The following is a 136,509-nucleotide window of genomic DNA, read 5'->3' on the forward strand; positions in this document are numbered from 1 at the left end:
AGCCAGCCCAGGTGTCATCCTGCTCCATTGCAGCACTGGTGCAGTGCAGCGACCCGTCCCTGCCGTGAGGAGGGGTTGGCTTAATTTGTCGGGCACTTTGTTTTTCCTTCTAAAAGGCAGCATCACATCCCCGAACCTTCTGGTGTGGCCGCAGGGCTGCTCCCGGAGTGAGGGGGCTGAGCGGGTTGCAATTGGAGAGAAGGAAGATTTTGATCCCCCGCCAAGCCCGCATAATCCCGTCCAAGTTCACACTGGCAGATAATGAGCTTTAATGAGCAGGCCACACTAATTGGTAAGTGATCCCAGAACCGTCTGTGGCAGAGGCGAGGGAAGAGCAGCAGCAGCTCTGGGAGAGGAGGGGGCCAGGGTTGTGCAGCCCGTGATGCTCCGGAGAGCTGGGGCTGCCCACAGCAAGGGCTCTGCCTGCCTGCACGGGGGGCTGCTGGTGGGGATTGCAGGCAGGACCGCGAGCGGGGTTTGCAAACAAAAGCGCGAGGAGGGTTTGCAAAGGAGACAATGGGCAGGATTTGCAAGCAGGACCCCAAAGGGGCTTTGCAAGATGTCTTCCTTGGTGCCCAGCTGCCTTTGCAAACATCACTGGGGTGAGATGCATGGGCAAAAAGAGCCATGGGAATAGCCATGCCTCCTGCTCCGAGCTCTTTAGTGGGTGAGAAGTGGGGTGCAGGGAGCTGGAGGCTTTTGCACCGCGGGGTGATGTGCCCAGAGGCCAGTTTGCACCCTCAGCCCTTGAAGTTGGCGCGGCACAGAGTGAGCCCAGGTGTCCGGTCCAAGTTGGCAGACGTATGGTGCTGCCAAGACAGTCCTAATCAGAGATCATTGGAAATTCCTCTCTCAAGTGGAGTGGAAAGATGCTATTAAGCTAATATAACAACACGGGGGAAGGACGTTCTGCTGCCGTGGTCTCCAGGGAATCAGGCTGTAATGAGAGGAAGGAGCAGGAGATGACAGCAACTGGTGTGCTCAGGGAGATGGGAGCACAGAGCAGCTCAGGACCACCCAGCCCTGCTTTGCTGTGCCCTGCCTCAGTTTCCCCGTGTGGCCAAGGGACAGCGAGCTCTGCTCCAGCAGCCAGGAGACCCCAGGATCTGGTCGAAGGGCTTATTTGCCATCTTACAGTCTGGGGAAACTGAGGCACGGCAGAGCTTGCCAGTCACCCAGGAGACCAAGGACAGCAGCAGGATCCTGCATCCCCTGAGTGCCTCGTTCCCGAGGCAAAATGTGTCCCAGGCACCTTGTTTAAAGAGAAAGATGTCTGGGAGGGCAGCTGGAGCTGGGGGTCACCCAAACTGTGGGCATTGGGGTGTCTGTGCAGGCTGGGGAGCAGCACCGGCCGGGGGCTGGGGGTGTTGCTGCTGGGGGCTGCCTTGAAAGATGTTGGAAAACACGGTGGTGGCTGAGGAGGGCAGTGCCCGGGGAGGGGTGAGGGTGTTTGCCAGCCGCCTTGGGGTGCGGGGCTGGCAGGGGTTCACACAGCGGCGAAGGCAGCGGGGTGAGGTCTGCCAGCACCCCAAGAGACAGGGCGGGGGGGGGGTGGTGGAGGCACATGGACCCCATCAGGCCCGTTAGCAGTAATTAGCAGAGCCATCACGGGATGGGACCACACTCGGGGCAGGCTGGGCTCTGCCTGGGGGAAGCTCAGGCAACCCGGGGGTGTGAGCGGGAACCTGGGGACCCCCCCAAGGAACAAAGGGGTGGCTTGTCCCCAACCTCAGGCTCTCTGCCAGGTCCCTGCAGCAGCCGTGCTCCCTTCCAACACTAAGTGGCAGCCTCTGCCCAGCTTTGGGGCAGCACCCTGGCAGCAGCACCCTTGGGGGGGGGTGGGGGGGTGGGGCTGCAGCACCCCCAGGGTGAGGGCTGCAGCATCCTCTGGGGCTTAGGACTCCCAGCCTGGCTGATAGTGGCCTGGGTGCTGCAGACCACACTGGGGGTTCCTGCCAGGGGACATCCTCACCCCCCACAGCCACGGGTGTCAGGCTGAGCCTCGCTCGGGGTCAGATTGGGTCAGTGCTGCCTGCTAGGAGGGAGATAAGAAGCAGGGTTGGCAGCTGTTGGTACCATCTGCTGAATTAGAATTGCAATGCACTAAACAAATAGTGTCTTGAGATAAAAACGTGCGGCTTAAGGCAAGGAGGTTTTTCTGCTGCAGGTATTGCTATGACCCGGTCACCCACCGTGGGGATTTGCAGCGCTGTAAAGAAGGGCAGGGATATAAATAAGTCCCGGGAGTTGTCTCCTGCCTGTGTGTCCGTGCCTATGGAAACATGTTGGGTCTTGTGCTGTATGAAGTGCTGACACTTTGGGGCAACGCTGCTCTGGATTTTCTCCAGCACAGAATGGGGAGCGGGAAAAAAAACCCACAAACCCATCGTGGGGGTTTTGGTGGAAGCCACCAGTTCAGCTCAGCATAAAAGATCAAAGATGGGCAGTGGGATGCCAGGGCAGCCCCTGCTCCCTCCCAGGCATTGCCCTTGGCACGATAACAAATTTTATGCTTGGGAATCACACCCAACTTGCCAAGATATTGCTGTGCAGAGCAGAAACCCTTGCTCCCGTATCTAGCTGCTGCTGGTCCTGCAGCCTGTTCTGCACCACAGGGGCATGAAAATCTGTGTGGGAGGTCAGGATCTCCCTAGCCCTGGTTTACCCCAGCATGTGCAGCTAATACAGTCCTGCATGGACCTTGTAAAATAAACATAGCAGGCTCTATTATATAAGCACCTCAACTCTGTAGACATATAGAGGGGGTAAATGCAACACATAGGGCTGCAGAGTTTTTCCCCTGGGCTGGGGACAGGTACAGATGATGGTCACCCAAGGACACAGTGGCTTTTGGCAGCACACAGGTCTCAGCCAGCCCTGCTCCCCGGAGCTGGTGTCGCTGACTTTGCAGCTGCGAAAGCCGATAAAGCACGGCCCAGCTCGCCGGCCGCCAGCTCACGCGCGTGTAAGCCCCTCGGTGCTGATGCTTTGTCACAGCTAAGCGCTCACGCCGGGTTTAACACAGCCGAGTCGGCTGGCACGCGCTCCACTCCACATTTATCCCTTCCAATTTGGGAGCAACCAGCCACTCGGAACCATTCCCCCCCCCCCCCCCCACTGCAAACAGCCCGGGGCTGAGCTCTCTTGCCTGCTCGCCCTGTCCTGCACCACCTACCCTTGGGAAAACTGCATCACCTGAAGCTAAATGAGGTCCATGCTGAATCACCCCCCAAATCCTGGAGAAACAGCCTCCAGCAGGCCTGGGACGTCTCCAGGGAGATTTCTTCTCTCTGGCATCCAGCAAAAGCGCTCGTGAGAATGGCTCAAAGCTGCACCAGGGGAGGTTCAAGCCATGAGGAAGTATTTCTTTACCGAGAGGGTGGTCAAACACTGGAACAGGCTTCCTGGAGAGGTGGTCGGTGCCCCAAGCCTGTCAGTGTATCAAGAGATATTTAGACAATGCCCTTAATACTGTGTTTTAACTTCTGGTCAGCCTTGAAGTGGTCGGGCAGTTGGACTAGATGATCATTGTAGGGCCCTTACAACTGAAAAGCTTCTATTCTATTCTATTCTATTCTATTCTATTCTATTCTATTCTATTCTATTCTATATTTTGAAACTCATTCCCACAGCCACCTCAAAACCTCTTTAGCTTTACCTATCTCCCTCATCCCCATGCCTGAGCTCAGGCTGCTGAGTTATTTCCATCACCACCAGACAATTTGTAGCCACCTTTCACCGCTCAGAGGACAGGGATGCTCAGATGAACCATCCAGCATCTCCTCGCCGCCTCTCTGGTGTAAATCAGCACAACGCAGGCGATTTCAGCGGGGCTGATTTACGGCGGCAGAAGGACGCTCCAACGTACGGCCGTGATTTAGCAATCCCATTAGGACCTTGCCACTTCTGCAGAAGAGGTTTGTCTTCTCCTCCCGGAGAGAAAGATGCAGCGATGAGCAGTGACAACGCTGGCAGCCGGCCGTGCCGCTGCTGCCCAGCTGATCGGTGCTCCGAGAGCACGGCTTCAACCCAGGAGGGTAAAACCTCCTCTGTGATTTATGGTAGGCAGGAGAAGCCAGTCCCATCTGCTACCCCAGGCACCTACTCTATTTTTTTATTATTATTATTAAAGCATGAAAGCTAACTGCGAGAAACAGAGCTGCAGGAAAAGTGTCTTTCATGGGCATGGTTCTTGGGGAGGCAAAAGCTGCGAGGAGATGGGAGTTGAATTTACCTCTGTGGGAGCCCTGGAGAACATGAGCATCATTTCGTGAAAGGGAGCGTGAGGCAGACAAGCCAAAAAAAGTCACCCAGAAAAAATAAAATCTCAAATCAGTGCTCTCTCATGCTCCTTTCCTGACCCTTCCTCTGGTCCCCATACACACTGAGGGCATTTTACCTTACATGATGCTCTGCAGCCAGTGCCTGCGCACGCAGGCAAAGCACAGCTGTGCAAATCACCCCTCAGCCAGGCTAACAAATGACTAAACAACTGCAAAGGCACTTTGCAGCATCGTTTTTTCAACAGATTTAGCAGCAGACTGGCTTTTACGGTGCAGCTCTCCCTTCAGTCACTTTATCCAGCCTTCATAATGTACCACCCCCTCAAGAAAAAAGAGGAGAGCAGTTAAAAACCAGGCCATTTCAGAGAAACAGCACCCACGTACAAAATGGCTCCTCGAGGGCTGCTGCAGCCCTCCACGCTGATTTAAAGGCCAAGCAATTAGCGCAGCAAGCTGGGAAAGCACTTACAGGAGTGCTCAGGTAGGAGGTTTGCTGCTATTTTGGGGTGCTGAGGCTGGGAGCAGGAGCCGAGCAGCCAGCGCTCAGCTTGGTGTGAGGGTCAGGGAGATGTTTGCAGGTCCCACTGGTGGGAAGGGGTTGCTGAAGATGAGGAAGACCTCGCTGGAGGATGCAGCTGGGGGAGATGAGCATCGGCTGCAGCTCCTGGGCTGGATGCTGAGTGGCCTGGTTGAAGGTAGAAAACATCTGGGTGCAGGGCGGCTTGGGCTGACACAAATAACACCAGCCCAGAGAGCTGGAGAATGGGGCGCACACACAAAGGCTGGTTTACTTTCTCATGGCACCATCGCCCCTGGGAGCAGCACATCTTGCACATCTTCTCTTGCTTCTTGGCAGCAGCAGCACCAGGATGCCCCATCCCTGGGGGTGGGGGACCCACGGGGCCACCCCTTCCCCACCACTGTTCACCTCACTGCTGAAGAAGAGCTGCTCAGATACAGCTGATGAGGGGAAAAGAAGGTTTTAACCCAAGACTGACCGTGGGGAAAAAGGCTTTCCTTTGGAAGTGTTAATTGAGATTGATTGAGCCACAGGGAAATTATTTGTGTTTGCCAAATCAATCACCTCCTGCTTATCACCCTGGCTGCATTTTGCTCACAAACTACTACTTGACCTGGGTGCGTGGCAGGCATCGTGCTTTCCTGGTGTTACACCCCAAAACACCCTCCTGTTTCCCTTCCCGATGGCTTTCACCCATTTCCTCAGTCCCAAAGACCCCCAAGACATTTGCTGGGCAGATGTGTCTCCACTGGGATGGAGAGGTTTGTTTTCCCAGCCCTCCCCTCAGCTTCTGCCCTCGGTGTCTTGTGGCTTTGGGGTCCCCCTCGCCCCCTTGTCTCCCTTCTCCAGGCACTTGCCTGTGCGGATGGCTGTACTGGCACTGCCAGCTCAGATTGGTGGCACTACCAGCTCAGATTGGTGGCACTGCCAGCTCCCTGCCCGATGCCGGACTGGCCGTGGGTGCCTGCACCACAGTGGTGCCCTCCCAGTGCTCTCTTCTTGGGGCAACTTAGCATTATTTCGATTCCCTTTAGCAGCTTGTTGTAACAAATGTCCCCAGGTTGTTTTGTTGGGGTTTTTTTTTAAGCCTGCAGTGGGGTTTTGTGGGTTATCCGTCCTCCCTTTCCCCTCACTTCTGCTGGTGGCAGGATCAGGCCGAGCCACCAGCTCCTCTGCCCAGTGTCCCCAAGCTCAGCACTGACATCAGCTGCATTTTGGGGGGCAAAAGGGGAGCTGGGGGTGAGAGGAGCTGTGAGCTCTGGGAAGGACACGGGGCAGCCCATGGTCATCCCCAGCCCTCAGGGCAGAGTTTGACCTCCACGGGCCAAATCTCCTTTTTTCCACTTCCCCTCATCCTTCCCTTCCTCCTCCAGGAAAACAAAACTTCAGTGGCTCATCTCCCACAGAGCTTGGGCTGGGGCGATGCCGTGACAGCAGTCACAGCCTTGGAGAGCCAGGGATGTGCCGTCCCTCTGGGGAAACTCCCTGAAAAGTCACAGCCAGGCTGGCACTTTGTCCAGCATGCTTGGAGAAGGCTGGATTTACTTCTGACAGTAATAATCGTGTAATGCCACAGCTTTGCCGTGTGTCCTTGGTCACATCCCTCGTCCCTGGTGCTCCTCAGCAATGATGATGCTGTTGGAGACTGTGGGTGAAGATATAAGCATGATGCAGGGATGGAGCACGATGCTGCTGGCCACACGCTGTGCTCCTGGCAAGGCTGGGAGCTGCAGACACGTAACGCTGCTTCTCCCTCGCAGTCTCTAGGATTAGCTTAATAGCAGAGGGAAATAAAAGGATGAAAAATTCACTGCCCTCCAAGCACTAAAAGCCAAGTTTCAAGGTTAATTGTCTGCCCTGTAGGAATAGCTTTTGCTCACTGCGAGGGGCTTAATTAGTGTCATTTTAGCCAAGCAGAGAGAGCATGCCCTGAACCCATACAGCATGCCCCCAAGCCTATTTTCCTCTCCACGCGCTGGGCAGAGAGGTGATAGATTGCAGGCAGCTTCTCTCCGCCAGCACCCAGCAGGGCCAGATTTGGGGCTGATCAGGAAACCCCAAGATGCTCTTTGGCAGCTGGAGTGCTGCTGTGGCCTCATGCCCCATCCCTGCACTCACTGCACCCCTGGGTGCTGCACCCCTGGGTCCTGTGCCCGGTGCTTTGTGAACCTGCTTGGGTTGTCTGTCATGCTGCAAGCTGATGGAGCAGAGACAAAGCGTCTGGACGTGACATCATGGAGATTATCCAACATGGGGGGGATGAAAGACAGCATTTAAGGAAAGCTGGAGCAGGCTTGCAACAGGTGCAGCACAGCTCAAAGTCCTGCCCAGCTGCCGTTCATTGATGTGTTGCAAAGTGGCATCCTGCCTCCCTCCCGTGCACCCATGTCCCCTCCAGCCAGGGGGGCACCCATCCCTGATGAGCCCCAACCTGGGAGAAAAATCACCTGCTGCCAGGCTTGGCTTTAATGAGAGGCACAAAGAGATGGAGGTAATTTCTCTGCCCAATTAGTGTTGTCCTGCATGCCCCCACCAGCTGTGGGACATGACCGCTTTCCACACAGCTGAGACTTGTTTGCAACCCGACGCTGATCCCTGGCAGTAGGTGGGTGGCCAGATGCTGTCTGGCACCAAGGGAGGAGGAGAGGCGAGTGCTTTGAGTCCTGCCTTGGAAGCCAGGGCTGGTGCCAGCAGCGGGGTCTCTGGTGACCCAGGGCTTTCACAGCCCAGGGCAGCTGCTTCCCATCGCAGCATCCTCAGCAGCAGGGGGGGAGCAAGTCCCTGGGTGCCCCCCCACTGAGGGTCCCCATGCCCAGCTGTACCCAAACATCGTTTCTCATCACCCAGTACCCATCCTCCCTGGGCTCCAGCTCACAGAACCCGCAGGGACAGCCGTGACCTCCTGTGCAATCCAGGCCAGGAGGCTCCTCTGGACGCCTGCCTGTCTGGGCTGGAGCAGACCCTGGAGAGGAGCAGCCTCTTGGGATTTAAAGTTTTCCCCATGTCGAAGAATTCGTGGCAGCCCCCACTAAACCCATTTGCTGGCAAAGTTTCCTTATTCCTGCTCCAGCTGGGCTGTCCTGCTCCCACCCCTGTTGTGCCCACATCCTGTCCCCTGCCATGGGGCTGCAGCTGGTGGGTGCTGGGACCACTCCGTTGCTCCCAGCCCCCCTCCAGCTTCTCCTCCTTCCCCCTTTGCCCTTTGGATTCAATTTTTCCCCCGTCAGCCGATGTCCAAACGGGGCCCCAGGGGCTCCCCACTAGCAATAACAAACCACAGCAGAAAACATCCATCCTGACGGCTGGGGTTGGCACGGAGCCTCTGCACCCCTACCCGGACAGCGACCTGCAGCCCAGCCAGTTGCCCTTTTTAGGAGGATCTGCAAAAAAAATCCCAGTTCTTGGCATGTGGGTGATGCTGCAGGCAGGCACTCTGGCAAAGGGGACGTCTGGGTTTTGCTTCTTCCAGGCAGTTTCTGGATTCTCTGGTTGGGGGAAGTGGGAGGGATGTGTGGAGGAGGGAGTGGGGACAGAAACTTGTGTTTAGCAATAAGGAGGTTAAACACCTTAAACAAGGTAAACAGCCTGCTTTGGTTTAGGTGGGGAAAGCCCAGGCCTTCTGTTTCAGGCCCTATTTTCTACAATGCAAATCAGTTTGTGCTGAAGTGTTCTTCATCTTGCTGAAAAGGCGAAAGAAGAGAATTAGGAAGTTGTCTCCAAGCAGCTTCTTTTTGCTGAAACAGTTTGAATTGGCACCCAGCAATGGCACCCAGCTCCCAGTCTGCTTATGGGGAGGGTCATGGCAGGGAAACCTGGGTGCAGGAGCCCCCCTTGCCCCATGGCTGTGTGGGGAGGGGGCTGCTGGGGTGGCTGATGCTCACAGCTTGCCCTCCCCTCCTGCCGCTGCAATTTAGGGCTTCAGGCTCATGATAGTGAGGAGCAATGTATTTTTAATTCATTTAAGGGAATTAAGCTTGTCTGTGTCTGACTACTCACATCACCTCCACTTTCATTAATTTCTGAGCCGCTTGCCTGGTTTTCTTTGGCTCTGACAGGGGTTTGGCATCGCAGGGAGACCAATTTCCTGCAAATTCAACAAATGCCAGTGGGTAGAGAGAAGCAGGAGATCCTGTCAGCCCCATTCCCATGGTGGGGGGATACTTTTGGTCACCCACCACAGCAGTTCTACGGGGACCTTCCACCTCGTCACCAGCCAGCATGGAGGATTAGCACGGGGAGCTGACCTTGCCAGGAGCTGGCAGCGCTCAGCACCAGGCTGCAGCCGAGCGGGACCAGTTCATCCCAGCAGAGGGAAAGTGTCTGGCCAAAGGTTGGGTGGAAGTGGAGCAGAAAGCCCCTGGGATGCACTGGGGGGAGAAGGTGGAAAAGGCTCTCCTGGGCTTCTACACCCCTTCTGCTTTTAATATCAGTCCAGCCAGAGGCAAGTGTGATGCCCAGAGCAGAGGAGCTCCCTGCCTGGGGGGCTGCTGTGCCCTCACCGGTGGGATGTGAGGACAGAGCTCTTGCCCATCGCATGTCACTGGGATGGCACCGTGCTGGGAGTCAGGGAGCTTGCTGGCTACTGCCTCTGCCCTCCCAGGGTCCCCGACCTTCTCAGGGTCCCCGACCTTCTTTCCGTCTTCCTTTTGAGATGCTTCTGCGATAGAGCTCATAAACAGCCGCAAAAGAAGAGGAGATAAAAATAACAGCAGCAGGAGTGGGTTTGAAATAAATAACAGCAAAACATCAAAGAGGAGAGGGAGTGATGCTCTGAGGAGGTATTTATAGCCGGCTCTCAGGATAAACCTGTGTGCCCCCGTGGAAGCTTCTTCCCTGGCCTCATGTTTCTGTTCAAGACCTGCAAGTCGGCCCTTCCCCAGGAGCTCCCCAGGTGAATTAAGCCTAGTTGAGAGACTAATCAGGGAAGAGTTGATACCCCAAATAAGCTCCAATCCCGGCTCCCCATGGTGCTGAGCACCCGGGCTGGGCGGCTGCTGCCAAGGCCATCACGCACGTCACGAAGCAGCCCCCACTACCAGGCTTTGGCCCCCGCTGAGTCCTCGATGAGGTTTTTTTTTTTTTTTTTCCACAGCCCCCCCGGGCGTCACATCTGAGAGCGAAGCTGATTGCCTGGGAAAAGCTGGCTGTCAGTGGAGCGAGGGGTGAGAGCTGGCCACGGAGGTGATGCTGGGTGCCGTGACTCAGCTCCCTCCATCACCCCTGCCGTGGCAAGCATTAGGTGAGCCTCTGGACGGCTCGGCAACCAAAACCTGGCCACTCAACTAATGGAGACACCCTAATTATATGTGTCTGGAGCAATGCCCCACATCCCTGGGCTGATGAAGTTTTTTGGAGGCTGGCTCAGCCCCTCTGCAGCTTGCACCATACGGGCGAAGCTGCTGGGGGTGCACAGGGTGGTTTGTAGGTGCAGAGAGGACTGGGAGGTGCAGGCAGCGTTAGGGAAAGCTGCCCAGCTTCTTTGGATGGACCCAGGGGACGACGGGGGTTGTTTCCCCCTCCAGACTTGCTTGTAGCCAGGGGACATGGTAGCAGTGACCTTTTTCAGCTGCCTCCTGCTTTGGGAAGCCTCAGCTACTCTTAAAGCATCTGTCAGCGGAAAAGGTAGATTGGAGGGATTTAAATGGTTTGAGGGACTTAGGGCTTTGGGGGGAGAGCAGATTGGGAATAAACCTTCCAGTCAGCTGTGCAGAGTCAGGACAGGACCTTTAAGAGAAAAGAAAGCCAGGGGGGATTTCTACCCTCCTGGAGCCCCCCGAAACTTCCTCCCTCCTGGCAGCCATCTCCCAGGCTGGGTGAGCAGCCACCGCTCTGCCAGGCTGCCGTCGCAAGGGCTTCTGCACACCCTCACTGCTCCTCTCTAATCAGACACGGGGTTTGCAATTAAGCAACATAGAGTACCCTGAGGACAGAGCCTGCTGTTTGAGCTGAGCTCAGACGAGTTCGGGGAGGAAGAGACCTGATTTCCCACTTAGCAGACAGGTCACGATCGGTGGATTCATTGATCCCAGAAAGTAAAGCCTCCGCTTCATTAGAGACATGCTGGTGATGAACGCGGCCTCGGGGAACGGGGAAGCTGTTGTGAATCCTTCCCTAAGTGTTGTCTCCACCGGGTTCAGACCGCAGATGCTAGGAAGCTCCTCCAACAGTGAAGCTGCTCCTTCCCACATCGCCCATTGCACACGCGGCTCCGTGGGGCACCAGAGCTCCTTGAAAATAGGCTGAGGCTCTAAGGATGCACCTTAGTGTCTCTGTGTCTGTCCCCCCGCCTCTGTGGTTCTCCCCACTGATGCGTGACGAGGGCACGATGCCCTGGGTTAAAGCAATGCCAGCTGTGGCTCTTGCCAGGGCAGAGCACCGAAGCGAGACCCGCGGGGATGCTCCCCAGCTCTGAGCTGCTGATGTAAGGTGTAGCTGGAGGCAGCTGCGGGGTTCACAGAGCCTGGGGTGTTTTTGAGGGGTGTTCACCCAGAGGCACAGATGTGGTAAGGCCTTGGAGAGCTGGTTTAGGTGCGGGCAGCCCCCGGTGATCGGGGCACACTGATGTTTGGCAAGACCCTTGTGCAAGGTCCTGCCCGCTCTGCTCCTGAACCGGGACCTTGTGTACACAAAATGTTTTGACTGTAAAGGCAAAGGGGCCGTTGTTATTCCCCTTTGCCTGCAGGAAGGACAGATCCTGCTCTGTCCTCTGCTGCCTTTCTGATTTGCCCTCCCCAGATCAGCTCTCCCTGGAGGGAGGTTTCCTCTCTGGCTCCTGCCAAGAGTTACTGGCAATAACTTCTCAGTGCCCTTCAATGCAGCTGCTCAAGACAGCAGATGGGGACGTGGGTTGTAGCTGTGCCAGACTGGCTGCTCTGCAAACCTGGTTCAAGATAAGCTGGGCTTATGCAAGTAGCTCCATCTACATCCAAAGTTCCGATTCCCTTGTGTAAATACCTATTGAGATACTGGTGTAGTTACTGGGAGCACAGCAGGGACAGCTTCACCAGCGGTGAGCATTGCCCACGAGCTGGAGCAGGGCCCCGTAGCATCCCCTTCCCTGCATCACGACTCCGCACATAAGCTAACATGGTAACAACACCCACAGGCGACAAAGCAAGGGAAGGACTGTGAGCCTTCGACATGGAAATTGTGGAGGTTTTTCTGGTTCTCTGCATGAGGGGAACCACGCAGGGGACGTGGCTTTTAGGGAGGATTCTGCTCCATGGACTCACACTATGCTGCTTGTTCGGGGCAGGGATGTGTCATCCTGCTCCTGTGAGTTTTAGGACTTCTTGTTGCTAATTCTTTCAAGAAAGCATCTCCCGTGGGCAAACCTGCCTGGCAGGACGCCCCAGCGCCAACACAGGCATCCTCAGCTTTCAACAGCGACAAGCCTCCCACGCCATCACACATCCCCTTCGCAGGGGCTGTTGTTCGACAACTGCTCTAGGGGCAGATTTCAAGCTCCCAAGCATTTGGCTCCGGTTTACTGGCTCACGCTGATACACGGAGGAGCTGGAAGCAAAGCATCCTCTTCCCAGCCTGGCTCTCAGTTTGGGAGCAGCTCAGGCTCCTGGAGGATTTAGGTACGTGGAGTTGATCTTGGTTGCTCTGTGCATCCCTGGGCATTTAAAGGAATGCAAGGAGCCGTCAGGGCATGGAAATAAGGAGCAGCTGCCTCTCCAGATTTACAAGGATCAGCAGCCGAGCGAGTCCCCAGCATTAACCAGGGTGTAACTGGGAGCAGAGTCTGACTCGCATACCATATGTTCCCAATCCACCACGTTCAATCAAGCCTAATAAAATTGATAGGGGAGCATTGAAAATCTCGTGATTAATTCTTTATGATCTGTAATAGGGGAGCTGTGTGCCAATTACTCAAGTAAATCATTCATCAGAATATAAATAGAGCTAACCTCCAGCACAAACACTAGAGGATTTCCACTAGGATTGCAGGTCTGGATTGCAGCATTGCACCGCTGGTGACATGTTATCTGATAGAGGACAGAAGAGTATCTGCAATTTTGCTGCTTCTGCCCAAGGTTTCAGCTCTGTGCTCCAGCGTTATTTGCTTCTCCCTACGTTTGCAATGCCATCCTTTACTGTGTGTTTTGCTGGTCTGTCCTTGGATCTCCATGACCCATCAGTCTAAGACCTTGCAGGTTTGCAAGGGTTAAACCCACGGGGCTCAGCTTTATTTCAGGGCAGGTTTGAACACGTGGACCATGACACAACCCTCGGGGAAGGGGATGGGGAGGATTGGGAAAAAGGCCGCAGTCTCACACTGCGCCCATGGGACCTCTATCAGCAACGGACGTAGCTGGGGTGGGACCAGGCAGATTTACAAGCTCAGACATGAGAAAGCAAGATTTCCAGCACAAATCAGCCCTTCTTGGTGACCACCACGGCTTGCTGGGGACAACCATAAGGTCTGGTTCGCCTGGCTAGAGCGATGGGCAAGAGGGAGGTTTTAGAAGCCGCAGGCAAGCAGGGGAGTTCATGAGCTTGTCCTGCTTTGCAGAGGATGGCAGCAAGTCACCTGCAGAGAGGGAAAGCTGTAAGTGCTTTATATCTCCTTTTTTCCTTTTTTTTTTCAGCAAGGAAACCAATCCTTTGGCCTGGAAGATTTCCTCTAGGTCTTTTAAGGAGATATCCCTCTGTGCTGAAGTTGACCTAGCTGCAATTTCTCTGCCAACGTCCCGTTTCTAAGGCAAACCCACCCGATAGCACTCCCTGCCCTGGATTTCCATGAGCCAGGAGTCCCTTGGGTCTCCTCCTGTGTGAAATGCTCCCTTCACCAGACCGAGCTGCACGCAGGTGAGCGTGTCAAACGCACGGAAACCCTTCGGTGCCGCTGCAGAAGCAACGGCGGCTGCACGATCCCCGTGTGCCGTTAACGGCTGCCAACCGGCCAGCCGGCTCCCGGGGCCTCGCTCCGACAGAGCAGCTCATCGCCGCCGTTACGAACGACTTGGTTTAAGTGCTTTCTGTCCACGGAGGCATTTGCGGCTCCATATTAATCGGTGACCTCTTGGGGACGCGGTGGGATTTCAAAGGGCGCTGGGGAAGGGGGTTTCGAGCTGAGAAGGGACTCTGGAAAGCCGAGGGCAATGCCCTCTTCCTTATCTCGGTGCTCAGAAATGGAGAGCTGGATAAAAGGCACGCCATGGGGAGAAGGGAGGGATGGGGACACAAAGCAAAATCCAGCCCTGCAGAAAGCCCTCTTTGTCTCCTTCACAGCTGCCGGGATGTTTCCGAGGCGGGATGGGGGCCGGTGTGGAGGGTCCTTGCTGCTGCAAACGCTCCCTGTCCCTCTTATGTGGAAAATAATCCCTGGACAGGGGATGTGACAGCGGGAACGGCGTGGGGGGTCCGGTGTGATTCCCTGCTCCAAACACAGCCAAACTGGTGGTAGGGCACTGGGTCCTGCAGCACATACCTTCACTGGGTGCCTCCCAACGTGGGGTGACGGGACAGATGTGTCCATGATAGCCCAGGTCTGCTGGCCTCGAGCGAGGAGCCAGCTCGCCAGCTCACCCCTCTGCACCTCCTCTCCATCCCTCAGCCAGAGCTATTCCCCCTCCCAGCCTGCCACGGCATCCTTGTCCTTTCCCAGCCAGCAGCGCTGGCAGCACTGGGACATCCTCCCCTTGCAGCAGGGAGAAGGTTTCTCCCTGCTAATTCCACCCCCGGGGGGGACATTTCCTCCCCTCCGAACACAACTATCATTGCTTTCCCCACTGCATCCCCTTCGCCCTCCCCGCTGCCCCAAGCACCCAGCTGGTGGGACTCGCAAAATAAACATCCTCCCATCTGTTCCCGCGCCCCAGCCTGGGAGATGACAGAGGCGATAATTACACACTCGGTGCAGCAAAATTATCCAGCGCGAGGGAGAAGAGGCCGGAAGCAGCTGGAGATCATCCGTGGGGAACGCGGCTCCCACCCGCAGCGCCTTCATGTGCACCATACTCCAAACCAGCCCAGTGCTGCAATTTATACCTTTAATGTGCTTGTCGGACCCAGGCGGGACGGGGTGCAGCCCTGTGCGAGCACCCCGAGTGCAGGAGCGGACCCCGCAGGCGGGGAGGTGGGGATGTGCTGCTGCAGCGAGGGTGTGCGGAGGAGCAGAACTAAGGAAAGCCGGTTTTCCGTGGGGCTGAGAATAGTAACAGGGATTTCCCCCCCCCCTTTCTGGGTCTCCCGAAGCGCAGCCTCCAAGGATCCCGTTTGCCGGGGAGGGTTTCAGGTGAGCCATCACTCCCGCAACATTTTTGGTGCCTGCCGAGGCGTGAGCGCTCCGACATCCTGCCCCCTCCCCGCTCCCGCATGACCTCTGCGAGGGACACATTCACGAGGCTTCCTTCATGTCAAACTCTTTTCAAAGAGCATTTATTTCCCTTCAAAGGAGGGTCTGCAAGAGCGGGTGGCCCATGCAGAGGTGATACTACCCGATTTCCCACGCACGGGCTGGTCCGGGACTGCAGCCCATGAGCTGCGTTAACTAGAAACATCCTAGAGAGGAGTGAAGATGAGGAATAATATTAGTAGGAATAATAACAGCAATAAAAACAATATATATATACTACACCTGCTGACGGCGGTAGGGCTGCCATCAATTGACTTTAAAATGCATCCAGGCTTGACGGCTTTACGTTTTGCCCTGGAGTGAGTAACACCGGGCACGCAGCATTTAATTTCCACAGCTTTCCCAGCACCAGAAGAACAGCGGAGCCGTTTTCCACCCCCCCCCAGCTCCGGGCCCTGCCGGGAGCGCTGGGGGGGGGGGGGGCAGGGGCTGGGTCTCTGCCCCCGCTGTCCCCTCGATTTTTCTGCCCACTCCCCGCTCCGTGGGGGTCCACGCACGGCCCCCGCGGTCAGCCCCACGCCGGCTGAGGCGAAGCCCCGTTCCCTCACACACACCCCCCCCACCACCACCACCACCCTCAGGGGTGGGGGGCAGCCAGCCCGACCCGCGGCCCGGTTGCTTCACCGGGCAGGGTCGAAGTCCAAGCGCCGGTGCCGCGGGCCGCCCTCCCGCCACGGACACACGCTCGCAGCCCCGCGACGGAGGCGGCCGGGCCGGCGGCGAGGTCAGTGTCTTCCCCCGCCGCGGCCTGCCGGGGCCCTGCCGCCGGCGGAGGCGGGACTACGCTTCCCGTCAGCGCCACGGCCGGGCCGGGGAGGAGGAGGAGGAGGAGGAGGAGGAGGAGGAAGAGGCGGCGGTGGGGGGGGGGGACCCCGGCCCCACGCCATGGCGGGGCGGCCCGGGCCGGGCGCGGGGCGGCGGGCGGCGGAGGCGGCGGGCGGGGGCCGGCCCTTCCCGCGGGAGTGCTGCGAAGGGCTGGGCGGCCTGGAGTACGGCCAGGTACCGGCGGGGCCGGGGAGGGAGGGAGGGCGGGGAGCGGGGCCCGGCCTGGGGCGCTGCCGCTCGGCTGCGGGGGGAGGCCTGAAGCCGGATCCCCCTTCCCCCCCCGCCTTCTTCCTCAACAGCCCGGGCCTCTCCCGGTGCCATCGCGGGGCTCCACCGAGCTAGTGGGGGTGACCCCCCCTCCTGGGGCTGGACCTGCAGGTGCGGCAGCCCCCGGGGCCGCTCGGTACCCCCCGGGGTGCACCGTGTCTGCCCAGGCCACGACGGCCAGGCTCCGACCGTGGGGCAAGGGCTGCACCGGGCGCCGCACGGAAGTCCCGTGGGTGCTGCCGCCAGCTCGCCCGGGTGGCCCTGCAGCTCCCACCCGGGTGCCCATGTGGCCCTGCAGCTCCCACCCGGGTGCCCATGCAGCTCCCACCCGGGTTCCTGGGTGCCCATGCAGCTCCCACCTGAGTGCCTGTTTGGCTCCCACCCAGGTGCCTGGGTGGCCCTGCAGCTCCCACCCGGGTGCCCATGTGGCCCCCACCCATGTGGTCCTGCAGCTCCCACCCGGGTTCCTGGGTGCCCATGCAGCTCCCACCGGAGTTCCTGGGTGCCCATGCAGCTCCTACCTGAGTGCCCATTTGGCACCCACCCAGGTTCCTGGGTGGCCCTGCAGCTCCCACCTGGGTGCCCATGCAGCTCCCACCGGAGTTCCTGGGTGCCCATGCAGCTCCCACCTGAGTGCCCATTTGGCGCCCACCCAGGTTCCTGGGTGGCCCTGCAGCTCCCACCCGGGTGCCCATGCAGCTCCCACCCGGGTTCCTGGGTGCCCATGCAGCTCCCACCTGAGTGCCTGTTTGGCTCCCACCCAGGTGCCTGGGTGGCCCTGCAGCTCCCACCCGGGTGCCCATGTGGCCCCCACCCATGTGGTCCTGCAGCTCCCACCCGGGTTCCTGGGTGCCCATGCAGCTCCCACCGGAGTTCCTGGGTGCCCATGCAGCTCCTACCTGAGTGCCCATTTGGCACCCACCCAGGTTCCTGGGTGGCCCTGCAGCTCCCACCTGGGTGCCCATGCAGCTCCCACCGGAGTTCCTGGGTGCCCATGCAGCTCCCACCTGAGTGCCCATTTGGCGCCCACCCAGGTTCCTGGGTGGCCCTGCAGCTCCCACCCGGGTGCCCATGTGGCTCCCACCTGGGTTCCTGGGTGCCCGTTTGGCTCCCACCCAGGTGCCTGGGTGGCCCTGCAGCTCCCACCCGGGTGTCCATGCGGCTCTCACCCTCCCTGATGTTGAGGCTACGGGCAGACGGGCAGCGTTTGCCACCGTTACTCACTGTCCCGACAGATCATCCTAATGGGTTCCCCTTCTACCCCTAAAAGCACATAGGAGTCACAGGCCAACCTACCTCCCGCTGGCAGCAGCGAATTTGGTCGGTGAGGAGGAGAAAAGAAGGTGAGTGCAATGTTAACAACGTTGCCAGCCGGGAGTTAGTAGGTCAAGAAGCTTTTGTTCAGCCTGTGCTTGGCGGTGCACTCTGCGCCGTACGAAACAAGAAGAAAGGAACTGTCCTGGTCCCACGGGTTTGCAATTGAAGAGGGACCAGACAGTTCGACCCCGGCGCCAGCGGCTGTCTGGGTGCCCAGGGTATGGCTTGACAGTGCTTGTTGTGAAGGGACGAGGTCTGATGGTGAAGGGGGAGGCCAGGGAGAGTGGGAATAGGGGGAGATGGCTCAGGAACCGGCCCTGGGGGCTGTTCTCATCGTTCCTCGCCAGCATCCATGTCCCAAAGGCTTGGATGGAGGAGCCCGGGGGAGCTGGGGCAGTTTAAAGGCAGCCACGGACCCCTGTGAGGATCCCCACCATTTCCTCAGGGCGTTATGGCCTTTGCTCGTGCACTTTGCACCGCGGGCAGTCGTGGCCGTGCAGGAGGCACCCGGCACAGCTGGACGTGCCCCAGGACAGTGCAGGAACCATTCCCACTTGGCTACGAGAGACAGTAGCTTTAGCAGCCTCTCTCCATGAATCCTACTGCATCTCCGGTTCCTTCGAAGAACCCGTGAGGAGCCAGTGGGAATTTCTCTCCTGGATGGGTGAGGTAGAGCCGATGCCTTTTCAAGCCTTTCCTGTCCCCTGGCATCTGAAGGACTTGCAAACACAGCTGTGTTTGGGAAGCAAAATCCTTCCACGTCTCGATGTTGTCTTGATTTTGTTTCAAGCAAAGGAAGGGCTTGGGCTGGGCTATTTTGTCTTTTGTTTTCAAAGTTTTTGGCAAAAAAAAAAAAAAAAAAAAAGGCGCTGGTTGTTTTTCATCCAAATACCATTTCGGGGAGAGGGGGTGGGGAGGGAGGTGCAGCATGGCTTATTGCACGTAAAAATGCTGACAATGTCAGGGAGCCTTCCTGGGAAAAATATCGCTTTCTTAAAAGGAGAAAGGGAGGAAAACCAGCAAGCTTCAAGGGGTTTTGGTTGTTGTTGTCATTAATTAAGACAGGAATGCCTTTTGTGGCTTCCTACAATGCAAATGCATCCCCCCTCACTGTGGAGGGCGTTTGCATCAGTCTTACTTTACGGAAGGCAAGTTTGAGGGTGACACAGTTCATTGTTTGGAGTTTCCACTCAGACCAGCATCCCTGGGACAATCCTCCATCCCCGGGGACACCGAGGCACTGTGAAATGGTGCTCCCTGTCCTGTGGCTTGGAAACACGCTTGGGTTGTCAGCTCCCCTGTAGCGCTGGTGCTCGTCCTCACAGCAGCAGTGTCCTTGCAGTTCCTGGGTCCTCCCGGGCACGGCTGCAAATATGGGGTTCCCCGAGAGCCCTGTGCCCTTGAGGTGTGTGGGGGGAGATGCCTTGGAGGACCCCCCGTCCTTCTTGTTGGCTTCGCACCCTGACACAGCACTTTGCAAGCCGTAACAACGCGTTGCTTGGGGCCGTTAAAAGGTTCGTTTGCTCTTGCCAGGGCAGCTGATGCATTTGGTTTGAGATGAAGCACCCTGTATTCGGGCGCGACGCCCCGTGCCCTCGCAGCGATCCGCACCCCCAGTAACTGGCTCTCCCCCCCCCCGCAGGTGGATGTGACAGCCATGGCGTGGCTCTTCGGCTACGTGGACGTGACCGACTCTGGCTTCATTGCAGCTGTCCTCTCCATCGCCTTCAACCCGCTCTTCTGGAACGTGGTAAGAGCTGCCTGCGCGCTGGCCGCCCTGTTATTTTTAGCTTTCCTTTGCCAGCTACATGGGGATCTCCTTTAGGCCACACTGGAGGAAAAAAATCTCTTTTGGGGAAGTCTGCTGGGCTGGGTGGGGCGAGCAGTGCTCGGCTATTAGGCATTAGAAGCGGAGCTGCGCTGCAGAGAGAGGGCTGGCTGTGATGGGTGTCACAGAGGGGCTGAAGGTGCAGAAGGAATTAGGAGCTGAGCTTGGGAGAGGGGGCAGAGCAATCAAACCTGCCCTTCAGCCACCTCCTGCCGCACCTCCGACCCCAGCAACCAGGCACTGGTCGCTACTGGGACTGAGCATAAACGGCATTAACCCCCAGGCAGGGAGCTGCACTGGATACGTTGCCTGCTGCTTCCCCTTGAAATATGTTGGCAGCTGGTTGTGTGGATGGCAGGAAGCAAAAACAATCAGACAAAAGTTAACCTGAAGAAATTCCCCCTCCATCATGCTGCGAAGCCTGGCAAAGAGCTGCAGAGCCGGCAGCAAGCCAGCCCGAAGCAGGAGCAGGGGTACCCGTGCACGGGTGATGCTCGCTGTCTCTGTGGGTGCTGTAGCTTTTCGGGAGCCGAGATTGGAAGAGTCTCCGCTGCCCTATACCGCTGCGGTTTGCCACCTCCCTGCAAGAGCAGTGAGAATCATTGCCAGCCCCATTTTGGAGTGTTGCAGAGCCAATGTGCCAAGCGGGGAGCCCAGGCTGGCTGCAGCCTGAGGTGACTCCCACCCTGCAGCACCCTCGGCAGCACAGCTGAGGTCCGGAGTGAAACCTTCTCCCCACGAGCGCACACGGGAACGGGATGTCATCTCATCCAAGATTGCCAAAACCGCTTGCCAGACCTCCCCGCAGGGATTCTCACCCCGGGGAAGTCTCCTTAAAAAGGCCTTATTTTTCCAGAGGGGGAGGACTCAGCTCCCTCAGAGCGCGGGGGCTCTTGAGATTGTCTCACGCTGGGCTTTGGAAAATCAAGGCTCTCCTGGCTGTGAGTCACTTTGGAAACCTCCGTCGGAGCTCTTTGTTGCAGCCTCCCTAATTTTTCATGCAACTCGTTATTAAAAAGTCTCACGGTGTCTGAAATACGAAATAGAATATGCCACATTATTTCGACTGCGGAGTCATCATTTAGCATAAAGAATCAATGAACAAGAAGATTCAGGATGTGGTCTCTGGGGGGAGAGACTGGCTCCAGCAAGAAACTGCATAAAAGGGAAAGAAAAAAGTACTTTATTAGCGTCTGCTGCTACGCCTGCGACTCGTGGGACGCCTGCAGCTTGGGAAATAGCGTTGCTTCTTGGATCAAGAGTTTGGCTGCTGTTAAAGGACAGGGAAAGCTGATGTAACAGCAGGAAGTTCATTGCTCTGCGTTGCTGTTGTCCCCTTCCAGTGTCTGAAGAGCATTGCCGTTGGCGGCAGGTGGCACTGCAAGCAAGACGTGCAGGGCCTGCGCCTGGGAGCAGAAGGCATCTCTGCATGGGTTTGCAGTGAGCAACCTGAGCTGGTGTGTTGGTGGAAAGCTCTGGGGAGGTGAGCGTGGCACTAGATGTTTCCCCGGCTGTGACCGGCCGGATGGCTCTCGCAGTCCATGTGCTTGCTCTGCCCAGGCCCCCCAGTATCTCCCCGGGGTTTTCAGGCTCTGCCAGTCGTGGTGTACAGCTCACACCAGGCATTGCTGGAAGGCTCTTACGGTGGGGGGGAGCTGTGGGACCTGCAGCCCTGTGCAAGCCCCCACTACCTGGTGCATTTGAGCAGAAGTGGCCCCAGCCATCCCTGGATTTTCCCTGACCTGCTTCCTTTACCTCCTCCCCACCCTTCTTTCCATGTGATCAGCGTCCCCTGCCTGCACCCAGCCAGCAGCTCTTCTTTCTTTCTCTCCATCCCTGCACAGGCTCTCTTTGTCTTTTGCTATTTGAGTTCCTTCCCAGCAGCTGAAATTGCTTCTGCATCTGAATTACTTTGGGCTTGCAAGAGCTTTAGTGCAAGACTGGATTTCTGTGCCATGCCAAGCACTCTCTGCTCTCTGTGCTTAATAAGTAATGTGGGACCCTGGTCAAAAACCCTCCTGTGCATGAAATTCCTGTTTTGGGTAGAAATTGGGTGGGGATGCATTGATTTACTTCAGTGTCTTAATTCCCCGTTTCTGCTGAACTCCGGCCAGGTCTGCCTCTTCCAAAGTTTGGCGCTGGGTTGTCTTCGCTGTGCGGCATCTCTGAATAAATATGTGATGGGGAAACCCCGGCTCCATGTGGTGCTTGGCCAACGGAGATCTGCATCTCAAGGCCTCGAGCATAGCCAGGCGTTTGCCCTGGTAAGCACCAGGCATGTTTTTTGGGTCAAAACCTGCAGAGTTTGAGGTTGAAGCATGAACCCTGAAGGCTGCAGGGGAGTGTGGCTCTGGAGAAAAGCCTGATGCTTGTCAGGTCGATTTATGTACTTTGGTTAAGAGAGCAATTTAGAGGACCAGAGCCTAAGTGGGGCAATTCGCACGACTCCAGCCAGGCTGTGCTGATGCTCCCTCCTGTTCTCCACAGGGGTGAAAAGCTCTCCAAAAAAGGCCTCAGGACTCCAAATTCTCACCATCCTCCCTGCAGGCATGTGCCGCGGATACCATGAATGTCACCCCAGGGTCGCCTGCTGGGTTTCCCACAAAATCCAGGGCTCGCGCCCCCTCTTCTGCTTCCCCCTCTCCATGCCAGTTAAAATCCCACCTGTCCCCAGGTGGCCCCCAGGTTATGTCATCCATGGCACATCTTGGATGTGTTCCTGCACTATCCTCTGTTTTTTTCCTTTTTTTTTTTTTTTTTTTTTTTTCCCTCTCTCCTCCTCATGCTGCCTCTGCTTTCCCACCCGCTGCGGCTGTTATGAAAGGAGCTGCGGGGAGCCACGGTCCCGTGTGAAGCAGGGTGCAGGCGAGGTCCTGAAAGGCAGCAGCAGAGCCGTTTTGGGGATGAAGTCATTTAAAACTCCCCAGGGATGTTCAACACAGCCAGGAGACCTGAGCCACCATGGGGCTGTTGAGGGGCACCTGGTGAGGAGTAGGCGCATCGCTGGAGCCATGCCGTAAAACATTAATGAGGTCAGAGCGGCAGAAACTTCAATAAATCCCATCTGTGTTTGAAAAGCCGCAGAACGGTGGGAGAAACTTCCCATCCCTTGGTAACTAAGGAAGGTATTAAATAACAGCTCCTCGGGGACAAACATTTTCAAGCCAGGAGAGGCAGATAACCTGCATGCGGGAGGCTTTAAAGAGCTCGCTGAGCCTTGGCACACGGGCAGTTTCTAGAAAGCTGGAAGGTTTCTGACACTCAAGAGCAAACAGGCAAGTGGCATAGCCATGAGCCAGGTAGTCTGACGTCTGTCACCACGCAAGTGAGTTTCAAGTGCGGAGCGCATCCATCAGCAATTCTTTTCTTGATTTGAGCCTCTTAAAAATTTACAGCTGGCGTCATGGACCGATTTAGAAATGGCACATTTTCAGCTGCCACCCGAGAGCTTGCTCCTCCCATCACCTCCTGTGACCCCCTCGAAACACCCATGCATCCTGCAGGAATCTGCAAGGCGAAACCTCAGATGGCATGGTTAGGAACAGTCTTAGCGGAATTTAGCATGATTTTGAAGAAAATAGACCCCTCCATCAGGCAAACGTGATTGTATTCTTCAAGGTTGCAGCTTTTCCTGTTCAGGGTAACAAGATCTGTGTTCTAGACTTCTGTCGAGTGTTTAAACTGTGTGAGGTTTTGATTAAAGAAGTAGTTGCACAGGGACCTGGGCTGACAACGCCTGGCTCCTGATGGATGTGTATCTCTTGGTTCATTTATTTTTAATTTCCCATCCTTTTCTCCTTTGGAGACTGGAGGAATCTGCCAAGTGGATAAGAAGTGCTTGTGCTGGCGGGGAGGGGGGGAGTTTGCAGGTGCTGGCAGCCCAATTTCACCTACCTCTGACCACTTCTTGCTAAACTCGGAGGAAGGTGCCTGGCCCAAAACCTCCCCACGCTGCTGGGAAGTGGCCAGGAGCTTGGGAGCTGTTGGGATTCAGACCTCAGTGAGCCAAACTCCGAGAAACCTTTTGGGAACAGGAGAAAAATGCCTAATGCTGGGGGATTTCAGCAGCTCTCGCTGTCTGTCTTGCAGAAGGGAAGGATTTAGCTGGGGCTTGATGGCAGCATGTTAGCACTTCACTGGGGAAAGGAAATTGCAGGGTATGAATTGCAGGGCTGGGGCTGGAGTGGCCAGGCAGAGCCTTGCAGGGAGTACACGTCGGTTAGCTGAAGTTTACTGGGTTGGGAGATTAACAAGTTGGAGTGATTAATTCTTTTTTTCTGGCCTTCAAATTCTGCAAACCTGCGAGAGTTTTGTGGGCTCTCCCACAAACCTCTGCCTGCCTGCAACTGTGGGTGAGAGCAGAAAAATCAACCCTCAACCGTCTTCTGGAAAGTGCTTTTAGATCCCGGTGTAGAAGCCACAGCACAGTGACGATGATGATCTGCTTATAACATGCTAGATCAATAGCGGGGCTTCAAGCTGCACTGCAAAGCAATTGACTGCAGAAAGCATTTCTTTCTTGGGGTAAAGCTGGGCTTGCAATGAGGCTTGGATTCGCTCTTACATCTCCGCTCTTAAAATGTCACCACCAGCTCTGATGCCTTTCATCCTTTGTGCAGGGAGAGAACGCACATTATTCGTAATTGGACTCTCTACCAGGCAGCAATAGCCATTTTCATTTCCTACAATGCCTGAGGAAGAGCGAGGATTTGCTTTTTTTTTTTTGCTTTTTTTTTTTTTCTCTCTCCCCCAAACAGCATTTAGTGGCAATTTTATTCCGAGTGACTTGGTAACGCTTCCCACTCAGGCAGCAAGGACTTTGCAGTGATGCTGTAACGCGTGCCGTGAGCGGATGGCATTGATTCTCTGGCCGTCTCGTAACAGAGTGAGTCCTGGCTGGGTGTATAACACTGTGCTTGTTTGGCCCCTAAATTTAGCTTTTCCAGTGTGTCGGCACCGCTGCGAGACACGTAACAGGCACCAAAACTGGGTCGCATCCTCCAGCCTGCCGGCTGGAGTGACACAAATAGGAGCGCTGTCACCTTGAGGGAGAGCCACATCCTTCGTCCCAGCACCGCTTCCCCGCAGCCTCCCAGCTAGGGGTGGTGGCTTTTAATCTAAATCCTCTTCAAGAAGCCGTGCAATATCTTTTTACGATGTCCTTGCAGGCTGAGCTGCCTGCGGTGGCGGGGATCATGGAGCCCAGCCTGGCCAGGCAGCTGTGAGCTGAGATGTTTCATCTGTGTGTCGAGCCAGGCAGGGTCTCAGCCCTCGGGGTTCCAGGCGAAGCAGTTCCAATGATTTGAGCAGCTGCCCAGAGCACCATGCACTGGTACCTGCCAGAGCAGAGTGTGCTTGGGTGGCTGAGCCATTCCCGTGCCCGTCCCTGGCGTGAATTTGGGATCCAGCTGGTGTACAACGTGCCTGCTCAGCATTTCTTTAAACCAAGGTCAGAATCTCTCTCACCTCACAGTCCCCTGTGGATCATGGCCAAGCTGACCCGAAACGCAATCTCCTTTTTTTAGCTTCTGCAGAATGCTCCTCTAGAAACCCAGGGTGTTTGTTGTATATACTGGACTTCTCTTGTTTAGTGTTTTAAAAATAAACTGTGGGCTGCTGGCAGCCCTGCTAGAATAAGTCAGCATGTGCACAAAAGATGAAAAAATATATGTAAGCCAAGAGTCTTGTTTCCATATGCATCAGAGGATTATCTACAGACCCTAGAAGTTGGGAGAGGCCTTTTCCTCTCTGTTCCACTCCATCCTTATCCTGCTGTGCCGCTGCCAAACAGTTTCTCTTGCTGATGAAGTGCTGCTCATCATCCTGGGGCCAGGAGCTGCTGGAGCCCCGAGTGGGGAAACCCCACTGCCTCCCCTGGGACATCAGTTGTCCCGGGTTGTGTGCCTGCCGCAATCACAGACGTGAGCTGGGTGTTTTCTGGCTGTGCCGTGGCGCAGAGCATTTAGCAGAAGCCTGCCCAATTCCCAGAAGGATGGGATCTCCCAAAATAGGCTGCTTTGACAACGAAATGCAGAGGCATGCAGTCTGCTGGGTGTTCTCGGGAAGTTATTTCTTTTAAGGCCCGCTGCCCGGCTTCCATCACGATGCGGATGCGGTTGCATCTCCTGCATGCCTGGAGGCTCGTGGTAGGGAAGGAGACGTTGGGGTTTCATGGTGGGGGGTGCTGGATCTGACTTGCAGCAGGCTGGTGGCACACAGGGTTGATACCCCAAAGAAAATGCTTCCTCATTTTCTCTTTTCACCCCCTTGATGAACTCTGAGGGGACACTTATCTCCAGTTGCTCACGTAAAGTAGATTAGTAAATCAGTAAAGCAAAACCCTCCTTCTCTTTTCCACCTATATTGTGTCCCCAATGACATGAGTAGCTGGAAATGGCACTTGTCAGGAGCATCCCACATCCCTGCTCTCTTGAGTGTGAAACCAGATAGTTCAGCAGCTTGATCACAGCAGCGTTTGGCAGGTACTGGTTCCTGGTAAATATTAGGAGCTTCATCTCAGTTAAAGCAAACAAGTATCTGCACTCCCCCCAGGGCTGCCTGCCTGCGTCGGCTCCCTTACATTACCCTTTCTAAGGCATCCTGACAAAGCTTTAAAACCCCTGTACCCCAACCTGGGGAGAAATAGTTGATTTTTTAGAAGCTGGTGCTGATGTATTATGTTGATGGAGGACATGAGCTATGGACATTGAGCATGCCTGGGAAGTGGCTGTTCAGAGCAGGGGGCTTTGATTTTGGAGCGTGGCCCCAACCCAGGGGAAGGGCTGTGAGGTGGGATGAAATAGCCCTACCCAGCTAGCTGCTGCCTGATTTTCCTTTTCCCTGCCAAGCCATCTGAACCTCTGTGCTTGCTGACATACAGGGGAAGAGGGGCAACTCTCTTAGAAAATTACAGATTTCATTGCCAGAAAAGCTGGGAGCCCCAGGCTTGTGCACCTGCATGTGGCTTCATCAAACTGCCCTGATCTCCTCATCAAATATTGGGGTCAGGGAGAGGAAGGCTGGCAGGAGCTCTTGATTTTCCCATGTGTCATTGAAATCACGAACCTCCACAGTGCATTACTTGTCTGGATTTGGCAATATCTTGCTTCCTCTTTTTTTTCTTTTTCCTTGCAAAACCTTTTTAGTTCCCTCTTTTTACTCCTCCAGACCAGGGATCATGCAGCCATGGACTTGTTCTGCAGGTCAGGACGTGTGAACTGCTGCTTTGTCTGGCTGGAGGGTTTTCACTCTCTGTCTGTGTAGGCACAATCATTTCTGGTGTGATCTTTTTTGTGCTTTCGGGAAGAAAAAGCAGGCTGCGAGCAGCTCACACGCCTGAAGTAGGTGAAATGGAGAGATGGGTTTTAGCAATTTTCGCTGCCTTCGTCTGTTGCGGGGAAGCCTGACCGTCAGGGCTCACAGAACGCCTTCGTCGCCTCCTTTGTGCGGTGGGAGGTTTGCTCATTATCTGGTTTGTGCTTCGCTTATAAAAGCAGCTGTAATTGTAGCAGCTCCTTGCCATAAAAGCACAAAGACATTTTCAGGGAAGGAAAACGTCCATGCAGCTTTTATGATCCTTTACAGTACCACTTTTCTTGCCTCGTGCCCTTTTTCCAGCATCAGCTCTGTGCCTGCCTGATGCTCAGCATGACCGCCTCTGGCTTGAGCCTCTCCTTTGCTACAGAAATGCCCTTTTTAGAAAGAAAAAAGGAGCATCTTCCTCGTCAGTCTTGTTGGCTGAAGAGGGACCCCAAATCCCTCCATATAGTCGGATGTTCCTGTTCCTGTCTCTTCCCTCAGAGCTGTGTTTTCTGCGGTGGGTCTGACAGCAGATGCTCAATCTGCAAAGTCCCAGGGAGGATTTTGAACTGGAAAAAAAAAAAAAAAAACGACATCCGTCCGTCTGTGACTCCAGTGTACAGCCGTAACAGAACTGGAGTGATACCAGATCAGCTCACCCTGGGGCACGCATGGCCGTTCCTATTAAAAACTGAATGACCTCAGATGAGATACAATATTTTTAACTACAAAGAATTTTTGTTAAGTGCCCTTTCCTGTTTATTTTTGCCAGGACATTATTTTAATGACTGCAGAGTTACTCATTTGATTCTCAAGGCTGGAGAACAGCAATGATTTAGTTTCATTTCGAGACTTTGTCGTGCAATTGTTTTCCAGAAAAAATCCAAACTAGTGCTTTGCCCGACTGAACGTTACTTTTCTGCCTGTACTTGTCAGGCTTTGGTCCCGGGTGCTGATGTGCGGGGATCCTTAGCTGGAAGGGTTTGCTCAGCCTCTGCCACCCATCTCTGTGCAGGGCTCCGCTACAAATGCACGGAGCAAAAGCCTGTAAGAGGGTTGGAGCCCTGCGTGCAGGGCTTGTATGTGTATCTCAGCATTGGGCTTTGAGGCTGAAAAGGGGGAAGGAGCCCCCCTGGGGTGCAGGTCACTGGGTCTGGGGGTGATTGATGGATCGCTTGGCTTTTGGGTTACATTTCTTGCATTGAACAAATGCCATAGGGCACATGGTTGCACCCATCAACACCCACAGGAACCCCAGTGATAACACCAGCAAGCCCAAGGGGTTTGATCGTTGTATTTAACCCTTCAGATTGTTATTACTTGTTGTGCCGCGCGGTGTGAACATCTCATCCCCGAGCGGAGGGGAACAGAGCGCGCGGCTGCCCGTGTTACATAAAGATCAAATTGTCCCTCTCTATTGTTGGCCGCCGGGATGACAGCAGCATCACAAACATGCGTGTCCTCGGCGCCGTGGGAAATGTTCCCAGGGGAGGCTTAACACGAAGTGTGGAACGTGATATGTCGAGCAGCGAGAGGACGGGAGGCCCTCGAGCCGAAAGCAGCGCTCTGCCAAGCGTGGCCGGTGCAACCAGTACCCCCTTTTCCAACGAACTCTCACTACTCTGCGAAGGGATATTAGATTTCTCTTGCATTTTGTGCTCTGCGAGGCGTATTTATTTTTTTCTCCCCCCGCCTCCCATCACGGACCCTGGGGGAGCGATGAGTGAGTACACGCTGTCCAGAGGATGGGTGTGTTGGGAGTCCTTATTAGCAGACTTATTCCAGAGAATTAAACCCTAATTTCACAAAAGGGCAGCAAGAGAGCAGCTGCAGCTCTGGGAGAAGCCGAGCTGGCTTTGTGTGTTGTTTGCAAATGGCACAAGAAGTCCGAGACTGCTGGTGCTGGTCATTGGGGTATTACGACCAAAAGAGTAATTGTTCTGTTTCTTTACTATTTAGAACAAAAATTACAAAGTAGTGTACAAGGAAACCAGCCATGTCTCCTCTACCGTGCTCTCACTTGTGCCTCCACTTGGTTTGTTCTCAGTTTTAGGCAGGGCTTTAAAATGTTCCTAATCATCTTCCACTTCACCTTTTGATAACCCTGCTGCAAAATGTGTCTTTGCAACACCCGTCATCGTTTCTCTCTGAATTAATTGTTGTGTGTAATTGCGACCTGCCACAGGACACTGTCTTGCTCTATTAAAAAGAGAGATGCTAATGAAGAACATTGGGTACCATATTACAGGAGAGCAAGGCTCGACTCACTGGGACGTGTACTTGGCGTACTGTTATTGCCAGCCCGGGCAGAAATGGTGTTTCTGTCTCTCATCAGTCACTGGCTAATGATTGTAATTTTTACTTGCTGAGAAACTCTGGATATAATGGACTTCATTAACGGATACATGAGATGCTACCAGACCCTCTTTAGGGGGAGAGAGGAAGAAAACAACCCCTGCGTGGAGGCAATTTTATTATTTATTTGTAGCAATAGGAGCGATCCGGAATTAGTGTCAGATTTGGCGGTGCGGCTAATGAGCTGGGCTGAGCTGGAATCCAAGCAAACCTATTAACGAGAGCAAGCTGCAAAGATGATGCCCGGGTCTGAAAACCCTCACATCAAACACAGGATCCCGGGCAGTACTGGGGTGGTTTGGCTGCTTTTTCTTCCTCCGCATGGGGCTGTGTGGCCGTGTGCTGATGTGTTTGTGTCTCGAGAGGCTTCTGCTTCCTAATCACCCCCAGCCTTTCTTCATCCCCTTCTCTCCTGCCAGCTTCTTCTTACCCATACGTTCGGTGAACTGGAGCTTCTGATTCAGTCTTTAAGACAACAGAGCCAAAGTATTTCCACTCCCATGGACCACATCTGCTTGAAGAATTGCCCGACTTGAAATACTGCAGCATCCAGCCCCCGTTTTCAGTTGCAGGCAGTGGCACGTCTGCAGGTCCAGTTGGCTGGGGACACGGTGGCAGAGTTGGGTGCTCACACTGGTACCTGAATACGTATCTACTACTAAACACAGGTCAAATGGGAGAGCAAAAAGGCACTCAAATTAGCTGACATCTCTGGTATAGCTTTATATGGTCTCTTTGCAATGAATCAGAAGCTCCAAGAAATGTCAGAGTCATTAGGTGACCTCAGTCTCCTTTTACCTGGAGCCAGTAAAGGCTTGTCTCAGTTCAGTAAGAGGATATTTCCTACATAGGATGCACTTGCTGAAGGCCATCCATTTTTATTGGAGCTGGAATAACTGTTTTTTAATCAGGCTGACCTTATTTGCAACGGCAATAGTGATTTGAACTAGAGGTTTGCAGCAATCATTGGAAAGCTTTGAAGAGCAGGGTAGATGCTTTGTGGCGAAGATAGAAAGTTTTGTCCCCATGTTTAAGATCAAACCCAAGGCCTTGAAGTCGGCAAGAAATTCAGAGGGACTTGACCTTAGCGCTGTGGATCCGCTGGGATCCAGGGCCTGATTTGGAAATAACGCAACGGAGCGGAGGCATGAAAATAGAAGGGAAGTCTTAAAAAATAAGAGGTGTTTGTCTGGTAACGTGGCATTTGTACTGAGTGCTTGCTGACAGTGTGGTGCAGCAAAGAGCTTGTCTTTCTAAATCGATGCCAGTTCAAACATCGTCAGTGCTATTGTTGGATCACTTTGTTTGAAAATGGGTCTTTTGGGTAGACGGCCTGTTTCGGTAAAGCGGCTGTGTGTATAACACTCCAGGCACTTTCCCCAGCTTTGCTGTTTTTAGTGGTGCATGAGTAACAGGAAAAAAAATAAGCAAATAGAGGATATGAGATGGGCAGAGTAGTCTCACTCACCCAAGAGCAACACACACCTTTGCGTCTGGTTGGTTTGGGAACGTGCCTGCTGTGGACTGCCTGAGCAAAATCAGACCTGTTTCGCTCAGAGAAAATGCTCCGAGCTTCAGAAAAATGCATGAAAATATGAGGGCTGTGGTTTTCTGGATGGGAGCTGTGTGCAATGGGAAGCTGAGTGTAGGCCAAGTCACCTGGGCATGGAAGATGGAAAAAAAATATCCGGCAAAACACCAGGCAAAATGCTTCACCATCCTGCACACGAGATGCTTATCTGGCAGCACTTGCCTTCCCTCTGGGCTCCAGCAGAGCCCCAGATACTTGTGTAGGGGCAGCCTCTGACTTTCTCTAATCTCAGGAGATTATTTTACTTGGTTGTACTACTGGTTTAGAGGAGCTGGGTGGGTCCCGTTCCCCCCATGCAGCCCGTGTCCCTCCTGGTACGTGGCCATCCCCACCGCATCCCAGACTGGGACTGGAAAGGTCCTTCCCCTTCCTGTGCTGCATTCTGGAGAAATCATTATTTCCTAAATACTTTTTCCATGGATTTTGTTGGCCAGGAGAGTTGTTTTGGGCCGTGCAGCCTGATTGCATGTGGCTGGAGCCCATCGCCCTTCCCTGTCGCTCTCGGGGAGCCGCTCCTAATGGCTCCCTATGCCCACTCTCAAAATTAATTAACACAGCTCATTCTGGGTTACTCGAAATCACCTGCCTTCAGCTTCCAGCTCTTCAGACATAAATCATGAGCGCCTTGCCTTGAGGAGAAACTGTTCAGATTTTGTGATGGAAATTGCTAGCAAATACAGCCCATATTCCGTGTCATTTTTGTTTTTATTGAAGAGGATGTGGCTCATGGAACATTGACGGACCCAGGCTGCCTTGGCATACGTTAAGCAGGGGTTTGTTTTTATTGCAACCAGCTAATGAGATGGTACTTTGACAAATCACATAAACACTATTAGAGAAATGAAATTTATTATCTAGCTGTTTATCATGAGTGAATTCAAGGTAAAGACTCGTGTGGAGGTAATCTCAAGGGATGGCTTTGAGGTAAAGTGTACCTAGTCCTTACAAAACCCTTATCTGTTTACCTGCCAGCATGGTTTGTTTCTCCAACTCAAGGCTGTTAGCTGAGGTGACCTGTGCCATTTCAGTCCAATTACTTTCACTGGGGATGGATGCGAGGGGGTTTATTTTTTAGGCTAAACTTATACATGGTAGAAGCAGGCTGGGTTCCTTTAACAGTCATCTTTCCACTTCTAAAGAATTGGAGTCACTTTACTCTTCTCCTTGTGTCAGAGTGCTCAGACTGGACCCTGTTGACCCCCTTGGCAGCAGTGCGCTGGCTTCATTGGGGAAAAGTCACTAGAAGAGTCACTTCAGCTTGTGTTTCATCCTCTTAACTCACTCGTTTGGGCGATAGGCAGTGCGGGAGCGAGGGTTTGTCACTCCAGCTCATCTCAGTGCTGCAGCCTCTCAACCTCCCCCTTGGTTTTGGAGAGGAGCCCGCTCTGCTTTCCGGTTGTTGATAGTTCTTCAGCCCTTTGGATGTTCTCATTTTTTTGCAGCCTTTTGTGCTTTCCAAGCCTCTCGTTCCACTGCGAGAGCCTGCAAACGTGTGGTTTTTCCCTCCGTGAAACTCCCTGTCACCTGGGTGTACAGCCCCATCGTTCCAACTGGCTGTTCCACGCCGTGGTATCGCCGCGTAGCCAGTCTACGTACCGACACCCCGTCTCTCCGAAACCCCGCTGCTGCTTCTTTTGGCTGGGATAAACAACCACCCCCTCCATCCAGAGCCCATGAAAAGCAATGGAAAAGTCTTCCTTGAGTCAAATTGACGCTTTCCTTTCCAAACTGAAAGCCCTTGGCAGACACGGATGAGCTAAGCCGCCCTGCTCGGCTGTGGGTTGCTGACAGCTGTTATTGCCATTGTACCAGCGGGGAAAAGGGAAAGGGGATAAACTAACTGGTGTAGCCTCCTGGGGAGACCTTTCATGGCTGAGCTGGCCTGTTCCCGTCTCTTGGGACACGTGTCAGGTCTCTGTTCATCAGATCAGGGTGCCTGGAGCCTCCGGGCTCCGATGGGAGTCCCTGCCCTGCTCTGGCTCCACGTGCATGGGCACACGCTGTCACCCATTGTCCCCAGTGCCTGTCGCTCATCAGCAGCCCATCTCTGGGTGCATCTTTTCTTGGTGCATTACCATAAAAAAGACCTTTATAAACTGCATGGGCAAAGTCTTTGCCCTGCGCTGCCTTACAGCTCACATGAAACTGTTAAGATGGTGCCTGTCTCTTCTAATATTGCTTCAGTGTTTTAATTGCATGAACTGGAAGCTGCTGCTCCAGTATTTAGTAGGGGAACTTCACAGGACTTTAATCACTTGCTAAAAAGCTTTCGGGCTCCATTACCATCTCATGGCTCTATGTAATTGAGTGCCTGCAAGTTGAGAAGCCTTCAGAGAAATAACTCAGTCTCCAGACTGGGTAGTCCAGAGCTGCCGAGACTTTTCCCAGTGCAGGCAGGAAGCAATTAAACAAAGTGGAGCCCGTCGGGGTGCTGGCAGGAGCTGGCAGCCTGTGACCGGCTCCCCCGGGGTGCTGTGCTGGCAGGAGGGACGGAAGGTGGTCCCATGGTCGCCCTGAGTGCCGGCTTCTCCTCCTGCCTCTGGAAAGTGTCCAGCTGGGGATGGCTCAGCTTGCTTTCCCCAGGCAGCTCTGCAACACCAGCTTTTCCAATTCCCTTTCCCCATGCAGTATTCCCTTTTTTATATTTAGTGAAGAAATACTGCATGGGAAAAGTGCTCGTCCTGTGGCACCAGCTCCCAGCCAGGCCTGGTGCCGGCGCCCACCTCAGCTGCGCTCTGCAGTCGGGTCCTGCACCGCAGGCTGTGCCGGGAAGGGTGAGCAGATGAGAACTGATGGCTCATAGCACGTAAGAGACAGTGGATGGGGGGGATGCCCGGGAGACTGGCTTGCTAAAGGCTGGAAGAGGGAAGACATCCATTGTCTGCCTCGTGTTGGGAGCCACAGAGGATGCACTTAGCCGACCGGCGTCACGGCGGGTGCGAGGGAGTCACCGCAGCCCAACACACCGCTGCCTGTCTGCCAAGCCCCGGCCACGGGCTAAACCTCGTGGGTTTAGGGCACCTTCCCGGGGCCACGCACCCACCCGGGGCTGGCCCGGTGCTCACCGGTGGCGTGGGGAAGGCAGTTCTGCTGATGGGTGCTTTGTATCGCCGGCGCTGCTGCACCGGGAACGTGACTGCGGGGAGGTGACGGCTAATTGCTGCAGCGAGTCAAGGACTGTTTAAGCAGCTAATTAATTCCTCCTAATCAGCCCTTGATCTGTTGAAAACTGCATGGCGTTATCTCTTCTGCTGCAACACCTTGATAATTCCTGTCTGAATGGCCTTCACGGAGAACATATTTAAATAAACTCAATAGAGATTTCAGACAGATAGCAACTATAATTACCAGCTTGTACAAATTAAACCGTGGTTTGTTCTGTTCTTTTTCTCCTGCCTTCGCTGCCCAGAGCTCCTGCTAATCATGTTCTTGCTGCCAGTGGCACGCTGGTCCCCGGGGCGTTTTCTGCACATGCCTTCGGAAAGCCTGTGCCGGTGCCCAGTGCTGGGGCAGGCGCTCAGCGGGCTGGTGTTTCAGATGAGGCTGCACATGGGCACATCCCAGCTTTGGCTGGTGCTGCTCCTGGGCCGGGGACTCGGGGCCGTGACCGCGTTGTGCCGCCGAGATGCAGGAACTGTCCCTGCACACCCTCGGGGCTGCTGTGCATGATCCTCCCCAGGACCAGCCCTGCAGTCTCCCTTCCTGTCTCTCCCGAGATTTGCAGTCTCCTAGGAAAACAGAATTTTTCTGACTTAAGAGCAGCACGAGCACTTGGACATTTCCCTTGAGTGGCCGCAGGAGCCCAGGCTGGAGCTTTCAGCCTGACCACGGTGTTCAATTGGATCTGCCCTCTCGGCATATGGGCAATAAATCGTCTGCACTAAGCGCTGCCGACTGTAGAGGGGCTCGAGCACGGTTCGTTAGGATGGATAAGGTCAGGCCACACTCATTTCCTCCACGGTCACTTGGGACAGCCAGAAAAGCTGGCTCCTCTGGCATTCGGCAAAGGTCAGCCAGCCCCAGCACTCGCAGGTGGGCGGCGGACGTGCGTTTACATGGCAGCCTGCTCTGCTGCTGTGCTCTGCCTTGGCTCTGCTTCCCTGCTCGCTCCTGGGAGCACCACAGTCAGAGTTTGGGTGCTCCGGTGTATCTTTTTCCTCTCTGTCTTTTAGATAAACGTAATAGCTGCAAGCAGGGTCATTTTCCAGCACGCAGGCAATGACAGAGCGGAGAACGTCGTTACGCTTTAATGAGCGATTTTGGGGAATCAGAAAGGAAAAATGGATTTTTCATCTCAGGGGAACAGGTTGGTGCCTCTGGTCCCCATAGGTGAAATAAAGGTAATATCAGTTTTCCTGTCCTTTCATCAGGTTACAAGCCAGCCAGGGCACATCTACCCTGATGGGAGATGCTCACATGGAATCACCTAAGTCCAGAGTTGGGTTTCTCCTGCCCCAGTGCCCGCAGGAGGATGTACCCCCACAGCTTGTCTAGGAGAGGCCAGACTGAAGGAGAAAGTTTAAAAATTAGCTCAGGCTGCTTATGTCCGAAGGGCTTTTTTGAGTTAGGGCTGGATCATCCGTGCATCCAGGCCTCACTCTACACACGTGCCTCTCCTTGGGACCAGGGCACAGACGTGCCCCGGGGAGCTGACTGATCCTCTGGGCTTTTCATGGACTTTCTGACTTTTGGGTCCCTTGGCAGGCTGCTTCCTACACCCCATGTGACAGGGCAAAATCCTTCACGCTGGCAAATGCTGTGAGACAGGTATGGTGGAGGTAGCATATCCTATTCACTGTCATCTTTTCTCCAGCCCAGACTTGGGCACTGAACATTTTTATGCCAACAGTTTGGCCAGGGCAAGAGCATCCCCAGAAGCAGGCAGAGCATCTCCTCAGGTGGGCGATGGGTCCAGGATTTCCTGGGATGCAGGCACAGCCCCTCCGCTCTGTTCCTCAGAGAGCTGGGAAGCAACCACTCGCTTCAGCCCTCCGGTGCCTCAGTTTCCCTTGGGTTGAAGGGAGCTGCTAATCCATCTCAGCTTCCCAGGCATGCTGCAAGGCTAAATTCACTAGAGCCTGCATGGTCTTCTTTGGATATTGTGGGGATGGGGCAATGTGAGGACATTGACTGGCTGATTATCATCGCGATGCAAAACATCCCTTAGACCCGAGCCTTTGGGACATCTGGTTTCGTTCCCCACCTTTGGGGCGAGCCAGGTATAGAAATGAAGTCATGCAAAACAGCACAAAGTCTCTATTTCAGAGCTGGGGTTGAGCAAATTAAAATGTAGCGTGTTCAAAAGCCAGTTTCCCTGGATGGCAGACAAAAATAATCAATTTCCTTGAAACAAATACTAAATATTAATGAGAGGCAATGGTCTGCCATGCACACAGAGCTGTAAAGAGCATTTCCAGTTGATCAGCTGCAGAGACAGATTCATGAGATGAAATTGCTTTTTGAATGGTTATTTGTGGCCTTTCTTGAGGTGGCCTAAAAAGGTTTGCCTGCCTGAAAAAAGGGAAGAAAACTCAGAGCATTTCCATTTTGCATCAGGACAGCCACTGGGGAGTGTGTGCTGGTGCTTTCATTTTTGTTTACGCACTTGCCCGGGTGGTTGGGGAGATGGCTTGGTTTGGTTACGTAGGAATCAGACCCAAATTTACGTCGAGAAGGAGACGATTCCTTGGGAACGTCAGCTGGCTGCTCCTGCCCCTGGCGAGCACCGAAACAGCCTGCCAAAGGCAGAACATGGGACCCAAGAGCACTCCCCAGCTTTGCAGTCACATCCGCTCGTTGATTTATTTCAATAACGAGCATTGGGGGAAACATTAAAAAAATTACTTACAGCCCTCAGCAAGTATCCTAAAGTGAAAGCAGAGGGCTGGGAGCTTTGGAAAAGGAGCCTTGAATTTTTCTATTGCTTTGACCCTTGGGTAAGTCAGGAAAACTTTGTATTGACTCCATTTCCAAACTTGGAGGTTGGAAATAAAATAAAAATGCTCCCTTCCCTCCCTCACTGGGACACGCAGCTGGGGCATGGGGCTTTCCCCACCGCTCCCCGATGCTGGCCTCTACTGGGAGGGCAAACAGCACACTGGGAATAGCCACAGCCCTCCCCAGGATGCTGCCAGTCCCAGCCCTGCTGCATCCCGCACACAGCCATGGAGAATGCTAAAATCATTTTGCATCCGTTGTGCAGTAAATAATAACATGTCGGCTCATGGTTTTAGAAAACTGTTAAGCCAGCTGCGTAGCCATGGCTTGAACAAGAGCTAATATTAGCTAGAAATTACTAAAATTAGAACCGAGCCAAAACGAATTGGTTGTTCACGGAATAGAACCAGAACCGGAACAAATTAATTGTTGCTGAAATATCGCCGTGGGGCCTGGCGAGCGCCGCTGCTTCCAGCCCCACGCAGGCTCCAGCTCTGCTTTCCTCGGCATGACTCCCACGCGGGCTCAGAAAGGAGCCCGGGGTCCCATCTGAAGGGCTGTGACAGCTAAATAAAAGTTGGTGTCTCGGTCCCAGCCAGGGAGTTGGCAGCGACGTGATGCAGCGCGAGCTGGGCTGTGCCGGGAGCGATCCCGCCGCGGCCGAGCCAGCCGCTGCCCCGAAGGGCTCCAGCACCACCCAGATGTGCTTTTCAAAAGGTGAGGGTGATGACGGGGCCGCCTCGGCAGCTCCTGGGCTCTCCCTTCTGTTCCCAGTACTGCTGCCTTCCCTTTCAGCTTCAGCTCTGCCACCAGCTGAGGTGCTTTGCGAAGCTCTCAAAGCGAGCCAGGAGCTGCCATCCATGCAAATGCCGCTCGAATAATTTCCAGGGAATTAGGAAGTTGGTACAGAAAAACTGACACGTGGCTCCATTTTTCCATCTGTGTCTCAGTCACCTGTATGGTCACTTCTTTTTACTTTCCAAAGGTGGTAACTCACCCTATATTTCTTTTTCTACTCTCTCAGCACTCAAACAGCAGCTCCCATTTTAGCAGCAGCGTGACGCACGGTGTTTTAAATTCAATTTAGAATACAAACTATTTATACCAGCCAGAAAAAGGCAGTGAAGCAGCTCTCTCTGTCATGAGTGGATTTGTAATTTCAGAGCAATCATTGCATAACTAATTGAATCAGCTCTCAGCATGTGAAATCAGGGCCCTGCTTATCAGAGGTTCTCATCATTCTCCCCTCCTGAAGCCAGCAGTCCCCCTCCACCAGCAGCACTTTGTGCTTCTGCATCAGCCTGGGAAGAAAGCAGGACTGGCAAAGCTGCCTTTCTCTGCTCAGATAGAGCCAATAAATTACCAAATACATTCAGACTAGATGAATAGCTGAGTTGCAGGTGCCTCCCCAAAAGCTGCCCAGGCTCCATGCGAGGGAGTGAAGTGCATTTGAAGCTAATGAAGTGCCAGCCGTGTCTGAGAAGCAAATTGGTGTTGAGATGTTCTGCTGACTCCCACCTCCTGCTTCATTGCCCAGGTGTGCTCCGCTTGGCTTGAATTTAGGGTCTGATCCAAACCCCAGGCTTGGCACCTGAGAACGGAGCCTAAAAGAGGCAGTAAATACAGTGACAGTTTTTTGAGGGATGCAGGAAAGGTAGAAAACTGAATAGCTGTAAGGATTTTCATCAGCATGGGAGTGAGAGTCCTGGGTTTGGTGACTTGGGTGGATCCAGCCCTGCAGATTTTGGGAGCGGCTCCAGGCACCTGCGTGCAGCAGCCTCCCAGGGTGAGAGGGCACCTCAGCTGGGAGGTTTTGGGCAGGGGCCCATCAGCTTCTTCAGAACATGGAGTTTACAATTGCAGCCAGAGAAAAAAATGTGCTGTAAAGGATGCTAATGCCTCCCTGGAGATGCTGCCTGCGTACACGTGAGTCCAGGGCTGTCACTGACACGCTGTATGGATTGTACCGAGACGGGCGGTGAGTGCAGATGAGCCCTTAATGGCTACAACTGCTGAGTGCTAACGAAGGCCAGCTGGTTCAGCCTGTACAAGTGGAAGCAGCTCTCTGAGCAAAGTTAGCAGATCTCGTTTGAGGGGAGCTTGGGAGAACGTTTGCAAACTTTTCTGGATGTGCCCAGGGAAGGGTTGTTCCTACTAGGTATGATTCTTAAGGCTGGGTGTAGGAGATGGCAGAGTCCCTGTGGTCCGTCCTACACAAAGATCTGTTTTCTTTCTAGGAGAACGACACTAGGTTCTGTGGTAGGGGCATGTTGGCTTTGGTGGCGTAGGGACAGCCTTAGCAATGCTCTTGGCTTTGTTGATCACATGTTGTTCAAGCCACGTATTCCCCAAGACTAACGTGTGTAGGAATTTTATTTTTATTTCTGTGAGCGCGTGCTTCGGTGCTGCTGGCTGGCCTGGTATGCAAGGGTATATGCACTGCAAGCACTAGCAGGGGCTGGCATGGGTAGGAGAAGGAGCTTTGCTTTCATCCCCAGGCTTGGTTTAAGCCGTATCCCATCAGCGGCCTCCGCTTGCTTCTCACACGAATCCCCACAGACGGTGTGTCCCCGCGTGGGGCCAAGGCTGGGGGATTCACACCCCCTGGGGCAGCACGTACCCAGGCACCTCCAACCACCCGCTTTTGTTTTTCTGTTGTCTCTTCAGGTAGCCAGATGGGAGCACAAAACGCGAGCGCTCAGCCGAGTCTTCGGCTCTCCACGTGCTGCCTGCTACTGCCTGGGCGCAGTTATCCTGATGCTTAACTGTGTGCGGAGCCATTGGTAAGGAGCAAACCCTACTGCTACGGATCGATGCAAAGAAATGCCCCGACAGGGATTGGGGGGGGATGAGGGATATTTGCTTTGCAGTGCTGGATCCAGCCCCAGTGTATTAGTTTTATATGGTTGGATACCTTCAGTCAGCAACAGATTTATTCCAGGTTTTGTAATGAAGATGAGGGGTGCAGCAATGGGGCCAAAACCATCGGTGTCAATGGCCATTGAGTGTCACGGGTTTCCTTGCTCCGCTCTCTGGGGGTGGTTTTCCCTGTCCTGGGAGCAGCTCAGGTGACAAAAGGACTGTTTGCACAGAGTGGATCATACATAACAGCAGAATTCTTTAATTTTCTTCTAAAAAATCATAAAATTAAACCGGCTTTTAAGAAGCCACAGTTTCCTGTGTAGAAGAGCAGGATTATCTGTGCACTTAGCAAGCAGTCTCTTTAAACTCTTATCTGCAATCTCTTTAAATACTACCTGTGCCAGCTAATAGTATTGTATGACTGATGCACCATACACCATGGGAATACGTCCTTTGACGTTCTGAGTGCAGCGGAGAGGTTTACTGCAGAAGATTTCCTCAATGCCAGCAATTTATCTGCGATCTGGTAGGCTTTATCTTCAATGCTGTTAGGAGAGACAGACTCTCTTACTAAATTCCCAGATTCAATTATGCCAGGGTCAGAGCTAATGGGTTGTTTAGTACTTTGGGTAATTTCCCAGACACAGAGAACTCGGGTTGGAATTTGCACATGTATTTAAGAGCTCTGCCTTCCTGGAAGTGACACTGAGACCTGTCCTTGCCATTCCGTGTCTGTCCCAGCTACTCCTTATTTCAGAAACTGTAAGAAAGCTTGCAGTGAACGGGGCCATAATTGAATGCAGGCGATGTGGAGGGCATGTGTGTGCTCCGCTGATGTCTCAGCGACACAGTGGGCTTGGATTTCACTGGGGAATGTCTCGGCAGTCTCTTGCAAAGATGACATAGTCACTTGTCTGGGATGCAATGCAAAGCCTTGTGCCTGCCTTTTAATTAAAAACACAGCTGATGGAAGGACAGTCTTTGTTCCCAGTGGTCCTGCTGGCTGCTGGGTCAGCAAGGCACTGATGGGGAACCGCTGGGAGAGCCGAAGAGGCCTCATCTGTCCCAGCACTACATCACACATTCCCCCTGCAGACCCCTCGGTGCCCAGCCAGGGCTGGCATCACTGGCTGTCCTGGCTCTGCTCTGTGTCATGAGTTTGTGAGTGCTGTGGGGCTCGTTGGGGGCAGCTCTGCCTGCTCAGCCCATGAGTCAGGGCCTGAAGGAGACAGCAAGGTCAACTCAGGGGACTGGAAAAGCCCCACTTGGGCTTTGGTTTTGGAAGAGGAGGCAGCTCCCCCTCAGCAGAACACAGATGAGACACCAGCCAACTGCACTTGCCAGCCCACAGGATGGGCCAAGGCTCTTTCAGGTGCTTGTAGTGTGAGGTTTATTTTGCCCAGGTGTTTTCAACATGGTTGTGTTATTCCCTTGCCTTTCCTTGGCGCTGAATTTGGCCTGAGTGATGTCTAGCAGGCTTTGAAGGCTGTTCAAGCAAGGCAAGCCCTTAACTGTGGGAGTGATGGGATGGTTTCAGCGTGGTCAGGAGAGCAGCAACTGCTGGAGTTGCCTTGAAACAGACCTGGGAGACTCACTGCCTCCATTCCCAGCTCTGTGAGCCCTCTAGGGCTGCCCAAGGCTTATTGCTCAAGCCTGGAGAGGTTGTGCTGCTTGGGAAGGATTCATCTTGCCTTTGCATGGAGGTATCAGCCAGATCCAAACCAGGGTTTGGCTGGCCAGTGGGGTTTCACGGGTCATACAACGTGGGCACGGTCATCTCACTGGCCCGTGATGCTGGGAGGGACGTGTCTCACCCGCTCTTGCTATTTCGCCTTTCCCTTTATTTTATTTTCCGAGTCACTTGTATTTGAGCACACTGATGAAAGCAGGTTTTCCGCTCCTTGGCCCCGCGGAGGCAATCCAGCCGGCAAAGCCCAAGCTGTGCCTCGCGCTTCGGCTGCGCGCAGCGGTCAGGGTTGCTTGTGCAGGGTGTGCTGGCTGCTGATAGCGAGTGAAAAGGCAGCCCCTGGGGGTCCCTCCACCCCCAGTACTGTAATCCAGCCTTTAAAACTCTTCTCTGCATGCTCTGGGCATGTTTTATGTGGGTGGGGGCTGCCAGGGAGCGATTGAGGAGCCTACGGGATGTCTCTCTTGTTTTTAAAAACCTGCTTTGTTTTTGCAACTGAATTTTTGAAAGGCTCCAAGCTGGCGGCAGAGGAGGGGAGGGCAGAGCAGACAGAAACTTTGTGGGTGGGTTGACGTTGCAGCTGAAAGCACTCAGGAGCTGGGCTGTGCAGCTGCTTTGCCCAACGCAGGGATCTGTGCTGTGGTCCTGTCCCCAGCTCAGCACCGTGATGCTCTCGGGTAAGCTTTGCTCTGAAGGGATACCTTGGGTGTAAGAGGAGGAATGCCCTGTCCTCAATTAAGCAATTAAGTGCTTCCCAGCTCTGAGCTTCATTATCAGCCTTGGCTTGTTTCTGAGAAGCAATCCAGAATGACCTGTGAGCTGGGGGGACCTGCTTAGTCAACTGCACAAGACAAGCATCCTTAATTGCTTTGGTGCAATGATTATTTTCATTACAACCGTATTCTTTCTGCAAGAAGCAGGGAACCGAGGCTCTTATCTGTGAAAACAATTCATGAACTTTTGAACTATCTGCACTGCATGCGTTACCCCGGTGGTTTATGACTGTTATCTGTGTGACATGGGACGTGACAACCTTTGCTGTCCTCCAGACTTACATCCAGTGTTGCTCTGTCCTGCCTTACCACATTGATGATACCTTTCCCTGCATCAGCTCTACAATTAACCGCTGGCGCTGCCTCCGAACCCTCCTGTGCTCCTTTTTGCACACCCTGGCAAACTCCCTGTCTCGAGGCAGGCGTGCGCAGGTGGGTTTGGATGCAGGGAGTTTATGAACTACCCACCTTAAAGGTCTTGGGAGGCGGTTTGCCTGAGCTGTAAAGGCAACACCCACGTGCACACTCTGAATGGGGAGGGGGTTGCAGATGAGGGGTGCCCAGAGCTGTGATGCCTCTGGTGGGAATGAACCCCGCAGAGGCTGAGCGAGGGCAGTGTGCTCGGTGGGTACCGTGCTGCCAGCTGACATGAGGTCCTCCGTGGATGCTACCCACTGGGTGTTGCCTCTTGCGTGGACCGGCTTCTCATTTGGAGCTGATGCTCCCAAGAAAATTAATCCACCCTGGGAAGGGATTTTGCACAGGGAAGAGGTTGTTTGTCATTGCCCTGGTAGTGCCTCTCGCCTTTACGCTCAATGCTGTTTAATTTTGTGAGCTAGTACCATGAAGGGGCATGGTGTAAATGGTATCGATCTGAGAATCACGTGGCCTTTCGTGCAGAAGTGACCAAGTTCAATGATGGGAATTGAGCGTGGCCTGAAGCAGCCGATGTCCCCTCCGAGCTACGCTGCCAGCAATCTCTGATAGCTGTCTGGGAAAAGCCCCTGGCGGCGTGGCTGCCGGGCATCCGGACAAGGAAACCGAGTAGCTGAGATGCGAGGCGGCAGGGAAAAGCTGCCACAGCCCCCAACTGACCTAAATAACATGCACACTGGTGCTGTCAGAAAAGCAAAGTCATTATTGGCAAAAGAAGCTGTGAAGATGATGACCAGGCTAACAATTGCCTGTGGTAGCAGCAGGACGATTTTAGTTTTGTTGGGGTTGCTTTTTTTTTTTTTTTTTTTTTTTTTTTTTTCCAAAAGAACAAGATCTTTTGTTGCAATATGTGCTGCTGGGCACCACCGGATGGTTTTACCCCCATTGCTTCCTTTTGCTGAGAGGAACAAAACCTCAGACGTGGGGGCAGACCGACATCCTGCGTGGTGAGTGCGGCACCTTGCAGCGGTGGCTGCTGCCTCCGAAACCCTGGCCGCTGCTTGCCGGCCCCTGGCCCAATTCTGCCCCAGTTGCATTTGCCAGCCCCAGTTTCCAGGCTGATATTTGGGATCAAGCAAAAGGAGCACTGCTGGTTTCTCCCAGCAGTGACCCAGTTTGCTGGATGAGTTCTTTGCTTTCATTTGTGGGAGAGGGATGATAAAATACACTGGCTGTGGGCCACCAAGAGAGGCCTAGAGAGCTAAAAAGCTCAGCTTCTCTATTCCTACAGTATTTCCAGGTTTGCTTTGTGCTCCAGGCAGCCTTTGGGGGATGTATTTTGGGCTGTGGGTTTGATAAGTTTTCTGGTGTTGCAATTGCCGTTCTCTGGTTGAATAAATCAGCGCCTGTTTGTGCAAACCTGGCTGCACATCCTCTCCATGTCCCAGCGTGAGGACCTGCAGCCAATTTCCCTCGCTCCTACTTCCTTCCTGCAAGCCCACCAGTGTGACATCTCTGTCCACAAGCTTCAGTACCAGTTTGAGTTTTTTCAGTTCGTGTAGTTTATTATGTGGTAAACTAAAAGAGGATAGACTCAGACTAGATACAAGGAAGAAATTTTTGATGATGAGGGTGGTAAAACACTGGCCCAGGTTGCCCAGAAAGGTGGTAGATGGCCCATCCCTGGAAATGTTCAAGGCCAGGTTGGACGGGGCTCTGAGCAACCTGGTCTAGTTGAAGATGTCTCTGCTTATTGTAGGGGGGGGTTGGACTAGATGGTCTTCAAAGGTTCCTTCCAACCCAAACCAGCCTGTGATTCTCATGAAGTGGTGACGTGCACGTAGCGATGGGTGAGTGTCTGAGCAGACACCTCTCTGGTTTGGGAAGGGTGGGCAGAACAGTGCCCGCTGCCTTGGCTTCCCCATGCACAACCCTGTGGCAGTTTTTCTGCCCAACTGCAGCCACCACAGCCACTCCTACCCTGCCAGGAATTGGCCAAATCTGACAGTTTGGCCAGAATGAAGGTGATGGATTTGGGTTTTTCCCTCTAGGGTGGAGAACGGGTGCCTCTGGCATCATGCTTCATGCTGGCAAGTGTGGGGAGATGTCATGGGAAGCCCCATTTCCCCAGTTCTCATTTTCCAAAAGTGGGGGGCACCTTCCAGCCCTCCCCCTGATGGCAGACATCCTTGTGATAGCAGCTGGGTACGCGATTAAAGTAGGTCACAGCCCATCCACCCCTCCCCTGCGCTGGTAAGAGGGATGCTCCTCACCATGACAATCACTCCACTCAGCACATAAAGCATTTCCAGGTACTGGGACAAAGTGTGGCTTTAATTGGTGTCCTCTTGGGTACCGAGCTGGGCCACTGCCTTGTTGTGCAGCCAGGAATAAATGCTGTAACAAACGTGACTCAGAGGCACATGGTGAAAGGGACTGGTTTCATGACAGATTGGCTGCATGACTAGCTCCCCTAGCAAGGGAGATGGCCAACACCTTGTCCTCCCCCTGCCAGGGAGGGTGAAATGCAGCGCGGTGAGGTTCCCCTGCCACTGAGGAGCAGTCATGAATGCCAGAATAATTGACGACTCCGTGCTGCTTGTCGTGGCCCAGCATCATAAATGCTTAAAAGGTTTATTTACCAATTCTGAAAACTCCTGTGTGCATCATGTTTAATGCAAATAGAGAGTGTGTTTAGGAAGATATAAAACATTACTAGAGGGAAAGGCAGTCCATTATCTCCGTGCAAACGCCTCCCTCTCTAGCTGTAAGCCAAACAGCAGGGGACCGAGCAAGACATGCTGATGAGGATAACTAATGCAGGCCTATCCGACCATGAAAAGGAAGAGTGGGATCATCTGGAGCAAGGGAGACAGCTTTGCCAAAGCAAACCACATCACGTGCTGGTTGCAAAGCCTCTGAGGCTGATTCGCAGTCAACCAGTTCACATTCTTGAAGCTACCTTGGTTCTTCTCGTGCTCCAAGGCCAAGTCAGGTCACTAGCATCGGATAGAGGAGCCTCAAGGATGTAAGACAGCATGAATCCGGCTCACCCAGAGTGAGAAGCAGCCTCTGAGCGCTGGGCTCTAGCTGTATCTCTCGCAGCTCTCTCATCTCTTTTCTGGGGGCTGGGATCCAGGCAGGGACAAGCTCTTCCTCTGCGGGAGCAAAGAGCTCCAGATCATCCCTGGGGATGTCACATTGTGATTTAAGAGCAGGGCCAGGCCAGGATTGCTCATGCAGACAGGCGTATCCTCACAGGGGGGATTGCTTTCCCCCCCCCCCAAATGCAGGCAGGGATGCGGATTTGGGCTTCCTCAGAGGGGAGAACCGTGTCATTTAAAAATAAATATTGGAGAAATGATACAAAGGGTTGTACAGCCACTGCTACTTCATGTTGCAGGCAGATTTGTGTGTTCCCATCAGTAATGATTTTGAGCTAAACCAACGGGATCCTGGTGAGCGCAGGGAGGTGTGCGGGGTGCTGGAGGATGGCCAGCCCCGGGGATATGTGCTGTTACATCGCCCGGGGCTGTGCTGTCATTCCTCTCCCTGGAAAAGGGAATTTCCTTGTAATTTTTAGCGTGGGGGTGGAGTGTAAATCACCAAGATGCTGTGTTCTTGCTCGCTCCCAAGCACATTACATTTATTCTATGTTTTGTTTCCTTGCTCCAGTCCAAAGTGAAGATTAAATGGCTTGCTCTGGGGTCCTAAAAACTCACTGACAGTAGGAAACCTAGTAGGAATGAGCTTCAAGGAAAACACAAAATATCATCCAGGTCCCTAAACCGTGGGGTTTAAATATTATCCTGGACTTTGCTTGGTGCATGTAACTTGCTATCTGGTCTTTGAGCCTTCGAAAGGTGAGTTTCCAGCCTCTTGTCCATCAGCCAGGCAGGCAGGACTGTCTCTCTCAGCTTTCATTTGGACAACAGAGAAAAACCCAGAGATTTGTAGAGCTTGGGGAAGCTGGACTTCAGGGAAAAAAACTATCACAAGCCCTGCAGGTAACGTCATGGAAGCACTTTCCAGCCGAGGAGCCTGGAAGCATGGGCAGGAGCAGCTCTCTTGGTCCAGCCCTGGCAGGCAGCGGTGGCCAGAGGCGCAGGAGAGCTGTTATTCCACTTGAATTTCAGCCTCCAGGGTGCTCATTAAAAAAAAAAAATGCTCAAAGTTTCCTACCTCATGTGTCAGCAACATGTGGAGAAACACTGTGTTCAGCTCTGCGGGTCTGTTATCTCCTGTCACTATTATTAATGGGCATTTTTTTAATCAGAGTGTCGTCTCCTTTGTCGTCATACGTTTGTATCGGAGCTATGTGAGATGCTGAGCCTGCCGAGCCCTGCTCCGGGCAAAGTTCAGGGGGGCTGAAGGGAGGGGTCACAATTATTCCACTCACAAATGAGTATTTGGAAGGTCAGACCTGAAATGCCTGAACAAGCCTGGAGCTGAGAAGCTCTGTTCACACTTGAAAATGTGTCTCTCTAGTATTTTCCTTTTGCCGTTCCAATCCTCCCCCTGACAGTCAGGCTTCAGCCGTGAATCACTCCTGGGCACGTGGCTGACACATGAACGCTGCAAAATATTTTGATGGAGAGGAACGGGGGTGGGAGCATGAGATAACCCAGCTGATTGTTCCCAACCTTTTCTAGTCCTCTGCTGAGGCATTGCAGCCTCCAACATTTGCAAGGGCGTCTTTCCCAGAGCTCCCGCTCATGATGAAACCTGGGGTTTGGTGAGCAAGGCAAAGCTTTTGATACTGCAGTTCAGCGGGGTTGGTATTTCTAGGAGTGAGCAAGGGTTGAAAGTAGTAATATCTGCCCCAGGTCAAGCCCTGGCTGGTCACAAGGCTTCAGCTCCTTGCTTCTTCTGTTGGGAGGTTGAATGGAAAAAGGGACCCGGTGAAGGGTCATCCTCAGCAGCATCCTCTCCCAAAGCTCTGCATCTCCCAGAGAGAGGAGGGTGATGTTACTAACGAGTCACTGCTTTTAACGGCCCTTGTTGTCTCTCTTACAGCTTCACGGAAGCCATGAAGAGCCAGCCAAAGCTGGAGGGCTTGGACTGCCACTGGTCCTATTACTTGGGTTTGGCCATCTTGGCTGTAGGGACCTTGTTTGTCATCTCCAGCTTCTTAGCACTGGGATTCACCGGAACATTTCTAGGTAAGCACTGAAAATTCAGCAGCTTAACCAGAAAGTGCATTTAATCCTAGCAGGGGTCTTTTGCTAGGGCAGAGACATGTAAGAATTTCCTCATCCTTGTCTTCAGGGCTGTTAGATTGGTTCTTGGCTTAATGATACCAAAGCGTGATCTAACCATGCTGTTACCTTGCACGGAGAAGATGGTGCAGTAGTTTTATACAGCAAATACCATCACCTTCAGTGTCAGGCCTGAAATTTTGGAAAGCAGCTGATCATCTGACAGTCCAAATGCCCTCCAGAAAAGGGTACAGACCCCACGAGCAAGTCGGCACTGGCACAGTGGGTGCAAGCTGTCCGCCAGCCTTGCTCTGAGCCTCCACCCACTCAACACACGCACCTGAAGCAAGATCTCGTTTGCTTTTCCCTCTGCAATAAACCTGATGTTCGTTGACAGATTCTTTTATCTGCCGCTTTATGGCAGAAGGCATTTTCCACTGTGCTTGCTTTCACATTTAGAGAGTAATTCTATTAGCATTGCTGACTTTAAAAACATGCCAGTATGTGTGGAATTCAAAAAAATAAAATAGAGACAGGAACAATAAATATCTAAGGAAAGGGGCAGCTCCCGCTGGCTGAAATAATCACAGCCCCAGCTTTGACACTGCATTTGGGCTGTGCTTTTGCAAGTGCTTTACAAACCAAATTCAATTAGCTCCTGCAGCGTCGCCAGGAAGAAGAGGGAGGTAGTAAGCCTTCCTGGTTTCAAGTGGAATTGCAAAGAAATGTGTTGAGTTGGCCAAGATCCTACTGCCAGAAATAGAGCTCAGCACTCCTAAATGTGTACTCTGACCCTTCATCTCTGCAGCCCTGCTCGTGGCCCTGTGTTACGTCCCTGTTCCCCAGCTACCGGGCACTGGCATCCCCCAAAATCACCCACAGCCCCCAGGAGCAATGCTGTGCCTGCGGAGATGTGTCCAGAGAGGCTGGCTGCAGGAGTACCCACCAGCGAGAGCTGCTTGAATGCTCCTGAAGTTCAGCCAGGTCTGGGGTTGTTTACGTAAAGCCTGATTCATCCGACCAGGAGTATCCACTGGGCTTGAACCGCTGGGGAAAAGCAAACAAGTGAGTCAGGCTCAGCGTAAGCGGCGAGAGTGGCCCTGTCCCCCTCTGCTCTGCACGGCCAGTGGCTCCAGTATCCCCCGGGGCAGGGAAGAGGCAGGTGTTAGTGGCCCATATCGGGCACTTCTGCTTCATCCTCTCTGCCAGCGGAGGCTCTCCCTGCCACCAGCACCCCGGGCTGAGGCTGCACGGCTCCAAGCCTTGCCTGATGCAGCAGGGAGCGAGGCCAGCTCTCTCTGCTAGCCGGGGCATGACAGGCACCGGGGCAGAGCTGAGTCACGGTGGGGAGATGCCAACACCATGTGCTGGTGCAGCCAGGCTGGCTCAGGATCTCTGTGCCACAGCTGGAGCATCTGCCTTGCACCCATAGCAGCTTCTCAGCTCCATGCAAGCCCCCATGAGTCCGAGTTGGCCAACTCTTGATGGAGAATTCTGTTCAGCGTGGTTTTTTTACCCAGTCATGGGGAAGACAAGGAGGCTGCAGGTCTCAGATCTCGAGTGAGATGTTCTCCTGCTCAGGGCTCACCTGGGACTGGTATTTCCACCATCCTCCTGCACGCAGGGTTTCAGTGCAGGGGGAGGAGCAGGGTCCCCAGCAGTGACAGCACTTCTGGCTGCAGGTAGCAAAGGCCTGCCCTGCTTTGGCAAGTCACCCAGCTTCTTCTTGCGGTCAATACCTGAGCTTGAGAGAAGTTTTAAGAGAACCTCTGACACCCAAGCCCTTCAAAAATTTATTGTAACAGCATTTGACCCTTCCTTTTTGGGTTTTCCTACAGCAATGAGGGCTGAACCAGGCAGGGCACAAAGGCTGCATCAGAGCTGCCCATTAGATTCCTCTTTAACAGCACGCTGAAGCTTTGGAGCAGCTATGGAGCACTCTGTCTCTTAAGTGTGGGCTAAACGGTGCAGTGGGAGCCACGTGAGTCACCCTCCTGCACCAAACCTTTCCGTGCCACCGCATCTCCCGCGCAGCAGCCCCGATCCCAGCCTCTGTTTGTAGTGGCTGGATGCGGCCCCTCGCACCGGCAGCCTTCTCCCCTGCTGAGCAGTCCCCCCAGCACCCCGTCCCTGCACCGTCCCCTTGCAGGGATTCGGGCATCAGTTTGGCACCATCCACCTCACCATTTGCCTGGTTTCCCGACAAAGGTAGCAACGAAGGCTTGGTTTCCTGGAGGCTGAGGGCACCGAGAGGCAGCTCAGCCTGTCTGAGCCCATCTGTCTCACACCTGAGCGCGGTTCCTTCCAGCGCTGACCAAGATTTCAGGTAAATCAGACTTGACTGAAGTCTGTCACTGGGCTATGGCAAAGCCGGCGGCTCCCCGGAGGGAAGCAGAGATGGTGCTTCAGCCCAGGTCAGGCTCCAGAGACCACGGGGGGTCCCTGCAGAGTGCGTCAAATGGCTTTTTGCTGCTGCGATCCAAAGTGTCTACGCTGTGCAGCCAGATGCTTACACTGACCTCCAGCAAAAAATAACCCAAATGAGATGCTGAAGTCCCTCAGCCCGACAAGGAGCGGATTTCTGTTTTGGGGGTTTAATGGAGGCGCAGGAGATGCCCAGGCCGATGCTGTGCAAGCCAGTCATTTCCCTTAGTACCTGCCTGAATATAAAAATGCTGCAGGTCCTCTCTGGTGGTCATGTTCATTTAACTGCGTGGGTTTGGAGGCAGGATTTGCATCGGAAAAGCTTGTGTCCTGGGGGAGCTGCCTGCTCCCCCCAGCTGCTGTGTGCTCCTGCTTGCAGGGAGCCTTCCCGGCAGGTCCCACAGCCCCACCAGTGCCAGGCTCCGATAAGCTCCTGCCAGCCCCATGAACCCAGGGCTTTGTGCAAACCTCCCCGGTGGCAGCACCATTTGGGGAGCGAGGTGTTCAGCCCAAAGGCGAGGGCGGGCAGGGTATAATGAAGCATTTTGACACATAAGAAAGCACAGAAATGGGCTGTGGCAGGGGGTGATGTGTTCTTTCTACCAGAACAATCTCAGAGATGCATTGCCAAGTAACTGTGAGAACATATAGTATGAATACCAGGCAATTATCTCACTTAGTGGCCTGTAGTTAAAGCCCAAAAGCATTGTCTAATTGGGCAGGCACTGTTTATCCTTAGAAATAAATGTTTTTGCACCATGTGAGGTCAAAGAAATTACACTACGATCCAGGTAATAATAATAACCTTGAATAGTTTGCACTCCTGTAATGCCTTTTATCTGGATTTCCGAGCACTTTCTCACCATACATTAATCCTCACCACCCTCCGTGCTATAAGAAAGGCTGATATTATGATCGGTGCACAATAGCACCGGGAGGGATGGAGGAGACTTACCCAAGGTCAGGGAACAGGCTGCCAGCAAAGCTGGGAACGTGACCCAGGGCAATGGACCTGCATTGCTCCTCGCCGACTGATGTTGCATCTTGTGCACTGGACCCGGAGCAAAATCCTTGCCGGGTTTTGTGGTCTCGCTTGTAAGACCAATAGGAGTCAGAGATGGCCCTTTTTCCCCCCAAAATGCCACTCACAAGCTATACAACATCTTGCTTGTCATTTCTTTTCCAGGCTCCTTTCAGTAGGGTGGAAGGATTACTCCGAGGTAGATAGGAAGCTGGTTGGATGCTGACAGTTCTGAAAGCTTTCCTCATTACAGATGACAATCACCTATTATCATCATCATCATGATGCCGATAATTGAGTGTTTTGTAGGCAGAGGTGCTATTTTCTGAAATTCTGAGAAATTCTCTGAACTATGAGATAAGGGTGACACTGAATGAGGGCATTTGGTGGTGGCGGTCGTGCTTATAACATCTCAAAACGCCATTACAGTGCACTGGGGCTTATTTCCCCATTAAATGGATTTGAGCCTATGCACTTGCTTCCTTGTCAAGTGGCATCAGACGGGCAGTTTTCAAATGAGAAAGCCGGAATCAGCCAGTTGGGACCTCAAGAGCTGCCTCCTGATGAGGGAGGTGGCTGCCGTAGCCTCATTGCAATGCACAAACCTCCCTCATGGGCAAAGAGCCATTCCCGGAAAAGCTGATAGACACAGAGTAAACAGCCGACCTGTTTGTTGCTGTTTTCTCAGCCTGGAAATCAGCAGTGAAGCCCCTCATTCACCTTCGCTCTGCATCCCTGGCAGGGATGCCCCGTGGCACAGGGAGGCTATCGGTGTGCCAAAGCCCCCCACGACTCCCAGCTTCATGGAGCCTAACCAGAAACCCTCTGTTTGCTCTGTAGGTGATTACTTCGGCATCCTGATGGAGGCAAAAGTGACCAGCTTCCCCTTCAGCATCCTGGATAATCCCATGTATTGGGGCAGCACGGCCATCTACCTGGGCTGGTCCCTCATGTGAGTACGTGCCCCTGCAAACAGCACCGGTCGTAGGGCGAGTGTGGGGTCTGTGCTCGGCAGGACATAAGGTGCCAGGAGGCATCAGGGGCCAAAGAAACTCTTGGTGATGGCAGCCAGCAAAAAAAAAAAATAAAAATGGCAGGGAAAGTGCAACAAGCCCCGACTTCTCAGTTTCTGACTATTTTTGTGCGTGCAAAATCTTCTGCTGTCATAAAAGACTCGCAGCATTAATTGTAGAAAAAATAAGTAACGGCCAAGTGCTGGGGAGAGGAAGCATCAGCAAACGCGCTGCAGCTGAATGAGGACCTTGGCAGGCTCTGCACATGGAAAAATCAACAGCCAGGGCCAAATTCACGCCGGGTGTCACTCGGCAGGGGCAGAGCACTGATACGGGGGATCAGTGTGACCCTGTAATTACCTCGGAAGAAAGCAAAACAAGCCAACGCACCCTTTCCCCCACCGCATGGTGATAACACTTCCGAAACACTCCTCATGTGATACAACACAGCTTAATAGCCTGCTTAGGAGGAAATGAATAGGCTGTAATTTAGCAGTAAATGAGCAATATACTCTATTCTGTGTAACAAGTTTTATGTGGTTTTCATTTAATATCAGATTTTATTTATTTGCCTAGGAGAAAAAACCCTGGCTGTGTTACATCAGGAGCCCGTAGAGCACTGCGGGCCTTTATCACTAGATGTTTTGCACTGGTGCTCCTGAGTGTGATCACCTCTCTTCTACTTTGGTGGAAGAAATGAAATGCTTTGCCCCTTTCTGGTCACCTTTTCAGCCACATGCGCAGCGCTTTCTGGCCCCCGGTAATAAGTAAAGCTGATGGTTTCTCTCCTGTCTCCACTGAGCCTTGCTGCCATTCGTTCTACACTGGAAATTCTGGTTTGCGCTGAACAAAGCCATTTACCTTCCTGGCAGACCCACGGCACTGGATGGGGTCTAAACCTGGGGAAATGGTGCCCAAGAGCCAGAGCTCGCTCGCTGCTGGGGTTGTGGCAGTGCCGGGCAGGAGAGCCAGCGGTGGGGTCAGCCGCGGTGCGAAGGCAGCGGGGCTATTGCTGGGGGAGCGGGGCAGAGCTGGGGCAGGATGAGCCCCCCCATCCCACACCACAACTGGAGACAACCACCACCCCCACAACAGCACAGAAGGAGGAATTTGACCAGGAGGAATTACAAGGAGATTTTTACTTGTTTTAAAGGTCAGCATCAAACTGTTTCCTAAAACTTTTGCAAAACCAGCTGAACCCTCCTTTCTTTCGCAGAAATCCCTTCTTTGCTCCCATGAGAGAGCAACCTCACACCGGGTGCGCGTTGCTTGGTCTTCCACTTCAATCCTGGGCAGAAGCAGCTCAAGACAACAGTCTGATTGCCTCCTTTTTCTCGCTAAAAGGCTGCCACCATAAAGGGCAGCGAGGCATGACAAATAATTGCTGTTAACAAATTGCTGGAGCTGTGCAAAGTGGCACCAGGACACCGCCCGCCTGCCCTGGGGAAGCTCTGCACAACCTTTCACACCCTGGTTTTGTCTGTTTCTCTTCGCTGGGATCTCAGCTCAGGTTGCTGAGAGTTTTTTGGGGAGTCCTAGGTCTCTTCTGAGGTGCCAGGGCTTTTAGAAGATGTTATGTGTCTGCGCTCAGAAGCCAGAGGTAACATCCCAGCTCTATGTCAGTGGGAGGGATGTCAGAGGAATGTGTTTGCTGCCTGGTTCTGGTCAGACCTAAAATGTAGAGCATATTTGTCCTCCCTCAGTGATGTATCATGCCATATCATGGCATCAGAGCCCAAATGATTGATTCATTTTCATCTGTAAGGGCATATACCACATAACGTAAGCGAGCCTGGCAGCACACCAGCCAGCCAGCCTTCCGACTCCAGCCCAACCTTAAAAGCATCGCGTGGGGCGAGAGCCGCTCTTTTTTCCCTCGTGGATTATTGCAGCTCTCCCCAGCTTGCCTAATGGCAGCTCTGCAGCCAAAAATGTGTCTGCCAGATAGACTGGAGAAGGCATCTCCACCAGTCACCACAAAAACAGGAGCTCCGGGAAGAAGGGGGAAAGCGGGTGTCCCACATCCAACACCCAGGACCAGTGAGGCCAGTGGGGAAAGACGCGAGCCCCGACCATTGCTCTTCCAGACAACCCACAGCCATGGGGAGCTGCAGCAAGGGTTGGGGATGGACAGACTTCCCCCCACACACAAAAAAAAAGTCCTACCAGAACCACGAAACCTTCGTGGTTGATTCTTTGTCGACCTTGCTACAACACGAGCTGTTGCCCAATAAATAGGTCGAGCTCATAAATGGAGAGAAACAACTCACCCAAGTGCTTCTCATCGCCCGCATCGAGCAGCCTCGTTTCTCCCGAAAGACAAATAGAGCATTAGCTGTTTGGGGACAGCTTTGTGTATCTTTGGTTAGGGAAGTGTTTTAACTCATGGCAACGGGCTGTGTAAATCAGAGCTGGCACTGCAGCCAAATGATGCAATTAGAGGTCTCGCTGTCAACAAACAATCATGCAAATTTGTTCTCTCAGATAGGAATCAAGGAGGAGACATGACTAAGCATGTAATAGCGAGGGGGCTGGGAGAGGAAGAAGTTGCCCCATGCTTCCTAATGAGGGAAAAACTTATTGCAAAATGGAAGCAGTGGAAAGGTGAAGATTTGTGTGCATCTCTCGAAGAACTGATGTGGCCAGGCAGTACCTGACAGCAGTTTAGGTAGCTCAGTCTCCTCTGAAGGCATGTTTTCCCGACTAGTTGCCTTGCACAAGGTTTGCGGGATGTTTATCCTCACCAAGGACCAGCTAAGTACTTTTTTTTTTTTTTCTGACCGCCAGCTCTGGCTCCCCTCAGAGCTGAGCTGCTGCCAACAATTAAAGGCAATCAGCAGTGGCCTACTTAAGGGCAACACTCGCAGCCATTAGCTGAAGGCACAGGGTGCAGAAAGGGTGTTTTGGGGGGTCTGTGGTGAGCCAGCCACGGCCACGCTCCTCACTGGGGAGATGGGGCCAGGACCTCGTGGGTGCTGGGGTAACGAGTGGGGAATGGCTGCTGGTGTGGCCGCTCTCACCTGGAGGAATTGGCACGCCTTGGGGTGGTCTTCAGCACCTGGTTTGGGGGGCTGCAACCTGTTCGCTGAAATCCTGGGGCCTTAGCAATCCCTGCGCTGCCTTTGCCATCATCTGCCTCAGACACTTTCAGGCCAAGCGTTGAAGTGTCTTCGCGTGGGCAGTGCAGGTTTGCGGCCTACACTGACACCTCTCTCTAGAGCAGGAGGTGGTGGGGATTTTTTGGCGGCGATTCTTTGGCCTCGGCGCTAAAAGGAACAGCCATCCCCGTTGCATCCGCAGCCCTCGAGCGCCTCTGCCCATCACCAGCCAGTGCGGTGGGTGGCATCGGTCCCCCCCGCTGCGCCTGGTGACCCCTTGCTGAAGGACAACCGTTCAGCTGGGCCTTGGGGAGGTGACAGGACGTGTTCCTAAAAAAAAATCCTGAAATGGGTTTAAATGTGAACTGAGCCCCCCCACGCACCCTTTGCAGGGCAGGCACGGACCTTTCCATCCCTTCCCATCCCCAGCCCTGCGACGGCTCAGCCGCCGTTTTGATGTATACGGTACCATACGCTGCTCCATCTGCCAGGTGTCTCCTGCACCCTGGGTGGCCCATCTCTGTGCACATCAGGCATTTCCCTTATAGCGCGCTGGCTCGGAGCCACAGCCATACGTAAGCAGCTGCTCAGCTATTAAACAGCCTTATAATCTCAGGACTTAGCATCAAAGCAGAAGCTCTCTTAGCGGAGATGTGCAGGGATCAGACTTAAAAGAAGTTGCCGAAGTAGGCTGGGGAAGCGTCTTTGCCAAGTAACATCTGTCTAAGACAGTTAACATTAAGTACAAAAAAAAAAAAACAAAACCCCACCCTTTTGTTCGCTTCTGTTTAATGAGCAAGAGAGTGCTCTCATGGAGCCCAGCGTCTCATTTCACTTTCTAAACCAGGTCTTGCATAAGCCCATGTACTTACCTGATTTTTTCCTTCTCTTTCAAAACAGGCACGCAAGCCCAGCTGGCCTTTTGCTGACAGCTGTAGTGGCAATTTCCTACACAATTGCAGTGCTGTATGAGGGGTGAGTAGCTTTGCAAAACTGGAGAGCTTCTAATTATTTCTACCAGCTTTAACTCCCAAGGTTTCAGGGAACTGCAAAAGGAGAGATGGGGTTTTTTCCAATTAATTCAGTGGGGAAGAAGGAAAACAGAGGATTGTTTTTCAATTGTTTTGATAATGGGCAGCTTCCTCTCTGAAACTATTTGCTGAGTTCTAGGAACATTTATGCGTTTGTTTATTTTTATCAAAATGAGATCTTTTTTTCTTTCGGGTGCCTGATTCTGTCTGTACAAGAACAATAAGGAAGGCAGTGAGAGGACTCACTGCGTTGTCTGAAGAGACCCTACAAGAAGAGCTCGCATTCTGCAGTTCCTTGGATGGGCTTCTCTGATATTTTGCACCACAGTAGCCCAGCAGCGCAGGGCAGAGCAGCCCAGAATTATTCCCAGAAGCAGCAGTTGCGCTTCAACAGCAAAAGGTCTTTTGTGTTTGTGAGGGAGGAGGAGATGCAAAGAGAGCCGAGGCTGGTCTGCACGTGGGGGGAGCCTGAGCGTGTGCTGAGCCTCGTCCTGCTCAGTGCAGGGATGCTCCTGGGTGGGAGCAGCTTAGAGCTACTCCACGGTCCAGAGAGACTGAGCCGAGGATTGTTGTGGCACAAGAATAGTTGGGCTGTGCCAACCCACGAAAGGCAGTTTCTGAGCCCAAAGGAGAGCACACAGCTGTCTTGATTTTAATTCTTTCTCCCTTTTTTTGCCCTTCTCTCGTGTCTCTGCCCCCTCTCTCCCCAAATTCCCATCCTCCCAACCACAGGCCTTTCACAGAAGAAATATATCGGCAGAAACAGAAGGGAGTGAAGAACAAGTAACAACAGGTATGTTTGCAGATTGGCACTTCAGCAAGAGGGGCTGCTCTGCCGGGCTCCACGAGCACGTTAGGTGGGGGTGAGAGCAGCACGCCCCAGCCCAGCCCTGCCTTCTCCAGCTCCTCCAGAGCCCTTCCTGCACTTCTCGAGGGATTTGAGCTTCAAAGCTCTGCAAAAACCCAGGCGGGAAGGCTTTGCACAGCGGCGGTTGTGTCCGCCTCTTGGCACCCGACCAGCAACCCCCAAATTGTTTTGATTATATACTTGAGAGTCAGCGCGAGGGAAAATTGCTGGGGAGCTTCAAGGCTCCAGGCTTAGTCTAAATTAGGCAGAAAAAAAGCACCTATGGGCCATGGCAGATGCTCCGGCGAGCGGCAGGGATGGTGCGAGGGGGCATGCACCAGCTCACCCCAGAAATTCAGCACAGGCTCACTTTTGGAGCCAAAGGCTTCTAAAAAAGCACAAGCTTCTGCCCAGGCTCCTTTCCCTGGAAAGCCCCGGTGGTTCTGCCCGTTGGTGGCTGGAGAGGCTGGACAAGCACACGGCTCTGCTGAGGTTTTGGCAGCCCCGTAGCTCTGCCCCAGCAAAGACGCTGGTAGCACTGGTGAGGTCCCTAACAGACTCTTGTCTCTTTGCCTTTTGCAAAGCAGTGTCTCGGATTCCTTGGCACAGCGTGTCTCTGGTCCCCACGCTGTCCAATTTGCCTGTTTTCCTACTGAGATGTATCCTACTAATTAGCCCAGCAACCCTTAATGAGCCAACTGAGCACCCAGCAGTATCGAAGTGATCAGAGGAACAGCCCGAGCGTGGTGGCACCTCCTCGCTGCAGCCCCTGGGAGCTGGAGGTCCCTGCCCCCCGGATCCTTGTCCCCATTGCTGGGTCCCTGCACCTCCTGCCACGAAGGTGATGCTCTCCCGGGAGCCACATGGCACAGGAGCTCCTCACCTCTTCTCCCTCACCAATTATTGAAGATCTGAAGGGGGAAAAAAGCAACCCAGCTCCAGCCCCGGACTGGAGGGCAAGCCAAGTAATGACGGAGACACCAGGGTCCTTTCATAAGCGAGCTCTGAGCATGAGGAAGCTCTGGCTCTGGCTGATCCTGAAGATCATCGGAAGATGCTGCCAAAGAGCTGTGGGAAGCAAATAAAAGCTCAGGCGAAGCAACAGAGAGGGCTCAGGAGCCCCTAAGGTGTTCAAACACGGCTGGGGAAGGAAGAGGGGAAACTGCTGCCAACTCAACAACAAAACCTGCTGCAAACCCAACAACAACCCCCCCCCGCCTCTTTTTCGGGAGAGGGAAACCTCCCTGTCCAGAGCTGCGGTTTCCCACCGGTGCAGAGCCCTGTAGCATCGCCGCGCTATTCGCAAAGCCTCCGAGAAGGGGTGACTGAAAAGCACGTAGACGTGAACGGACGACCTAAACCGCTGCCCCGGGGTGGGGGGCTGGAAGGATGGCAGAGGTCCCGTGGGGAAACCCCAGCTTGGAGAGGGCCAAAGGGCAGAGTCAATCCCCATCCGTGCCCTGTAGCTATCCCCTCCTTGGCCATGTGGGTGCCCCGGCCCCCTCCACACCCACCCAGCCCCTTCTTTTCCCCAGGGCCTACATGAGGGTCCTGTCTGCCTTCCCCACCGCCCAGTGCCTTCCAGCTATTTTTCACTGCCTTGCAGGGGCAGTGGGTGGGAGGGAAAGGGCTGCTTCTGCCTTCTGAGCTCTGCAGCAGCCGGGTACGGATCTGCCCTTCTGCCCCTGCCACCAGCCTCGGCGAGTCCCAAAGAGCCCGGTGCTGGATCCTGCCCTGAACGGGAAGATCCCAAGGGGGATGCTCCAGTCTCAGGCTCAGTGTTTACAGATTCCCAGAACAGTTGGAAAAAGCTGTAAATGACAAAAAAAAAAAAAAAAAAAAAAAAAAAAAGTGCAGCGTAAAGCTGCCGGTGGTGGTGTTGGAGAAGGGAGATGCGGTGCCACGTCTCGGCGTCTTGTTGTCCCCCCCTGCAGAGGGTCCTCCCTTTTCTCAGTGTCACCCTCTGCAAAGTCCGATTTCCTTTGCTTCTGCATGTTGTAATTCACCTTTCGGGCATTGCTCAGCAGGAATTAAAAATGTTGGTTTCTTTTCAGTCCAGCCTCCGTTTCCTTCAGCCGGGCTCAAGGATGCCCTGTTTGTGTTTCACCGCTTCAGAACCCCTACGAGGGTGGTTTTTTTAATCACCATCTCAACGACCTTCCTCTTAAAGACTTGGGCATAGTATTTTATTTTTAGATAAGTTTCCACATCCCCTTCACAGTTAATGTTTATAGATGGAGGCTAAAACAGCCCAGTACCCATAGCAACCAGCAAGGAGAGGATACGTTGCATTATTCAGACAATTTATGTCAGAGTTACCAGTCCTGGCTCAAAGTCTCTGATGTAAATAAATTCAGATTTGTTGATAGGTGAAATCAGTATTTACCGAACAGACACATGCTTGTTGGGGAAGGATTACTCTTAACGAGAACGCAGCGAGGGCTATATTCGTGCTGTCTCATTCCCAGTCTGGGGACGATGTACGCCTTTCCCTGTCCCCACTGGGAGGCCGGGGGGACCCCAGTTGTACCATTCCCATCCAGCCAGGATCAGCCCCCCCGAGATGAGTGTCTGTCACCATAAACCCCAGGGACGGAGCTGCTTCCCCTCCCGTGCCCACAGCATCCCAGAAGCGCCGGGGTTTGGTGCTGCACTGGGATCAGCTTCACAGACTCCTTCCCCCTTGATCCACCATTTCAAACCCGACAATTCCCACTTCCCAGCCCCGCTCTGTGTCGGCTTTGCACTGCCTGAAGGTTTTTCTGGGGCTGTGCCAGATCTACCCCCGTTTTTAGGAGCTCTTCCCGCAGCAGCCAGTGCGGATTAAACTGTCGCTACGTTCACAGAACTGGTTCTGGCTGCTGTAAAGCTGGAGTTTGACGTTTCAGAGGCGTCTGCTCTGTTCCCTAAAGCAAAACTGAGCTGGAAGGTGATGTTTAAGCCCATCTCGTGGCGGCTAAGCCTACCTTTCTCCCCCTGGGGTGGGGGGGTTGGCCCTGGCCAGGGCCATTCCTGGCAGTGCTGTGCTGCTCGCCGGTGCTGCGGGGAGGAAAACACAGACCATTATTTATATTCTTTTGTAGCACTTAACAGCAAGGGATTAAGGGACTCTCCCTGGTTTTAAGGAAGAAAACTGATTCCTCTCCAATTACCTAATATTTCTAAGAATTTGGGAGCACAAAGGGTGGGAATGAAACCTTCAGGCTGAGCACGAAGCGCTGGGGGTGTCGGAGATACTTCCCCCCCTTTCCCATCCCCAGGACCAGCGCCTGGCTGTGGCTGGGCCGTATCCTGCCTTGATGGACCTTGTGGTCTCCGGGTCAGGACGTGAGACTCTTGCTGCTTCCAAAGGAGAGACAATGCACCGTCAGACCCCCGGGACCAGCCGGTTGCAGCCCCGGCACTGGTGGGCACATCCCTCCGGCTCTTGGGGAGGCATCGAGCACTAAGCGGGGTCCCTGGAAATGTGGTCATGGGTCTGCTTTCAGAACATCATGGTTTCAAAATGCAGCGTGGGGCGTGCTGGGCCCATCCGAGCTTGGCGGGGAGCGGGGTTGTTTGCAGCCTTGGGAAACGCCACACACGAGGCTGTGTGCCGATGCCGCAGATAACGCCTCCCTTGATGTTTGGGGATATTTCTCCGGAGCAAACACTGGGAAAGGGGGAAACTGTTTAAATCTCAACTCCTGCTTGGCAGGGACAGACAGGTCACCGAGTCCATTGCACCACGCTACTATGGGTCATCCAGTCCTGCCCCCGGCTATGCCCACCCTCACACTCCACCCAGGTTTTCCCCACATTGCCTCTTGCGTGGCTCCCCGGCACGTGTCTCTCCTCCCTGAAACTGCATGTGATTTTTTTTTTTTTTTTTTTTAGGGGTGGAGGGGATCACCCATCCAAACCCAAACAGCCCCAGCGATGGGCACGCGATGCCGGGACCGGCTCCACGCTCGCGGGATGCTCCATCCAGGGAGACGGAGGTCGTATCCTGAGGTCCTTTCCCTGAAGGCAACCTGATGGCGGGGACATCCAGAACGGGGGGGGACGTGTCCCCAAGGGTGTCCCCTGCCCTCCGTTGTGACCACCCGTAACCCTGCACCTGTGTTTGTTTTTGCCCAGCGAATCTGCACCGCCTTCACTCAGGGGAGGGATGGCCACCGGCCCTGACGTGGCAAACAAACACAGTTAGCCAGGAACGGAGAGTAAACACCTGGTGCAACCAAGGCAGCGGGCGCTGATTCGGCAAAAGAGATGGAGAAGTCACGATTCCTGTCGGGTTCCTGCCAGGCCTGGCTTGCTGACTCTACGCTTCTGTTATTTGGGAGTAGGGAGGGAAACGGGGGGCTCAGGGCTTTGGCGGTGGCTCCCGCACCCTTCCCGATGGCGAGGTTGAACCTCCACATGGTTTTTTGATCAGCAGGGGAGAAAGGCTTGTCTGCCAGCGATTGGGATTTGATGGAAAAGCAAAGATGAGCTCTGAGCGCGGGCAGTATATGGTCTTTCAGGGGCAGTTTGAGCACTGACTGCTTTATCTGGGACCCCTTAATCTGGAGAAGACAGATGTGGGACACGACAGGACTTATCTTCACAGGGGAATAAATCAGTCTCTATCCCTGCTGCATAGGGAAAGCAGTCTGGGCTTTTAACGGTCACAAAGAAATGCGATGGGAAGAACACCCTGGTGGGAAAGTATTTCCAGGTGGGAAACCACAAGTGTTGGACCCCAAACTAATGCCTGGGGCAGGACTAGGTTCCATCCCACCTCGGCAGAGCCAGGGCTGAGCCCGTGGGCACCGCTGGCAGCCTCCTGCTCCGGGGTGTGCGGATGCAGGCAGCACCCCCCCATCTCGTGGGTGCCCAATGGATGCTTCAAAATGATCCCCAGCCCTAGGAGAGCAGCAGCACCCCGTGCCCACTGTTCCCCCAGCCCTTTGCACCACCCCTGCCAGGGACAGCACGGAGAGGCCTTCCAGCCCACCCCAACCCACCTCTGCTCCCCACCCCGGGGGCATTTACGCACAGAGCTCCCGCCATGTGCCGGAGGACAAGTTCCGAGGCTGTTTTCTTTAATTTGCACACTAAAAAGCCGCCCAGGGACAGCCCGGTGAGCTGGCCATGCTTCGCTGCATCCTCCTTGGATCTCATTTCTAAAAAAAATCCCAGGAATGTGCTGCTTTTTCCATGTTGCCTTTTCTTCAGAGGGGAACTGTTTACAGAGCGCAGCTCCTTTCTGAACCAGGGTCGCAGGAGGGAGGCAGAGCGGCCAGAGCCCCCCAGGGAAGGAGCTGGCGGGGCCCGGCTCTGCCTGCAGTTCTGCTTTGCTGCTGCCCCAGGGCTGAGCTTTAGCGGAAGCCTTGAGAGTCCTCAGTTTGGGAACCAGCACCAAGTGGGGCTCAGTCCTCACCCAGGTCAACCCCCCCGCAATCCCGTTGCCTCCACTCACTGCCTCAAACCCTGCAGTGGCCTCAGCCCCCTCCGGACCCCACAGCCAAAGCAGCGGGGGAAGATGCAGGACCTAGACATGAAACACCTCCAGGCTCCAAGCCCTCAGCACCAGCTGCCCATCCCTCTGCCAGCTCCAGCCCATCGCCGGCTCCCTGCCTCCTCTTGGACTTTTATTTTTGTCCTATAACCCCAGCAGCCATCGTTATTTCCATAGGAACCCGCCTGAAATCGGTAGCAACGCATTCGCCGGGGTCACCGAGCCTCCCCCTCTCCTGTGCCCTATATTCCAAGCCCAGTCGCTGCCCATCTCCGGTTACGGGTGACATTTCCCTCTAATCTCAGGGAGGCTGCCGCTCTTTGGACAGGAGCAGAAGGTGCCGGAGTTTGGGGACATGTCCGGGACACGCAAACACCTTTGTCTATACCAGATCCTGGTGAGATGCTGCTTCCTCCGAGCAAACCATAGGCGAGAGGATGACATGAGATGGGATGGAAACTGTGGGCAGAGGATTCCCAGGGTGGCCCTGGCTCGGGGAACCCCAGTTTTGCTCCGCCTGGAGCTCTTGACTCTTGAGCTGTGCCGCAGAGTTATCAACAATGAGATAACTGTCACCTCGGTGCACTCGGAAGGGAGATGCTGCCGTGACAGGAGAGTGGGCCACCATCCCCTGGGGTGGCCGGATGGCAAAGCTGAGTCCCCCACGGTGGGGTGCTATCGAAACCTCAGCTCCCACCATGCGCTCGGCCCTCTGACACGTTTGTGCTGCTGGCAAGGAAAGCAGCGGCACCGAGCGATCTGCCGGAGCTCGCGACCTCCCCAGCTTTGTGCCACGACACGGGTGTTCAGCCCCAGCTGCGGGGTTTTGGGGAGTTTATCACAGCAAGCACACACCAGGGGTGGGAGAAGGGGAAAAGATGCAGAAAGTCTGGAGACCACAGCACGGCACGAGCCTGCTCCGGGAGCTCCATCGCGCCAGGCACGGGGATGGCATCTCCAAGGGAGCTCTCACCGCCCCTTGCCTGGATGACTCAAAGAATTGGGGATTTGAGACATGTCTCAGGCTTTCAAATTCTCTGTTAATCAAATCCCAAATGCTAAAAGGAATCAAGAGACATTAAAAGTGTTGCTGTAGAAGTAGGAGGTGGGGGAAGGAAACAAATAAACCCACCCCCCGTGGTCCCCAGTGACAGAGCAGCCCACTTCTGCATCATATCTCATCTGGGAAAAATTATATGTTGTGAATTACGTGCTTCTTTTGAAAAGCCTTAAAGGAGATTTAATAAAATGAGACAAGCTAATAATATAGGGAATGAATAGCAACCCTGGATGTTGCATCTTGATTTAATCAGATGCTTTTCCCCAGGGGGACAAGCAAGAGCTATAGCTAAAGCCTCCCTTCCCTTCCCTACCCAGCTGCTCCCTTCTCCCTCCAGCCCCTCGCCCCTTCTCCCATCCCAGGGGAGCAGCCAGGGCAGAATTTGGGGTCCCATGAGACCCCGCTGTTCACCAGCAGCCACTGGGAAATGCACAGCCCACGCTGGTTATTTGTGAGCGGGCTAACGAGCAGCACGCCGGGGTGCTGTACACGAAACGGGGAGAGGGCCCCTTTCTGAAGAACAGAATCCTGTCCTGAGGGAGAAAAGCAGGAACTGGGGAGCCAGGAAAGCCGGGCTGAGGAGTGGGCTTGGCTCCGTGCGCAAAGCCGCGGTCCGGAGCCAGGGAATGCTGCGTGGTGCTGCGCAGGGGACATGCCCTTGGTGGGATGTGGAGCATCTTAACGGCAACACTAAGGAGCTCATGTCGGATGCGCTTCTGTCTGTGGCTCGGGAGAGGCCGTGGGGTCTGCGTGTGCCAGGACGGGACAGGCACAAACGGCTTTGCTGGTCTTGGGTTTTTCACCACTTGGACCCACAAAGACCCAGCCAGGAGCTGAGGCCGGCTCAACCCCGGGGTGACGATATTTCCCAGCTCTGTGGCATGCTCAGAAATCAAAGTCATGTTCTGATGTAATTGTTCATTTCCGAGCATCCCCCCACTCGCCTGTCCCTGGCCGGGCGGCGCGATGCACGCTCCTGCCTCCTGGTACATTTTGCTTCCTATATTTTTGCAGAGGCTGGTGCTGCTGCCAGCTCTATTTTGCTGCTTGCACAGTTCGTTCAAGCCAGACCCTGGGGAGCGCCGCATGTTCTGTCGCTGGGATGTTTGTGTGACTTTCGTGGAATTTCCTCAGCCACTTGCTTGCGGCTGCTGGGCGGGTTTTGTTCGTTGGCAGGTGGCTGGTAAACCTGGGAGGGTGCAAATAGGGAGAAAAATAGCAAGAAAGCAGGGATTAATCTGTGCTGAAGATGTTCAATTCCATTAAAGGTGGCTGGGTTTTGTGCACAGCAGCCTGCCAGCAGCTCTTGCTGTACCAAGCAGCTGCACGAAAGAGCCTGTATCCTCCAAAACCAGGCAAGGAGCAAAGCACACCACAAATGGCAGGGTCAAACTCTGCACAGATGGTACGGCAGCTGTGGGGGAAAATGCTATTTTACCTGTCCCTGCTTAAGACTTGGGCTATTTGCAGTCAGGTCAGAAATAGGTGGTGATTTTTAGCAGCATCATAACCGTGGGAAGGCTTTGCCTCGCAGCGAGGTGGATCCTTTATCATCAGTCACCGGCTCCTGGCAGATGTGTTCTGCTTCCACCAGGAGACGAATTTCTAGATGATCCTGGGGGACTCAGCCTAATGCTCCTCTCCTCAGGCTCTGCGTGACTCTGCGGGGAGCTGGGCTCTGGGTTAGCACAGGCAGCGCTCACGTCCTTCCCCCGGGAGCTCCCGCAGCCATTGGCTCTCCTCTGCCCCTCCTTGTGCTTTTTGGGGGGGGTCCCTGGCGGGGTGGCTCCAGGTGCACCCCGTACGCCTGAGCTGAGCCCAGGGGATCCCGGCGGCACATCTGCCTTCGCTGCCACCATCGAGCCTGTTGGAGGGAGCAAATGGATTTTCCATTGCTGAAGCCTGTTAACCTAAGAGTAGACTTAGAGCAGGCTATTTTTACCCATTCCTGGCACTACCACTAGTTGTATGGTTAACAATAAACGCCAATCAAGACATTCGATTTGTCTGTCCCCCAGAGGTCAGTACTTCCTATTCCCCCTGTTGTTTTCCATCAGCCACTTCAATTAAACGATCTCTTTGTTATTTTGGGGTGATACATTTGTGCTCTGTAATTGGTTATTAAACCTCTTAGCTGCCTCGCACAGCGATCAATAAACATGGGACACTGTCCTACTTCTCTCCCCAAAGTGTCCCTGTGCTTCTGGTGCTGGGCAGGATGGTTCCCTCAGGCAGGGACGGGGCTGCAAAGGGCCGTTTAAACCTCGGCTCCCTCCCGCCCCACAGAAAACCACAGTTCCTCTGTAACCCTTCAGACAGGGTTTAAATTCATGTCCAAGTGTGAGACCACACTCGGGAGAAGATGAAAAGCTCAGCAGCATCCATTTCCCAGGCGGTGCTGATGAAATAAGCTGTGCTCCACAGATTTGTGTGTTACAGCTGTCCCTGAGGTCCCTCTCGGCCCTGAACCTTATTTAAGCATCACCTTTCACTACGTATTTGGGTTTTTTCCCGTAATAGCTCCTCACAGGTGGTTTTAATTCAGACTTTCTCATCAGCCTTGTCTCTCCCTGCCTGACAGCACACTGGTCCCTCCGCACAGCGACACTCCCGTGTCCCGAGGGCTGTTCCCCGGGGAGCTGCTGCCTCGGGGTGACACCGGTTCAGCCCAGCACCTCTGCGGGGATGCTGCAGCCCCAGGCTCCAGCTCCAGCGAGACCAAACAACTCAGCACCCCAAAAAGCTCAAGCCCTGGGAACAACCCTGCTACCTGCACCCCTGCGAGCATCCTTGCTCCTCCTCCTCCTCCTCCTCCTCCTCCTCTTCCTGGCAGCGCCCTCGCCCCCCCCCACCCCAGGACCCCACAGGGGCTGCAGGGCCCTGTACAGCAGCTCATGCCCCCAGCCCTGCCCGGGGCAGTACCTGCAGGTGCCACACCCAGCCACGCCTTGCCACGCCCTGCCACGCCCCGCCAGCCGTGCCCCTCCTGCCCCCTAGCGGGGAAGTCGGCGCGGCAGCGGCGCTGGGCTGGGCTCGGGGTTAGGCTGGGGCTAAACTGGGCTCGGGGCTGGGCTGATCTGGGACCGGGGCTAGGCTGGAGCTATGCTGGGGCTGGGACCGGGGCTAGCTGGGGTCGGGTTGGAGCTGGGCTGGGATCAGGGCTAGGCTGAGGCTGAGCTGGGGTCAAGGGGAACGCAGCAGCGCTGCAAAGCCCGCCTTCCGGGGGGCACCGGGCAGCCTCCAGCCCCGGCTGCGGTGCCCGGTGGGACGGAGATTTCTCTCCGCTCCCGTCCCCTGCCCCGCCTGCAGGAGCACCCACCAGACAGGGACTTTTCTCCGGTCTCTCTGCACCAGGAGCAAGTGTAAAACGGAGTAAAACCACGTCGGGGAGCCCCCGGTTCCCCACCGCCCCGCCCGGGTCCCGTGGGGAGCCCCGAACAGGCTGAGAGGGCGCCGGGAACCGGGAGCGGGCTGCGAACGGGGCAGGTAGAAAGCACCGGGTCCCCGGGCTGAGCTGCAAAGGGGGTCGGCTTGTAAACAGGACCGGGAGTGCGAACCGGGCTGCGAACGGGGCCGGGGTGTGCAGCACCGGGAGCCCCAACCGGGCTGCGAACGGGGCCGGGGTGTGCAGCACCGGGAGCGCGCACCGGGCTGCGAACGGGGCCGGGGTGTGCAGCACCGGGAGCGCGCACCGGGCTGCGAACGGGGCCGGGGTGTGCAGGACCGGGAGCCCCAACCGGGCTGCGAACGGGGCCGGGGTGTGCAGGACCGGGAGCCCGAACAGGCTGCGAACGGGGCCGGGGTGTGCAGGACCGGGAGCCCCAACCGGGCTGCGAACGAGGCCGGGGTGTGCAGCACCGGGAGCGCGCACCGGGCTGCGAACGGGGCCGGGGTGTGCAGCACCGGGAGCGCGCACCGGGCTGCGAACGGGGCCGGGGTGTGCAGGACCGGGAGCGCGCACCGGGCTGCGAACGGGGCCGGGGTGTGCAGCACCGGGAGCCCCGAACAGGCTGCGAACGGGGCCGGGGTGTGCAGCACCGGGAGCCCCAACCGGGCTGCGAACGGGGCCGGGCGCTGACTCAGCCGCCGCCGCCCCGGACCGTGACGCGCCGAGGGGCGGTCGCTGCCGCCTCCATATAACGCGGCGGCGGCGGCCGTGCAGAGCTCATACCGGCCTTTCCTTCGAGGGGAGAGGGGCTGAGCAGCCGGGCTCACATCGCCTTCCTCCACCTCCTCTTCCTCCTCCTCCTCCTCCTCCTTCCTCTCGCCGCAAGCTGCACCTTCGCCGGCTTCAATGAAACTGGCAGCAATGATCAAGAAGATGTGTCCCAGCGAGGCCGAGCTGAGCATCCCCGCCAAGAACTGCTACCGCATGGTCATCCTGGGCTCCTCCAAGGTGGGCAAGACGGCCATCGTCTCGCGCTTCCTCACCGGCCGCTTCGAGGAGCAGTACACCCCCACCATCGAGGACTTCCACCGCAAGTTCTACAGCATCCGCGGTGAGGTCTACCAGCTCGACATCCTGGACACGTCGGGCAACCACCCCTTCCCAGCCATGCGCCGCCTCTCCATCCTCACAGGTACTTGTCTGGGGAGCACCAGGAGGAAGGGAGGGGTTCCCTTTGCCAGATTTCAGGTGTTCTTGCCCAGTTTGGAGGTGTTTCCCCAGTCCCGGGAGGAGGGAGGTGGGATTTTGTGTGTGCACGGGGTAGACAGGAGGACGCAGGACCCAGGTCCTGCTCAGTCCATCCCTCCCCAAGCCTCTATACAGCTTAGGCAGTGGGTGTCAGGGTGTCCCCATCCCTACAACCATCTCACATTCCCTCTTTGACCCCAGGAGACGTGTTCATCCTTGTCTTCAGCCTGGACAACCGGGACTCCTTTGAGGAGGTGCAGCGCCTGAAGCAGCAAATCCTGGAGACCAAGTCGTGCCTGAAGAACAAAACCAAGGAGAACATAGAGGTGCCCCTGGTTATCTGCGGCAACAAGGGTGACCGGGACTTTTACCGGGAGGTGCAGCCCCGGGAGATCGAGCAGCTGGTGGGAGGGGACCCCAAAAAATGCGCCTACTTCGAGATCTCGGCCAAGAAGAACAGCAGCCTGGACCAGATGTTCCAGGCGCTCTTTGCCATGGCCAAGCTGCCCAGCGAGATGAGCCCCGACCTGCACCGCAAGGTCTCGGTCCAGTACTGCGACATCTTGCACAAGAAGGCGCTGAAAGGCAAAAAGCTGCTGAAAGAGGGGGGCCGGGGCAGCACGGAGGAGGCGTACGGCATCGTGGCCCCCTTCGCCCGGCGACCCAGCGTCCACAGCGACCTCATGTACATCCGGGAGAAAGCCATCGGCGGCGGGCACGGCAAGGAGAAGGACCGCTGCACCATCAGCTAGGAGCCCCCGCTCGCCCCGCGACGGGAAGGAAGGGAAGAAGGGAAGAAGGAAAGAAAGAAGGGAGGGGGGAAAGATGCTCATTTCCGAATTGACTTTGGGCAGGCAGGAGGGTGGGCAGGCGCCCACTTGGGCAGAGGAGGGGGGGGGGGGGTGTCGCCTCTTCCACAGACTCCTTCCTCCCGAAGGATCGCTTTCATCAGCTCCCTCCCCCGGGGGTGAATTTTGGGAGCAAGGGATGCGGAGGGGGAGGCTTTGGAGGGCAAGAGGAGGGTGCTGCTGGGACCAGGCTCCTCCGGGCAGAGAGACGGGGAAAGGGGGAGCTGCCAGGCGGCGAGGCAGGAGGATGAGTGTGAAGGGCACGGACCTTGGTGTTTCTTTCCCTCCCGAACCACTCAGCCTCGGGCAGTACCTTCAGGAGGGAGGGCAGAGGCCTGCCAGCACCTGCCTGGGGCTTTGGGGTTGGTTTTTTGTTGTTTTGTGTTTGTTTTTTGTTGTTTTGTTTTGATTTTTTATTTTTTTAACTTGAGAAGCTGTGCACGGACTCTGGCTCTGTGTTGTGCGTTCGTCTGTGTCTGCAAAACACGTGCAGAAGACACTCCTAAGCTGTTGCAAAGACATTGCAGAGTTACAGCCCCGATGGACCAAAAAACTGACTCTTGTTTACATTTGTCTTGTCTGATTTGCAAGATTTGGGGGGGGAGGGGGGGTGGGAAGGGTTTTTTATATAATAATAGGCACTTTATGTAGGTATTGTTTGTCATTGACATGAACAAAAAAATCTTCAAGTGTTTCTACCGTGGGTGAAACTTGATGTTTTATTTTTTCTACAAATTAATAAAATCTTTTTAAAACGACAGCTGTGGGTTTGCCTTTGCTTCCTCGCCTAGCCTCGTAGCAAAATCAAATCCTGTTAAACCGAGACCTGAGCCCAGCTCCGAGGTGCTAAAAACAGCCTCTCAACTCAATCCCTTTATTACCCCATTTTCTCCGACTCCCAGTGCAAAGGTTTCCGTCGCTGCAAGCAGCCAATTTCTTGCCACACAGGGTAACGAGGGGCCACGCACAGAGTTAGTTACTCAAACGGGTCACCAAGCCAGGACTCTTTCCTCACTTCACTAACACCAAGTGACGATCCTGCCAGCCCCATGACATGCCAGGCATTGGCATGTCATTCACTGCAGAAACCAACCAAACTGACATCACTTCGTTATAAAGAGCTGATTGTGTTTTGTGCTTTTTCCCAGTTAACCAAGCACACTTTAATGATGTCAACAAAGAGTGATTCATTTACGCCCCGTCCGGGATATTGTTTTTATTTTGCAATATGAGTAAAGGAAGTACTTTGCTCGAAAGGTCACCTTTGCATCTGATATTTTTTAATCTCTTCCTAAGTAACAAGCTGCAGTAACCATTGCTAGAAGTGAAAGGCAAAAGGGAAAGTGCTTCAAAGAACAGCTCTCCCTGTCTCCAGATTCTGTTTCAGTTCATTTTCAGTCCCCGCTCCCCCCTCAAGCAGCAGAACAAATCTACGTTTAATACATATTGACAGCAAAAAAATGCTATCAAAGCCACAAAACTAAGATGGGTGAGTGAGACTGCAAACCAAACCACTTCAGTTTGTTTGAAACTTGGATTCAAGTTGACAGAGTTAACTTGTTCCTGTGCTAGGTGCCAGACATTTCTTTGGAAACATGCTGTTTCTTCCAGCTCTGCATATGCCCTGATTTCACAGGAACAGCAACTGGCAAAAAAAGTGAAAACACCATCCAGGCATGAGACACAAGAATTTATTGACCTGAGACAGGCAATGGCTGGCAGAAAGGTAATTTCAGTAATAAAGAGCGTACATTGTGCTTTGTTTATCTTGGTGTTCTGCTTTACTCAGAGTTTACACACTGGCACCTTCCCAAAGAAAGTACTAGTGAAGTATTCCAGCAGGGACAGAGTAATCTCTGCTACAGGTGAGTTGCAACCACCTCAGCTCCCAACGAGCAGAATTACTTGCCTTTTGGTTTAGGAAAGGAAAAATCCTTTCCAAACAGACCTCACTTCTCTTTTTTTGAGGGCATGAGTGCTGCCCACCCTCAGATGCTGGTTCTCAACACATCCTGTACTCGCTAGCTGGTTTTTCATTTCTTCCACTACTGACCTTCACCATCTTCCAGCACAGTTCAGAGAACTGTGAGAAGATTCAAGGTCCTGCTTCACCTTTGTGAGTTGGCGAGATGCAGGGCTGCTTACCAGGTTGTCATCTGCCACCGTAACAGCTCGCAGAGGGACAGAGGGCAGGGAGCCCTGGGATCTGTCTAAATGCGATACAACATTCAAGAGCTTTCCATCAGCTGTTGGCAAATGTTCAAGCAGCTCCAACGCTCGTGTTTGTGGGAAGCCCCTGGAGCACTTCGGATGTGGAACTGACCCGTCCTGTTGAGCCTGACTTCTGTCACATATGGAATAACTAAAAGCTCTTGTCATTTATGCCCTTTGGTTTGATTCTGCTTGCCCTTCCTCTGCTTTAAGAGCAAGCTGCGCTCGCCCAAGGCTTATGCACCCAAACCCTACCAAAATCCACTCCCCTGGCAGTCTCTGCTTTGCTTTCCCAAGTCACGCCACTTCCAAAAAAGCCATGTAGAGACACAGGAGCTGGGCCCAGGCTACGCGCGGCCTCTGTGCTGCCAAAGTCCTGCCCCTGCTCAGCCCACATCCACTCAGTGAATACACAAGAGGGGTAGTTTGGAATTTCTAAATCTTCACTCAACTCAGACACAACCATCACTTGTTTAAAAAGAGAGAGAGAAATACAAAAGTAATTGAAAGCAATTATTCCTCTTTCGACACACGCAGACTGGAAAGCGCCCCAGAGACCCTTTCCAGCAGCAGGGCCAAACAGCTCATGCTTCCCTCTTATGCCCCTCCTTGAAGTTTGGCCACATTTAAGTGAAAAAAATTGCAGAAAATGCCTCCTTTTTTCTCATTGAAGTTAACTAGCAGGTACTTTGACCCTTAGTGAGGAGAAAACATAACGTCTCCTGCTTGTTTGAATGTAAAAAAAATACCCAACCCCACCCCAAGAGAAAACAGAAGAGATGCATACATAAATGCACAGTCCTACAGCAGATCAAAGTGAATGTACCGCTGTAAACATCATACGTGAAGCACACAGTGTTCTGGTTCAGTGTCACACGCCTGTGATCCACACAGACACAACTTCAGAGCAATGAGACCAAAAAAGCATAAAAGAAAGAAAAGCAAACTTCCGCCACCTTTTCCTCTCCTGTTCAGCCAGAAGAGGAGGCATCTCGGACCCAGAGAGCTGAGCTCCTACTCCTTGGGGATTTCAAACATGCAGAGGCTCTTGTATTTCTGCAGCAGCTCATTTTTGGTCCGGACCTGCTCCCGCAAGTTCTGCAGCTGCTGCTGCTGCTGCTCTGGGCTCACGCCGATGCCGGGCATGGAGCTGATCAGCTTCCTCATGTCCTGGAATTTGTTCTTGAGCTCATTCAGCACCTGGTGAACATCCTGGCTGTCCTTGTCCATGCTGCAGAGGAGAGAAAATGGAAACACTGTTCAACTCTCCTACTGGAAAGAGAACGACCTGCTGGGGCAACTGTAATTTCCAGTGCAACCAGAGCTTAAATTGGAATTCAGTGGGAAACTTTTACTCTTGGTATCTAACCATACACACCTAATTCACCTACCCCAATAAAATGGACACAGATAGATTTACAGACTGGGTAGCCTCTGGGAAAACTGATTTCCTGATAATTTCCAGCACACAATCCACTTACCTCAGGACCCATCAATCGGGTTAGGAGCCTGTCTGCAGCATTAAAACATTACCATGGAGCAGGCTAAATTCTCCCTGTTTGAACTCCCCTATCTCTCTTTGGGGAAGGTAAAATTACAAACGTATGTCGTGTGTAGGCACCTGGAAAAAAAGATCTCAGTCTCACCAGTGACCTGTTGCTGCTGTAATACACAGAATCAATGCAGTCAAAACAGCTTGACAACAGAAAACAGAAACTGTTCCCCAAAGCATCAGAGAGCATCCAATGGCAGAGAAAATGGTACTTTGGAGCTTTAAAATGACTCTCTGGGGATATATACCTAATAAAAGAGAAGCAATAGCTTACTTTTTTGTTTGTTTGTTTGTTTTGTTTTGTTTTGTTTTTTTTTAAGAGCAGCACAGTTGGTTCTGCAGCCAGCTCTGCACTTTTCAAGGATCAGTGTTGTCTGAGGCAGCGTCTGCCCTCAAACCCTCGTTAGTATCCGCCTCCAAGTTTGTTAGCACCAGCAAGAAGTTTTACTGATTTCGGGCAAAAGCAAGTCCCTGCTTCCAGGGTGCCTGTTAATAATGAGAGCAGGATTCTAATGGTCTTTGAAAACTGGGAGCCTGTTCAATAGCCAGGCCTAAAAATAAATCTGCTTGGCATGACCAGGGCAGAGAGGTGCTTGATTATAACTTTGGGGAATCATGACATGACTGAGAGTAAAACTTTTAACCAGATGGTCGCCGTTTGTTTCAAAAGCCTGTTGGAACAAAATATTCATTACTCCCTTCTAAATAAAACTGCAGCTGGTACTATAAAGTATGGCCATTATGCAGGCATTCATGGTCAGGTCAGCAGTGGAAAAATACAGGCACACACACAACTTCATGGCACGTCTGGGGAAGGATGGGTTGACACTGCCTTTAATCCACCATAGCTGCAGGCTGGCTTTGAGAGCAACGTCCTCCCCGCTCCACATCTCCCCAAGTCTTGTTCCCTTCCCCACACACAGAGAAGCAAGGCTGCCTGTCCGGCTGGTTCACCCAAAGGAATAATTATTTCAGGTTGTTTTCTGTTTTGGTTTTTTTTTTTTTTTAATTTATTCTTCTGGTGGGTGGTTTTCCTGCTGGATGAAGTCACTGAAGCGAATCCCTCTTTGAGGGCATGGACAGGCAGGGGTGAGGAGGTGCGGGAAGAGGCTGCAGCTGCCTGCAGTAACACGGGATTCAACGCAACGTCCAAGCACAGCCTGTGCTGATGGACCGCACACAAGACCTGGCTTAAGGCACGGCGTTCTTCGTTACACCAGCACAACCCACCATCAGTGGAGCTACGCACTGGGACCTCAGCAGCGATGCCATTTGACTGCACAAGGTTGAAAACATCAGCCAGCCCTGCTTGGGAAAAACTTTCTCCGGACCCAAACAACAGGAAAGAGCACGTGCCCTTGAATGTAAGCAAATTTAGAGGCTACATCCTCGCTCCCGAGCACAGAGTCACCTTGGAGATGTGTCTTCATGGCTGAGTCAGTGTCAAAACAGCAGGGCTGGGCTCTGCAACTAGCAGCAGTGTTAAAGGATAATACATTTGCCATCTGTCAGGGACATGAGGCAGCACATCCCACCGCTTGCCTCTGTGGTCCTACCCACCTGCAGCACTGTTCACCGCACCTACGTCTGCTCAAGCCGCCCAGGAAATGCTGTGTGCGAAGCTGAGGGAGGTAGTTGGGTAGTGGGAGTGGGTGGCTCAGCAGGAACGGGCACAAGATATCCTAGGGACTGTCATCTGCGGGTCACCATGACCTGCTCAGTGACATACAGGAGTCTGAGAGGTGTTGGCCCATGGCTGCTGCCCACTTTGCTTAGGTACATGCATGCAGCTGGCAGTTGGCTTAGCTTCACTTGTGTGGTCTGGACAGATGGGGAAAAATCAAGATTAGCGGCAACTGTGCACCCCCGGAACAACTGGGAAACTGAGGGAAAACAGAGGGTTTGCATTTTCACACCAGTTCTGTATCTGGACTGGTGTGTCGGGAGGTATTCAGTCTTTCCTTGACATGGCTCGGGCTGCAGAGCGATTCAGGGTGAACCTTTCTCACCTTTCAGACATGCTTCATGCAAGCGAAACATCAGTAGGACACAAACAGGCCTCAGCTCCTAAATAAGCCAGTAACAAGGGAATTCGTGCTTCCCACATCCCTCGCCTCGCCCCACAGCATGCCCAGGCGAGAGCACGGAGCTGGCCTGGATGGCTTTTCATGGCAGAGCCATGCCCCTACCGGGACCTCAGAGAAGAATCTCCGAAGGGGTTATCTTGGGCCAGAAACATTGCAGCTCTTGGGACTCTTGTACAAGTACCTTTTACGCCTACAGTACTTATCTTGAGGCAGGAAGAGAACAATTTAACACATACCACTGCAGAAGCCATCCTCCTTTTTACAACTCCCCAGAAATGGGCTGTACTCCTGCTGCAGCACTGCCTGTACTTTCTGAGGCTGTTATCAGCCAAACAGTACAGCTATCTGGAGCAATATCCAGCACAAGTAGAACGCTCCTGCTCCTGGGTGTTAACGGTGGGGCAGTGTACCTGGGCCACGGGAGCACCCGCAGCACCCAGAGACCCAAACACCACCCAGGTACTGGTGTGACTCAGAGCAGAGACGGGCGTGGGGCTGTCCCCTGACACTCCTCCCAGGAACTCCGGCTGGGAGAAAAAAAAAGGGCAAAAGGAGATGCTGCGAGGTTGGAGAGCATCACTAGGGAGGTGACCTCATTGCCCTGCTACCCATCCGCGGCACCCTGAGGATGCTGGCAGTTGGAAAGCATAATTAGAAGGAGGATCCCATCGTCCTGCTCCTCTTCCAGGGCATCCCAGGGATGTTGGGGGCTGGGGGAACATCACGGGGAGGGGGATGCCATTGCCCCACTCCCTCTCCAGCGCACCCTGAGGATGCTGGCAGGGGGAAAGCATCGTTAAAGCGGGGACCCCGTTGCCCCACTCCCCATCCGGGGCACGCCTGAGGATGCTGGGGGTGGGGGGGCGTCGCTGGAGGAGGCACCCCCACAGCCCTGCTCCCCACCCGGGGCACCCCGCGGATGCTGGGGGTCGGGGAGCACCCTCGGAAGGGGGGGGGGGGGGGGGGGGGTGACGCCGGAGCGGGGTGAGGCGCCGGGGCCCAGCAGGGCGGGGGGGAGGCGGCGGCCGCCGTTACCATTTGATGATGTCGTGGACGAGCGGCAGGAAGGAGAACTCCTCCTGCGCGGGGGGCGGCGGCGGCGGCGGCGGCGGCTTCTGCTCGGCGGGCGGCTCGGGCGGCGGCGGCTCCTCGGCGGCGCGGGCGGCGGCGGCGGCCCCCGAGGCCATGGCGGAGCCCGGCCGGCCCCGGCGCCGCGCAGTGACGGAGCCGAGCGGGGCGGAGCGGAGCTGGGCCGCGCTGCGCTGCACCGCCCCGCCGGGCCCGCGCCGGGGCCTTTCCGTGCGCCGGGCCCGCGCCGGGGCCTTTCCCGGAGCCTTTCTCTGCGCCGGGGCTAGGGCCGAGCTTTTGTCTGCGTCTGGCTCTGGTTCTGAGCCTGAGCCTGAGCCTGAGCCTGCGTCTGGGTCTTGGTCTTGGGTCTGGGTCTGAGCCTGGGTCCGGGTCTGGGTCTGGGTCTTGGGTCTGGTCTTGGGTCTGGCTCTGGTTCTGAGCCGGAGCCTGGGTCTGGGTCTGGGTCTGGGTCTTGGGTCTGGTCTTGGGTCTGGCTCTGGTTCTGAGCCTGAGCCTGCATCTGGGTCTTGGTCTTGGGTCTTGTGTCTGGGTCTGAGCCTGGGTCTGAATCTTGGGTCTGGCTCTGGTTCTGAGCCTGCGTCTGCGTCTGGGTCTTGGTCTTGGGTCTGGGTCTTGGTCTTGGGCCTGGGTCTTGGGTCTGGGTCTGGCTCTGGTTCTGAGCCTGAGCCTGTGCCTTGGTCTTGGTCTTGGGTCTGGGTCTGAGCCTGGGTCTGGGTCTTGGGTCTGGGTCTTGGGTCTGGTCTTGGGTCTGGGTCTGGCTCTGGTTCTGAGCCCGAGCCTGCATCTGGGTCTTGGTCTTGGGTCTGGGTCTGAGCCTGGGTCTGGGTCTTGGGTCTGGGTCTTGGGTCTGGTCTTGGGTCTGGGTCTGGCTCTGGTTCTGAGCCCGAGCCTGCATCTGGGTCTTGGTCTTGGGTCTGGGTCTGAGCCTGGGTCTGAGCCTGGGTCTGAATCTTGGGTCTGGCTCTGGTTCTGAGCCTGAGCCTGCGACTGGGTCTTGGTCTTGGGTCTTGGGTCTGGGTCTAAGCCTGGGTCTGAGCCTGGGTCTGGGCCTGGGTCTTGGGTCTTGGGTCTGGGTCTGAGCCTGAGTCTGGGTCTGGGCCTAAGTTTGGGCCTGGGTCTGGACCTGTGCCAGGGTCTGGGCCAGGCCTTTCCCTGAACTTGGACTTGAGCTTGTGCCTGGGCCAGGCCCAGGTCTCGGTCCAAGCTGGGGCTGGGGCTTGGGCTGGGCCTGAGCTTGGGCCGTGCCCCTGCGACCTCCCCGCCGAGCCCTGGCACATCGCCCTGCACAGGGCCGAGCTCTGCGCAGGAGGTTGGAGGAAGGACAGAGCGGGGGGGGTCCTGCGCCCCGAGGGCTGGGTGAGGAAAAGGGATCCCCCTGAACCATCCTGTGGTGGTTCCTGGGTCTCCCCAAACCATCCTGCAGTGGTTCCCAGCCCTGCGGTGTGCTCAGATCGCTGTCCCAAGCCTGCATGCCTCCCTCCCTTTTGAGTGCAATCCTTGGGGGCTGAGGGAAAAATTGCATTATTTTGTGTTAATAACCACAGCAGGGTTTTGCTGTCTCTTTTAGATCCCAGTTTTTGGCCGTAGTTTTTCATTAGTTGGTGTCTTTAGTTTGACTTTAATGCAACTGGGGACAATATGTCGGGGGGGGGGATGAGTGACAGGGACATAGTCTTTGTAATGCCTTAAAGACGGATGCTTACGCGGGACCAGGCTTTCTGCCCGAGGGAGGAAGCACGGCTGACATCAGTCAGAGGGAAAGCAAGCTGGAACATTGGCTGAGAGCCTGGGCTGGAAACTGGAGGAATCTGGAGGAAGAAAGACAGAAATCTGGTGTCAGGGCTGGGAGAAGGGGAAGAAATGGGCCTCTGGCATGACTGGCCCGCGGCAGGAAGAGGCGGCTCGAGATGGTGTGTGGTCGAGGCTGATGGAGGATGATGTTCCTCTGCACCAAACAGCCTCAGAGTTTTCTTCAGAAAACAGCTGCTGCTGTGTCTAAACCCTTCCTTTGACACAAAGGATCGCAGCACTAATAATACCAGCCACAGTCATGAGTTTTTCTTCCTGTGTTGGCTTAGAGAAAATGCATAATTTAATTTTTCATTTGAAATAAGTCCCACTGCTCAACAGTTACGGGCAGAGGATGACTGGGAAGGCAATTTTCTTTTTTAAACCAATTTCTTTCAAAAAGCAAACAGAGGCTATTTATATATCAAATGAGAACGCTGGTAACCATTTAAATGCGAGGAGTATTGACTGTTTGCTCTAAATATAGCAGATGCAATCGCTCACTTTGTTCCTACTGTCAGGAATAGATCCCAGCTCAGGCGCTGATGCTGGAATGTGCGAAGGAGCCTGGGGGAGCCCAGGTCCTGCTGAGCAGATCCCTGCGGGGAGGCTGGTGGTATTTATGGTCCTTGACTGAGCCAAGCAGGAGGTACAGGATGCTGTGTCCTTTGCATGGGGCTGAGCCGAGGGGTTCATTTGTGTCACTTTTTATGGGCTGTTTCTAAAGTAAGACTTGATTCAGGCTCCGCAGGGGTCACTTTCCTCTGTACTGTGCTGGTTTTAACTCTCCCCTTGACTTTATGGAGGAGGGCGGCTAATTGCTAGGCTGCTGGACGCCTGCCTCTGTTGGGTGAGTCAGGCAGTCGTTAGGGCAGGTGACAACACGCAGATACCATTCAGCCATACCAAAAACGCTGCCAATAGCATTTCTTTGTGCCACTCAATTCCCATTTTAGGTCATGTTTTCCCACAGCACCTGGAACACACAGCTTTATCTGGTTGGCTTTCTCCCTCTCCCTGCCTCTCACATTCGTTTTCTCATGGGAACAGCTCCTCCAGCTCCTTCAGGTGACCCATCTGTGTCCTTCGGGGCTTGTCATGTCTCACGGGGCAAGTCCAGGGGAGAGCGAGGATGTTTTGTGGTAAGGCTGACGGGCTTCTCCATCCCTGAAGGTGCTGGTGAATTGGTCAGATGAGACGGTGTGGTCACCATTTCAGTGTCAATCTGTGCGAGGGGCACAGTAGAGCTGTTGTCTGCGCTGTGAAGGTGTGGCCATATCCCTGGTGAGGACTTCAGGGAGAGGCGAGACTCGGCTGACAGGTCTGGCAGGGAAGAGAAAACGTGCTTTTGGGCAGGCAGACAAGCGTCGACCTCAGGTGAGGAGCAGTGGTGGAGTGCCCTAATTTTCACTTGCCTTTGTGGAGCTCCAAGCTGTGAGACCCTTGCTCCCCTGGGATGACTACTGGATGACCTGGCTTACGTCCTTGTAATGCAATTCCTAATAGATAACACCAACAACATGGTCTTCCCTATCCACATCACTCTCTAGGCCTGTCAGGGTCTCCATCTCAGACGGAAGGTCTGTGTCTGTCCATCCGTTGGTCTCGTGGAGCTGGTGTTGGTCTGCAGTTCTTCCTAATTTTCAGTCTGGATTTTTTTCACCCACTGACAGTTCCTCAGCAGAAGGGCTTGAATGAGCAACCTGTGAAAACTCCCAAGTGAGGCAGCTAAAGCATGAACAAAGATGCTTAGTGTTGAATGAAAAGAATAATTTCCTCCTGGAATAGGTAATAAACCCAAAGTGCAAATGATTGACCTGTTTCTCACATTTGATTGGGGCTCTTTGTATAATTCACTTGCTGGACAGCCAGTTTCTGAAATGTGCAAATGTCTCCAGACCATCTGATCTCCTGCACCTCAAAGCCATCGTGTACACTCATTGTTCACCCAAAAATTTGGTTAACCCATTATCCTAAACCCCAGCTGATCAAATAATCCATATCCAGAGCTTCTTTTGTTATTGCCTGTTTTCTTTACGGGACCAATGTTACTCTTTTTTTTTTTTTTTTTTTTTTTTTTTCTCCTGTCATTTCTATACAAATTGTCTGCTTATCTGCTTCCGAAGGTAACTTTTGAGGGATTTACCACCAGTCATTTAATTCAGCACCAGGTGACTCTGTGCCTTTCACCATTTCCTTACAGTGACTTGATGTTTTTATACTGATGGTCTGGCATTTAACCAGACTCCACTTCTCACTGCCGGACCATCTGGAGCTTGTGCTGTTGCCACCAGCTCTGTTACAATTTTTTACTGTGTGGCTATCACCAGGTTGAACTTTATCTTTTCCTCCTGTTCCTGCACTGCATCGTCAGCCTGAATTTTCTGTTTAAGTCTTGCTAAACTGCCGTGGTGGGATAAGTCTGCATTGCTAAATTGGGAAGGTGTCAGGGTTGTGGCTACCTGGAACGGGGTGATAGAAATGAGAAGTTACAGCTCCAGCCCTTGGCTGTGGTCAGCAGCACAGAAACGTTGGACCTTTTTGTTAGGTCACGGCTGTGATCCTGCAACTGCTCGGGTTCCTGGCCAAGATCCCCCTAATTTTGATGCCGGATGGGAATTTGGTCTCAAGTTCTGCCCGGTCTTGAGTCCTGACGTCCTTCAGGGACCATTTCAGGGCCCTGGTGTCCCAGGCATCTCGGGAGGTGCTGATGGGAACGGGGGGTTCATAAGCTGAGCTTCATCCTTTGAAGCAGTGGTTTAGCTGGAGAGATTTAGCCTCTCGGGGAGCGCGGCATACAGGACAGAGCTTGGGACAAGAGGTGGCACAGGAGTTTTGGCCAAGCCACCTGTAGCTCCGAGTTGTGTGTCGGAGCTGCAGGGCATTGGCCTGGCCATGAAGGCCAGCGCTTGGGTGCACCGAGCCTCGGCGGGGTAGGGGGGGAGAATGGGGGACGATTCAAGGGCGCAGGGAGTGTCCATTGATCTCCTGATGTTCACTGATGCCACCCCACTGCTGAGCAAACACGGAGGCTGGCCCAGGCTGCGTGCCACCCCCGGGGGAGGCAGCCAAGCCAGTACGTGGGCAAGGGGAGCATGGGGGGGGGGGGAGCTTCTTGCGTAAGGTCAGCTACGCAGAAGCATGGATCCAGGAAAACAGGCAGCCAGATGAGCCGCAGCCCCCAGCCTGGCCCATCTCCGGGTGAAAGTGGCTCTGGAGCTCGCTGTCTCTGTTGAGCAGCGCTGTGGCCGTGGGTCATCCTGGGGTGGTGGGTCTGGGGACCCACCAGGTCATCCCAGAGCCGGGCTCCAGCACTCCCAGCCTCGCTTTCCACCCAATGCAAAGGGCGGAAAGTCACCTCGCAGGAGCAAAGCGGGAGCTTGGAGCGTGAATTTGGGGTGTCCCTGAGGAAACCTACCCCTGCGGAGGGAAGTACCCTCGTTACCCCGGGGCAAAACCAGCCCCGGGTTTCTGCTGGCTCTCACCCGCAGCGCGGCGACTCATCAACGTCCCTGCCGTTATTTACAAACACCGAGTTAGCCACAACACATGTGCGGCGAAACGCGTGAGGCAGCGGCGTTTGCGCTCTCGATATGCAACCGTGGCCTCGAAGAAACGCCGCCGGAGCCCGCACCAGTGCCCGGCGCGGGGAAGGATTTCTTCCCTGGCCTCCCAGACACACACCCTGCACGTTAGGAAGGCGATGGAGCGGGCAGAGCACGTATGTGTGCATCCCTGGGCACACGCATCCCTCTACGCAGCGCTCCGTGTGCCCGTGCATCCCTGTGCTCGTGCGTCCCTGGGTCCCAGAGCAGCGCTGCCCGGCGCGTGGGCGCAGTGCGGGTTTCACAGCTTGTTCTGCTCAAAAGGACAGACCTGTCAAGATAAATTGAGCTGGATGCACATAGCAGAGACTTGCTAATGGGGCCGCGTTAAGGACTTTATTGAAATCCCTGCTCCCTTTCTTGGTGTAGTTCTTATTCTGCTAAACTGGGTCAGGCTTTGTTTGTGTGTTTGTCAGGTTCCCTTCAAGTGTGGCAGGAAAAGCCATTACCTGATGAGCTTTTGAACATTTTGAGCATTTCAAAATGCTGCTCTTTGGTTATTTATCGCAGGGGGAGAGGAAAAGAGCTTTGTCTGGACTTTGTTTTGGCACCACTGAAAAGGCATCAGGTTAAGATATTAGCCTGCCCTTTGGTCGAATTGCAAATACCATTTCGTTATAATTGACCTAATTACTGAAAACGGACAAATTTTACATGGGCTTTGCAAGATGAGTCAGGTGTCCTTGCAGAGTACAATTTTATATGCCGGAGCAGTGGGTTTCTGGGGCAGTGCTGGCGTCATGGGAGACACATCTCTCTTGTAAATCAAGGTGCTGGGAGATGGAGAAGCCTCCATCCAGCTTCAGCGAGAAACCATTTAATCCTTCTCCTGACCTGGGGAAAGGTGAATTTCTTCAGAGCAATGGCCACAGTGAGAGCAGCATTTTGGTGAGCCTTTCTCCTCCCAGCCCTGAGCTGCCTTTGGCAACCGCAGCCGATCCTGAACCCCCAGGGTGCTGCTGTCCCCCTGCCTGGAGCAGCCTCTGTGTGTGTCCCGTCCCGCCCCCCAGCCATGCCAGTAGCTCTCACACGTTTTTGGGGCTGGCAACCCATCAGGCAGCTTGTCATGGTCACACATCCTCGGCCTCAAGGAGCCCTGTTTGCCAAGGGTTTAATGTTTAGCTGCTAATAAACAAAGCGTATCAGAGATGTTTTGCTGACCAGGTAGCAAAACTTTCCTGGGAACCTTGCTGGCTCTTGTGGCAAAAACAAGGCCAGGATGTGCTGGCATGCTTTCCTCGGACAGTTTTTGATGGAAAATGGCTGGAGTTTTCCTAGAGCAGGCTCCCGGCATCTTTCCAGCTCCCATGCCCTTGCTCCTGGCCACCCCTCGGGCATCAGCTGGTGGTCCGGTGCCCAGCTGCATCCCATCCTACCCAAAAGCTTTCTCGCCATCCTGGTTGCACTCTGATTTATCTGAAGAGCTGTTGTTTATCAGGCTGGGATTGTTTTGGGGTATTGGCTCCGAGCGGCTGTCGGGGAGCAGGGCTTGCTTCATTCTAGCAGTGTCAAAATAAGGTTTTCAAACAATGTCAAGGGCAAAAAGAAAACCCTCCTTGTTGTTCTGACTTGAGAAATGAGTGAAGTTGTCCTTTATGCCTTTATCCCATGGGCATTTCTCAGCTAGAAGACTGACATTTTCCCCCAAAAGAATGTGCCCTAAAGCCCAGCTCAGCAGCTGCTGCCCAGCTCGGTGAACCATCGCGTTCCCATGGCTCGATTCAGCCTGCAGCCAGCTTTTTCCCATTTCTACCTTTTGGATAAAGCTGAGCCCATCCTGGCTTCTCCTATGATGGCAGCCAGCAGAGAGGGAGGCTGGAGCATCACGTGAAGCGATTCAGTCCATAACATCATCTTCTAAACCCAGCGTGGCTCAGCCCATTTCACCATTAATCTGAATGCAAACAAATGTCATTAAAGAGGGGCATTTGGCTTTCAGATCGACACTTGCCTGTCCTTGCTCTCATTCCTGTGCAAAACCAACCCTCCTGGCACTGCAGGAGGCTCTTCGGATGCTCCCACTGCATTTTGCTCTTCTTCCACAGCAAGGGCAGCTCCTGGCAAGGCTGGGCACCGCGTCTCTCCTGCCCAGGGATTACACTGGGAGCTGGCTGCTGGCCGGCCCGTTCCGGCATCTCTCAGCAACTGCAGAGATAATTGCCGTAAGTCTAATTGTTCCTGCTGGATAACGAGCATTTTGCATCATCATTCCCAGCTGCCGAGAGCATCATCTGAGTTGCTATTTCAGGGGCGGAAAAGCGGCTCCTCTGAGCTGGGAAAGGCCGAACCGGGCTGGATCCGGCCACCTAAAGCAAAGCCTCCACGCCGAGCCTCTGCTGACTGCAGCACTGGTTTGCAAGCGTGCTTTGGGACAAGGCGCGGGCCAGGGACTATTCCCAAGAGGCAGCCTGGACATGAGAGCGTGCAAACGTGGGTTTTTCCGTGGGCTGATGAAACACAGCCAAAATCCCCGGGGAGTCGTGTCTCCAAAGGGCCTTCTCCCACCCGGATACAATATCGTCCCTGTCAGATGCAGAGGGCTGGAGCTGCACGTGCACACGCATGGATGTGCGTGCAGACGGATGCGCACAAGCGTACACGTGTGCAGGCACGCATATTCACATGAACACATGCGTGTGTATGTGTGTGCGCAGAGCTACTCCCATGCTGGGAACCCACAAGCCTGTTTCTCTGCCAACCTGGTGGGCTCCTGCTCCAGCCTTCCCCCGGTGAGGGCAGAGGTTTAAACCTCTCCTTCGCACAGGCGCTGATGTCCATGAGCTCTGGAGGGTGGGGGGGTCTCTGAGGCCCCTCTTTTATTCCCTTTGCTAAATTTTAAAATGTTTTAGATTAGTTGACAGGCTCATAAACTGGACGATTGCATGGGGGAGCTGTCAGAGGAGCAGAAACCTCCTCCCCTTAGAAACCAAGGAATCACCTTTACAGTGCACGGTCGCTGCTTGGTGTAATGAGCTGTGTGCATTCTCAAACCCACCGCGTTGCTCTCGGACTGGTGGTGCCCCTTGTTTTGGGTGATGCCGTTGCAGACAGCAGGGCTTGCCACAGCCTCCCCACACTCTGGCACCGGGCAGACCAGTTTCCATACTGGCAAGACACACGGCCCGGGCTGGGACCGCAGTGAATGTCACCCTCTCCCCCCACCCCGAGCGCCAGGGTGGATGAACCAGCAGAAACCCCTGAGTGGGCATTGATTTATCCTCCAACAACAAATGCTCTGCAAGACCTGGGAACCCACGAGCTCCTGGGCTGGGCCGACTGCAGCCGAGGCTGCTGTGATGCACGAGGATCACTTGGCAGCAAGAGCAAGCACTTGAGCAAGCCAAGGTTGGGGTGCTTCACTCCCTGCACCCCATCCAGCACCTGGCGTGGCTGCTGGTAATTGGTGCTGCAGGATGTACTGAGTAGCCTGCTGCGGGATCCACGCTCTGCTCATACTCACAAGTACGCAGTTTTGGGGCAGCATCAGCACAGGCTGGCTGTCCAGTCCCATCCCATCCCATCCCATCCCACCCCATCTCATCCCATCCCATCCCATCCCACAGCTCCCAGCCCAGCCTTTGGCTCCACACCTCACTTGCTTTTCACTTACTCTTCACAAACCAGGAAGCTGCAGCTGACTGTCAAGTGCAAACCCTGTTCTCAGAGCAGCACGCCTTGAATTAACCCTCTTCGAGCTTGCAGAAGCTTTCAAACACTCTTTTTCCCTCCCCTGCTCTGGAGGTTGCATGGCCACAGCCCAGTGGCAAGGATGCAATGCTGGGCATTGAGGTCCATGCTCTGCTGCCTGTGCCCTGCGACTGCAGCCAAGCTGCCTTTGCAATACCCTGCCTTGGCTGCTGGAAGGGGTTTGAGGACATCAGTGTGGCATAAAGACGTAAGACAAAAGGGTTTTGCTGCCAGGTTGTCACCTGTGCCCCTAAAGTCGTGCACAAGCCTCTGGAAATGGGTTTGCAAAGGCTGCTGCTGAGCATGCCTTGGGAAAAGGTGATTCGGAGCTTGAGATAAGAGTCCTGCAGGCTGGCAATGAGAGAGAGGAAAAAATGTGTCAGGGCAAGAGAGGGGAGAGATAAGCAGTGCATCTGGGCTGGGAGCATGAAGCCGTCAGCCTTCCTGGCGCCACGGGGCTGCGGGGTGGCCGGATCCGGGCTGGGACAGCCTTGGATGGAGCCAGCCGTGCGGCAAAGCCTGCTCGCTGGCAGGGCTTGGGGAGAGCTGCGTGGGAGCCCTCCACCAAAACCACTGCTGCCGAGGGCAGGGGGGAGGCAGGCCTCTCCAGGGACCTGCTCCGGGCTAGGTTTTGTACTGAAACAGCCTCTGCCGCTGCCCAGAGGAGGTTTTTGGGTGGCCGAGAGGGAAAGCACCGTCCTCAGAGCCAGCTGGGCCCTTGTGGCTGATTTTGCATGTTGTCTCCTAATTGCATTTCATCATGTTCTCTCAAAGCAAAAAGCATAATTAGCTGGAGGAGGGAAACGTGGGGAGCTGGGAGCAGCCTCCTGAGCTGGCGGCGAGGCGCTGGCTGCTCGAGAGCCGGGCTGCAGCTTCTGGTTTTGCAGGATCCCTTCTCCTCCCCACCAAACCAGCCGCTGGTATTTTTCCTGCCACCGTCACCGTCCTTCTCCCTTGGTGCGCCACGTCCGCTCAGGCATCCCAGGAGGAAAACCAGGTGCTGGAAACAGCTCCTCACTCATCCCACCACCGCCACACCCCTCCAAAGCACACAAACACGCTTTTCTTCTGCCAGCTCCGTATTTGCAGCCACTGTATATACAGTATAATCCACCCACAGGGTATCCAGGCTGTACTTGGCTGGGAAGGACAGAACATCCTTGTGATTCGAAAGGTCAAAATTAATGTCAATACCCTGTTGGCTTGAGTCAGCAAGAATGCCAAAGCTGCCTTGGGGACACAGGGTGCTTGGAGGGACAGTCGTGGCTGGCGGGTATGCCACTCCCTGAACAACAGGGTCCCCAAAAGTGCTCTGCTTGCTGCAGGGTCAGGAAGGGCAACTATCCCTAATAATAGTAAGAATATCATGGTGTGCAAACAGCTTTGCCTGCTCAGCCTGGAGGTCCCTGTAGCCCCTCTCCACTCCTGGATAGTGAAGGGGTAAGCGGGTTGTGATGCCTCTCCACAACAGCCTCCCAGCCTCCTCCAGTTTCTGGCTCAGAAGGCCAATTCTGCCTCCTCCCCCAGACTCCGGTGCAGGATTTTCCTCCGGGCTCGGCCACAGAGCCGAGGTTCAGGTCCATGGGCAAAACGCAGCCGCTTGCTCTGGGATCCGGAGGGCAGCAAGTCCCACAGAGCCCCAGGGCAGTAGCAGCTGCCCAGGGCTCAAGACTGGAGCAGGACCAGCATCTGCCCTGGTCGAACCTCCTCCTCCTCCCTGATGGAGAGAAACTGCTGTCGTTTCAAGCAGGGCTGGAGAAAACTCAGCTTGGGCAGACGGCTGGGATTGATTTTCAAGTGACAGAGGTGGTTGCATGTCCCTAGAGCTCCCAGCCCTGCGACTAATGATTTTCTCTTCTAATAATCTCCACTGAGCAGGCAGCAGCACGTGCAGGCACCGAGCACAGGGATGAGGGGGATAGTTCAGAGCCTGACATGGTGATGGCAGGGCCATGCTGCTGTTCTTAACATACAGACCCTTTGCATTTCTCCCCCACCTGCCCCAGCAGGACACAAAGCCCTCGATGCCAGCAGCACCAGCCCCTCTAATGATGGCCTTGTCTAACGAGAACAAAACCTTCTTGGGGCTTGGAGGATTTAGAGGTGAATTAGGAAATCCCTTCACAGTGGCAGGGCAGATCCCGGGAGCTGATGGTGTTTTGCATCAGGGTTTTGGAGGCTTCGGGGCCGTGTTGGGTGCAGGGAACCCGTGGTATGGTCCTCCCGGGAGCAGCATTCCCACACGCCTTCCCTCTCCCCACCAGTGCAGGGAGCAGGAATGAGAGCATGAACTTGGGTGCGAGATTCAACAAATACAGGCTTTTGGGGAGGCCCCCGGCTTTCGCCAGCCCGGCGCTGCTGGCGAGGAGCAGGGCAGGAGCAGCGGTACACGTTGGTCCCTGCATGTGCCGAGGTCAGAGCTGGCAGTGCTGCCCAGCCTGGCAGGGCTCTCATGGCCCCGACCTTTCTGGCTTTGAAAACAGGACGGGAACAAGATGCACTTTTGTTTTCAGGTCGGGAGCTGGAACGGGACCTTCGGGCTGTTCCTGGGATTTTACGGCATCCCGGCTGCCGCGGCGGGGGGGGGGACACACCACGCTCTGACACCCTGGGCAGCCTCGCTGCACCCTTGCACTCTTCCCATTTTGTCCTTCGGTGGCAGAGCCCAAAGCTGTCCCCGGCCTCTCCTGCAGCCAGGCTGGCTGGGGGAGCTCCCCCGAGGCCGCTGGCAGGGACGAGCAGCTCTCACGAAGGGACAGCCTTCAGCTGGAAACCCCGACGGCTCTCGCTGCAGCTCACGTGCCCGGCGAGCCCCGGGGAGGTCAGGGAGTTTGTGCCACTGCTTGATGCAAAACGTGACTGTTGCCCTCAGCGGCGCAGGGCACTGAACTAGAAAACCAGCGTACGAGGAATGTGGGTGCCCCCACCTTGTCTCACCCCTAAAACCAAGCTCGTGGCCACCACGCATCCCCTGGCCAGCGACCCCAGACTGTGCTGCGGGGACGCAGCCGGGGACAGGAGGGCAGGGAGCGGCTGTGACTTGCAGTAAATTCATGCTTATGCCCTTCGCATGGGGAAAAATGCGGTTGAGCCCCACATCCAGCCACAAGCAGCATCGGCTGGTCCTTACTCTGGGACCTGGGGACCTTCAAGTCACAGGAATTAGGGACAATATGACCCTGCACCACCAAAATTAGGAAGATGCCTTTGGGCTGCACAGGGCTGGCACCAATTTGCTGCTCAGTATATTGACCAAGAAGCAAGCAGGCAGCAGATGATGAGGGTATTTTTCCCTCTGATGTGGAAAGGGCTATTTTTAGAAGAAAAGACAAATCACCACATCCCCCTGGGAGCTGGTGGGGACCTGGCACCTCACTGTCACCTGCTGCCTGTCCCAGAGCAGACCCAAGGACAAAAAACTCATTCGCTCTCTGCTTCCTGGCCCCACTCCTTATCAACCTCCCACATCCACAAATGGAGAAATAATCTGCCGGGTTCCTGTATAAGAGATTGCAGAGCTGGCTAGTGATGAGAAATGACACAGGCCCCACCACGTCAGTGCATGTGGCAATTGCTGCCGGTGCGGAGGCTCCTCCAGCACCTCCCAGCAAATCCCTGGGATGTGCCCGATAACTCTCCGGGAGCCACTCGCGCTCACCCGCTGGGGTCGTCTGCCTCTCTCGGGTGCCAAGAGCCCATTTAATCTTGTTGAGTGACAAATTCATTCCACCCTTTGCAGGCACAGGCTTTCTGCGGCAGCCGTCACAGCAGGGAAACACGTTTTTTAAAAAAGAAAAACGAGATTCACAGGTAAGCTCAGCAGCAGGGACTTGAGTTCACTAGGAAAAATAAAGCCCATTCTCAACTGCCCGGGGCACAGAAAGCCAGTGTAAGGCTGTGTGTCCTGTGATGTTTGGTCCAAAATCTCCCCAAATCTCCCCAAATCCTTCTGCTGGCAGACCTCAGCCAAGGCAGGCTGGGGACAGGTCCCCGTGGGCCAGGAGCCACAACAGGGCTGGGAACAGGAGGGTTTGTCAAGCGTGGGGCTGGAAAGGGGGCGAGGGGCAGGAGCAGGGACCCCCTGGGGCAGCTCCATCTTTGCCCCCTTTGGCCACAGCCCCCCTGCAGTGTAGTAACACCCAGCATCACCTTGACACCCTCCCCCCAAAGCTGCGTATTCCCACCCTGCTCCCCCATTGACCTGATCAGTCCCTTTTCCTGGTGCTGGTTGGAGGATTCACACAGGAGCTGGGTCAGGGACCAGATCCGGCTGGAAGCATCTGCCCTGCTGAAGGTTTGTGCCCCGGCAGGATCGGTGCTGCCCTGAGGTGCCGCGGTGCCAGCACCCTCCCTGCTCCGGGCTCTTGTTTGCGCCCGAGGGTAATATCGACCCTGTGAAAAACATGATCTTTGTTTTTGCTGCCTCAGGGCTGAACCATTGCCCTCCCCGGGGATGGGTCCCTGAGGGCTGGCGGGGATTTATAGCTTGCCATGATTTATGCTGGAGGTGGAGCGGGACAGAGTCGCCGGCACCGAAGGAACCCAACATCAGGACTGTTGCAGGATGACCTTATCTGGCCATGTGGGGCAAAGCTCTGGGGACAGGCAAATGTCCCCTGAGGACAGCAGTGGCATCCACAGGATGGGTGACAGGGTGCATCTGGTCAGAGTCACCCATCCCACTCCTGGAAAAAAACAGATGTGAGATATCCAAAATGCAAATTTTTGCCTCTAGTTCAGGGGTTTGCCCCTCTGCCCCTGTCCAGGAGGGACATGGTGGTAGCTGGCACTGCCAGGAGGGACACCGGGTGACCCAAAGGCAATGCAAATAGGGGCAAGTGGCAGCAGACGCGATGTTGGACTCAGAGAAATCAGCTGAGCAATAAAGCAAAGCAGAGGGGCTGTGGGAATAAGGGGCCACCGTGTAACTGGGGCCTGGGGACACCCCCCAGGCACCTCTTCTTGCACCACCGCCCTTCTCTGCAGGGGAGCGGGAAGGGGAGAGGGCAAAGCAAGCCCTAAGAGCCAACCCCAAACCCCAACTGCTTCCCCTCAGCCCTCGGCTGCTGCTCCCTCCCTGCCTGGCTTCTCTGTATCAGCGTGGGGCTCTGCGGCCAGACCAAACAGCCGCCCCCTCCATTGCCACACGTGGGGCAGCACGGGGGAGGGTTGGGACCCAGACAATTAAATAAAAGCATCTTGTCTTCTGCAGGGTGTTGAAATCCAGCCCTGGGTGCCCCCAGGCAGCTCTGCTTTCCCTGCCCTCCTCCTCTCCTGGGTGAGAGGTCTGAGGTTGCTCAGCTCTGTTTACCAACGATGGATTTTTCCCCTCCAACTGTTTCTTTATTTTCATTGCAAAGCAATGCAGAACCACCTTGGCTGAGAGCAGGTGAAAGCCTAGAGCTGATGGCTGCACCAGTTTAGACCAGCAAGGAGCTGGGCATCCTGCTGCAGGGTGGGATGGAACCCGAGGGGACACGGGGAGGTCCCGGTGGTGCGATGGGGTGTGCAGGGCTGGGGGCTGCCATGAGCTGGGGGTCACCTGTGGTGCTGGGGCATGTGGGATCACACCAGAACCAGTGCTGGCTGGGGGTCTGCTGGCGACCACCATCCTCCAGGGCACCTTGGGAGGGTCCTGGAGCCATCAGGATGGGGCTGACCCCCTTCTGAGCCCAGGGTGGAGGTGTCCCCCACCTCCCATGTCACCGGCATCCCTCCTGGGACAGTCGGGGACAGTGGCTGGCCTTCCAGACAAAGAGCCTTTGTTGATGAAATGCCTCTTGAGTAGCACAGCACCAGTGCGGCCAGACATGCAATCAGCCCGTGCCGAGGTCATGCTCTTCCCACTGGGTTTGTACCAGCCAGTAAGTTATTGCAGGAGAAAAAAGAGATGATTTAGCCTTAATTTATCCCTGCTGCAAAGAGCCAGGTGGATCCAGGGTGGTGGGACCCCCACCCCACTTCCCTCACACCCCCTGTTCATCCCTCATTGCCTTGCTCCTGTGAGGTCCCCGCTGCTGACCTGGTGTGTGCGGGTCCGTGAGGCCCCCCCTGCACGGTCCAAATTTCTTCCAGCACACTTCCCCCTCACTGGAGCCTTTCAGGGACTTGGGCAGACCCGGGATCAGCCCCATTTTGGGTTCTCCCTGGGTCCCCAGGGCAGAAGGAAGGCAAAGGGCTCCAGCACACATGGGCTGTGCCAGTCCCTTCCTGGTCACCGGTGCTGGGAAACACCCCGGTGAGCCTGCAGGATCATACTCATAGGAGTATTACCTGATGGCTGTTGCTGATAACGGCATTTTATGGCTCTTACCAGGGCTCCCCAGGAGAGGCAAATCAGTTCAGCCTCCCACAGCCCCACAGAGAGGAAAGAGAGTTGCAAAGAGCTAAAAAATAAGTTTAGGGAGAGCCTGGGCCAGGCTGTGCCAAGCTCTTCTGCCTTTCCAGCAGTTATCGATGCGGGCATCACACCCTGGGAGAACCCATTTACCTGCCACTTACCCCCCACTAATACTTCCCTACTCCAGTGCTCATTTTCACCCAAATTGCACACAGAGGTAGAAGTCAAAAGGCTATTTCTATGTGCGTCAGGAGAATTGCCAATGGAGAGGAGAGACAGCTCCTGCTGAGAAAAATGCTGCAGCATGAGCCCAGCCCTTTACTAGACACTGGAGCAGCCACCAAGCAGCAAAACTCAATGGGAAATCTTGCTTCCTTGGGCTGGCCGCTTGCGGTGTTGCTGGGTTTGTTTTGTTCTGAGTTTGAGATACTGGTCGGACAAAAAAAATGCTTTGTAAGTATTGAATTAAAAAGATGATGCAAAAGCCGCAGGGTGCTTCAGCTCGAAAACGTGAGCGGTTTGCAGTCAGCCCCAGCGGGGTGCAGGCTGTTTGGAGAACATGGGGTTCCTACAATTAACTTGCTCATATGACTCAATATATAACCACCAGTTACACACTAGATTTAATCTTGGGTCAAAAGTCATGGATAATTCAAACCACGCAGAAAATGTTGATCGCATGCTCACTGGAGCTGTTTTTTCTGCTACTTTCTGTTTGGCTCAAACAACCTCTGCAAAGAAAATGCACCCTGGCCCAGGGCAATAGTGGGGTCAGTGTTACCTGTGTCGGCTCCTGCCCTGGCCGGAGCGAGCTCTGCTCCCTCTCCAGGAGCTGCCTGCTCTGCCTGCATTCCGCATCCAGCTGTCTGAGTCCCATTTCATCTCAGGCACTTGCTAGAGTAGAAATTAAAAAAAAAAAAAAAAAAAAAAAAAAAAAAAAAAAAAAAAAGATGATTCATGCTCTAAACCTCCTGTCGGAAGCATAGCATCAGTCCTCAGCCCAGTTATTTTGCTGGTTGTGCAGGTGATGGCAGTGAAGGTGCCCTCCTCACCCCGAATTAGCAGGGCTGTGGATGTTGCCTGCTGTGTCCCTATAGCAGATTGGGTACCCGGATCAGCACAGTCTCTGTTTCCATCGGTCCCTCTTGGGTGCTGCCCCAATTTCTTCTCTTGGGCAGTTTCTTTTCTGGCTGAGACATGAAAGCAACTCTGGTAGCAAAAAGATGTCAAGGGGGTGCTCAGGAACGTCCTGCCTGATTAGGTTAATTGAGCAAAGGATTTCAAAGCAGTGTCTCGGAAACATTGATTGGGGTAAAGATCTTGTGCTCTGAAGTTTTGGCTCAGGCTGCGGGGAGCATTGGCTGCTCCATGCACCCACGAGTGGGTTGTTTCCCTCTCACTGCTTTCTGGAGGCAGCAGGCATGATTTCTTGTGAGCTGCTTCTCTGATGAAGGCTTCACCGAGCAGGGAAGAGAGAAGCTGTCCTGCAGTTTTGCAGAATACTGTCTTGCAAGGATGGTTATTCGTAGGGAATGCATCATCCCATCTGCCGGTGGCAGCAAACGTCACTGCCCGGTTGTTGCACGGGGACAAGGGCCTGTCATGGACCACGGCTGAGCTCATCCATCACTGAACCTCCTCCGTGCCTTGGTCTCCTCTTAGGTCATTAGGAAGGATGAGTGATCCCTCCCTTCTCTTGCAAAATCCTTTGCCATGCAGCAACAGAGAGAAGGATGCAAATAGCCCCTACGAGCACAAGAAAGCTTTTCCCCCTTGGAACACAAAGAGAGCAGGGAAACAGCATCATGTTCATTTTGCAGTCAAGAGAGGCAGCAAGACGACCATCTTACCCATGGTTGGGCATGATGGTGCTAAACCCCATCTTTAGGCAGACCCTCCCAGTCTCCAACTCCAGCCCGGTGGTGCTGGAACAGACAGAGGGTTTGGCCGGTAAACCAAAGACCTGAGCCTGGGCTAGAGCCAGCCAGAGCCTCGGGCTGATTGCTCTTCCCAGCCTCAGTACATTTGCACAGGGAAGAGGAAAATCCCTTTGGGACAAGGAAGAGAAAGCACTGGAACAGGCATAAATAGCTTAGTAATAATACTAATGATAGCACTTAGCACGTAGACAGCAGTTTGCAGAGCAGAGCACTTCACAAACATTAATTAGTGCTGGTAGACAATTCAGCGATATGGTTCCCTTTTTGCCAACTACGAAGAGCAGAGAACCGACCATCTGCTTAAATCCTCCTTAATTTAATCCTGGGGCATTTGTAGGAAAATCCTGAGCCCGTTTCAGCATTGGATGAAACTGCCCGAGCACGCACGGGCTCTTCAGATGCTCTTGGAGGGCAGAAGACACCGAGCATTTCGGGAGAGGGATGTTTTGAAGGGTGTTGGTAGCTGTGGGTTGCGCCCGGGGCGTGGAGCTGGAAAACGCAGGGCAGCTGTTTTCCATGTCAATAAACACACATAGTGTAGCCAGGGTGCTGGTGGTTTCCCTAAAGACATGTTGTGTTGCTGGAGCCTTTGGGGTTTGCCAGCTGAGGGTGCCTGGTACCAGGATAAGCTAAAACTGCTTAATTTGGGGTCTCCAGTGCTTTTGTTCTTTAAAGATACCTGCTTGGTATTGCTCAGCAAGCAACATGCCTGCGATGCACGCTGCAGCGGGGTTTTGCTAACTATGGGGGTCCAGGCTGGGGGCTCAGCCAAGGGGCTGGAAACAAGTTTAATGCTAGCACAAGCAGGATGGAGGAGCAGAACCCCAAAAAGTCCTGGGGGAAACGGAGGTATTGCAGGGGGTTGAGCTGGGAGGGCGGACAGCCGCGGGCGGCAGCCGGCCGGCGCTGGCATGGCTCGGTTGGAAGCAAAGCTGCTGTCGCGCCTTGAGACGGTCGTGCAAACAGGGTGCAGGGCGTGCACAGTGTTTTTCTGCAGACTTCACTCTCTCCGTGGATAATTTGCAGGCAGGAGAAGAGGTAGATGAAAATATGGAGGATGGGAAAGGCCAACCCTCCGGCAAGGAGGTCCCCTTCCGTTTCAGAAGCAGAAAAACAGTTTGTCTACTCTTAAGCTAATATTGAAACCTTCGGCCCTTCCCCAAACATTGTATTTAAATTTCCCACTGCATATGAACTCATCAAACCTATGGATGGAAAACCCTGCTCAGCTACAGCACCGGCTAGTTTTCTCAGGCTGATTTATTAGGATTAGCGGCTTTTTTTTATTAAGTATAGATTTAAAAGTCTGTAATGATGGAATTTTTCCTCCTCTCTGGGCAGACGGGTCCTAACACAGAGCATGGAAGAAAGGGTCAAGTAGGGCTTACAATGAATTTTATTTGTTCTCCAGACAAAAGAGCTCCTGAATTACTTTGTCCCTGGCTGAGCACACCACATACCCCGCTTAAATCCCTTGCTGAGCTGAGCTGGACTTGCAGCTACATTGCAATTATGCAAACGCTTAAGTGCTTGGCTAAATCAGGGCCTTCTGCCTGCTCACTATCTCCAGGGCCTTTCCAAATTATCCCCCAGCCTGGCCACATTTTGGGTTCAGGATGGTACAAATGGTTCGGATAATGCTGATTTCAGCAAGATCCTCTAAGCTCAGGCTCAAGTTCACCCCGCACAGCTCAGGCTCTTGCTCCGTTTTGCTTTGTGGATAGCTTCCCCAGCCAGCTCCCACATCCCATCTCCACACCAGGTTGCCTTGTTAAGTGTCTGATTTTAATTTCTCTCAGTCAGGAGCCGGGCCTGAGCAATTACATAATAACGAGCTATTCATCCAGAGGGAGAGCGTGGATCTAGGTTAATTGGTCTGACAATTGAACCCGATCCTTTCTGGTTTTGCTCAGCTTTCCTTATTTTTCTCTCCTTCTGCACAATATCCGCAAAGCTCTCAGCCTTGTTAATTAAGAAGGTAACTTCACCCTGAGGGCTGTTTTGTTCTCCCCTCCCTCCTTCAAAAGCAAGAATAGAAAAAGCAGCAAGAATTAGCTAGCTTGGGATGAAGCAACCACCTCCGAGCAGGACGGAGCCAGTTGGGTCTGAAAGGGGTAAGACCATGTCGCGCTGCTGCTGGGGAAACAATGCTGCATGGTGACAGCAGGTGCTGTACCCGAAACACTCCTCCCGGCACGTTCAACACGGTCGATAGACACATCGCAAAGCTGGACGGTGTCAAAAACACTAGAGCCCCTAGGGCTGGCCAGGTGCTGGGTCATCACTGGGGCTGCGATGCTGCAAATTTGGGGGGAGAGATGCAGAAGGGTTTATGGCTTCTTGGGAACACGCAGCCCTAAAGGTTCGAGCACTTCTTAAATCCTTTTAGCCATCAAGCACTTCTGCCCTGGCAGCTGCAGGACACCAGGGCTGTCCAACATCGTGGTTGATCTTCTCCTCCCAGCTGCATCCCTGCTCCAGGACTGTGAGCTGGGAATCTCCAGGGAGGAGCTGCTGGTGGGACGTTGCTGGCAGGTTTGGTGGCTGATGGGAATGGCAAGCAAGATGGCCTCGTGCTCGGGGTTGCTGGTCACGGCACAGCATTGGGAGCTGGTTTTTTGGCAGCTGCAAGCCCCAGCCCCGCGTTGTGCATGGGCTCGGCCCCGGGGAGGCAGGGGGGAGGGTGGCAGGCTCACGTCTAAACGCAACGTGTTCCACTGGCGTGTTTGCTAACACAGTCACAAATAAACATTTTGCAGGATCTTTGCCAGGAGGACGGGGTTAATGTGTTTGGCGCCTCAAAGGACACAGGAAAGCTGATGCAGCCCATCACCATGGGCTCTGATCTGGCCCCCCCAGCACTGCTGGGCCAAGGCAAGCTTTATTCCTCTCTGGGGAATGCATTACTTAAATCCTTGCGTACAAATAGAGAAGCAAAGCCCATTAATCCTACCAGAAGGGAAGCGATATTGTGGCGCTGGGGGGGAAGGGGAGGGCAAGAGGAAACCACCAGAAACCGCCCGGGTTCCTCCTGCCCTCACCACCCCCTGGCTCTGCCTCCTCTGCTCCCCACAACAGGCTCCGGATTCAGGGTTAGCAGGAGGAAAAAAAGCAAAGTAAGGGCCTTGGGTCCTTGGGGGGATTTGGGGCTCTCAGGGACAGGATGAACAGGCTCATCCATGGGAGAGTTGTGGGGTCCTGGGGGGAAGCAGGGGCAGAACTGAGCAGGGAGTCGTGGAGGAGGAGGGGGGCTGCCCTGGGCTGTCGGGGACCTGAGGTCTGCCTTTTTTCCAGGGATATTTTCTATAATGGACCCTATAGACCTCTAGTTCCTCTTCTGACCCACAAGTTTTTCGTGGTTTTGAGCTGCTTCTTCTCTGCCCCATCCTGCTGAGGGGGGAGCGAGCGAGTGGCTGGCGGGGGCCAGCCCAGCACCTTTCCCCGGTGCCTGCAGCTGCAAGTGCTTTTTTAGCCCTGGCTGAGCTGAGCCCCCCGGGCTGCAGTGCCCAGCGGGAGGGATGCGGAGGGCGTTGGGAGCCCGGGCTGGGGGTACCCAGGAGGGCTGAGGACCGCAGGAGCCGGATCCTGCTCTGCGGCTCGGCTGGCAGCGGCGCGCTCCCACACGCGATCGCACAGTCCCCTCTAGTGGATATTTCTCCTGTATCGACACGGCTGTCCTGCCCACGGCGTGCAGGCAGCGCTGGGCTCCAGACCCTGGCCCCAAGCGGTCACCCCAGGGCACCATCCTGCTCCTCTCCTGAAATCAGACAGGGTGGCCCTGCGGAAGCAAAGCCCCGTCCAGCTGCCACCGTGGGCTGAGCCATCGCTGCCTCCACTCCCTCCCCTCCTGCGTACTTGGGTGACTCATCCTCACGCTGTCCCCTGCCCTGGCTTTGTCCCACAACACCCATCACCCTTGCGTCAGGGCTGGCCCCTGCAGCCCCAGCTCTCCCCCCTTCTCCCGGCTCCGCACTCGGCCAACATGAGAAAGAGCCAACAAACACCCGCGTGGTGACAGCTTCCGAGGGCTCCAGGTGCGAGCATCACTTGCTCCCACCCTGCCAGGTCCTGCGAGCTTGCTCCAGCTTGGACCGGGATGAAGCGGGCGGCTCTCGGGGTGGTCGCATCCCCACCCCACTCCGGCAGCTGAGGGGTTTCACGCGATGGCTGCCAGGAGGGCACCCAAACCTCCTGGAACTTTTCCGGTGAGTTTGGGCAATGCCCAAATTCAGCACCCAGCTGAGGGCAGTGCTTACACGTTAGAGGCAGCGTCTTTGTTTTTGAGATCCTTTCCTCGGCGGTCGGCAGCGCGCCCAGCAGCCTCAAGCCATGGGAAGGGTGCGAGGGGTCCCCACCGGCCCCAGCCCGGAGTGTTCCCTGTGCTCAGGGACAGGTCCAGGTCACTACCACCCCCTTTCCCCACGTCTCTGCCTCTGCCTGCCTCGGAAACTGTGCTCGTCACCTGGAAGATATGTGGTATCTGCAACCTGAGGCTTTTCAAGGAAAAAACAGTGTGGAGGAGTGGACGCAGCTGTGGACCTGCACATCTGCCGCACGCAGGTGGTTTGTGATGCTCCGCCAGCCCTCGCTTGGGCTGGTGGGGAGGATGTGGTCCCTCCACCTTGCTCCATCTTTTAGAGGGAAACACGTGGCCCTGGTCCCCATGCCATGGCTTGACAGCCCCAGCTCAGAGCAGAGCTGGTGTAAAACTTGCTGCCTCCGTTCATGTGCCGGGGAAAGGACAGCGTCTCCTCCGGGCAGACGGGACCTCCACCACGGGGTAAGGGTGGTGGGGAAAGAGGCAGCTGGGGCCCAACGCTTGCTGCCAGGCTTTGCAGGCAGCCCCAAAAAGCAGCTACAAGGGCAGAGAGGTGCTTGTTGCCCAAACCAGCCCCGGGGCAGCTTTATGGGCCCCACAGCAGCACCCAACCCAGGCTGTGCTGCCCGAGCTGGCAGCCAAATCGCCTCATCCCCATGCTGGCCAGGAGCCCCTGGGTGTCCCGGTTCCAGCAGGGCTGCACCACCAGCTCACGGATGTGATCCTGCTCACACCCCGTGTCGTGTCCTAGAGTGAAACCAGTGTCAGACCCACGCGTTCCAGAGCCGGCGCAAATGCCCCATCCTCCCTGGTGTCTCACGGTGCCTGGGGCAGGTCATTGCTTCCCACGGGGCACTCCTGGCACAGACCACAGATATGGCACAGATCACATTTTCCTTGCTTGCCAGGGGCTGAACTGTGGCAGGATTGGACTCGCTAATTTATCTTCCGAGTGCTTGCAACCATCTAGTGCAGCACTCTGAGCTGGAAGGGAAAAATCAAGCTATCTTTAAAGCCGCGCATGGTAGTGAGTTAATGCTGCACTGAACACCAGGAAAAAAAAAAAAAAAAAAAACCAAACAAATCCCATGCTTTGCCCCAGCATCAATGCTCGTTTCCTCAGTGCTGGGCTGATCCTGGCTACTGTGCTCAGGTCAAGGAGAGCCAGGGATGGGCCACTGCCTGGCTGGAGCATCCCTTCCCCAGAGCCCAATCCAGAAATGGGGATTTTCCCAGCCCCATCGGGATGGTCCTGCAGTCCTCCGGTCCTGCAGTCCTCCCTCCCCACCTTCGATCCTGGGTGTCTGGCAGGGTTACGGCATTGCTCACAGCATGCAAGCGCCGGTCAAGCGCAGGGGTCACCCATGGCATGGCCCCACGGCGGGCAGGGGAAGCCTGTGGACACTTGGCAGGCAGCGTGAGTGGATGTAGACCAGCCCACAGCAATGGACAAGGTACAAAATCCCGGGGAGAGCCAGCCCATGACAGCTTCAGCCCCTTTTATTGCTTCTGGTCTGTGGCCCAACAGGAGACACACTTCATGGCTCTATTTATTATAAAAGATGTTCAGGAAGCTGATCGCTACCTAAATGCACCTGTCTTTCTGCCCACAGTGACTCTTATCTAATGGGGTAATGGCACTGCTGGGAGCTGGTTTCAGTCTTTTTGGACACAGGGGCTTGCCCAAGCCCACAGGCGAACACCCCACCATCCCCATGCAGAAGGCAGAGCCACTGGTGGGAAACTGCAAAACCTGAACTCCATTTCTAGGAAGCTGGATGCCAATAAAACCCAGTGTTTATTGCAGTGCTCCTCACTGGCCTCGGTTTTATAGATGTGCATTTAAAAATAAAAGCTCTGTGCATTTTAGCTGGCCACGGAAGGGCCTGAACATTGAAAGGGTCAATCTGCTGGATGACAGGGAGTCACCCCCCAGCCCCGAGCTCGGCGGGTGCAAACAGGCCAGCTACCTGCTTGCGATCTCTGTGCGTCGAATCGGAGCCTCATGCATGAGAAACTCCAGCTGTGCTTTCAAGTATATTTGGCATGAAGCCACGTGGTCTCTCTGGTCTCACATGTCCCACCAAGGGGGAAAGACCTGCTGGTTGTCAGAGAGCCATGTCCCTCGGGTCCACCACAGCCTCGGGGGAAAAGGGCTGGTTTGGGCAGCCGTAACGACACGCCAGCTCCAGTTTTGGCTCAAGGATGGGCTGCCAGAAGGCTCTGGAGAGCTTGGGCAACTTATATTTAGGGCAAGGAGAGCCTGGGATGGGCCACTGCCTGGCTGGAGCACCCCTTCCCGGAGCCCAACCTGGAAATGGGGATTTTCCCAGCCCTGTCGGGATGGTCCTGCAGTCCTCCCTCCCCGCAATATGACAACTCATATTCAAATGGTGCTGCTGGGGAAAAAAAACAGCTCGGACCCCATGAGGCCACCCCAGCTGCACAAAGGGGCTGGCAGCTGGAAGGGCCAAGGGGTACGTGATGCTCAGCATCTCCGGGGCTGCATCTCAGGTGGGTGTGCATTGCAAACACCCCTCCCAAATACCACCCCCTCAAACACAGTGGTTTAAACAGGAAAAAAGAAAAAAAAAAAAAATCCTTGTGGTATGTAACTCCCACTGCCATGGGCCAACCATGCTGTCTTTACACACTCGCCCCATCCCAATAGACGGGACAGGTTTCAGAAAGACTGGAGGCGATGCAGGCTTCATCCCTGGCCCTGCAGCAGCCGGGGAAGGCACAGACTCAGAAGCCCTGAATTCAGTAGCCCCTCCAGGTCCCAGACATGGTGGGGGCCAACTGCCGCTGCTGAAATAGGTCATTTGTTGGCTATGTAGCTTTCAGCTCACATAGTTTTTTTCGCTGGCGGGGAGCCCATAGGAGAGGAGAAGCAAGCCAAAGGCATGAGCAGGCAGCATAGGGTGGCTAACCCCAGTCAAACCCTGGCTACCACCCCCGCCCTTGGGACTACGTGTCCCGGTGGGGAATTTTACTCCTGCAGCCAGCAAGTCCTCAGGTCAGGAGGGCAGGAGCGTGTGGTGGGATCCCGGACGGCGTGGGGGGCAGGCGGGAGCGGGGGCTGCGTGGCCTCTGTGGTGTCAGCAGTGACGCAGACACACGCTGGCCCTGACGCACCCGGCGCATCCCCGGGGCTTTGCCTGGGGCAGCCCAGCGCTGGTTCCCAGTTGGGATGGTCAGGATGTGTCTGCCTCGTGGCCCGTGTCGTGGGGAGCGGATGCCCGGCTCTCCCCAGCAGCTGGGATGTCTCTTCTCCGGGGCTGGGTGGGTCACTGCAGTTCAAGGCCGGGTTGGTGCAGGCTCAGGGAGGCAGGAAGGAGCCGGGCAAGGGAGGAAGAGGCTGTAGGGACAGCTATGCAAAAAACATCCCTCTTGGAGCTGCCCCTCGGTCCAAACGCTCCTTTTTCGGTGCCCAGCTCCAGCTTCCCAGCAGCGCTGGCTGCTCCCAGAGCTCAGCAACCCCTGGCAGCGGCGAGTGGAACAGACAGGCACATACGGTGCAGCCCCTTCGCTCCGGCCAGGTGGCCAAACTCCTCGCCACAGGGGTCCCAGCATGAGGTGAGTGTGGCCGGCAGCATGCTCTGTCCCCAGACATCCAGAGTCGGGGCAGCAGCGGAGCTGCAGGCAGCTGCAGAGCAAACTAACCCCATGATACAGTCTCACTGGCACCTCTGATGGGCTCCCCAGCCTTCAACGGCAACGTGCCCCCAACTTCTTCCCTTGTGGTACGTGAGGACTGGAAACAGCATCCACGGATGACAATCCTCCACCAGTGCAACTCTCAGCCTGCCCTTTGGACAGCCGTGGTGCCTCTGCTTTATCCGCTTCTCAGCAATGCCGTAGCTCCTCCACCAGCCCCACTTCTCCATGCAGCGACACCTTCCCAGGCAGCTCTGCACTGAAGGCTTTAGGAAGCTCAGTGGCATCAACCATCCCAGTGCCTGACCCCAGTGGGATGCAGCACCCAGGACCTTGTGCGTAGAACGGGGGTGCCCAGTGGATGCACACCCAGAGCTTTCCTGGCAGGTTGATGTCAGACACTACCAGGAGGAGGGAGATGGGGTGATTTGATCATGCAGCCTGCGTGTGCAGACCTTCCTGGCTTTGAAATCTGAGGAGTTACCGTCCGATCGCTGGCTGGCAGGGTGAGCCATGAGCTCCTGCAGGAACTGCCCGGCTCCCAGGAAGGGCTGGTGCTGGCACTGCCCCTACCCGCTCGCTGCCCCAGATATGCCGCCGGCGAGTGGCCCACAAGCAATGAGCAGGTGGGAGAAGAGCCACTCTCTTCATCCCAAATCAGCTCTGAAGCTGCGGCAGCTCCTCAGGGATGAGGGCAAGCGGAGATCCCTCCTGGCAGCTGGAGGAGGGCTACATCTCAGGTGTGACGGTGCCTCAGGGCTCTCGCCCCGGGGCCAGGTCCACTGGAGAAGTGGTACTGTCCCCATATCCCACTGCAGGGACTCTTCCTGCAGGGAAAAATGTAGCCATCCCGTTGCATCAGCTGCAAGGAACAGCACATCTGAGCTGGTGCAGGGAGCCTGGCAGCGTCCGCCTGCTCTCCCTCCCCTTCTAGCCGCCCCTCTCCCCAGACCTGGGCACCGACCAGGAGAAAACATCCCCCAAGGCAGCCCCCTGGGTATGAAGCCCTGCAAGAACGTAACAAAATGCCTGATCCCTGACCGTAAGGCTGAGAGGACAACGGAGAGCTGGTCTGTGCCATGCAGTCCACTGGACAAGGGCAGTGACATGCTGAGGGTGACCGTGTCTGTTAGAAATACCGGCCTGACCTTGCAGGGGGTGCACATGCAGCACAGAGACTCCAGAAGCCAGTGGGAAATGCCCCCCAGCCGCACTGTCAGGTCCACGGGGCCAATCCTGCTGCTGGTCCCTTGCAGCATGGCTGGGCTGGGGTCTGCTGTCTGGGGCTGCTTCAGCCTCCTCTTCCTCTCCGCAGCAGGGACAGCATCTGTCTGTCTGTCCATCTGTGGTTTCAGCCTTCAGCAGGACTCCAGAGGGACATGAGCTTGTGGCCGCAGCCCCGGGGCAGCTGCGGGAGGCTGGTGTTCAGGCAGCCTGGCTGGGTGGCAGGCGTTTGCTGTCCAGAATTGCCTTCCAGTCGTCGGTCCAGGAATGCAGCCTGCGGCTGGGGGGCTTGAGCTGCAGGTGCTTGTTGTGGCAGGCCGTGAAGAGCACGTGCTCCCAGCTGGGGTTCAGCTCAGCCCCTGCAAAGCAAGGAGGGAGGTCAGCTCTCTGGACAACTCCGCAAGACGCAGAGGTTGACCTTACTCCAACGTGAGGAGCCTGTGGACACAGACACCTAATGAGGGACAAATCAAGCAGGGAGGGACCAGCGCCCAGCGCCCCTGGGTACCCCTCAGGGCTGCCTCCAGCCAATCCTGCCATCCCTCACCTCCCTTACCTGTTATATCAGGTCTGTCATCTATAAGCAGGTCAGCAGAAACCACCGTCTTATCTCGTGTCAAAACGATCTGCTCAAGAAACTCGGGGCCGAAGTGCTTTTCCACCCAGGCATACTGGAAGGCAAGAGGCGAGTGGTGAGCACAGGGAAGGCTGATGGACGGGGCAGGGGCTGATCAGCGAAGCTGCAGCAGCACATGGCATGAGCCCTGGCCCCCACACAGGGAGGACATCTCAGTAAGTTCATCAGCGGGAAGGATTCAAATGTTGCTAGAGCACAAGTTCTTTTAAAGCCAAGCAGCTTTTGGTGCCGTGATGAAATACTAAGACCAAGCGCCTCAGGGCATGCAAATGGCAAAGCTCGGCCAACAGCAGAGCTGCTGTTCTGTGAAGATGCTTAGGAACTAAACTGGTGGGGCAATGAAATATTGCTGCTGTTTTACAGCCAGAGGCAGCTGCCTTTTTCTGGGAAGTGCAGTATGGGAGGGGGAGTTGGGATTCGGATCTGCTCACCTTCTCGTAAGGGCAGTAGCGGTACTTCTTGATGGGGCTTGTGCAAATGAACACGTCGGTGCTGCCACGAGGAGAAAAACAGGGGCAAAGTGTCACTTGGTGGCCCAACACACCGATCAGACCCTGCTCCCCCTTGAGCTATACCTGGCTGCCTCTGCAAGACCCCACTCCCTCCCTGAGCAGGCAGGTGCCCAGAGCAGATCCCCCATCACACACAGATCAAACCGGGGTGATTTCAGATACTAATCCCGCATCTCGCAAGATCCCACCCCCAGAATGTGCACCCACACCCATGGCACAAGCATGTTCCCCTTTTCACCACTCTTGCTAGGAGCAGAGAGCTGAAGGGAAGGGGCTGCACATGGCCGATTTTCTTGGTGACTGCTCTAGGAGTCAAAGCCCTCTCTTTTCTCCCATGCCCAGTGGGCTGGGAGGTATTTTTAATGCTGGTGGTGTATTCAGCGCTTCTGACAGGAGGTGGATGAGTCTGCAAAGCCACTGCTGCTTCCCCATCCATCCTCAAATACCACAGGCAGGTCCCTACTCACTCTGCCAAATTTGCCATTTGCTTCACAGCTTCCACAGCCCCGGGGAGTGGGTCTAGCTCAATGAAGAAGTTCTTGGATTCCCAGATGCTGATGGCTTTCTCCTGTGAGGGGAAAGAGAGCTGTTACTGCACAGGGCTTCTTGCTACTCTTCTTACACGTGCATCTTTTCCCACCCTTTGCTAGGACAGAGGATGGTGACAGTGAGAAAGGTGGAAAGGCTGGCTACAAGCCCCTCCTGCTAGCCCACTTTGCCACTGTTTTCCACCTACCAATCTGCACCCATCCCATACAACTTAGATCGGAGATGCTCTGGAGCAGGCTTGGGTTTGCCTGTGCAGCCTCAGACACAGAGGGAGCAGCATGTTCCTTCAAGGCAAAACACAAGAGATTGTCCAGAACCGAACTAAACCCCAGGTCTGCATCCAGAGGGGCACTTCCACGTGGATGTGGCTGACGTGGCCTGGTAGCCCTGCTGTAACATGATGCTGTTCAGCTCCAGATGCTGTCTGACCTATTTGTCTCAATCAGATCACTTAAAATAGCAGCTGGGCTGATCTCAAAGGAGAAAGTATATTATAAGATGAAATGCATGTCAGGATGAGTGCAGATGGTCTTCCTCGGGGATGCCTGGGCAAAGTCTACCAGGCAAATGCAGCATCTCCAGGCAAGGGTTTGAAACATTTAATATCCAGGTTGGCAGCTGGGAGAACGGAGCAGAGGGAGACCACAGGGAGTGAAATCTTGGGACGAGGGCAGAGTCCTGGGACTGCCTTAGATGAGTCTAGCACAGATCTAATAAACACCATCCCCTGCACCCCCTCAAACAGGTAACGGCTTGTCAGCTGCCAAGCAAAGCAATTATTTTGCACGGACACTGGACCCTCGGGGAGGAGAGCCTGGGAATGCTGCAACACAGCTGCAGGTGGAGGAAGCAGCCCCGTCCCAGCGTCGCAGCCGCGGCTGGGAGAAGTTTTGAAGGGAGCCCTGCCCTGAAGGATTGATCTTAATTTGGAGCACCTCTGTTTCTGTATTTGAGGTAAGGGGATAGGGACAAAAGGAACTTAAAGCCCATCCTGGCCTTGTATGGAGGAGCTGGCAGAGCATCAAGGGAGGAGAGAGCAGCCTTGGTGATGCTTGTGTGCTGATTCTTACAGCTCAGAGCAACAAAAAGGCTGGTTGCGTACACCAGAGAGACGTGCAGCTCCCTCCCACCCGATGAGTGGGAATCCAGTGGGTAACCACAACGTTTTGCCTTTATTACACCTGTACTGAGGGGAAAAAGCAGGCAACCATGAGCAACTGGGGCCTTGCTGTGAACTTCAGGCTCAGGGCAGCAATGCTCCAAACGCCGGGCTCACTCCGGGCGTCATGTTCTGCTTCATCCTGCTGGCTGTGCCAAGGCGCTGGCTGCACACCTTGCCTGCTCTCAGGATGATGGAGGCATGAACCCATCACATATTTGGGCACTGAGCATTTAACATGACATGCCAGAATCGAACCCTGTATTTCTCAAAAATTCCCAGATTGGCGTGAGAAGACCAGACACCCAACGTAAAAGGAGACACTACTCAGCTCAGCTGTTGCACTCTTCCCTTTTGCCTGAGCAGCAGAAAACATCGGTGGTTTAGAGGAGAGAAGAAAAACCTTCTTCATATATGTTCAAAATTAAACAGACTGACTCAGTGCAAGAGGGCCAGCAGAAATGCCTCCTGGCACCATGAGAAGAACAGCTACTCTAACAGTTTGCCACAGGGCCATGCAAACATTCAAACTCAAGTCGTTCTTTTTAGACCAGTGAGCACCGATGTTTTATTTTCAAGATATTGACTGTAGTTGCACAAGAGACATTTGAGAAATGTGGCCTGATGTAGCAAAGCACTTCAAACTGTGATGAAGTGTTTCCTTACAGCAAGGACTTCCATAGCGATTCTGCTTCCACTTATGTCAAAAAGCATTTTGCAATCAAGCTCAATGGGGGAAGAACTAAGCTCATCTTGAAGAAAAGACCCGCTTGGCTTCCAGAGCCAGAGTAACTCCCTGCGGCACTGCAGCCAGCACACTGCCCAGCAGATGGAAAAATCCCCCAGGCTGGGAATCCTACCACGTGCCAGGCAGGATGGACCCTCGATTTCCTTCTTCTAATCTCTCCCCACAGGCAATTTCCCTGCCGGTCCAGGCTCCCCACCATTCCAGGTCTGTGTGCTCGGCCTATTGCTGAGCTGTTGTTCTCCCTTTCAGAGCTGGGACCTTCAGCTTGTTGGACTCTTTGGCTCCTGTTTTCTGGTCTCCTACAGCAGGTCCATGGTGCTCTCTGACAAGGAGGGACTGGAACAGCCCATGTGCCCATAGCCACAGAGCAGCTCCTACTCTATATCCCTGGGCTGAAATCACAGGTTAAATCAGGGCTGCCCTGAAGTTGGTCTGTAGAAGTTTTGCTACTTGTTCAGGCCAAGGTTTTGGTGGTTTTACGTGATCACAGCAGACACAAGATGAGCTCACTTCAGTTAACACATCCAAAGTAGTTATGATCAAGAAAAAATATGAGTTATCATGCATTACCCCTGCCAAACTTTTAGCACCTGCCTTTCTGCATGAATGATGTCCTCCATTTCCATTTCATCAATCCCAGCTAGAGAGGACACGTTATTCCTTCAGCTCATCAAGCCGTTTATGACTTTGCCAGTGGCAAAAGCCCAAGATCTTATTCACATTCCCTTCCTTGTAGTCATCGTACCACTAATGACAAGAATACTTTTATCTGCTGTAACACCTTTCAACTAGTGCAACTGCAATCCGCAGACGAGACCACAGACATCCCATCAAGATTCATTGAATGATAAAGTACAACATAAAGAGAGCCTTTGCTTTTAGGCTTTAATTATTAAAATGAATACAATAATTTCCAGGCATGGGAGGGCTTTGGCTTGTTTTAAGTAAGCCCTCACATGAAGCATCAATTGCATGGTTTGCTCTCAACTTCTCTGCTGCGTCCCACTCCTCACATTGCTGTTGAGGAACTAAACAAGCTGTCTAAGAACGGTATCAATCCACACAGCTTGGCCAAATCAGACCTAGAAAAACACAGCTATGCAATTTGGGGTATTGTAAAACAAATGTTCTGAAAGATCTCCTTTCCTTGCGTCTATCTGAATCCACACATGCAGGGAAAATAAGAGACAGACGTGCATGAAAAATGCTGGATTTCTGGGAAAAAAAGGACCACTGGAAGCCCTCCTGTGTGCAGACCTGTACCTGGGTGGCAGTGGGAGCCCCGTCCAGCACCCGCAGCCCTCCCCAGCACTGCACCCACGAGCTGGGGGCCAGTGGGTCCCGTGGGGCCAGAGCTCCAGCCGCACGGTGCAGAGCGAACGAAACGCGCCGAGCCGGGGGATGCATAAACTCACACTCAGCTCAGGTCCCAGGCGCCCGTATTGCTCCGACACCCAGAAGCCCCTCCGGTCCTCCAGGGCAATGTAGGGTTTGTCGGGGTACCTGGCCCTGAACTTCTTGAGGAAGCCTCCCTCGAAGTCAGCCAGCACCCCGTCCATGTCCACCAGCACCCGCAGAGCCCTGCGGGACCCCACTGCGGGGCTGACCCCCCTGCCCAGCCCTGCGAAGGGGCCGCAGCGGCGAAGCCGAAGGTGCAAGAAGCTGCTCAGCAAAATCATGATGGAGGGGGTGCTCGGGGCGGGGGAGGAGGAGGTTGGGGGGATTTTATTTCAAGCACGCACCCTGCAGCAAGCAGGCAGCCCTGGCAAGCACGTCCCCTTGCAGCAGAAGGAGCGAGCAGGGGGGGATGCAAAGGGAATGCAACGGGGATGCAACGGGGAGCAAAAGGGATGCAAGGGGGAGCAGGGGGGATGCAAGGGGGAGCAGGGGGGCTGCGGAGGGGGTGCGGGGGGGATGCAAAGGCCCGGCCTCGCCCCCAGCGCCTCCTCCCCGCCCCATCCCTCCCTTGCAGCGAGGCGGCAGCCGCAGCAGCAGCGGAGGGGGGGTAGGTGGGGGGGGGGGGAGGTGGGGTTGGGGAGGAGGATGATGATGATGGGGAAGGGGGGGACCGGGGCCGCCCGGTACACGGCGGTGCGCTCGCCCCGACCCGGTAGTGCAAAACCCAGTTCCTCTTCCCGGTGCCTGACCGAGCCCGGGAGCTGCGGCACCGCCTTAAAGCGGCATAAACGCCCTGCGACGGCGCGGCTCCCCCCCCCCCCCCCCCCCGGCTTTAAACCCCGCTCCCTCCCCTTCCCTGGGGCCGGGGGGTGCCGAGCCCCTGCCTCAGTTTCCCTCTCAGCCTCGGGGGTACCCCACAGCGTTCCATCTCCCCTTGCCTGCTGCAGACCCTCTCTCTCCCCTCCATCCCCTGCCAACCCCCCCCGCTGCAGCCGCCATGCCTGTGTGGGTGCGTCTTTGGGGGCAAATGGCCGTGATTTGGGGTGTGTGTGTGTGTGTGTGTCATAAGTGACATGGTGATTTTTGCAGCTTGACATAAAATACATTTCGTTTCTACCCATCCATGGGGTGGGGGCACGCTCTGTCCAGGATTTCAGGCTGTGGCACAGCTCTGTCCCCGCTGGTGACAGGAACCCTTAAAAGACAATATCCAGACCCAAAAGAAGCGCTGACAGCACACCGTAAAGGACACAGAACCAAAGATCACTCTGGTCAAAAAACTGGGGGGATTAAAGCTACTAAGGAAGGGGGAGGCCTCTGAGTGTGACTAAGGGGATCTGGCAACTGCAGAGCTGGGAAAGAGATTTCGATCGAGGGCAATAATACGGCTTTAGCAGTCCCAAAATATTTCATCTTTCAATTCCAGAGTGTTTTCCAGTGGGATATATTGTCCTTGTTTCGCAGAAAGGGCAAATGAGCTGTAAAGATCAGGTGAGGCGGGGAAGGTCAGAGTGCGAGCAAAGGAAGGCGCAGAACCAGCAGCCAAGGCTGGGTGTCATGGTGAGCACCGAGATTCGGAGGGAAAACGCGTGACTTTTCACGTCAGCGCTTTGCTTTCGCGTGCATCGGAGGCGTTTTGCTTACTGCAAGGGACGGGATTTCGACGTAACTTGGAAGTTTCCGACTAAGCAGCAAGGGGATACGTGTATGTATGGGTGTAAAATTTAATATTTATTGCTGTGACTGCCAGAATGGTTTCCTTCCTCATGGCGTACTGGAGGACAGACGCCCTGCCTGCAGCAACTCGGGACCGCGTTACTTCGCCGCATCAGATCCTAAACCGAATTCACCCGAAGGAAGAACTCAGAGTGACGCAGCCGCCGCGTCACCCCCCTCGAAGGGGTGAAACCCCCTCAGCGCCCGCCGCCCCGGAGAGCCGGGACCCCGCTGAGGGCCCCGGGGCAGCGGGGCGGAGGGATGACGCCGCGATGACGCCACCATGACGCCATCATCAATAACCCCACCCCACCCCCGGCGGCCCTGCTGAGTCACGGCTTCTCGCGCCGCCAGGGCCTCCCTCGCGCTGCGGGCTGGGCGGGGCCGGTTGCCGCGGCGACCGCGGTTCCTCGCGAGAGGCGGTGGCGCGGCGGAAGTGACGCGCGGCGGCGGGCGTTTCCGCGGCCCCCGCCGCAGCGGCTGATTGGCTGGCGGTGGCGGCGCCCGTAACGGTGGTTCCTTCCCGCTTCCCTTCCCCCCTCCCCCCCCCCCCCCCCCGCCGCTCCCGGCCCGCGCCGCCCCCCCTTCCCCCCCGCCCCCCTCGCCCCGCCCCGCCCGCAGCGCGCGCGGCCGCGCCGCCAGCCGCCAAGATGGCGTCGGCCCTGGAGCAGTTCGTCAACAGTGTCCGGCAGCTCTCGGCCCAAGGTGACCGGGAGCGGGGGCGGCGGGGGAGAGCGGCGTGCGTGGACCGGGAAAAGGCGGCGGGGGGAGCGGGGGGGGCGGCTGGGCCTCGCTCGGTGTGGGCAGCGGGTAGGCGGGCCGGGGCCTGCCGCCTTTCACGGCTTCTCCTTCAGCCGCGGGGCCGGCGCCCCCGCTCCCCCCCCCCCAACCCCCCCGGGGCTGCGCGCTCCCTCGCCGCGGTGCCCGGAGGCGGGGGGGGGGGGGGTGGGGGGGCGGTTCCGCAGCCGCCGGTTTGCCAGCACACCGGTTGTGCCTTTCCCCATGCTTTCAGGGCAGCGGTGAGGTTTTCGGGAGCTGGAGGTCCCGGGTGAGCGGGGCGAAGCCGGCACCGGCGGTCGTGCCAAAATCTGAGCGTTGGAAATGAGTTGGGGGGGGGGGAGCGGGCTTCGCGGGGACTTTAGGATTACACAGCCCAGCCTGTCGCCGAACTGATGAGCGTGCAAGTTGTGGCGTGTGTGCTTTAAAATGCATTTCAGAAATGTTAGCTCCTGGGGACAAAGTAGAGCATGGGCAGAAGAGCCCTGCCTTACCAGGAAAGTGGATGGTAGGAGGCCTGAGACCGTACGTCAGAGTTGCTATAACCAAGTGTTCAGGAGGTGCTTTAATAACCATAGTTAGAATTCCTTAGTTTCGTTGCCAAACTCCCCATTTTCCTGTGTGTGGACACAGCGTTTGCTAGTTCTTGAACTTTCTGTCTGTGCTGATGCTCCCTAAAATGTGTTCTGCGTGTTTCTTGGCATGGGACGTTTGCTCCCTGGAACTGATCAAAAATTGATGCTTTTCTCTACGGTCCCAAGCTTTATCTCTGGCAGTTACTTTTGGGTGGAGCTCCAACTTTCTCTCACAATCCTTTAACTTACTACATATAGAGGTTTTTTTACTGGGGTTATCGGATACAAGAGACAAATTATACCCACAAGGTGCAGACACAAACAGATGAAAGATTATTCTTTGTATGTGGGTAGTTTAGCTGGAGAACTTTTTATCACGAGGTTTTGTGGATGCAGAAAGGTTCAAGGGGAGACTGACTGACTTTATGGAAGTTTTTCCGTTAGGGAAGAGCCAGATAGACATTCACGGTGAGAAAGTAAATCCAGACACGAGACAGGCTGCTGGAGGTTATGAGAGCACTCAGGAGAAGTCCATGGACTTGTAGTGAGTGGTGTTAGTTTGAGGTTACCAGCATTTGGTTGCACAGGAGGGCACATAAATGGACATTTAGTTGGGCCTGATGCGGGTATTTTTACTTGTATTGTAAGTTATTCAGTGTGTGTGTGTGGGTAGAGGGTTGGTTTGGGTTTTTTAGGGGCATGCTGGGTGATAGCTGTAGAATGGGTAGATTTCTCTACAAGGGAGGACACCAGAACAAAGGTTTTGCAATCCATTGAATACTGTTATCAAACCACAGATTTTTACAAGCCCTATTCCTTTCCATGCTTAAGCCTGGAATTTTAATTCCATATGGAGAGAGCGGTTTGTGGGATGAGTTTCTGGAGTTCCTGGGCTCTGGTCACCCATTTGGAACTTTTGATCCCTCTGTTACTTCAAAGCTAATGTTTCATTGCTGGGCTTCCCAGGTTTTCTTTTTCAAAGGAAAAGGCCAGAGAGTTGAGGACAGTGTAAGTCTCTATGAATGGAGGCACTATTCCTCATTTTATGAAGACTTTCATAAGGGTGTGCGAACCTCTGTTTTTTCCTCTAATCTTCAAGGATTGAACATTGAAACAATACTCTGCTTCAGAAAGGCATAGTTTTAATTCAAGTAATTGGCAGGGGAGAAGGAGAAAGAGTTTGAAAGCAGTTCATGATAATTGGTCTCCTTTCTTTGTGAGGTTTTTTGGGCTTACTGTACCTTCCCAATTCAAAATAGTTGCCTTTCATGCTGTGTACATAGCTCACAACAAATAGAATAACATTGTAGTTTTAATTATGTGAAATAAATTTAAGAACAGATTTTTAAATCCTTTTGTTGTAGGTATTTAGTTATTATTTTAATGTCTACTTCCAAAAAATTGCTTATAAGCAGGCCTGGAAAGTGGATAGGGCATTTGAGAAGCAGCAAGGAACAAGCTCTGGTATTGTCATTTATTAGAAAACGGAGGAAACTTTTTAGTAGTCTTCTGGTTTTGTTTTCATTCCCTTATAACACCTAGAAGACACAAGTATAGATACATTTATCCACACGAGGCAAAATTTTGCATCACAGTACAGTGGTCAAAGTTTTACAGACTTGGCTTAGATGGAGCTTGGCGTTGATAGAAGACCCTGAAGCCCCCTCTCTGACAAGGTGAGCTGATGCCGCTTTTCACGTTGTGTTTGTATTCTGAGGGCCTCCTTTGCAATCCCAAAGGCCAGAAGCTTATCTGTCACCTTATAAAAAACATACAGTGGGTATCTCACTTATAGAAAGCTAATGCCTATTGTATTAAAGAGTAAATTCCCTGGGTGATACTACTTTTTCCTCAGGTTATATAGGGAAGCAAGGTATAATGAAATATGGGAATGCGTGAATGTTCTTTAATTAGAGTTTGACAACTATGTTTTTTATTTCAGGGCAAATGACCCAGCTTTGTGAATTGATCAATAAAAGCGGAGAACTGCTAGCAAAAAATCTCTCCCATCTGGATACAGTGCTTGGTGCCCTGGATGTCCAGGAGCACTCATTAGGTGTTCTTGCTGTCTTGTAAGTGTTGCTTTCTTTTAGTTACGTATCTTAGTATTAAAACCTCAGGCAATGTGCTGAATTGTCAACCAGATGTTTTTCTTTTGGCCATAAATATTTTCAGTCTGCATTTCTGAGAATGGTGCTTCATTTCCTTCGGTGATGCACATTTTATTAATAAAAATACCAAGGCAAATTTGTATTTTCAAAAGCAAAAAAACCTCTGGAGCTTTTAAATGCCATTACTGTCAAATGTTAATATTGGGGGCTTGCTTTCCTTAAGGCTGTATCTATTTTTCTTGTTTATGTCTTTATGAATATTCTTCTATATGTGTTCACCAGAAAGTTTCAAAACTTTGAAAACTTGATTGGCAGGGCATTAGTGTGCTGAACTTGTAAGCATGAAGGAAGAGGGTTTTTTTTCCAGTGAAGCATGTGTTCTTATCATAGTTATTGAGTGTTTGTCTCTAGACAGCATTGAGGTTTTTGCTGCTGTCTGTAGTTTAAGATAATACTTGAATTGCCTTGGCAATGCTGAGGTAAGGTAAAGATATTTGGCCCTGAAGCTCAAACTGTTCTTTATAGCTGTATCTAACAGCAAGTGAAGTGTCTACAGGTTTCACTATTGTTTTAAAGTTCACTTTTAAAGGAAAGATAAGAATTGTAGTACTTGTTCTACTACCCTTTAAAAAAAAAATACTGTTATACATAGAGATAATGCACTTTAATGTTACAATTCACTGGCATCTCATAAAAATGCATCATGGAATTTACAAAAAGCAGGGCATCAGTACTGTGTTAGTGTCATGGGGTATATGAAAACAGTGATTAAAACAGGTGGAGGAAGATAACTATGTATAAGAAATAATATGTATTATTTGAAGAGATGGTATCAGTGGAGTGTATAGGAAAGCTCTCCTGGCTGAAACTGGCATGGCAAACTCCTACACTGGTAGAGTAAGACTCTGAAGAGACAGGGAAGGGGTGGCAGCATGTAGCCTGGACAGTCATAAGCCTTGTGGGGAAGGACAGCTGATGATCTAGGTAGGTTTGAACTGCATATTGCAGTGTATAGCAACTGGAGTATGGGCAGGGTTGGGTATCTTCCAACACTGTTAAACAGTTTTTTCTGTATGTTTTTGTGACATTTGTAGGATGCATAGCTAGAGTTTTCATTGCCTTCAGATGAGCATAATCATAGTTCATCTTACAGAAGAAGCAGTGTGCAAGGCTACAGCCTACAGGGTGTTGAGGAGCCACCAGAGATGGAGAGAAACTGGAAGTGAAGAGAAGGAGCTCCTAACGAGATACATCTAATAATTTAATAGTTGAGAAATCTTGAGCACATTGAAGCAGGAGATGGCTGTAGGATAGGCAAAAGTGTGCAGAGAAGTTCTGTGGCTGACTATTGCAATTCATCATTGTTAGCCAGTGTTATTATGATTGTAACTGTTGTAGCAGATAAAATGATCTTTGTTCTCCATAGTTTGTTCTAAATTGTAGTTTGTACTAGACTGAGAATTGGGGCTGTGCGTGGAAAGCATATTTTCAAATGTTGAGCAGTTCCTGGGGAAATTGTATGCCATCTGTCATAAACACTTAGGATTTGTTTGCAAGCATCTACATGCATCTGCAGAGACGTAGTGATGAAGATGAAGCTTTTTTATTAATCTCCAAATGTTAAGTGCTAAACCTTTTTGCTTGTTTGTTTTAGGTTTGTGAAGTTTTCTATGCCCAGCATCCCTGACTTCGAAACATTATTCTCGCAGGTGCAGCTTTTTATCAGCACTTGTAATGGGGAACACATTAGATATGCAACAGACACTTGTAAGTTAAGCTTACTTTCAGACTCTGTATGTTTTTTGATGGTTTGGTATTACTGATTTTTCACTGTTGGGTTTCTTTGTTTTTTACTGTATTTAGTTGCTGGCCTCTGCCACCAGTTAACAAATGCCCTTGTGGAAAGAAAACAGGTGAGCAAGTATCCTCTAGTATAAATAAGCTGCCTACATATCCACGCTCTTAAAGGGGATGTTACCAGTCTCTTAATTCTTTCATAAAGATTTGCCACTAACTTCATGTTAAGTGTTTTTGTGTAGCTCCTCATGTGTTAGGTTTACTGAGAGGTAGTGAACCTAAACCAAGATTTTAAGATTTCTTTAAGGAAAATGTAAGGAGGATAAAATTTTGGGGAGACAGTCACCTAAAAATGTGCTCTCTCACACAAACCAGGAAATCTGTAGTACCAAGAATGTTCTTCATATGATGTGTGCATAAGTAGGAGAGCTGAAAAAATTATTAGCACTGGTGAGTCAGTGATACTAGTTTTAGTGTTATTCTCACCAGTGTTATATAATGTTCCTAATGAAAAGCCTTGAAATGTAAAGGAAACTTGATTAAGAAATATTTGACCAATGTTTTTGTTGCTAAGATAGTGGCTTTTTTCAGGCCACTTTAGTGAAATCTAGCCTGAAATAGAAGTAGAGATCAAGTCTCGTCGAAGTGGAGTAAAGCGGGAGCCTTGCCTTTGTTATTTGGTGGGAGCGTAGATGGCATCACGGAGGCATGAAAGGTTTTCTTATTGATACAAATGACTGTATTCCTGATGAGGTTGGCTTTGTGGAGCAGAATTGATGACTTCAGTTTATCAGAAGTTGTATAGCCAAGGTTAATTTTATTTTCTGAGAGTCTGCAGTATCCTACAAAAAGGGAACCTCAAGTTAACTATTACTTAATGGAACCTGTCAATTAGTGTTATTTTTCATTTGTAAGTGTCAACATAAGATCCAATGTGCTGCCATCTATGAGAAATTATCTGAAAGAGATGTAATTTCTGACAGCCCCTGCGAGGAATTAGCATTCTCAGACAAGCCATAGACAAGATGCAGATGAACACAAACCAGCTGACCTCAATACACGCAGATCTCTGCCAGGTAAGGAGGGAGCATAAGGGCTTTTTATAAGAGTAAAAGCTTATAGAATACCTATAACTCTTTGAGGAAATGCATGTTCACATAATGCAATGTAAAAATGGCTTTTAGCTGTTTTATCTTCAGTAATAAATAATACGATATACTGAAATAAAATCCTCTTCTATTAATTTTAAATGTTCAGTGCATGTCCCTGGATCTTTGCTTTTGTTGTTGACTCCTGAAAGTCCTTTGACATCCCTTCTGTCTGGGCTGAAAGTCACACACTGCTTGTCTTAGGCAGTATAAGCGTAATATCCAGATACTGTTTGCTCAAGTTTGACAAAAGGCATGTTTGTCTCGGTGTCTTTGGCCTGGATTTGCACTTCTGTCTCATTCTTGGCTCCTGGGATTTAGGGTTGGACAGGAATGTTTAGTGCAATATTTAGTGCTGCCAGCACTGTAGTCTGAAAGGCCTGGAGTTTCAAGCAGCTTTGTCAGAGTCCAGTTTCTTCAGGATTCATATAGTTTAGAACAGTTCACAGTCTGTGTTAAGGGTTTTCCAAATATCGTGGTACAATGAATAACTGTGTTACAGCACTACTGATGTGTGCTGTCTTTCCACCCAGAGGAGTGAGATTTATTAAATAGTACTAGATGAATTTAGTTTCAACTTCTTCCTTATCGAAATTTGAATGAAAATGGCTAATTTATGAAAAATTGATTTATTTTCTTGTAGCTCTGTTTGTTAGCAAAATGCTTTAAACCTGCCCTCCCGTATCTAGATGTGGACATGATGGATATTTGTAAAGAGAATGGGGCATATGATGCGAAGCACTTTTTATGTTACTACTACTATGGTGGGATGATATACACTGGGCTAAAGAACTTTGAGAGAGCACTCTACTTTTATGAACAGGTAACTTTAAATAAAATGGTAAGTCTGAAGCATGATCAGTCGAAAGGCAAAAGTAGGATGTGTAATAGTGCTGAGAGAACATAGCATCTTTGAATTGCCCCCAGGGATAGCAATGGAAGCTGTGAACCTGACATAAAGTACAAGCAGTCTCCAGTTATTTTCATTCTTAACCTTAAGAATGTAGTTCTACTGGCAGATCTATTCTGCTGTTCATCATTCACATAGGTTTTGGTTTAGCATGTGTGTTCATCATAGTAATACGTAAAAACTGATTTGGGTTGGTGTTCACTGTTACCTCGTTTTTGAAAGGTACAGCCTGAATGGTACTCTTCAGTGTATAGTCAAGTAACAAGCAAACTGCCTTTAGAGGTGTTTTCCTGTAAGAAGGTCTTTTACAGCCAAGTAACTATTCCACCATAAAACTAAGCAACTCAAAGGCTGATGTTAAATTTATCTCACTATAAATATTTTTCAGATGCCTGCTTATTACTGCTAGCATAGAAACAGTTCACAGGCTGACATTCAGAATTGTGTATTCTTAAAGAAAAAATAGTCCATTGGTTTTGCTAAGACCTTTGCTGAGTTTACGAAGGGTGTTACACTTCTTCAATGGTATTACAATATTTGTTGCTTTTACTTTCTCTGTGAAGGAAGAGAAAATTGCAAAACAGGGAAAACTTTGTGTGTATGAGAGGGAAATGTTGTCAAATGTGCAAAATAAACTGGTGCAGCATATTTCTTTTCTGTAAACAAGGGTCAGCTCTTGAGTAGCTAGCAGTATCATAGTAAACTAAAATCCCTTTTCCCTATTCTGCAGACCTCTTTCAGCATACTTAAATATGAGATCTGATGTTGTCATAGCTTTATAAAACCTCTTTAAGGATCTGTGTGAATCCAGGTTCTACAGGAAATGTATAAGCATTCCTGGTAACAAGTAGCTACAGATGATTTTCTAGTACAACTTTAGATATATACCGAGGAAAGAAGTTTTGATCCGATCTTAACAGGGATATTTGAAGGTAGGCATCACTCTAAAGTGATGTTTTGAGTAGCTTGTATAGAACTTACCTTTTTAGGACATTTTTGGATAATTAATTTTGACAGAAGTTAGTTAAGCTTTAATTCTCAAAGGTAAATTCCATATGTCATTGTATCCTTTCTGCATGCAGCTTTAAACTGAGATTTCTGTTAATGCAGTAGCTACCAGGATCTACCAGTAAGTATACTGAATTTCTATTTAATTTTTTTCTTTCTTGCTTAGGCAATAACTACTCCAGCCATGGCAGTCAGTCATATTATGTTGGAATCATATAAAAAGTATATTCTAGTTTCTTTGATACTACTTGGCAAAGTTCAGCAGCTACCAAAATACACTTCCCAGATAGTTGGTAGATTCATTAAGGTAAGTCTTGCGAATACAGCTAAATAATAGAACAACAAAACTCAATTTGTGAATGATTTTTTTTTTTTCCCCCACCCTCATTTGATGGTACTGTTTAACATTGTAGATCATGGGAAGTAATGCACAATGTGCCAGAGTACAACCTCTTGCTGCCTTTCTAGTATACAGTAGCTAAAGATTGTCTGGCAACTTCTACATCTATTACAAACAAACTATCGTTTGTATTGGCAATACAGGTTTTTAAACTTGAATTTAAAAAAAATTTTAGGGTTGAATAGTACTTACCAATATTCTCTTCACTGATACTGCACATCCCTTGATAGCATTTTATGTTAGAACTGAAGCAAGACTCAGGTTTCCAATCAATATGCATTGTCCTTGTAAAAACACTCAACCCATAACTTCATCTAGTTGAAGTATGAAATGCTAAACAGTTTATTCCAAAAGTCCCGCTTTATAAAAAATAAAAGCTTCTGAAAAAGCTGCAAGTTTAGAATCCATAAGCATTCTGATTAGGAGGTGTAGGTTGGAAGACAAAACTGCTAGCAAGAGTCCTGATCTTAGGTAAATAACACACCTAAAAGTTCTTACTTAGCACTGAGTTTGATTTGTGAGCAAAACTTTAAAGAGTTCCAAAAATCTTCTTCTAACTTCAGATACTAATAAGCAAGCTTAAACAGTTGCCATTTTAAATTTAGGTGAACTAGTCTTCACCCTGTGATTCTCTGTCTGTGCTGTGATGCATTGTTGTTGAGGATGATGATGTCTTAGAAGGTAGAACAAATATAATGGATGGGCAGTGACTAGTCAGTATGCTGCTTGCCTTGAATTCAGCTTACTTCATATGCTGGTCAGCTAATGGACTTTTTCTTGCACTGCCATAACTGAAGCTGTTGTACAGAGGTCCTTGAATGATGTTTACAAAATCTTATGTTGCAGTAATACAGATTTAGTGTATGAAGATCTGTTGTTGCTGTAAAGCCATTGATGGGCATCACATATTTTATGCCTGCGTGGCTTCTAATGTCGAAGTAGTGAATAGATTTTGTGAGGCTGGTTGAACACTGTGTCCTTTAAGAAGGGTTCTCATTTTTCTAATTGCAGCCCCTTAGCAATGCTTACCATGAATTAGCGCAAGTTTATTCAACCAATAAACCCTCGGAGCTTCGAAATCTGGTGAACAAACACAGTGAAACATTCACAAGGGATAACAATATGGGGCTGGTTAAGCAATGCTTGTCATCTCTCTACAAAAAGAATATTCAGAGGCTAACCAAGGTAAGGGGTTTTGTTTTGTTGAGAAACTGTGATTAGTTTTTCTCAAAGAGTGCATCTCTGAAATGTATTCAATTCAGGGCAAAATTAGAATGTAGTAACGTCACAGAGAAATGACTAAAACTGAGATCTCTGAAACAAATGAGACTAAATATAGAAAACCAGTTCAGCTGGCATTATTATGCACTGTTTAAAAGGTGTTTCAATATGTCTGTCTATCAGAGGGGTTTGCCCGTGAGATTTTCATACATAATAAAAAAAAAAAATGTGAGTGTTGTTACCCAATGACTTTCCCCTCTATTCAAAATATAGGAAAACTGAACTTTACGGGCTACTTCATTAGAGAAGAGTGAGTGAATAGGACAGATTCTCGAAGTGTCTGAAGTAAAAGGAAAACCAGAAGCGGTGGAGTGATGTGCTCCTTCAGCTGAGAGATCAGATTAATCCTTAAAGATGATCAGGGGAAAGCTCTTTTTTGGCAAGTTCAAATGATGTTTGCTGCAGTAGAACTAACCTCAGAAGGAAAGCAATACATGCATCTCTTGAAGGAAATTCAAGGGATGGAGCTTATTCATGTAAAAAGGTGAGGGAAGAGGTCGGACGTGGTCAGGACTGTCTGGGGTAAAAAGGGACTGCAGAAATGGAGTAGTGACTCCGTTAGTGTGGTCTGCCTACATTCACAGTATAACAAGTGAATGTCTTTGGACGAAGAACTGACTCCACTCTCATGGTGCTTTTTATAAGTAATAACTATGTGTTCCACTTGTTTCTTCCCATCAGATTTCAAAAATAAGATTGCATAAGCCATGAAGGATTGATAGGGAAAGTTCTTAACATTTAGTTTTTAATTGTTTGATGCTTTTCTAAATTTCAGACATTTTTAACATTGTCATTACAAGATATGGCAAGTCGAGTGCAGTTGTCGGGGCCTCAAGAAGCAGAAAAATACGTCCTCCACATGGTAAGACTTGTGACTTGGTAACACTATCCTAATTTAAAAATTGATCCGACGTAAGACGCTTTAAGTGTTTGGCTTGGCAGTACATGTTCTGAATGGCTGGTTCTCTTTCAGGGTAAAAGAAATACTGTCAGTCTGCTGTGTTCAGACTGTTCTCAAAAAATCTTAAAAGAGGTCCACTGAAGATAAGGTTTGGGAAGCTGCTAGGAAATAAAAGCAAACAAGTTAAAGATGATTCCACAAAGAGTCTGTGTTGTAGTTATCTGAAATTCTGTTCTTAGTGATATCCTGCATTAAACCCTCTCTCATTTCAGATAGAAGATGGTGAAATCTTTGCAAGTATTAATCAGAAAGATGGTATGGTCTGTTTCCATGATAATCCTGAAAAATATAACAATCCAGCTATGCTTCATAACATTGATCAGGAGGTAAATCTTTAAGATATTAACTGCTTTTGGAATTCCTACCAAAGAACCTTAGTCTGTAATCAGAGAGCTGCTGGGAGGAGCCAGTGTAGGTAATTTACATGTAGAGATTGAAGACTATGAATCATTATTTGACTATTTCACAGTGTTTAAAGGGTTTAGATTGATAGCCAATTACTGTCAGTGCGTTCCCTGTTGCATCTTCTGTACAGCTTGACACGTTTCAGTCGACTGACTGCTTAATGTTGATGATGGGAAGTTCCTTGAATTGAATGGATTAGGAAGATTGTTTTTAGAGTTTTAGCCTGCAAGGATCACTTCCACTGGCTGTCGATAACCTGCCTGTAGGTTGAGGTGTTTGATCCACGTGGGACTGTCTATCAATGGCCTTAAAAAGGACTCTTAGAAAGACATGGATCAAAATAACAGGAAAAAAAAAGGGTCTGACACTTCTGTTTGGGAGATGAGGGATGAGAATGTTTTGACATGGAGCTTTTGTGATGGCAAAAGTTACCGGTTCTACATAGCAAAGCCATGAAATATCTTGAAGATCATGTGCAAGCTGGACAAAGTAATCAACTTAGTATATATATTTTTAAGATGCTGAAATGTATAGAGCTTGATGAACGACTGAAAGCCATGGATCAAGAGATCACTGTGAACCCTCAGTTTGTGCAGAAGGTAATTGATTTAGTGTCTTGTAAGAGTATGTAAGAGATTCAGTGCAGTGAGTGTGTGTTGCACTGAATGTCAGTATTTACAGTGGGATTAATTACATAATAATACTATTTAATACTAATACATTCATAAACCATGCTTTAAAACAAAAAGGAAGTGCATGTTATTTCATATACACTTTATTTTCCTACCTGTTAACTTCAAAGAACTGTTTGTCTCAAAGGTAAACCTTCAAACCTGTTTTTGAAAAGAAATAACTCTCTCTCTTCCAGAGTATGGGCTCTCAAGAAGATGACTCAGGGACCAAACCATCCAGTTATTCCTGAAATTAATGTTGCTCACCACTCAGCTTTCAAGTAAAAGCTTATGAAAGAATCACGCCTGGAATAGGGCATTGAGGAGTTCCACGAAGAGAGCAGAGAGAACTGAGCTTTGCTTTTCACCTGGACATTAAGAAAATAAAAGAACACCCTCTCAGTACTGTATAATATCAGAAATATTCTCTGCAAAGAAAAAGGAAATCTCGAAAGAAACTTAAGTCTGTTGTGGATTTATTTATCTTCAGATTAACATCGTTAATGCATTAAATAATCTACCTTTTGTTTTAAAGGGTTTGAATGTTGCTGTGTTTCTGTAGCAGTCCTTTTTTCTCTTCTGCAAAGAAAAAGTATTATTCAGGGAAGAATACAAACTAGTGTTGGTTCACTTACAAGATAATTACTGGTTCATTATTCTGTATTTAAAGTTGGCTCAAAGTGCAGATTTATCGTATGTGTGGTGGGGGGAGAGGGGTGGAGTTTAAGTAAATTCTCTACGTGATGACATGCATATGCCCAGTGTAGCTGGCTGCTGCCTAGTACATGATGAAATAAGGACTGTGTGCTTCCCAAAAGGATGAGCATGTTAATGAGTCCTCGTAAGACAGTTTTGCTGAAAAGCAGAAATCACTATAGGGAATCCATACAGGACAGCTATTTATGATTTTAAGTTTCTGGTACAAAATAACTCCTAATAACATTTGCTCTTTGATCAAACTTATTAGACCTAAACAAAAGGATATTTGGAAGACCTTGGTGTTCTGGAGGTTTCTAGATATTAAGTTGTTTATATTGAAAGAAATGTAAATTTTTGTTCCTATACAATTGGCATGAAGGTATTCAACAGGTTAATACTTTTCTGTGGTGGAAATCAGTTTAAGTGAAGGCGGTGCTATATATGTTTTTTTCCAAGGCAAGTAATTCTACATGGAACAGAAATAGAATTCTATACAGTTCTCAAAATATAAGATTTTATTTGGAGATAACATGCTGGAATGCTATCTGGTTTTCAATTTACTATTCTAGAGAAAAAAATTGTTGTTGGATTTTTTTTTTAAGTGCTACATCCCTTAAATCAATGGGCTCTTTAATTTTCTGTAGTTCTCGTGTATCTGAAGATTCTTACTGTTCAAACACCTTTGAAACACTTCATGTCAGTGCAAATCTCCTACAATCAGGCATAAATAAACCTGTCATCAAGTCAGAATGTGAGAAGCTCAGCATCCAGTGCTTCCTACTTAAACGCCTGACTAGGAGCTGCTTGCTACTGCTAACCTGCCAGCTTTTTTTGCGGAGCTTGAGTGAGAGCTAAGCATTTCTGGCTCTTGCTGTGTGAAGCTTGTATGTATTGAGATCGCCCATGATTGAAAACACTCCATTTGTGCTTCCAGTGCTGATACAGAACTGTTGGGGTTTTCACTTAAAATCAGTGTCTTAATTCTAACAGAGCCTCTGTGGCAGCGGTGTGCTTTCTAGTAGAAGAGAGATGTCCCCAGGTTGTTGTCTAGGTGGTGAATGACGTTTTTAAAAGTATAAAATAGCAATTTAGGATTGAACACAACATAGGTCCATAGTGTTAGTAGCTTACCACTGAGTACTTGTGCTTCCTATCATAGAGACTTCCATATTTGAAGGCAACTGCTACACCTGATCTTAAAGCAAAATCTTGTGGTTCTTTCATAACTTGCCTTGCCAGTCTTGTAATTAAAGATATTTATGATTTTTGAAGGTTTTTTTTTTCCCTAGTTAATCCTGCAGTGATTTCAATGCTGAACATGCTTACACAATTTTCCTCTCTGGTACTGTGGAAGTGTTAAATTAGTGGATTAGTAATGCTGTGGGCTCAGGCACAAAGTTGGGTTGTCGAAGTGTTTACAACCGTGTGCAGTAGTCATAGAAAGGACTGCAAATGACTAACGCCAAACTACCACCTATATGAAAACACGAATGGCTTGCCTTTCATTGCCATGGGGAGAATGTATGCTTTCATGAAGTTGGAGAAAAACCAGAAATGTCTACATTGCAATGGCTGAGCTTTTATACCACTAGTTCCTATTAGTGAGCATGGGATTCCCTGCCGAGAGCTGCAGGATAGCTTTTTATCTGTGGAATTGGAAGCAAACTAATATATGCAGCTGGCAAATAGCAGCTACATTTTCTTTTTTGCCTAAAGTGGATAAAATAAATCTATGCTCACATCAAAAGGATGTTAGAAATAGCTATGTAATAGTTTCAAATGATAGATTACACTGTTTTTCTAAATCTGATTTTTAAGAGGGCAAATGCTTTCAAAGTTAGAGAACTGCTAAAGTTCCTTTTCTGACGTGGATAGTTGTGCTGTTAAACTCCGATTACCGTTGAAAATTCAAAGTCAGGTCCCACCTGTAGAATCAGTAGATAAAGGATTCATCGAAAGTGCTTCAGGGAAGGGCTTTTAAGTAATAGTTTGATAAACACATATGGTGTGGCATCTGCATGTCTGGAGATACTGTTGAAATTAAGTCAGATTTTTAATGAAGTAGCTCCTTCAAGTCTTGGAACTAATTGCATGGGCTGTGGTCAGCTGAGGCACTTTGAGAACACTTGAGCTTTCTGGTTTTAATTAGTATTTATTGCACAGATGGACTTTGGTCAAGTACAAGAACACTGCGTGCTGTGCTCCTCCAAACTTATACTCTCGGAGGTCCTGGGGCTAGTTCTTTCCATCGTGCATGGCCACAAGATGTGTTCACGGAATACTGAGTGCATGCTTTGATGCCTAACTCCTATTTCCACAAAGCTTACTTAGCAAAGAGACAAAATGCAGTTCTGAAGGCAGCATCAGACGTGCAACTACACTTCTTAGCCACAGGAGGGGTCTCTAGTTCAGTTGTTATTAGGTATTAAAATGGTTCTAAGGACTGGTTAGAAGCTGCCTGTGTACAACCACCCCTCCTGTTTTTGTGCCACTGAGGAGCCTCAGTCGGTGACCGCCGCTCGCACCCCCGTAGCGCTGCCGTTGCGCCATGTGCTTGTGCGTAACTCCAGCTGCCCTCCTACACCGCAGTGCAACCGCCACCCCTTGTATGTGTTGTCGTAGGCGATCTGTATAACCTAGGAAATGTTTTCTGCATGGCCAGACTGGCTGAGGAGGTTAGTCCTGAGAAGTTGTTTAAATGTACTATTGGAAAATAAAGATAACAAATGAGTCGTCATTCTTAGTTTGTCTTAAATGAGATAGTAGGTCTTTCTATTTCGCTTTTCCTTAGGTTTGGTTTTTTTTTGGGGGGGGGGGGGGGGGAGAGGGGTGTCTTTTTTTGGTCACTTCTCAGGACGTGGTTCTGGCTGACTGGTGGGAGGCTGTTAGTTGTCTGCTGTGTGTGGCAGTGCCCTCTGCTCAGGAGTTGGTCGAGCTCTGCTGGTGGCTTCTCGGAGCCTTCCTGAACTATCTCGAGTAGAAGCAGTAGTTGGTTTTGTGCAAACAGTATGTCTTCCTTGGTCCTTGTCTGAGATGGGCTGCAAGGTTAGATGGACTTTGGATCAAACATTTCATATCTGATCTCTGTGTTACAATAATCATCCGACTCGCTGACCATCTGAATATTGTTTTTTTTCAGAGGTGTAATTATTAGCCCATGCATGGCTGCTTGGATCAAGAGGCATATATTGTCGTGGTAGGAGTGACAGCTGCTCACTCTTGAGATTTAAGTACAAGTTTTACTCAGCCAAATGATCTATGCTGTTAGTTTGTGGAAGATTTACCTTTTTTTTTTTTTTTTTTTCAAACTCAGCTATTTAAAGCTCTGTAGGGGTCAACTCCAATGTAAAGGGAAGGGGTGGGGGCCAGAATCCAGTAATTTATTATTTTAAAGCCTGAAAGTATTAATAGTTTACATGGAGTTGGGTTTTAGTTTCCATCGTACATTTTCTAGAGATAAATAATCCTCTAACTTGATACCTTGGAAAGAGTCTGGAGTTGTTTAACGGAGACAAATCTGTCTTGAAGGACCTGCACCAGGTTTAATTTGGGTGTCTGCTCCCTTTCTTCAGAGGCTGTTACCTGTGCAAACATCTTTGCTTTATAAATGGAACGGGGGAAGTTAGTACTTGATGGAAGCCTTCATCTGCCTCAGTCTCATATTGCGAGTAGTTTAAGGAATTAAAACACGATGGGTACTGCCAGTGCTTGTACTGAGTGTCTTTAGCGGAGGGGTCGGGCCCGGCCTGCGCTGGGCACCCCGCTGCCCCGGGGGGGGACGGGGAGAGGAAAAGGGGCTCCCCCCAACACCTCCCCGCGCCGCTCCCGCCGCCGCCCGGGCTCGAACCCGCGATGCTCGCCTCCTCAGCGGGGCCCCGCCCGCGCACTGCGCTTGCGCGGGGGCCGCCCAGCGTCCCCCTCCGGTAGCTGCCGGTCACGTGACCCGCCATGCGACTCCCGCACCACCTCGCGGAGGGAAGGGGGGGGGGGGGGGCGGTAGTGAAGCCCGCTGAGGGTGCAGCGGTTGTGGGGGTCGCAGGGCGGCGTCTCATCTCCTCCCGGGGCTCGGTCGCCATTGTCCGCTCTCTGCGGCGTGGCAGAGGGGCAGGGGATAGCGAGAGAAGGGAGGAGGCGTCTTCCGGGTTTGCTCAGCTTCCCCCCCTCTCGTGTTGAGGTAATGGCTCTGCCCAGCTCCCGTGGACAGGGCGGCCGTGGGCCGAGCCACTGCCGCACCCGGCGGGGGGCAGAGGTTGAGTGATTCTCGGGAGGGTGGCGGGAAGTAACCGGCTCGGTGCCGCGGTACGAACCGCCGCCTCCTTCTCTCCCACTTTCTGCTCGCTTTCCTCTGTGGCGGCGGCCGGTGGGTAGCCGGGAAGCATTCTGTTCTTCTTCCCCTCAACCCCCTCCCCCCCCTCACTAGCTGATGGTAGGGGCCGGTGGATCAGTCAGTGTCAGGCGTCCGCTGAGACGGGCAGGGCCGTGGCGGGGCAGCCCGGAGCCACGGTGAGGGGCGGCGGAGGTCGAGCCGCGGGTCTCCGGGCACGGGAGCCGGGGCTGCGCCGGTCGCAGAGCGGTGAGGCTGGGGCGCGGCTGGGGCCTGAGGCGTTCGGGTCCGGGGGCGCTCAGCAGGGCCGGTCCCGACCCGAGAGGGCCTGAGGCCTCCGGGCACGGGGAAGCTGGGCTGCGCCTGGCAGGGCCCGAGGTGAGCGGACACGGAGGTCTGGTCTGTCAGACCCCGGGCTGTCCCTATAAGACTGGAGGTACCTGGGGCACGGGGAGGTCCGCTCCAATCCCGTTCCACTCCCCGTGGGGCCTGAGATGTCCCTGAGAGTTAGGGAGCTGGGGCATGGGGGGACCAGTCTGCTCCGGTCCTGCCCCAGCAGGTCCTTGCTCAGGTCACCCTGCTCTGGTCCCGTAGGCTGAGCTTAAGGCCAGCCTCTCTTGGAGGAATATAGAACAGGACTTGCCCAAGTCAGACCTAATGATGCATTAATATCTGTTGTGCTGATTTGATGTACTTTCTCCCTCACCTGCAGGAGGCCTGACGCATGTGCTGAGCTCTCACTATGAATGCTATTGTTGCCCTCTGCCATTTTTGTGAGCTCCACGGTCCTCGCACCCTCTTTTGTACTGAGGTCCTACATTCACCACTTCCCCAAGGCGCAAGCAGCGGGGACATATCTGGGCAGAATGAGCAGGCAGAGGAGGAAGAAGGTGGCATTCAGATGAGCAGCCGGATCCGCTCGCACAGCCCTGCAGAAGGTGCCAGTGCTGACTCCAGCAGCCCAGGGCCGAAGAAGTCGGACATGTGTGAGGCAAGTGTGAAGATCTGTGTGCAGACATCCATGGCCCGTGGCTTAACCAAAGGGCTCTTAGATTCTCTAATGCAAATCATATTGTTTAAGAGAGGGGGGAAAAAAAAAAAAAGTGAACTGCGCATGTTTTGTACGTGACCACTAGTACCAGAAGATCTCTGAGTCCTCATAAACTGTAATGATCTGTGACAAGAAGACGAAGGAACTGTTGTTGAGTATATAGACCTTGACAAGATGGTGTCTTGAGGCCTCTAAGCATTGTGATCTGTGATTCTCTTGTGTCTGAGAAATTCTTTCCTCATTCTTAGATTAGATCTGGTCATTTATTAATAGTAATTTTAAGAGCAGTATTGAGTAGGAAACAGAAAAAAAAGCAAAAGCAATTGAAACAATAGAGAAAATGTATGTTCTCTGTTCTCATGCTTGTCTGCTGTTAGTACTTGTTCTGAATTATTTGTTATTTACTTTCCTTTAGGTTATGGCCAGTTTTGTTAGGCTGGTTGGTTTCACAGCTGCTGTTAACTAAATTTTGCCACTTGTAGAGACAGCACCAAATTCCAAATCAAATTAAATAGTGGCAAATGAGCCTAAGAGCAGAGGAAACATATCGCACAGAGTTCTGTGTGAGGAGCTGGGTTCAAATCCTGACCCTGACTCATATTTCTTGTCTTCCAAGTATTTCTGTTCTTATCTGTATGTGTAAGTAATGTTTCCCTGTGTTTTGCAGGGAATATGCAGAGGCCTTTGGAAATCTTAGATAACTGCATGCTCATTTATGGCTGGATTTGCTTTTCTATCTTCAGGGTTGCCGCTCTCTTGCAGGAGGACATCCTGGCTATGTCAGCCACGACAAAGAAACTTCGATCAAGTACGTCAGTCACCAACACCCAAACCACCCCCAGCTGTTCAGCATCGTGCGCCAGGCCTGTGTTCGCAGTCTGAGCTGTGAGGTAACTGCCTTGGAGTACAGGGAGAAAACCTGTCTATGGCTTTATGTGTTGTTTCAAATCCAGGATAGTGCTTTGCTGATCCTGGCTGCTCCACGCAGCCTGAAACAAGGAGGGAATGGAGGTGGAAAGACAGACATACAAGTCTGTTCATTCCAGGATTGGTGGTAATTTTTAAGGTTGATTTTTTGATAGCCTTGAGGGTTCCTTCCTCTTACTTTGTGAGACCAATAATTTCCCTTTCTTCTTTTTGCTCCTGTGTTTATTGTTTTTCTTTGTAAGATAAACTGTTTTTTTGTAAAGACATTGAAATATGTTGTTCAGTGCCAAGAAATATTTGATATCTGTAGGCCATTAACATTCAGCATCTCACAGAAGCAAAGGGAGAACCTTACAGATTAATGAGCGTTCGTGTGTCAGGATCATAAAATCCCTTGTGGATTCTCAGCCGTATCGTAGTTGAATGGAGCTGAATTCTTAAAATACAATTAAATTGAAGGTTTTGTAGTGTTTGTAGGATACCTCTGAAGGTCTGTTTGATCCTGGGTTTTGGATAGTAGCCTGGAAAAGGCTTGTTTTATTCACCACGCGTGTGTTAAAGAGCAGGAAGCTTTTCTCAGTTTATTGTCATTTCAGCTGTGTGATGTGCTTAACTGCTCCAGTGTATGTGTCCCTCCCCTTCAGGTCTGCCCAGGACGTGAAGGCCCCATTTTTTTTGGTGATGAACAGCATGGGTTTGTGTTCAGCCACACTTTCTTTATCAAAGACAGCCTGGCTCGAGGTTTCCAGCGCTGGTACAGCATCATCACTATCATGATGGACCGGATTTACCTCATCAACTCCTGGCCTTTCTTGCTGGGAAAAATCAGAGGCATCATTGATGAGCTTCAGGGCAAAGCACTTAAGGTAGGTCTGTGCACAGAGTCCATTTGACTCAACGTGAGTAAAACAACATGATAGTTGATTTACGGCTGAGTCAAAAAGCTGATCCAGGTCACTGCAGCCAGGGGAGTCATTAAGGTTGACACAAGGGACAAGAGGATGGGTGCGTAGCTGGGGCTGAGGGAGAGAAGGAACAGGGTGCCCCTCTCATTTTAAGCCAGTCATAACACTTTTCACAGACCTAACCGCTAGACAGTAGCTCTGTTAGAAATGTAATTAACTCAAGTTGTGAAGAAAAATGGGTTTGGAGCACAAGTGTTACTTAATGATAATTTTAGACAATCTAAGAAAAGGATGTCCCTTCCCACTCTTTTCCCATAATTTACAGTGTATTTTGGATGGTTGTTTTTGACGCACCCTTTTCACTTCGTATTTTTGTTGGGTTTTTTTGGCTCAGGTTTATGTAAGCATTTTATCTTTTTCGCTCTCTTGTACCGCCTTTCCTCTGTGGTGTAGGTGTTTGAAGCAGAGCAGTACGGGTGCCCTCAGCGTGCCCAGCGGATGAACACGGCCTTCACTCCCTTCCTGCACCAGCGGAATGGCAATGCAGCCCGCTCCTTAACGTCACTGACCAACGATGAAAACCTCTGGGCATGTTTGCATACCTCCTTTGCTTGGTAATGCCACTTGTATATCTAGCTTCTGCAACTCCTTCATGAAGAGAATATTGCCATATTCTGAAAGGGTGGAAATGTGATTTGAGCGTTAGGATATTTTTGCTTGAGGTAATAAATTGGACTTTAAGTGGTCTCTGAACGGGAAGGAGCTAAGCACAGAAAGACAGCAGCCTGCTGATGCCTTTAGGACAAAAAATATCCCTTGTTGCTGTGAAGTAAGCCTACTCATGTGGCTGCCATGTCTGTCTAGATGGAAAGGCTTTGCAGTATAAAAGTAAGTGGAAGAAAGCAAGAAAAGATGCTCCTGCCCTCAACGTGTTATACTTCGGATTCACACTTGACGTACAGTGGTGCTTTGCCTGGAAGTGCCTATGTGTTGTGATAGGCAGCGTGGGAGGTGCAGCCGTTTGGCACAGTGGTATGTCTGTAGGAGTCCAGTTGCTCCACTGCCTGACTTGCTTATCCAACTTCCCTGGAAAGGTGCCACAGAGAGGATTGCAGCACTGGCGTGTGACTTGGGTGGGGGATAAGTACATTGCACAAAGTAATTGCAAAATGGTAGGCCTTGCGGTGACTTGGAGTGCCAGCGGTTGTAAGATGAACTGATAGTTACCACATCGAGGAAAGCATAGAGATGTGTTGAAACACTAATGGTTAGTGGTTGGATTTTTTTGTTGAGCTCATCACACCGCCTTACTGGATTTTTGCACCTAGCAAGCAGGCTTAGTGAATGCTACTTCTATTTCTTTTAATGCCTCCAGGCTTTTGAAAGCTTGTGGTAGCCGACTTACAGAGAAACTTCTGGAGGGAGCACCAACAGAAGACACCCTTGTTCAGATGGAAAAACTTGCAGGTGAGACAGAAGTTTCCAGAACTGGAAGACCCTCTGAGAATGCTTTGGATGGTAAAAGACCAAGTCTTTTCATCAGCATCATAAATACAGCCATCTCTCAGCAACTTCACCTTAGTGGTAGTCTCTGCAGTAGCTGGTGCTCTCCCCCATATGGAGAGGACTCTGACAGGAATCAAGGCCCTTGGCCTCGTAGGCTCTCTGCACACACATGTGGTATTTGTTATTTGAGTAGGAATGTTGCATCGAGTAGGAATGTTGCATCATCATGATTATTGTTCTCTCTCTCTGGGTTGGCCCTCCCAGAGAATCTCTACAGCAAATTTGCAGTCACAACATATGGACTTCTTGCTTCTACAAAATTTCTAAAAGTAAAGGATCGTAATTTTTTTTCTTGCATTGAATTATTTTATTTAATCCATTTAGAGTAGAATCTACAAAACCTGCCTCAGAGCTTTGGCCGTGACCTTTAAAACAAGAATAGAGAATGCACAGCTGTGACTTTGTGTTGTGTAGAAAATGAAAAATCCTTCTTGGTCCTTCAGTGGTTATCTTAGATCTGAATTAATAAACTTCATTAACATTTCAGGTGTGTCTTTAATGCTTGTACTTTCGGTTACTGTGTTCTGGATTCCCCACATACAGCCAAAATCAATTGGCTGCAGCATGTAGGCATTTCTGACACAGTTCTCATTCCTGGTGAGCAGCAATTTTTATGACCTTTTTATGGCCTTTTTTTGTTAGATCTGAAAGAAGAGTCAGAAGGCTGGGATGGTTCTGAGGAAGAAGAGAAGCCTTCTTCCGAGCCAGATGTTGTGGAAGGGCAGGAGCTATCTAAATGCTCACCTGAAACATCTCTGAAGCCAGATTGCAACAGCTGGAACGTGGCTCACAGAAGGCTGTCTGTCTTTCGCTCTCTTAGGCACATGAGACAGGTAAGAGAGGAACTGATGCTGAATTCAAAAGCTAATGACCTCTTTTCTCCTGATAATGTTTTTTGACGAGACACATTCATTTCCTGCAGTCCGCACTTCTTTCCTGGTTCTGTGTTCCACGCGGTGCCTGCACAGCTAGTAACTGTGTGAACTGCATCTCTGAGGACGCTCCCTTCCTCTGGGATCACGTGGGCCCCTGGTGATCATCGGTCATGTGGGATGGGATCATATGATTTCTCTCAAATTCTGCACTTTTCTTCTTCCCAAGAGCAGTGACAGTAATTTAATACAGAGGTTGCGCAGCATCTTCAAAGCCAAGTAATATTTGCTTAAAACAGAAGTGCTTCAGAGGGGAAAAAAAAAAAATTACAAACAAAACAGATGGTTCTGTACAGCTCTAACTTTTTTTCTGGTGCTTCTGGTTACCTGGCTGAGGGGGAAGGTTCAGTGCATTTGACCCACAGTCTCTTTCACACCAGCTTGTTTTCCTGGACACTGCTGATAAATCCCTCTTTGTCTTTAGCCTCCTTTTGTTCTGCTGTCTCCTAATTTAGAATTCTTGAAGTTCTTGAACTGCACCACTGTATCGCAAGTGTGTGCCTTTGGAGGCTTGTCCAAGAGTATTGTGTCACCTTTCATGCCTGAATCGCTGTTGTGAATAAGATCAGAGAAACACCTGAAAGTCGTTATCATCTAATAGAAGTTGTTCAGTCCCATTCTGAACAGGCCTGTGTCCAGCTTCCCAAACCCACCAGTTTGGCCAACAAGTGGTCTGACTGATGGATGCAGCCTAGCCAGAGCACTGAAGAATTTGGAGCAACTGAGAAATTAAACTCTCATTCTTCTAATGTGCTCAGTATTGAAGCGGATCAGTGGTTAGGCATTTTGGCAACATGATACTTTGCTGCTACTTGTTCTTGAAACCATAGGTGAGGGCAAGTATCGCTTTGTGTGACAGTCTGACACCTTTTGCATCTTGCTAAGGAATACTTGATCTTGGTGCTGTGTTTTAAAGCTATTACTCTGTGCACAAGACCTGCTAAATTTTCATGTTCGTTTCTGCTCTTCAGTTCTAGCCATTTTCTTATGTGGCAGTCATATTTTTGACAGGGCAAACTGGACATTTCACTAATTTTCATAACTAATGCGGAATTACTATTTTTTTTCAGGTTCTTGGGGCATCAGCGTTCCGCATGCTGGCTTGGCATGTTCTGATGGGGAACCAGGTTATCTGGAAAGCTCGAGACATGGATCTTGTCCAGTCTGCTTTTGATGTGCTACGGGTAAAAGCTTTTTTCTTTGTTTCCTGACTGCATATTTTTACATATATTTCTGTAGTAGTCCAGCCTGTAATATTGTAGAGAATGTGTGTTAAATGCTGTGGTTTGGTGCAGGGAGACAAACCCAAAACAAACCTAAAAAACGCCCCCCCAACCTTTGGATGTCTTCACTGACCTCAGCAACTGCGTAGTCTTTCAAGCTGAGTAAGATACTTCTGCTCCTCCAAATCAGGAGCATCTGCCTGACCAGTGTTCCAAGTCTGGTCTGCCCCTGGAAGCTGGGGAGAAAATCGTACTTTACTGGCTTAGCTCCAGTGTTTCTCTTGACATATTTCCTTCTTTAGACTATGCTGCCTGTTGGCTGTGTGCGGATCATCCCCTATAGTGACCAGTATGAAGAGGCATATCGGTGTAACTTCCTAGGGCTTAGCCCTCATGTCCAAATCCCATCCCACATACTATCGTCTGGTAAGAACCTGTTGTGGAACCCTCTCCTTTCCCTATATTCTTATGTTAAAAGACACCAAGATTTTTTTTTTTGTTTGTGATTAAGTATTGGCAGATAGTCTAACAATGCTGGATGAACTAAAACCTGTATCACTTTATTATTTTTTTTTTTTTCCCCATATCCTTGCCTGATCAGTAGTTGAAAGGTGTGACACCTGCTTTAAGCACTGCTCTTACTGTAGCTGACAGTCCTGGTTCCTGTGGAGGAAAGGTTAATGCTGAGCTGAATGCTATAAGCTGACAGAGCTGTGCTTTCTTGGAGCAGGGTGTCTGGCTGTATTTTAGAATCTGGGCTAATACAGTTAATGTTGTTTTGGGCTCCTGTTGCTCTAGAGTTTGCGGTCCTTGTGGAAGTTCGTGCTGCTACCCGGTCCAGTCTCTACCCAACTCTGTTAGATGATGAGCAGTCCCTCAACAAGTACGAGTTTGTCGTCACCAGTGGTAGCCCAGTTGCAGCAGATCGAGGTGGGTGATTTGAAAGCAGAAAGAACCTGTATTGCTGAGGTTAAAGGAGCGTCCTGATCTTTGTTTTTCATGCTGTCATGTACTGGCCATTAAGGAGGTCTGAGTAGAAGTCAGGTCAGTGTACAATTGGGGTAATGCTGTTTGAGGTAAAGTCTACCACAGTGTGTTCAATTATAAACGGTTTGCTTTACCAGATCAGCATTTTGCTTATTAATTTTCAGAAATGAGAAACTAATTCTGTAATCAAGCCAAATTCTATGTTGAAATTGGCTGTGCTGTTATTAGTAGTGTAGCTTTCTGCATATAGAGGAAGCTGCATTAATGCACCAGACCAAAGTACTGGTGAAAAATGAGTGCAGGCTGGGGCTCTTGAACAGAATAAGAGGTGGAACAAATGTGTATTCTTGTCTGTAATTCCAGTAGGTATTCAGGCCCAAGTCATAGAAGTGGACTAGTCCTTGCTGACAATTACTAGTAAAGGTATAAGCGAGTAACCTATAGCTTGGGTGTCCTCTTTCTCACCCTTTTTCCTGATCCTGTAGTTGGCCCTACAATCTTGAACAAGATCGAAGCTGCCCTGACCAACCAGAACCTCTCTGTAGATGTTGTGGATCAGTGCCTTGTTTGCCTGAAGGAGGAGTGGATGAAGTAAGTACGACTACATTGCTTTCAAAGAAACAGTTTTGACACTAATTCTGGAACAGTTACAGCAGAGTACAGAACAAACTCACAGTCAGGTAACTTCTGCTTTAGTATTGAGGGTAGTTGGCTTTACTGTTGCGAGCTAAGAGTATCGGAGTTCTACTCTCGCCCTAACTCACTTTTTGGCTTTCAGCAGTTCTTAACCTTTACGCTTCAGTTCAAGCATCTGTAGGTTTCCTACATGACAAAACTTGTCTGCCTTACGTACATTATGAGGATTAAGTATGCAAATACATATATGCCTGTCAGTGTGCGCTATTTTCCAGTGCAGATAACACACCAAACAGATGTCAGGATTGTGCCTTCAGGCACTACATTTCACAGACGCAAGTAGTTATAAAGGAAGACCGGACAGTCATGTGAAATAATTCATGGAACATTACGATTTTGTGAATTTACTTGAAGGCCAGATGGGCACTAGATCTGTCTCCCAGGGAGGTTCCCAGTTGTCACAATCATTTTAGTTCTCACTAGAATGAAAAAACGGATGAGAATTACACACATGACTAGTGAAAATGAGTAATCCCCCTAGCTGATCCCCCCCTGTTCTTGTACTCTTCTTACCCCCCACCTTCTTCACTCAAAGCATGAGAAGAGTTTCCATGGGATATTGTTGGAAGCTTTTATTAACATTTAGTTGTAGTAGGTACTGAGAGAAGCTACGATCGCTGCTCATTCCCAGTTTGATGCATGCGAATCCACTGTAATAGTGACGGGAGTTTCTTGTTTCTGCAGTAAAGTGAAAGTCCTCTTTAAATTCACTAAAGTGGACAGCAGACCCAAGGAGGATACCCAAAAACTGCTGAGCATTCTGGGAGCTGCAGAGGAAGACAACGTCAAGCTTCTCAAGTTCTGGATGACTGGCCTGAGCAAGACGTACAAGTCCCACCTGATGTCAACAGTTCGCAGCCCAACGTCCTCAGAGTCCCGGAACTAAAGGGTGCCCAACCTCACTTGCTGCCTTCAGATAATCGCAGGGAACGCCGAGTTACCGCTGCTGAGCCTGCAGCATGTGCGTTAGGTGGATAGTGAAACTTCATCACTGTTCTTCTAGTCCTCAAACTAACTTGAAGAGTGACTTGAGTCTTTTCTAATTGCTGTGAGACTGGATTAATAAGTGCTAATAAATAGTGCTGCTGTCTGTCCTGAAACTCAACTCTAAATCTAGACCTCCACACTCAAGACTAAAATGCAGCAACACTCAAAGAATCAGCCCGAATTAATTAAAATCCCATACTGTCATTGTTAAGCGTTATGGTGTGGCAGTAGACCTCGGGTTTAGATTTTCTTGGCAAGACTCAGATACCAGTGACAACGTCCGGGACTCCTGGGAGTGGATACAGTTAATCTCTCTGAATCCCACATAAATCTCCTAAATGCCTGAGAAAACAAGAACCAAAAATAAGTGACACATCCCAGGGTATGGATCACATGTAAATTATTGCAAACCACTTTATGCTCGGATTTAAGAAGAGACTATTTTCTGCTGTAGCATAAGTCAGGATATCCTACTGGAGTCCTGTCACTCCACTTTATTTATTTATATCTTAACTTGAGACAGTTTCAGCATTTGCTTTGGAAATCTTTTCTGGGAGGGAGAATTGTAATATAAGAAGTTTCAAAATGCAGCCCGCTTGCTTCTCTAGAGGGTAGAATACTTGCCTTGTTTTGCCTGCGGCTGCAAAACTTCCAGGTAATGAAGACAACCTCACCAGGAGAAGGTTGCTGGTGTTCTGTCTTCAGAAATAATTTTCTAGCTTCCTAATTAAGTTAAGCAGAAAAGATCCAACCTGTAGGTGCTCCCTTCTTATATAACTCTATAGTAGACATTTTTGCTTAATAGTTCATGGAAACATTGGTGCATTTTTTAATTACCTAAACAGATATTCCTTATCTGTATTGTAAGGAATTACTGTTTCTGTTGTGAAGTCTTTTTTTTTTTTTTTTTTGGTCTTTTTTTTTTTTTTTTTCTGGATCATTGTTGGGAAAACTTGACGTTACCATAGAGATTTTTAACAAGCTAGAGGCAGGTTTTACCAGGTG

General features: G+C 52.3%; 7 protein-coding genes across 18 annotated transcripts in view; 4 read left to right on the top strand and 3 right to left on the bottom strand.

Annotated features, from left to right (window-relative positions):
• Positions 1–15,194: 15,194 nt before the first annotated feature.
• Positions 15,195–61,549, top strand: PEMT (phosphatidylethanolamine N-methyltransferase). Of its 5 annotated transcripts, none has more exons than XM_042798679.1 (8): positions 15,195–15,893; positions 19,221–19,328; positions 39,256–39,371; positions 47,302–47,447; positions 51,769–51,880; positions 55,940–56,014; positions 56,803–56,863; positions 57,505–58,970. In XM_042798679.1, exons 2-7 carry the CDS (start codon positions 19,236–19,238, stop codon positions 56,855–56,857), a joined length of 597 nt encoding a protein of 198 aa, XP_042654613.1. In that variant the 5' UTR covers positions 15,195–15,893; positions 19,221–19,235; the 3' UTR covers positions 56,858–56,863; positions 57,505–58,970. The 5 variants fall into 5 exon arrangements, with proteins under 5 accessions (XP_042654613.1, XP_042654612.1, XP_032844939.1 ...); XM_042798678.1 differs by lacking the exon at positions 15,195–15,893 and adding an exon at positions 16,060–16,168; XM_032989048.2 differs by lacking the exons at positions 15,195–15,893; positions 57,505–58,970 and adding exons at positions 17,532–17,604; positions 60,794–61,549.
• Positions 16,287–17,506, bottom strand: LOC122153992 (cuticle collagen 13-like). The gene is made up of 2 exons (XM_042798893.1): positions 16,721–17,506; positions 16,287–16,620 (listed from the first exon to the last, which is right to left on the bottom strand). Exons 1-2 carry the CDS (start codon positions 17,332–17,334, stop codon positions 16,287–16,289), a joined length of 948 nt encoding a protein of 315 aa, XP_042654827.1. The 5' UTR covers positions 17,335–17,506.
• Positions 61,550–67,590: 6,041 nt separating the features above from the next.
• On the top strand, positions 67,591–69,703 carry RASD1 (ras related dexamethasone induced 1). Of its 2 annotated transcripts, none has more exons than XM_032989064.2 (2): positions 67,591–68,039; positions 68,368–68,560. In XM_032989064.2, the coding sequence occupies exons 1-2, from the start codon at positions 67,754–67,756 to the stop codon at positions 68,451–68,453; spliced, it is 372 nt and encodes a 123-aa protein (XP_032844955.1). In that variant the 5' UTR covers positions 67,591–67,753; the 3' UTR covers positions 68,454–68,560. The 2 variants fall into 2 exon arrangements, with proteins under 2 accessions (XP_032844955.1, XP_032844954.1); XM_032989063.2 differs by having other exon boundaries at positions 67,602–68,039; positions 68,297–69,703.
• Positions 69,704–70,618: 915 nt separating this feature from the next.
• On the bottom strand, positions 70,619–75,995 carry MED9 (mediator complex subunit 9). Its single transcript, XM_042798804.1, has 2 exons — positions 75,829–75,995; positions 70,619–72,385 (listed from the first exon to the last, which is right to left on the bottom strand). The coding sequence occupies exons 1-2, from the start codon at positions 75,978–75,980 to the stop codon at positions 72,169–72,171; spliced, it is 369 nt and encodes a 122-aa protein (XP_042654738.1). The 5' UTR covers positions 75,981–75,995; the 3' UTR covers positions 70,619–72,168.
• Positions 75,996–99,042: 23,047 nt separating this feature from the next.
• NT5M (5',3'-nucleotidase, mitochondrial) lies at positions 99,043–108,195 on the bottom strand. The gene is made up of 5 exons (XM_032989059.2): positions 107,465–108,195; positions 104,061–104,161; positions 103,513–103,573; positions 103,001–103,115; positions 99,043–102,803 (listed from the first exon to the last, which is right to left on the bottom strand). The coding sequence occupies exons 1-5, from the start codon at positions 107,726–107,728 to the stop codon at positions 102,646–102,648; spliced, it is 699 nt and encodes a 232-aa protein (XP_032844950.1). The 5' UTR covers positions 107,729–108,195; the 3' UTR covers positions 99,043–102,645.
• Positions 108,196–109,751: 1,556 nt separating this feature from the next.
• On the top strand, positions 109,752–121,750 carry COPS3 (COP9 signalosome subunit 3). Of its 4 annotated transcripts, none has more exons than XM_042798555.1 (12): positions 109,752–109,868; positions 112,458–112,587; positions 114,281–114,393; positions 114,490–114,539; positions 115,407–115,499; positions 116,215–116,394; positions 117,656–117,796; positions 118,901–119,074; positions 119,946–120,032; positions 120,344–120,457; positions 121,055–121,135; positions 121,405–121,750. In XM_042798555.1, exons 1-12 carry the CDS (start codon positions 109,814–109,816, stop codon positions 121,456–121,458), a joined length of 1,272 nt encoding a protein of 423 aa, XP_042654489.1. In that variant the 5' UTR covers positions 109,752–109,813; the 3' UTR covers positions 121,459–121,750. The 4 variants fall into 4 exon arrangements, with proteins under 4 accessions (XP_042654489.1, XP_042654488.1, XP_009961529.1 ...); XM_042798554.1 differs by lacking the exon at positions 109,752–109,868 and adding an exon at positions 110,174–110,448; XM_009963227.3 differs by lacking the exon at positions 109,752–109,868 and adding an exon at positions 112,054–112,191.
• A 4,187-nt stretch (positions 121,751–125,937) lies between these two features.
• FLCN (folliculin) overlaps positions 125,938–136,509 on the top strand; it is a 10,733-nt gene continuing 161 nt past the window's right edge. Inside the window, exons 1-12 of one of the 4 annotated variants that reach the window (XM_042798765.1) lie at positions 125,938–126,080; positions 126,943–127,221; positions 128,025–128,171; positions 128,853–129,074; positions 129,567–129,727; positions 130,489–130,580; positions 131,322–131,512; positions 132,682–132,795; positions 133,137–133,260; positions 133,633–133,764; positions 134,307–134,412; positions 135,202–136,509. The exon at positions 135,202–136,509 is cut by the window's right edge and continues 161 nt beyond it. In XM_042798765.1, the coding sequence (XP_042654699.1) occupies positions 126,973–127,221; positions 128,025–128,171; positions 128,853–129,074; positions 129,567–129,727; positions 130,489–130,580; positions 131,322–131,512; positions 132,682–132,795; positions 133,137–133,260; positions 133,633–133,764; positions 134,307–134,412; positions 135,202–135,403 (1,740 nt within the window). In that variant the 5' untranslated portion in view covers positions 125,938–126,080; positions 126,943–126,972 and the 3' untranslated portion in view covers positions 135,404–136,509. Of the gene's footprint in view, positions 126,081–126,214; positions 126,267–126,321; positions 126,480–126,942; positions 127,222–128,024; positions 128,172–128,852; positions 129,075–129,566; positions 129,728–130,488; positions 130,581–131,321; positions 131,513–132,681; positions 132,796–133,136; positions 133,261–133,632; positions 133,765–134,306; positions 134,413–135,201 lie in introns of those variants that run through there. The other 3 variants (XM_042798767.1, XM_042798764.1, XM_042798763.1) reach the window with 3 other exon arrangements.

Source organism: Tyto alba, unplaced genomic scaffold (genome assembly GCF_018691265.1).
Source record: "Tyto alba isolate M040663 unplaced genomic scaffold, T.alba_DEE_v4.0 Super-Scaffold_28, whole genome shotgun sequence".
NCBI lineage: Eukaryota > Metazoa > Chordata > Aves > Strigiformes > Tytonidae > Tyto > Tyto alba.

What these genes read in the sequence shown, in the direction of transcription:
- LOC122153992 (XM_042798893.1), bottom strand. Translation starts at nt 17,334, where the DNA reads ATGGGCACCCGGGTGGGAGCTGCAGGGCCACCCAGGAACCTGGGTGGG. An exon ending in ATGGGCACCCAGGAACCCGG is followed by an intron (nt 16,621 to 16,720) that starts GTGGGAGCTGCA and finishes ACAGGCACTCAG; the next exon opens with GTGGGAGCTGCATGGGCACC.
- PEMT (XM_042798679.1), top strand. Translation starts at nt 19,236, where the DNA reads ATGGCGTGGCTCTTCGGCTACGTGGACGTGACCGACTCTGGCTTCATT. An exon ending in AACTGTGTGCGGAGCCATTG is followed by an intron (nt 39,372 to 47,301) that starts GTAAGGAGCAAA and finishes TCTCTCTTACAG; the next exon opens with CTTCACGGAAGCCATGAAGA. An exon ending in ATTGCAGTGCTGTATGAGGG is followed by an intron (nt 56,015 to 56,802) that starts GTGAGTAGCTTT and finishes TCCCAACCACAG; the next exon opens with GCCTTTCACAGAAGAAATAT.
- RASD1 (XM_032989063.2), top strand. Translation starts at nt 67,754, where the DNA reads ATGAAACTGGCAGCAATGATCAAGAAGATGTGTCCCAGCGAGGCCGAG. An exon ending in CCGCCTCTCCATCCTCACAG is followed by an intron (nt 68,040 to 68,296) that starts GTACTTGTCTGG and finishes CTTTGACCCCAG; the next exon opens with GAGACGTGTTCATCCTTGTC.
- MED9 (XM_042798804.1), bottom strand. Translation starts at nt 75,980, where the DNA reads ATGGCCTCGGGGGCCGCCGCCGCCGCCCGCGCCGCCGAGGAGCCGCCG. An exon ending in GTCCACGACATCATCAAATG is followed by an intron (nt 72,386 to 75,828) that starts GTAACGGCGGCC and finishes TCTCCTCTGCAG; the next exon opens with CATGGACAAGGACAGCCAGG.
- NT5M (XM_032989059.2), bottom strand. Translation starts at nt 107,728, where the DNA reads ATGATTTTGCTGAGCAGCTTCTTGCACCTTCGGCTTCGCCGCTGCGGC. An exon ending in CAAATGGCAAATTTGGCAGA is followed by an intron (nt 103,574 to 104,060) that starts GTGAGTAGGGAC and finishes TCCTCGTGGCAG; the next exon opens with CACCGACGTGTTCATTTGCA. An exon ending in GCTACTGCCCTTACGAGAAG is followed by an intron (nt 103,116 to 103,512) that starts GTGAGCAGATCC and finishes CTTGCCTTCCAG; the next exon opens with TATGCCTGGGTGGAAAAGCA.
- COPS3 (XM_042798554.1), top strand. Translation starts at nt 110,370, where the DNA reads ATGCATTTCAGAAATGTTAGCTCCTGGGGACAAAGTAGAGCATGGGCA. An exon ending in TAGTTGGTAGATTCATTAAG is followed by an intron (nt 117,797 to 118,900) that starts GTAAGTCTTGCG and finishes TTCTAATTGCAG; the next exon opens with CCCCTTAGCAATGCTTACCA. An exon ending in ACCCTCAGTTTGTGCAGAAG is followed by an intron (nt 121,136 to 121,404) that starts GTAATTGATTTA and finishes TCTCTCTTCCAG; the next exon opens with AGTATGGGCTCTCAAGAAGA.